Source organism: Cibotium barometz, chromosome 42 (genome assembly GCF_041138505.1).
Source record: "Cibotium barometz isolate CiBa-2024 chromosome 42, ASM4113850v1, whole genome shotgun sequence".
Lineage (NCBI taxonomy): Eukaryota > Viridiplantae > Streptophyta > Polypodiopsida > Cyatheales > Cibotiaceae > Cibotium > Cibotium barometz.
Genome location: NC_141087.1, coordinates 6,864,426 through 7,008,137, shown reverse-complemented (window position 1 = coordinate 7,008,137; position 143,712 = coordinate 6,864,426). Strand labels below are relative to the sequence as shown.

The following is a 143,712-nucleotide window of genomic DNA, read 5'->3' as shown; positions in this document are numbered from 1 at the left end:
AGGTCATATAGACTATAGTAACACCCCATGAGTAAAACATCAACTGAGCTGAATACACACAAAGCATGGGGCTTTTAGTCTAATATACAACACCATTGAAGTGAAACAAGGTTGCCACTTCTCTCCCACACTCTTTGGAATTTGTATGGATGAGCTCGCAAATTTCATTAATACATTAGGTGATGAGGCATCCACCCTAGCCAAGACATTAATCTTGATCCGCTTTTATGTAAATAATGTAGCTCTATTGGCACATACAATGGAGGGCTTGCAAAAACACTTGGATGCATTACACTCCTTTTTTGCACAATGAGACTTGAGCATCAACCTTGGAAAGACCAAGCTTAGTCTTCCACACAACTTATAGAGAGCTACAAAAAGAGACTGTTACATTGTTAAACAAACTAATGGGAAATGTGAAACAATACATGCTTAAGCTTGCATTCTCATACCTAAAATAATATATGAAACCCATGGTAGAGGCAATATTAGCTATGGGATATACATCTTTACCACAACTCTAGAGAGGAAATGCTGACAAACGAGTGACAAACACATTACCAACATATACAAACAAGGTGTCTTCCCTTTGTTATTAGACGATTGACCATATATAGGGTAGCCAATCTTACATTTCTTTAGTTAAATGCCACTCATGATGCTCTTGTTCCTCATACATAGTGAATTCTATGTCCCACATCACATCCTTTTGGCAAAGTTTATAGTCCCCCCTATATATAAATTCCTCATTTCTATTGGAAATCAATCCCCACCCCATGTAAATTCCATATTTTTGTTGGAAACCAATGCTCCATTTTCATCATTGTCATCGTGTGGGTGATGGGTTGCTCTATTTTATAAGGAGGAGTTAAGCACCCTCAATTTAGACACGATGTTGGCCATGTGTGGCCGGATGGTTAGAAGACATGTTATGTAGACTTACACCAAGCAAAGTCTACATAAGTTATATCATACTTGGTAATATGCCAAGTAGGATACATCCAAGTATAGGTCAATGAACTACACTCTAGGGTAGAACAAGTTCTTACTTTGAAACCCAGTGCCAACATTAGAACACAAGCTATGAACCATTCACTAGAAAGCTAGCCTGAGTATCTTGGCATACTCCCTTGACACACCTCAAATTGAGTCTAAGAATAGCTAGGACTACACTAGTCTCTAAGAAAGGATCAAACTTTATTTAGCACTCGTCTCTCTAGAAAACTCGCATAGCATGTAAGCGAGTTAGGACTCTCACGCTCATATTCTTTCCCCCACATTTATTCATTAACCACTCAAATTAATAACATTAAAAAATAACACATTAATTCAAAACTAACAATAGTAAAGATAAGTTTCAGGTACACTTGACATTGCACATTGTTGCAAAACTTCATCTACGCTTCCTCTTTGTCTACATCTTTAACTCCTCTCATATCATAACATTCTTCACACCTCCAACTTAGAACCCGTTTCACACAACACCACAACTATACCAAACATCATAGTCCTAAACATTTTTTTGGGTTATTTTTTAAAAATTAGTGAAAACAACCAAAATAAATAAACAGAAAACGAAACACCTAAACTCTCATGGTACCTACCTCCTCATCCTCTAAAAGTACCAACCTAAAACTCCACTTACTAATATCAACACCATCCACTAGAATATATCTCTTAAATCTAAAGTATCCACCACTTGGTCTGTCCACACCAATGTGACATGTATCTCATCTCGAAATTGGAAAGGTGCTAAGGTTGCTAAACTAGGAAAATGCATAGGAACTAAAGGCAAGTCTACCAACAAAGGTAAAGTAGCTAAACCCCCACCTCCACCAAATCGATCTTGATAGTCACCCATTCCACTCCATAATGGACAAACAGCTAGTAATATGATATCATAGAAAGAGGGATGAATATCATAATATCTATCCATTCTCCAATGCTCTACCGGGCTAACTTTGGACTAGGTAATCGCAGCCTGAAATGGCCCCCTATCTAGATAAAAAATACTAAGCTCATCGTGTTGTGCTGAGGGGTCACTCCTACTAGGGCTTTAACAAGCCATGTCCCATACCGTTTAAAATAGGTACGACATTGTCGATATAAAGATGATGTTGCATGTAACATACGATGCTTACAATCTTAACAAGGGGAAAAAGGGTGAAATTGAAGATAAAATAAATTAACAAATAACATTCCACAAATTTTCCACCTCTATATACAAAATAATAACAAGAATGTGTATGAAAAGAGGGAAAATGCAAGATGGAATGACATGCCGTCCTCGTCTAAAACTCGTATGCTCGTGTCACTCCACGTGAAATCCATCAAACTAGATCTGTCCATCACCTTCCTAACAATAACCAATATAATAAGTAAAATAGCCTACCTATACCCTAGATACCCTATACCTTGCCATACCTAACTATCTCCATTTCTATGATATATAATGCTTCACTCTTAAACCATTAACTCGAAATGGTTCATTCTCTTCTTGTATGTCCTATATACTAAGAGAACTATTATCAAATGCTTCTAGATCTCATTGAAAGTTCCTAACCATTTAATTCATAATTTACCAAGGAATTTATAATAACGAGCTATCACATGGACTAGCACAAGATCTTTCTTAAACTCTCTTATTTTGATATTACGAGGATCATGCCACACTTTCCTATGCTCTTGCACACTATTTAAACTATGGAGCTACCAATCTTTTTTGATATAATTTCACTAATTCTATCAACTGATCATTTAAGGATGCATGACCCCCTAACGATATCGATAATGCTACCCTCAATGTTGGGATTTCTTACTCAATAGGGAATATAGTTTTGTTTCTGTGTTGTAACCTTATAGGTTATACAATAAGCCCATAATGCTTCGTATAATCATTCATCCCAATCCCTCTTACTCTCTACTACTATTTTAGTTAGTATCCCACATAAAATTCTGCTAGGTGACCTCCACTTGGCCATTAGCTCTTAGATAATATAGTGTATATTTTTTTATGTTTAATTTTGTACAACTTTGTTAATTCATTGATTGTCTCATTTAAGAAATGAAAACCTCTCACTTACTAACTCTAAACGACATCCAAAATTAGTAATCATGTTCTCGTAGAGAAACTTAGCAACATCTACTACACATTCCATCTTTAAAGGTTTTGCCTCCACCCATTTTATCACATAATTTGTACACACTAAGATATATGGATAAAAATAATATCTTGAATTGAGGATATATTGGCCCTACAAGCTAGAATTGACATTAATGGTGTAGGAAACCGTTTAGATAGCTTGCCAAATCTTTGGCATTAATCACTACATTTATGACAATACTTTGCAATGATGCCTACATTTCACGAAGTTCTTGTGGCTGGTTATTGGTGCCTAAATTTATTTAAAGACCTAAGAGAGTGCCACTTACCATGTCGAAAACACACTTCTCTGGATTCAAGGATATACCCAACTCAATATTCCTATTAAATACATGTTCCAACTTATCAGGCATATCTCAGAGTACCAAAAATGTAAAAAAATCATCTAGGAAGACCTCCATCCACCATTACCTTAAAAGATCTTGGCTACGATTATTACATGTTGAAATGTAGCAAGACCATTACACAACCCAAAAGGCATGACCCTTTATGCAAATGTTCCCCACTTTTAGTGGTGAATATAGTCTTAGGTTGATCTTCAAGATGGATTAACACTTGATTATATCCATTGAAACCTTCCATGAAAGAAATAGTCTCATGGCTTGCTACTTTATTTAGAGCTTGATCAGTGAACGACAAAGAAAAATGGTCTTTCTTTGTCTTATTATTCAATTGCCAATAATATATACAAATGTAAATTTTCTTGTTCTATCACAATAGGTGATACCCACTCATTATATGACATTGGATATATCAACCCCGCATCTAGTAACTTGGTAATTTTTGCCTTAACAAGATCTACATAAACAGGGTTGTTTCAACGTTGTCATTTGCTAGTAGATGAGATGTGCATTTGGCTATCTAGGTCAATATAATGTTGGCATAACTCCAGCTTAATCCCCTTTAAGTCCTTATAAGTCCATGCAAACACAGCTAGGTGTTTAACTAAGACACTTTGGAGACTCTCCAAATGACATGTCCAACTAATGAAGACCCAATCACCAAATACTTCCCTTTAGATACTTCAAATTTCATCAATTTTATACCAAAATCACCTACATAAATAGACCAAGGTTTCTTACAAGATACTTTAGGAATATCTTTAGAGATATCCATCAATACTTCTTTTAGAAAACCATGTAGATTTGACTCGATTTTTCCCTTATCTTTATCTTTCATTACTTGGTTATTGGTACATAGTAGGGCACAATATCACGACACTCATGAATTTCCTCCTCTTGCATCTCTGTTAACTTAACCATTAAGCAATAAAGCACTATTTCATTTTCTTCCTCTTTGTACTCAAACTGGCCTGACACATCACCACCATAACACTTCCTTTAACTCCTTAAATTTATCCCTCTTACCTTTGGACTCATTCAATTGGGATAATCCATATTTCCTAATATGATGTGTGGCATGAGAAATAAGAAGTACTAAGTAATTATGAATTCCAACCTCTTAAAAATAGTATTTATAGCTCGTAACATCCCTAGGGATTTAACTCTACGTTGATCAGCTAGCCACAAAACTAAGTTAGTGGGCTCTAAATTCTTTAATCCTAACTCTTCCATGGTTTTCTCTATCTCATTAGATTGACAACCACTCACTATCCAGGAATTGACATATTACTTATATTCACGTATATGATAGGGAATCCTAGATCTAAGAAAAGATCCACTATTCATACACTTTTTCTTCCCTTGGCTTAAGGTTTAAACTATCAATTGCCACTCTAACTCTAAGCACTCTTTTTCTTACCAATTTTAATAGAGTTGTCTCTTGCAAACTAGGAGAAACCTCTAGTAGTTGTCTTAAGTTTATGGACAAAGGAATACTCTCCAATTCTGCCCATAAATCAAATACTATATTCTCTTTGGATCTACTAGCTTCTCTCTTTGTCTTGCTTTTCACTTGTACTAGTTATAAGAAATGGTGCTAATCCCACCTGAATTTATGGGTTTTGCAATGCGACAAGTAAGATAGGATGGTTGGAATATTGTAATAGGGATGCAGACCCTACTAGATCAATGTTATGGCATACTAATTCCCCCATACTTACTTTCTTAGGCTTATGTATCACTTTCTCAGCTAACTAAGATGAACCTCTCTTTACTCCTTCTTGGTGGTTAGATAGTCTTCTTAGGGGGGAACTCCAGCTCAAGATGATCAGGATGGGTGCCCTAATGAGGTCCACATCTCCCAAGACAAAACATTGTGGCTAGCCTTAGTAGCTAGTCATGTCACTAGATGGTTTTCTCAAGGAAACTCCAGCTCAAGATGAGCAAGTTCAAGACGAACAAGTTCCATCGTTGTTTCTATTTTAGCTACATCGTGGAGATTTGCTCCATATATATAGATCTTTATGCTTGGGGGTTAACGACCTCTTTGGGTCTTCTTTTGTGGGGGGAAGCCACTTTGAGGCATGCCCTTCGTTTTTCATTGTCAGCCTCTCATTCCTCCTCTTTTTGCTTAGGATTTGGAAGAGCATGTCCTAAATGAGAGGTCCATAGTAGTGCTTTTCATCTTGCTACCATTGAAGTATCCTTCCATCTCAATCCCATCTAGGGTCTCTATCTTTACTGCTACCATTGAAGTATCCTTCCATCTCAATCCCATCTAGTGTCTCTATCTTTACTGCTACCATTGAAGTATCCTTCCATCTCAATCCCATCTAGGGTCTCTATCTTTACTGCTACCATTGAAGTATCCTTCCATCTCAATCCCATCTAGGGTCTCTATCTTTACTGCTACCATTGAAGTATCCTTCCATCTCAATCCCATCTAGGGTCTCTATCTTTACTACTACCATTGAAGTATCCTTCCATCTCAATCCCATCTTATGTCCTAAGTGAGAGAACCATAGTAGCGCTCTTTAACTTACTACCATTGAAGTATCCTTCCATCTCAATCCCATCAAGGGTCTCTATCTTTACTACACCTTGAGGAGAAATTTTGGTGACTCGGTAGAGCCCTTGGCCTCTATACTTAAGTTTCCAATTGGTGTTCTTTACACTATACAAAAGCACAAAGCACTTTCAACCAGCCTACAGCTTATTCACCACGGGCTGAATGGAAAATGTGGTTGGTGGCACAGACCATCAGCAGGATAGCAAGTTTGAGGTATTGATATGAATGTAATTGATTATTCTTATGGAGGAGGCAAAGGACACATGAAAGGAGGTAGACCTTTGGTGTCAACTTGGGGAAATCCCACCAAATACACATCAACACCATGTCTCCTACCTCCACACACTTGTCCTTGAGTTGGTCATCAAAGCATTACTTTGCATCGTAGTTTCAACCACTAATCCATAAGAGGATTGTAATATTTGCTCGCTAAGCTGCTCTAAGGTAAGCTAACCTCTCTATGAGAGGGCTTCCCTTAAGGTTATGTTTGGCCACTTGAAATTAAGTGTTCCATTGGCATGATTGTATGAAGCCTAAATGCAAGTTGAAAAGGTGTATTGTTTGACAGCTATGTTGATACCCTTGTATGCCATGTAGTAGGCCCATGGAGTAGAGTGTAATTCATGCTCCTCCCAATTTCTCCTCAATGCTTCTATCGTCTTGGTGAGAATAGTGCACAATGTCTTGTTTGTGCTCTCAGCCTAGACATTTTCTTATGGGTAGTAAGGTGTCGACTTTTTGTGCACCACAAGAAACTCTTTAAGAACTCCACCATGTTATTTATAAAATGTGTACCACGATCACTCACTATTTATAAGGGGTAACCGAAATGGGCAAAATCACATTCTCATAGAGAAACTCAGTGGTAGTAGATCTCGTGTCAGCTTTTTGTGTAGCTTTGGACTTAGCCCATTTAGTGAGATAATTTATGGTGGTATGATGATGAAATGTGCCTAGATTTCCTTGCTAATGGGACCCACAAAGTCTAAATCCCATTTTTCAAATGGATTTTCCAAAATTACAAGGATTAGGGGCATTCAATGCTTCTCCTGGATTATGGCAAACCTTTAGCATTCATTGTAGGGCTTAACAAACTTAGCTATATCTCTAAAGAGTCCAGGCCACCAAAGTTTTATTTAGAGAACCTTGCAAGCAATCATGTCCCTAGAAAAATGTCCTCCACCTATGCCACAATAATGGGATTGCTCATTAATGGTGGTGACAAAGTCACATCTTCATGAACACATTTCCTCGGGATGGCATCTTGACCCTTCTTGTAAAGCATTATTGCTATTAATTGATAGGGGGGACACCTTCCTAATGAGGCATTTGAATACTTCTTCACAACATTATGTACCATGGCTAATCCCTCTCTCTCAGTGCCTGTGTAGTTGAATTCAATTTCATTAAGTTAATGGCTAGCAAATGTCATTTGGAAGACTTCCATGTTGTGCTCCCTGAACTTTATGATAACACACATCTAATATCAAATGCTTAAGAAGCATCAATATGCACTTGGAAAATTAGATCCCATTTGGGGGATCTCAAGATGGGTATGCTGCTAATGTTTTCTTTAGTTTTTGGTATCCCCATTGGCATTTATTTGTCCATTCAAAGACATTCAACAGCTTATATAAGGGTCTAGAATATATGGCATACAAGAAGTGAATCTTTTATAATATATGCACCCCATAAATCTCTACACCCCCTTGTAGTTGACATGTGGTGGTAACTATAAGGTTACATGAATCTTGTTCTCATCTATGGAAATGCTATTATTGAAAATAATGTGCCCAAAGATGACACCATGTCCAAGGAATATATGGTATACAAGAAGATGAATCTCTACATCCCCTTGTAATATTGACAAGTGGTGTTAACTCTATAGAAGATGAATCTCCATAATACCCTACATGCCTCATGAATCTCTACATCCCCTTGTTGTTGACAAGTGGTGGTAACTCTAAGATCACATGGATCTTGTTCTCATCTTTGGAGATGCTATTTTTGAAAATAATGTGTCCAAGGATGACACCATGTTTAACCAAGAATTGACATTTGAGTGGGTTCAATGAGATGAGAGAGAGAGTTTGCATCTCTCAAAGACTAGCCAAGACGAGAAAGTTTCTCCTTTCACTTTGAGTGCATTCTCATAGGTCATATCAATGAATATCTCTAGGATCTTTCAAAGGAGATCCTTGAAGGCTATACACATAAAGAGTTGGAAGGTGGCTAGGGCATTAATAAAGACAAATAGCATGTGCAATATGCATAAGCTCCCCCCATTTCGTAGCAAATTATACCTTCGATTGGGAAAATCATCACTTGGTTATAGCTAGAGAAGCCATCTAAGAAGTTGTAAGCTTGTACTCTCGCAACTCTTTTCAACATGTGGTTGGTGTAAGGCAAGGGATAGTGATTGTGGTCAACTCTTTTCAACATGTGGTTGGTGTAAAGCAAGGGATAGTGATTGTGGTCAATGATGTCATTGACTTTTTTAGGTTTTACACACTCTACGCTTTTCGTTCTTTTTGGGAATGATCACTATTGGCAACATCCTCTTGGTGTTCTGAATCTCATATAAAAATCTTACACCATACTTGAGATTCATGTGATGAGCTCTTTATTTGGATGTTTTCATGCCTTTATGCACAGGGATGGTGTGTTTCATGACTTCCGGTGGAATTCCCTTCATGTCAATGTATTTCCAAGCAAATACATCTTAAAATTCTTTAAGCAAGGCTATCAATTCTCCTTCTTCCGATGGAATTCCCTTCATGTCAATGTATTTCCAAGCAAATACATTGACTTCCGGCGGAATTCCCTTCATGTCAATGTATTTCCAAGCAAATACATCTTAAAATTCTTTAAGCAAGGCTATCAATTCTCCTTCTTCCGGTGGAATTCCCTTCATGTCAATGTATTTTCAAGCAAATACGTCTTAAAATTCTTTAAGCAAGGCTATCAATTCTCCTTCTTACTTAGGGATGAGGTCTTTGGCAACAATGAACATGGTCTTTAGGTTCTTCACCTGGGCCATCAAGATTTACTTCTTTGACTTTGGTAGAGGGCCATCATCATTATGAAGCATGTGGCCGTCTGCTTGGGCTTCTTTGAGAATTCTCACCATGTAACACTCTATTTGCAATGTTGTAGGACTTTATGTACTTAAGCACTCACCTCATATCTTCCTCATGAGGCTTAGCAAGGTCTTTGAGTTTTGCTTCCTTCTTTTCCTCCAGCCTTGAACTTATTAGCTTACATTTGGTAGCTTGGTAGTGCTTCGCTTGCTCAGAGCCCTTGGGCTCCTCGTCATTCTTATAGACCACACCTTGGTATAAATGGTGACCTTGTTTGGGTTAGCTTCCCACTATTACAAGTGGAGATTTCATGAATCCACAGCCTCTCAAGTTAGCAAAGCTAATGAAGATCCGTCTCCATGTGGAGAAGATAATTCTTAGGCTTTCTATGTGCTCAGTATATCGACTAGCCCCATGTGAGTAGTTCTTGGTGGGGCACCGGTTAAGGAAGTAACCCTAGAGGTAGATTCTCCATGTCACCTATAAGGATTCCCAATAATAATCAAGTTCTTGCCGAGGTAAGCTACGTCTACACCACTAGGAAGTGTCATTGGTAAAGCAAATGATTGTGGGGGTATCGACAATAATGTTGGTACTCTAGTTATCTTTATCATGCATGGTAGCAATTTGTTGATTCATAATTTTTGTATCTTTTACAATACCCACACCATTGGTTTGCTCTCGCTTTGATGAGGAGTGGGCACTCATGGGATGTGTGGCTTCTTTTAAAATAGCACACCACACCAATTTTTATCTAGGAGCTAAACGAGAATGGCCCAACTCTCTTGGTCCAGCTTTAAGTACTTCTTCGACTCCTTTGATCACAACATTTGCTATGTCTTTGGCTCTCTTGGGTGTCTAAGCCTTCTTTGAATCTTGGCTTTTAATGTTGAGCTCTATCTTGGTCTCACTAATTTTAACCTTAGACTATATGTGGTTGGGATTCCCGTAAAGTTATTCTGAAAGTCTATGGCATCTAAGAAACATTCCATTAGCGTTCAATGCCTTTTGGCATATAACACATCATGTAGTAACAAAGAACAATGAAAATAGCTTAGTTTGGCTCGGTTTTGCCTTGATAGGGCACCTGATGTTCAAGTTCTTGAGACAATTAATGCAGTCTCTCACAATTTTGTGTTTAAGCTATTGAATTGGTAAAGTTGAGTTACTGAGCTATGTTTGTTGATACCTATCTTAGAGAATCCTGTTGTGAACACTAGCTCCAAATCTTCCATGTTTTTACTTTGGGAATTTTCTAACAATTGAGACCAAGTCAGAGCATTATTCTCTAAAGTTAAGTGGAAAGCGTTTATCTTAGTTCGAGGATTAGTCACCCATTCTACGATACAAATCTCTTTGAAAACAGCTAGATGGAGAGGGCCTTATTCTAGGATGACTATATTTCACTTTGGCATTAACATTTCTCCTTGTTTTTAGGGTTGTGAGTTTTGAACCCAGTCTCTGTTGGCTCTGTAATTAGATCAGGAGCCATTGTGTAGCCATGTGCTTGGTTTTTATTCTGGGAGGTACCTCTGTATAGGATGGTTCCACATATCCATACACTAGCACCCTAAAAGATGCTTCTCTTGGTTGTTTAGGGGTGGTTGTTTAGGGGGTATAAATCATAAATGCATCATCAAGTATCCTTGTACTAGTTCTCCATGAGCTATTGGTAGGCTTGAAGCCCTATTATCTTGGCTCTCATCTCGCGGTTCCCCATTGTAAAACCATGGGCCTAGTTTCTATTCTAGGAGGTACCTCATTGTGTAACCATGGGCCTGGTTTCTATTCTGGGAGGTACCTCTGTATAGGATGGTCCCATATATCCATAGGCTAGCACCCTAAAATATGCTTCTCTTTTTTGTTTAGGGGGTATAAATCATGAATGCATCATCAAGTATCCTTATATTGGTGCTCCATGAGCTATTAGTAGGCTTGAGGCCCTGCTATCTTGGCTCTCTCTTATAGTTCCCCATCCTAATTAAATTGGCACTAGTGGTTCAATTGGGTTCATTGACTTGGTTCTTTCAAAAGTCTCTCACTTGATAGTTCAAATCCTTGTGAAAGCTAAATGTTTCTCTTTGATTGGGTCTAATATGGAGGGAAGCCTTACCTCAGCTTGGGTTTATGGTTTGTTTCTCTTGTGGAGTAAAAAGAAAATTCTCCCCTTTCCGCTACAATCCTTGGTCTCGAGGTGATTTCCTCTGGAGAGTTCCTCACTACCGCCAAGTCCTATGTTCTAAGTTTGTGTTGGATGGGAAAACTCCCCTCTATCCAAACCTTTCCATCCTTCTTATTTCTTGGCCACTCTTGGGATCCACATATGTCATTAAATCACTGTCTCAGGATGATAACACCTACCTCCCCATGCGTTCTTGTCCTTCTCACTTCCTTGACCATTCTCGAGACATATGTGTTACCATCCTCATCCATATATGTCGTTTGATCATTGGTGAGATGATAACACCTGTTGTTCTACACTGACTAGAGGTGCATCTAGAAACTTGTGGTTTCCCTCCACATTTCTTTGTGTGTTGGTGATGCTGAAGAGGTTTCCCTGGGCATCCTTGTAATTGCCTATATTTTCTTGATTAAATATAATTCTCCTCATCAATAAGAATCTATATAGAGGTTGAGTCATAATTGGCTTTGTGCAAGCTCTTGAACTCTCAAGGACTCTATGAGAGGTGCATGTGCGGCCCCTGTTAGCACACCAAACAGTCATGTAGGGATGTATATATTTCCCTTTGGATCTACATAAAATTTGTGTTTGTCGTGTGAAGCAACTGTAACTTTTAGGTTATCTAGGAGCCCTAAAAGTGACCATCGCACTTAGGTGTCCTACAAGATGAAAAGAATTAAGACCTTTAGATTAAGCAATGGATTTTCAAAGAAGAGAGTCCTGTGATGATCCTTGAAAGGCCTTACGTGAGAAGCAAAGTTGGTTCATGATTGGGAAACTAATCTCATTTATATATGCAAAGACAACTAGTCCTTAAAGAACCTGAAAATAGGGAAGACTTATCACCCACGGGTCGAGGCATTCTCATTTATATATGCAAAGGCAACTAGTCCTTGTTGAAGAACTTGAAAATAGGGAAGACTTATCCCACCAGTCAAGGCATTCTCATTATATACCCAAAGGCAACTAGTCTTTTTGAAGAACTTGAAAATAGGGAAGAATTATCCCAAGGGTCGAGGCATTCTCACCAATGAGATATACAATTGTCCAAACTGCTTTGGTCAACATGTGTAAGTGTTACAACAAGTTACTAGATAGTGAAGATGAGAACCAAGATTATAAGCCTCTCCCAAATCCTGATGACTCTAAGGATTGGGTCCATGTCTTGGCCACCATAGACACTTGTCGATGTGTAAAAGTTATATCAAGTTTCTAGATAGTGAAGATAAGAACCAAGATTATGAGCCTCCCCAAAACCTGATGACTGTAAGGATTGGGCCCATGTCTTGGTCACCATAAATGCTCTTCCACAAAATCTTGGAACAAGATTTGCACGGAGGTCGAGGTTTGAGGCGTCATGCTCAGACTCGCCCCCTGGCTCCCCACAATTGCCTCCGCCGCATCTCTCCAATTTAGATATAGGAACAAAATCACCTCCATGTTTGATTAGTGAAACATCCCTTTTGGGAGCTAATAATGACTTTAAACTAGGAGTAGCTAGTGGAGCAAGGACTCCTTCCCATAGAAGGATCAGCTTATACATTTCCCACAGTCACCTGAACAAGAAGGAAAAGACCCGATCATTGATGAATCTCCTCCTAACACAAATGGATTCTATGTGTTAAGTACTTGGAGTCAATAGTTGGAAGTCCACCAAAAGGATAAAACACCATGTGGCCCAACCCGTACATTTTTTTTGCTAGCCACACATTAGTTGACCACCTTAATAAAAATAACATCTAGAGCTTACCAAGGCAAGCTCCACTAGCCTACTTTAGATTTCATGACCCTCATAGAGTGGCCAATTGTCCAATGAGAGCTAACGGAAAAGCAACTACGTAACTACCACCTTTGGATAAATGGTGTATGAAGTGTGGCGTTAAAAATAATGGACTCCACATAAGTATTTTCCACTTTTGGCTCTAACATGGAGGGGGCTCCCTCATCTAAACCTTCGCATCCTCTTTTGGTTCTTCACACCAGGTATCCTGCAAATCACTAGGATCCTCACAAAAGATGTGCGTTCCCACCTTGGCAACACATGTCTTCCACATGGAATAAACACCAAAGTACATGCACATCCAAGAGTTCATCTCTAAACAAGAAGGTTTCTTGGTCTCCCAAGTCAATGGTCTCTCTACAATAAATTATTATTTACAGGTCAAGGATTTGACCCAAAAGGAAATCACCCATCTATAGCCGGACCCACTCAAACCTTCTATCGAAGTCGTGTTATCAAACCTTCGCATCCTCTCTCGGTTCTTCACACTAGGTATCTTGCAATCACTCTAGGATCCTCACAAAAGATGTGCGTTCCCACCTTGGCAACACACGGGTTGTCCACACGGAATAAATACCAAAAACGTCCACATCCAAGAGTTCATCTAAACAAGAAGGTTGCTTGGTCTCCCAAGTTAATGGTCTCTCTACCATAAATTATTATTTATAGGTCAAGGATTAAACCCAAAAGGAAATCACCCATCTATAACTGGACCCACTCAAATATCCAAAATAATAATCTGTAATATATCGTGTACCAAATTGGAAACCAAGGTATATGCCTCCAATGTTTTTATCTCTATCTTAACCTCCCAAGAGATTAATCACTCTGATGGGACACCAAGGAATATGTCTCCAAGGTGTGCATCTCCATTTGAACCTCCTAAGAGATCAAGCACTCTTGGGCCCCCTCCCTTGGATGACCCCTACAATGGTCCGAACTATTCCTTTAGATCAGTCTACCATCAGTTCGGGTAAGCAAGGAGAATTTTTGTCCAAGTTGTTTAGCTAAAAGATTAGGAATGCATACAAATCAAGAAGCTATCAACAAATTTGCTTCTCGATTCATACTAAAATAATCTTCCACCTACGAGACTGCATGGTGCATGTGCATGGCCCACCCCCTAATGATGATAAGGGAAAACAACTCAAAGGTATCTAGAAGGAATCATGAAGGGAAACTCAAACTATATCACTCTAAAATTTGAAATCTAATCAAATCAAGTCATTCCCCAAACAATCACTCCATAATGTATGACAACATAGGATAAATGCCTTGTGTGATGAGATAAGGGTTTGATGGCACGAGTAAAGGGTTTGGTGGGGTAGGTAAAGGGTTTGATGGGCCAAGGAAAGTTTTTGGTGGTACAAGGAAAGGGTCCATCTCATGGTCATGTTACTCCCATCATGACCACAATAAAAAAGTATTCCCATGATGACCATAACTACCAACCCAAGTGCCTATCTTGTTCTCAAATAAACAAGTACTCCCATCATGAGACGACAACTACCAACCCAAGTGCCTATCTTATTCTCAAATGGTCATGTTACTCCCACCATGACCACAATAAACAAGTAATCCCATCGTGATCACAATAAACAAGTACTCCCATCGTGACCACAACCCAAGTGCCTATCTTATTCTCAAATGGCCATCTAATGGTCATGTTACTCCCTGGTCATGTGGTAGAGTTCCCTAGTAGGGATCTGCTCTTTCTCATGATCGAAAAGATCATTTAAGAAAGTAAGGGAGGTAATATTTACCATGGATAAGGATAAAAGAGATCCTTTTGGCAGAGTTCCCTCTAGCAGCGATCTACTCTTTCTGATGATCGAAAAGATCATCTAAGAAAGTAAGGGAGGTAATATTTACCATGGATAAGGAGAAAACGGATCCTTCTGCTAGCTCCAGCATCATAATAAAATACATGCTAATTATTTTGGAAATCACAAAAAAGCTGATTATTCATGGATAAGGAGAAAAGGGATCCTTCTGTTGGCAATAGCATCGTAGTAAAATACATGATGATTATTCTAGAAATCACAAAAAAGCTGATTATTCATGGATAAGGAGAAAAGGGATACTTCTGCTTGCAGGTTATAACATCATAATAAAATACATGTAGGGGGAGAAAACACACTTTATGCATGAAAATTTGAAAATAATGGTAAGAAAAAACTTTTCCGTGTTTCATTTACAAGAGGAGGGTTGTGAAATTTGCCTCCCAGTGCTTTTGTCCCACACTTGAATGAAGGAGCCAACCTCTAGCTATTTTTTTCAAACATGCTTTTTTGATATATTTTTTTATGGCCATGTTTCACTAAAATATATGGGCGCCCTTTACTTGTAGCAAAACAAAACACCTAAAAAGCATGAACGATGGCTTCTTTTGGAAGCCTCGTTGCCCACATTAGTAACGCACATGCTTTTTTCTCCTAAGCAACCTATTTCGCATGCAGCCAACAACCAAACATGCAACCAACAACCTATTTTGCATGCAGCCAACAACCAAACATGCAACCAACAACCAAACATGCCCATCTTTAAAGCACACATCTATCATATGTGAACCGGCAAAAAAAAGGCTACATATGTACATTTGTTTCTCCTTTATGCACACCTTTCTATTGCCGCATGCGACTACCCATGTGCACCATCTTCTTCTGCCCCCTCCTTCTCCTCTTGTGCATCATCATCACAAGCTATGTGTTGCCTTATATAAGGTCAAGAGGCCATGCTTCGCATGTGTCTCATCTCTCTACCACCCACGCACGCTATACCACAACCCTCTACCCATAGCCCACATCAATTACTCTCTCACATGTTCCCCTTGTCTACGTGCTACCTGTACGTGTCAAGAGTAGGGCATTTAAGCATAAATGTTGCTCATTTGGGAGCAAACCCAAGAGGAATCAGGGTTCACCTCTTTTTTCCTTTTTTCCTTTCGAATAAAAGATCCTTCCATTAGTTACCAAAACGTAGCTTAAAATGGCTCAGTACATAACACGGTCTCAATTAAAGGGAGACAATAAAAATAGATGGGGATAGAGAGACTCTACCTCACTATTGGCTACTCTCAAAGGAAGGCTATCTCATAATGTTGGGTATTTCGGAATCTCATGTGTGTCTCCACATCATGTTTATACATGTCTCACCATATGTGTGTATACCCATGTTTGTATGTGTAGCTTGTCTAGTGTGTATCCACTTATGTGTATGTGTGTGTGATCCACCTCTTAGAGGGGCCAAAAAAATATCTAAATATTTATGTGTGATGACATAAGCAATGATGTCAAGAAGAGAATATTTGTACTTATAAAAGGTACATGTACTTCATTGAAAAATCAACTAATATAATCATCTATCACATTAATTAGTCATGTACTCTCTCTATATATCCTTGTGTTTCTCTCTCCTCTCTATCTCATTGACTACTCTAACACAGTAACTATGGCTCCCATCTTTGAGCCTCTATAGCAGAGTTAACCCTAACCCTAATGATTACTACAGTGGTATCAGAGCCATCCTACTTGCTACTTCACAAGTGCATGATGCTATTGTGGATGCACCATTTGCTCTTTGCTCTCGCATACGTCTGTTAACCAACAACTTCTCCCTCTTGTCCACTGTAGCTCTCATGCATTTCTATAACTTGCATACTCCACACCAGCCTCTCCTCCTGATAGGCTTATCTCCATGTGATATCCTATGCAGCCTCTTTTGACCACCATAGCACTACCCTACTCGACAACTTAAACCACTGAGCCTTCTCGCATCCTCCTCCAGCATTTTTGTCCTAGTAGAGCGTAATACTTGCATTTCTGCATTCCCATGCATCGCTGGCGTGGCTCTTGCTACGTTGACCTCCTTTGAGCTATGCATTTTGCCACTATTGCCTCAGTGCATCTCCAGTGCTGGCCTCTCTCACCATGGCAACCCCTCTACTTTGAATAGCTTACAGGCTTACTCTCGAAGTGAACTCTTGACTGAGGGCACATCTCTTGGTGTACCCCTATTTTTAGCCTCTTGCTGCGCCAAAATCTTGCCACGAGCTCCTCGCCCAATTATCTACGCCAAATCTGCCAGCCCCTTCATCTTCCTTCACCAGCACAAGGTTCACAAAGCCTTAGAGAGGAAAGGTTGTTGAATAAACCCTTAAACAGTCTTTTAAATATGTGTATAAGAACCATTAAATTCACATGTATGAACTAATCTTATCTCTATGGCGTTCAATACATCATCATGGGCTTCACCATTATCATCATCATCTATGCTTGATCCCCAAGTTGTAGTGCCATGGAAATGTCGTTGAAAATGACCATGCTTCATTGATGCTCTTCCAAGCAATGGAGGAATCTTCTACCTCGACCCTTAATGTGTGTGTGTTTAGTGTCAAGGGTTCTCTACCCGAGATGTCCCCCAAAATCTGAAAAATAATTATTGTGTGTTATATGTTTGTAATGCTCCTTTATTCCAGTTTACCCCTGTTTAAAGCAAAGGGGGATATTGAAACCAATGTAGGACATGCATAACTAAATCCCAGTGTTGTCTTGGCCTCTAGAGTTGGGGACAAGCTACATGAACCTCTAAGCCAAGCATGATAAACCTTTGAGCCATGCTAGTGTTAAGGGTAAGCTCACCAACCTCTGAGCCAAGCTTAACAACCTATGAGCCAAGTATGATAAGCCTCTGAGCCATGCTAGTGTTGAATCTTTGAGCATGTTGAGGGTAAGCTCACCAACCTCTGAGCCAAGTATGATAAGCCTCTGAGCCATGCTAGTGTTGAATCTTTGAGCATGTTGAGGGTAAGCTCACCAACCTCTGAGCCAAGCTTACTAGGCTATGAGCAAGGTCACATGAGCGTATGAGCTTGCAACTAGAACATGCCAAGCTCGGACCAAAGTTGGAGGATGCGTATTCCTACGTAGTGAAAGTTCCTCATCACACTTCCACCTTTGCTTCGAAGGGGGGCTTGTTGGGTATTTTGGAGTCTTGTGTGTGTATCCACCTCGTGTTTATACATGCCCCACCATATGTGTGTGTACCCATGTTTATATGTCCATCTTGTCTAGTGTGTATCCACTTATGTGTATGTGTGTGTGAACCTCCTCTTAGAGAGTCACAAAAATATATGGATATTTGTGTGTGATGACATAAGCAATGATGTCAAGAAGAAAATCTTTGTACTTATAAAAGGTACATGTACATTGAAAAATCAACTAATACAATCATCTATCACATCAATCAATCATGTACTCTTTCTCTCTCTATCATTGTTTTCTCTCTCTCTTCTCTCTATCTCACTGTGGTTGCTCCAATATAGTAACTATGTCTCTAACCTGAGGAAAGGATCACTACTTCAAATCCGTAGAAAAGCCTCTTGGAATTTCCACATACGCTCATGGGAGCCGCCTCGCAACTTCTCCCGCTGGCCATAGAGGGTAGTGTCTATCCATATGCTCTAGATGGACTCGATGCATGTTGAGTGGTAGATTCCTCTATATCCTCACACTATAATGGCACACCAAATGTGCTATGTTGCAATGCTACTAATGATTTCACATCTTTAATAAGTGCCTGTTGTACTCCTTCCCTCTGGGGTTACTGAAAACGAGGTTGCCATGAGAGAGGAGAAAGGCAAAGACCTATCCTCTCTCCTTATATGCAAGGGTTGGTGTACTAACTCAAAGGCCTAGGCAAAACTGCCCCCCAATAATGGTACAGGTAGCACAATGAAGTTATGGAGGATCCTCTACCATACCTATGTGTCTTGGGACAATCCCAAAGGCAATGATGCTAAGACTCGCGGTGTCCACACCTAGAACATAGCTTCGACGCTAGCCAGGGCCCCCCACTACTACCAAGCTCCTATGAGATATCTTTCAAAGGAAAAGAGTAATCTTCCATGGCCAAAAGTTGTCTCACAACCATTTCTAAAAATTCCAGAGGAAGAGCGCGAGATGTCCTAGGTTTTCCAATGTACTACCTACCGCTCACATACTATCAACCTCTAGCATTTGAATCCTATGGCCTAGATGGACTTTACACTTTGAAAAAGGGGATGTTGGGGGCATCCTCTAGGGCAAGGGGTGTTCATGCCATTACCACTTGCCCAAATCCCACTATAGTCTCATTAATGGTCGGCCCTCCCATAACCTTAACCTGTGGGGTGAAGGGATCATGCCATTGCCACTTGCATGGTCATGGCCCATAAGCTCTATAATCTCTCTTTGGCCACTTTGGCTTGGGGGAGGGTCAGCATGCTACTTGTGGTCATGAAACATGATCACTGTCACTCTCTATAAACTGTTTGCTATTGAGGTCCTCTATTGAGGGGGAGGAGGGGGCGAGTAGCTTAAACTTCCCTATGTTCCAATAGAGAAGGTACATAACATTCAAGAAGCCATTAAGAAGTTTTCTTGTGAGGATGTTCCAAATGTTAATGTGCACATCATTCAAGAAGTCGTTAAGAAGTTTCCTTGTGAGGGTGTTCTAAATGTTAATGTGCACAGCATCATTCAAGTAGTAGTTAAGAAGTTTTCTTCATTGATGATCTTTGTGTGCACTGAAAGTGGCTCGAGAATTTAGCACGCTTAAGGGAAGTGCTAGAGTAACATTAATACTATTATACATAAAAGTGCCAATTCATGGTGACACATAGAATGGTGCTTGGATATGTGGTACCATGGCATGGGATTGCAAGGTGAAATCAAATAAATTCTTGAATTAGCCCCACCTCAAAACCTTCAAATCTTCATAGGCCATGTGGGGTACTACCACCACCTCAAGATTAAAACAATTGGTTTAACCTTCAAACACACATTTGTTGTGATGGAATTCTATAGAAGTTTTGATGCCATTCATGGTTATCCATTCATGAAGGAATGCTAAATTGATCCATGATTGGGACACAAATAAAATCTACCTTAGAAACAAGGAACAAACTATGAAAATTAACCTAGATACATGTGAAAAGCTCACCCAATGTGTAAAGAGCTATTTGCAAATAAGTATGACAACTTTGATTACAACAATATTATGTCTAATGTATGATATACCCCTAAAGGATAAAACATATGGACCTATAAGTGATTTACTCCCTAATGTTATGGATTGGATGCAAGTTTTAGCAACCATATAAATCCCCCCCCCATTGCTCATAGCACTCCATTTGTGGATTAAGTGTCTTCTTAGAACGAAATAAAAAACCTTTCCTCTACTAAGGTATGGCTAGGCTTCCCAATTTTAAAAGATATAAAGCTAAAACAAGCTCCAATACATGCATACATAGACCATAAACTTATGGGCTTTGACTTTTGGAAGTTTTTACAGGTAAACCAACTCTCACCGTAATGTAACTCACATTCCATCACTATTCCATTCAATTTTGATGCCACACTCCCATCCTCACCATGCACCATGTCAAACACCTCTTCAAGATCAAAACCAACTCCACCACCTTTAAGGCGTCAACCTCCAATAGCTCACCCTTAAAATAGATGTCACCAATTAACTCCACCCTAAAATGTATCCCAACACCACGACATGATAGCCACAATCATTGATGGGTCCTAAAATCTCTCCTCTCTGCCCAAGGCTACTTTGACAAGAACACTAAAGTCGGGATCCTAATGAGACCCTCAGAGAAGCCAAACAAACAACCCAAGAAGAAGAAGAAGAACCAAGCAAAGGAGAAAAAACCTACATAGAAGAAGAAATCATACAGTAACCCTACTACCATCAATGGTGGACCACAAATGTGCTACAAGCATAGGGGTACTATGAGGGTATAGTCTCACATGGCTGCAAAAGCAAGCCTCAATCCCTTTCCCTCAAATAAGTCCCTAGGAACAAGCAAAGGAGAAGATAACAACCAACATGGCACTAGCCACCATAAAGTTCTCAAAGTCAACCAAGGTAGGTGCATATAAGTACTATGATGGTAATACCATTGTATATGCCCGAGCCAAACCAAGAAAAGGGATCTTCACCATCAATAACCATCCAAACCTTTATGCCACAAGCACAAATCAGAGGTAACCAAGAGTTCAAGAAGCAAATAATAAGAACCTTCTCCCAACAATAAGAAAGCCTCAATAACTCTTACAAGGTGAATGACAAGGGTAATCTTTGGTGATGACACTAACTCTAGCACCTCCATCTAGGATTGTATGGACCTTGTGCCTATGATATTGAATGGGCAAGATTGCATTAGCACCTCCCTCTAGGATTGTATGGACCTTGTGCCTATGATATTGAATGGGCAAGATTGCATTGGGATCCTCACCTTCATAGTAATGGCCAAGCTTGTTGATGGGTATTTTTAGGGGTTTGGTATGTTGTGTGTTAGGTGGAGGACCATAGATATCATCAATGGTTTGGTTGGGGTCCTCTTGTTCGTGCATATACACATTTTTTCCTAATGGTATGGCCTAGTTGTGGGGATGGTAGATTTTGAAAAGATGTGTTTGGTTAACAAAAAATGAGTGTCCGCTTGAGCTTTCGAGATTATATACTTTTTTGAGAAAATCGGGCATAACATTTAGAAGTTTGGTCAACCTATAAGCTCCAATTGGGTGCCCTATTATTATGAAGTACATCGTGTCATGGGCATAACATTTTAGTGAACCCTCCATCCTTTTCCACTCCCTTCCTTATACCTCTCTCCTCTTCTCTAAGGCTCTACAAAGAATCTATATATATTCCCTTTTAAAAATCTATATTTTTGGAAAATACACACTCTCTTGGCCTCTTCATTGATCACTTTTTAGGCGACCAACTTGTGTTAAAGAAGTTGAATATTCACCAAAATTCTGATAAATATTTTGAGAAAAAAACAATACCCGAAATTTCTAAACAATACCCGAAATTTATAAATTTTATTGAAAGAGGAATGGCAAAGTGCCAGGCTTAGGTGGAGGCTTCCTTTCCAGAATCAAACCGTGGGGAGGGTGGAATGACCTTAGCACTATATGGCACTTTTGGTAAGGAGTGATGGCATTCATAATCATGAGTGGGAAAATGATTCGTGGGGTGGAATGAGAATCATGTTGAGAGGGCCCAAAAAAGGGACTGATCCTCAAAATGGCACTTAAGGCCATACACGGGAGCATGCCCTAAACCCATCTAGCTATCTAACCTTAGCACCTAGGGTTTAATTCTTATTTCTCGTCTATCTGTGTCAGCCATAGATTGATGATGTTTTAGTGTTGCGCCATAGCCTGTTTTTTTAGGGTTTCTTCATAGCCTATCGTTTGAGGGTTTCGCCATAGCTACTTGCTTTGTTACACAGCTCGCTCTGCGGTTAACTGATTATATTTTGATCGCGGTTGGAGGAAAGCTCTGCTTTTTTCTTCTCTGGGATGCAATTTCCGAGCTTCTGAGCTTTTCGAACCTCCATATCCAGGTACTTGCAGCTTCTCTCTCACACACTACTACTACTACTACTGCGCTTTTTTGCTTTTTACTGTTTCTTTGAAGGAGTTCCCCAAACCTGGCGGCGCGCCGCGCCCGCGCGCACACAAAAGTCATGGCTCCGGTACCCCGCTTCTATAGCAGAGCATTAATCATGCTTTTTTTGATGAGCTTTAGAGGCGATTTAGTAATCATGCTAGGAAGATGTAAGAGCCAAACGGCATTAAAAAAACTTGAGTGCCAAAATAAATTGTGAGATGCTGTCAAGTGCCAATCAGTAGAAGGCAAAGGAAACTGATGGGGGGTTAATCATGGCTGTTGTTTTTGAATCCTCTCTAAGGAGCTTTCATTCTTGCTGAAATAGGTTCCCATGGCTGGAAGGTCGAACAAGAACAAGAACAAAAGCAAGTCTAAGGCTGGTGCCAATGCAAATGAAAACCACTCCGAGGGTTTGTTGGAGGATAACATGGCACCAATGATTGATAATTCTGATACATCTGCTCCTGCTAATGATTCAAACGAGCCAGAGAATACAGAGTCAGCAGCAGGAACAGAAATTTTAGTAACAGAGAATGCACCAGAGCAACAGGTGGCAGGAGATGGCGCTGCTTCTGGTGACAAATTGGTCAATGCAACCAACGGTGAAGTTGTGGATTCAGGTGGACCAGAAGGTCAATTAGAGGGTGAGCTATGGCTAATTCAACCTCTAATGTGTCATATTTCAAAGCTAAGCCTGCACTGGTTGTGACTAGCTTGACGAGTTCTCTTTGAAACCCAGGACAACTGCGGTTGTATCCAATGGCTGTGAAAGGGTCATCTGGAGAGCGGATTGAATTGCAGGTAAGGTCCTTCATTCTTTATCTTATCTCAACCATGTGGTTTTGTACTTGAAGATCACAGAGGCTGGTTTGGGAAATGGGAGTATTTTTTTGCACCTTAGATATTTGTACTGCATGCCTGGGTGCATTAACATGCCAAAGGTTTCTCCACCTTGGTTTCTTTTACCGGGAACTGTATAAGTGAGCAATTTTTAAAAAAACTCATAGCTTTACTCCCAACAAGCATGGCTTTGCTTGGACTTGGGTCTGAGTCTCCATATAGGACTATTCCTTTCCCCCTTTCATCTGCTAATGTCATGGGATAGCTTTGGACAACTTATCAGTACTGAAGCTCTTTGCATGGATGATTGATTACGTAGAATCATATTGTCTTATAAGTCTGCATACTTACCTCTAGCTCTGAAAATTTTAGGTGAATCCAGTAGATTCCGTGATGGATCTTCGGCAGTTTCTACTCGATGCCCCGGAGACATGTTTCTACACCTGCTATGAGTTAGTACTCACAGCAGCAGATGGCTCCAAACATCAGCTAGCAGACTTCTACGAGATTGGGGATGTTGCTGATGTGACGTCTGGCGGCTGCTCATTGGAGATGGTGAATGGTAAGGTTCTACTCCCAGAATTATCAACCTGTGTTAGATGGTATGCCTCCATAAATGCCATGGAAAATAATTGGCAATGTATGGGACTTGGCCTTATTTTTAGTGCGGTCTTACTTCACATTACAGATGTATAGGTTGGTTTGACTTCATTTATGTTGCAGCTTTGTATGATGATAGGTCTGTTAGAACTCATGTACGGAGGACAAGGGACCTTCTTTCCACAACCAATGTCCACTCTTCTTTTTCAACGGCTCTAGCCATGGAAAATGAATCCAAAACCAAGTCGGATTCAGGTATGCACCTCAACAGATTCACAGATTGATCATGGTTGCAGCTGTAAACAACCTCCCCTCCCTCTCCCCCTCCCTCCCCCCCCTGCCGTAATTCTACGTAGAGATGATATCAGAATTGTATGTAGTCATGCTTTACCCCTGCTTGCCACTTGGACACGAAATCTCTTGCATATGAGAGAGAGAGAGAAAGAAAGAAAGAAAGAAAGATTTTATTAACGTCTTCCAAAAGACCGAACTCGGCCTATGAGACAAATCGGAGTACATGTATGGGGTATCCTCTGTCATCCCAACAAAATGAAAAAGTACTGAATAAAAAAGCTGAATTTGGGTGTGTAGGGGATGGAGCTCTATTACTAGGAGAATGCAAAGCTATATGCATGGAGTATACAATCATGATATGCAACCTAGCTAGCTCCATCCTGTACCATACTGGGGGTATAAAATGGTATACATCAGTGAAGGGGGTGTCCACAGCTCCCTGAAGAACATGCCTGGGTGTGCTCTGAAGCGAGCCAGTCGCTCCTCACCCTCTCTGTGAAACTGAGCTCTGATCTCTGTCATCTCTCTCTGGTATAGGCGTGGTGTCCGAAAGCCAGGTGTCCTCTGTCTCCTGCGGGCTCTAAGTGTCTTTGCTCTCTGGAGAGTAATTCCCTGCCGTGTAGGGGCTGGGAGGGGTATGGATCTCTGAAAAAATGTAGTAATCTGTGTCTGTCGCCCCCCCTCTGGAGCTGTCTGAGCCTGTAATAATGTCTCTCTGTGGCGCTGTATGTCTAGAATGTATCTCCCCAGTATGCGCTGGTCTGCTGCCTCAAAGATCTGGCGTAGGGAATGTGGCTCTCTGAATAAAATGGGATATCTCTCTCTGATGGCTGTATATGCTTTGCATCTGCATACATAATGCTCCTCACTCTCCACCTCCTCTCTGCACAATCTGCATACCCTCTCCTCTCGGGGGATCCGTGCTGCTCTGCCAGTCTCAATCTCCAATCGGTGTGATGAAACTCTGAGCTGACCAATAGCCACTCGGGAGCCGTGTGGTAAAAAGCCCTCCATGTATCTAGGCCTCTCTATAAATCCATCATCAGTGATACTCATGAAGTGATCTCTGTAGTATAGCATCTTCGGTGGAAGAGGCTGTGTAGGCGATATCCATGTCTCTCGTGTATAGAGCTGCCATAGATCCTGTCTCAATACTCTGTTCCTCTCACTATGAGAGAGACGGATATGTGGTGCATCCCTGTCATACTGGAATGGTGGTAGATGATCCATGTCTAGGCCATGCTGTGAGAACCAATGTGTGACCTGTGCATACCATGATCCTCTGTCTCCTGCCTCAGCCAACTGTCTAGATGCCTGAAAAGCTCTGTATGATAATCTGTCCTGTGGCATCTCTCTGAATCTGTCTAGCAGGCATATAGTCTGAAATATGGCCTCTACCATCATAGGAGGCGCAGCAAACTCTGCTCGGATAATGTCATGAGGTACTGACGGTTTGCTGCGTATCATGCGTGCCATCATGAGGGCCTGTGGTCTCTCTATCTGTGTCCACCAATGGGTAGCAAGGCCTGGCGCCCATACTGCTGCTCCATACGTCAATGCCGGTGTGACTAATGTGTCAAATAGCCACCCCTTCGTCCGGGGCTCCTGAAAATGCGCCTGGTGGCACTGTCTCTCTAGCATAGCCAATGCTGCATATCCCCGTGTCAATCTAGCTCTGGCTGCTGAACCCATGGTAAAGCGTGTGGCTGCTGCAGAGAAGGTAACCCCTAGGTACACGTATGATGTCACCACCTCCACCTGGCATCCTGCGAGAGTGAATGTCAGCTGACTCCTGCCCTGTCTCGATGTATGAAAGACCATAACCTTGGTTTTCCCAAGGTTCACAGTAAGACCCCTCTGTGTGCAGAAATCATGGAGTGCATGTAGATGCTGCTGTAGACCACCGGGGGACTCAGACACTAATACAATATCATCAGCATAGAGCATAATATGTACTGAGGTACCTGCTAAATCAACTCCATCTCCGCCTCCCCGTGTAATGAAGTCAGCCACCTCATCAATGTATAACCCAAATAGCGTGGGGGAAAGTGGGCATCCTTGCTTCACTCCAATGGTGCTAGCAATAGTCTCGGACATACCTCCTGGACATCTGACTCGCCCAAAAACCTGCTCATATAATGCATAGATGCCCCATGTCATATCTGCTGGTATGCCAAGAGACTGCAGGCGCTGAAAGAGCCTCTCTCGTGGTACTGTGTCAAATGCCTTGCGGAAATCCACAAAGCAGCAATAGAGCTTTCTCTTCCTCACTCTGGCCTGATCAATCATACATCTCAAAGTGAATACATGGTCAGTGGTAGAGAAAGCTCTCCTGAAGCCTGCCTGCCCTGATGAGCGTAAACCTGCTCGCTCAGCATATAAGCTAAGCTCCTGCTCCAGCACTGCACCATAGAGTTTGGCCAGCACGTGGCCAACCATAACCGTCCTGTAGTTGCTCGGATCGAGCATATCCCCTGTTTTGTGAATCGGCACAATGGTGTGCATCGTCCACTCCGCAGGCAAACCCTCTGCTAGTGCCCTGTTAAACAGGTGTGCAAGAAAAGGAGCTAAAGAATCTACTGCATATATGAGATGCTCACCCTGCAGGCCCATATGGTCGGCGGCCCGTCCATGCTGTAGGCGGTGGATAGCTTCCTGTACCATCGAGTGGGTAAAGAAGCTAGCTGTGGTAGGTCGAGGCTCCTGTGGCTGAGGTATAGGTGGCTGCTGTGGGGCATGGTATAGACCCTCTGCATATGTGTGCCATGTCTGTGGGTCTGCAATAGGTGTCGGGGTCCAGGGCTCTCTGAAGTGCCGCCATGAGACAGGGCTATCTCTACTCATGAAGAAATGAAAGATCTCTAGCTCCTGTATCTCTGCGAAGGCCCGTCTTTTGCGGCGAGTAAGTCTCCTCATCTCTCTCCTCGACTCCTGCTCTGTGATGGCTCCCAAGGCTCTCTGTATGCGGAGTCGTGAGTATAGGGCTCTGCACTCGTCATCATACCATCTGTTCTGGGGCATAGTCCCAGGTCTCGCAGGCTCTCCTGAGTGTACATGATGTGGGAAGCTCTGTAATGCAGCCGTGTGTAGGAGTGATGCGAGCTGGGCTGTAATGGTATCCATAGATGCCAGGGGATCCATGAGTAGGAGCCCATCCTCTACTCTGCCAGTGTATATGTCTGCCATGTCATGTGTGAAGTAGATGGTAGTGTGTGGCGTCGGTATGTGGGGGGCTGGTGATACTGGTGATCCGGCTAGTGAAAATGCCAAGTATGTATGATCTGCCCCAATAGGACGAGGTGGAATGGAGAATGAGGTGACAAGCTGTGATGCCTCCAAAGACCCCAGAGAGAGAGAGAGGGGCCCAGGACCTGAGGCTAGACACGGCGCATTTTCATTGCGAGCTTTTGTCCAGGGGCGAATTGCTGGTGTATGGCCAAGGGTGGTTAGTCAAAGTTGTGCCAATCTTACCCACCAATTGTACCTCTTGTATGATGTAATGAAGTACAGGCAAGTCGGACACTTATTAGATCTCGGTCCAGGCAGAGTCAAGGTCTAGCTGGGACGGGTATAATTGAACCCAGAAGGAAATGGTACTAGTGGCATCCAATGTGAAAGGGAATGTGTGAATGGGCAGCCATATAGGGACCCAAGACCATGGCCAAAAGACCCATGGGCGCCCGTGGCCCGAGGCCCTTTGAAGGTCTGCCTACGACCAGCCCCTTTATGCACGTCGGCCAGGTCAATAGGTCTAGTTGGCTAGCCCACATCCAAGGGAAAATGCAAGGATTGCGGAAAATGCAGCAAAATGCAGGGAAGCTGGGCTGCCAGTTCAGGCCACTTCTGGGCAGATCTGTGCAGGTCTATGTGTACCATAGTCACAAAGGAACGGGAACGTTTTGGGGAACGGATGACTGTTTGGAACGGGAACGAAAAGCTTGAATAAAAGGGAACGGAATCGGGAACGCCACATCATTGCATAAATGTGTTTATAAATTTACTTTATATATCTGTAAATGCTTTGGAAAGAGGCATAGTAAAGAAAGAACCTCAAACCATCTTAGTAGTGGCCATGATAATGCATAGATGTGTTCTACATGATACATAGTTCACTTATATTTCTTACATGGTCTGCGGTGCCATTTTGGAACGGGAACGGGAACGGCTATCTCTATGGAACGCGTTCCCCCGTTCCAAGAGCTTGGAACGACGTTCCCTTGTGACTATGATGTGTACCCTTGCAGCAGATTAACATACTTTCAGGTCAGTATAGTTTTGGCCAGATCTGAGATTCAGCCCACACATGTTACTCATTCATCTACAGCAATAGAAGCAAATACACCTTCAGGTGGGGATGGTTATCGGGACCCAATCTTGTGTACATTGCAATTTCTCTCTCTCTCTCTCTCTTCCTTCATTGGGGCTTGTCTGAGGAATATTGGGACCCAATCTTGTGTACATTGCAGTCTTTGTCTATCTCTCTCTTCTTGCATTGAAAGTGAATGAATGTTCTATTTGCATAACTAATAAAAAGATCCTCCAAGATTTCACATGTAACATTTGAATTAGAGCTCCACTTGTGAAGTTGTGCCCTTTTTTTTATATTGGTTTGAGCTCCAAGCAAAAGTTAGGGGGAAAACTGCCGAGACTTCCACTTATGGGACAGAAGAGGACTCATCCTCATCCACGGAGATGACGTCGCATAGCCCAGTTGTCGAGTTCTTGCAGCTGCTCCTGAGTGAAAATACAACCTAGATCCCCTCTATCTTGGGTGGTCGCTTGTCTGTCGTGTCTCCAGGGGCCATCTGGGGAGAGATTAATTGGAGCATGGTCGGAAGAAGAAGTGCTAGCCAAAATACCGATCGTGCCGCCACGGCCACAAGCCCACTCGTCAACATAGAACTGATCGAGTTTGGAAAGGTAAGGGCTGCTCACTGACGGAAATGCATACTCCACCTTGTGTCCCGGAGGGGCCAAAAGAGTGGGACCAGAAGGTATGACTCCTACCTTCCAAGATCTTTGCGCAGCGGTGGGTCCGTCCCTCTGAAAGATGGTGCTCCTTTAAGAAGAGAATGTCAATGGGTCCACCAACTGTTGCCCTGTGGAGTTCCTCTTCTCTCTAAGGACACCACGCCTCTAGAAGCACTGTGGGCTTCCCAACCCCTGGATGGTCCATGAGACAATCTGCATAGCTAAGAGCGGTGAGAAGTAGAACTCTCGGAACTTCCCTCCACTCGAAGAGTCTTAGGCGTGGGTTTCAATGGAGAGTAATCATTGTCAGTCTTGGGGTGAAGCCGCGCCAGATGGGCACGTATCTTGGCCTCCATGTGGACCCACTTTGTTGGAGCCCTAGAGTATGCATACTTTGGACTCCATTTGTCACAGTGCAAGTATCTGTAGAATGGGGAAGTGGTACTGCCATTGAAACATGTAGGAAAACAATAAGCAGCACCTCCAGGCTGGATGACTCCATCTCCCGTGCCTGATCCTTGAGGCCTGAGCCGCCCAACTCTATCCAAGCCAAAGGCTAGAGGTGGGTAAGCACACCTGTGATGTGCAGGTTTGTTGACACATCGTCAACAAAGCGTAGAGCGTCTGCCATCACACAATAAGAAGGTAGTATGCTGTCCTGACCCGGTAAAAGCACCCAAATCCCCAAAAAACTATGGAGAATTTCAGGTTGCCTCGCCCTAAGTTTGCAGGTGGTTAATATACTAGATGTCCTGCCGATTCATGAAGATGTGAGGAAAGAACAAAACTTGCTCTTTATATAAGCTGTGTATGCTTTGTTTTTTTTTTGGTATTCAAAAGCTTGCCTTGTTTTTCTATGAATGTTCAAAAAAAAAACTTTCTTGCTTTTGAGAAAAAACTTTGCTGAAGCCTGATATCCCTTAAAAAAAGGCAGCTTTTTCCCAAAAACAGCACATGTATTTCTAAAAAAAACAACCTGTATGCTTGCTTTTGTAAAGGAATATTTTTTATTTATTTGCTTTCAAAAAAGGAGCATACCGGTTTAAAACACAGCCTGCAAGGTCTTTGTCTAAAACCGACATGCAGATAGTTGAAAAAAGAAACAGCGCCCATTTCTGGAGAAAGAGAACGGCAAGCGTATACTTTGAAAAATAAAAAAAGTGCACGCTTTTTTTTTCTCTAAAGTTTGCTTACTCATGCTTTTTCTGGGAAATAACGGCATGCTTTTTTGCTGCTTGTGGACTGGGCCATGTGCCTGTTTTCCTGCCCCCTGCACAAAAGCTTCCTCCTACTGTTGCTCCTGGACTGACCCGGGTATGGAGATTCTGTCACCAATTGGCCGACCATTTGGTCCATTCCTAGTTTTTGCGTCTCGTTCACTTGAGGCCAGGCCAGTGTCTCGTGTGAAGAGGCCAGTATTTTGCTGACATGGACGGGAGCCAGACTGGTGCCACCCGTGTGTTAGCAGGATGGTGTCGTATGGACGGGAGCCAGATCAGTGCCACCCGTGTATGACCTGGACTGTGTTCGATCCATGGGACTGTCACGCCATGGAAGAGCCAGTATTCGTGCCGTGTTTTACCTATGGGACTGTCACACCTAGGGAAACTCGTGCCTGGAACTGTGTCTTACCTATGGGACTGTCACTCCATAGGAAGACCAGGTTTTTATGTTTTATGTCGAGCCAGTTTTGTGCCGACAGATATTTTGTACATGTTCCATGAACGGGAGATATGTCCATGTTACTTTTTGCACATGCACACATATTTTGTATGCTTGAAACTGTTTTCGCATGACATGTATTTGTGTGTTTGCCTGCTTGACGTGTTACTTACTGAGCGGGGACGCCTGCCAGTGAGTCGTGAAGTCTGCCCTGTATTCTGACGAGTTTCAGTGCATGTGAACAGGTGGTAAGTATATGGTACATGTTGTTTTAATGTTTTAAATTCTAACCCTTTGATTTATAAGGTTAGGGGTTCACACTTATTTAAAAGTGGGCACCCCCTTTGGGCACCCACTTTGGGGCCAAGGTGGGGAGCCTCACTTTTAAGTGAGTGTGGGAGCCTACTACTCGCATGATTCAGAGGTATTTCTTTTGGCCAAGCATGCGTAAAGACATTGAGGCTTATGTGCGTGCATGTATTACTTGCCAAAAGGTGAAATTTGACTAACCATGCCCACCCCCACACTCACTTAAAAGTGAGGCTCCCCACCTTGGCCCCAAAGTGGGTGCCCAAAGGGGGTGCCCACTTTTAAATAAGTGTGAACCCCTAACCTTATAAATCAAAGGGTTAGAATTTAAAACATTAAAACAACATGTACCATATACTTACCACCTGTTCACATGCACTGAAACTCGTCAGAATACAGGGCAGACTTCACGACTCACTGGCAGGCGTCCCCGCTCAGTAAGTAACACGTCAAGCAGGCAAACACACAAATACATGTCATGCGAAAACAGTTTCAAGCATACAAAATATGTGTGCATGTGCAAAAAGTAACATGGACATATCTCCCGTTCATGGAACATGTACAAAATATCTGTCGGCACAAAACTGGCTCGACATAAAACATAAAAACCTGGTCTTCCTATGGAGTGACAGTCCCATAGGTAAGACACAGTTCCAGGCACGAGTTTCCCTAGGTGTGACAGTCCCATAGGTAAAACACGGCACGAATACTGGCTCTTCCATGGCGTGACAGTCCCATGGATCGAACACAGTCCAGGTCATACACGGGTGGCACTGATCTGGCTCCCGTCCATACGACACCATCCTGCTAACACACGGGTGGCACCAGTCTGGCTCCCGTCCATGTCAGCAAAATACTGGCCTCTTCACACGAGACACTGGCCTGGTCTCAAGTGAACGAGACGCAAAAACTAGGAATGGACCAAATGGTCGGCCAATTGGTGACATCCCCCCGGGCTTCTAAAGAGTTGACCTCAACTTAAAAGCCTCAAGATATGCCTGCAACAATTGCGGATAATCTGCAAAATAATCCTCATTTACCCATTTGGCATCAATAGGCAAATAATTTTTAAACTTCACAAGGTATCTCCTGGAAAGCTTTCCTGCAGGTAGCTTCCAACTGAGTCTTTCCCACTTGACGGGATCGGTTTCAGATTCCCACCCATATACTACTGGCTGCCCCCCCTCCCCTTTACATCGGCTGTATGCGACTGTAGGCATAGGCTGTGCATACAGTACATCCAGCCTATATAGTGTAGAGAAGCATAGTATACACATGAGTGGGTTTACCTGTGAGAGATCACTTCCAGAGGGTCTTATGCACAAGACTTGCCCATACTCTGCATATCCAGAAAATCAGCATGCATACACCTTCTCCTCATTCCTCCCTCTTACCCTCATAACCATACGTGACATGACAAGACCACAAAAGCACCAATGCACAAACCATAAAAACAACATCAAGAAGAATACCTGGGCTTTGCGGTACAATTTCCTACGATGCCAAAGACACGCAAACCTTGCTTTGCTTCCGCGTCTGCGACGATTAGGATGGCTCTAATACGAAGTGTTAGATCCTTCCATAGATCAACCCTAATACACAGGCCAAAACAAGATTAGTACAAACCAAATAGAAGGGGTGGAGGCAAGCTCACCACCAACTGTAGATTCACGAGACTGCGAACCACCCTCGAGCCAGGGGCTAAGGTTCCACTCCCACAGGTCCATGCCAGTCCGGAGTAAGCCTCAACAATGAATCGATAATAACCCAAGATTCACTTATATAGTGATTATTGCTGCTATAAATAACATTCTAGTACTAGCCAATAACCTTGGACCTATTAAATGTGAACCTTAGCCACCTGAATCATTAACCTTGGATTCATTAATATTGAACCTTATCCACCCATCCAAGCTTGCTTTCCCTAATCGCAGGGCTTCCCTAACCTTGTTGGATTAGTCCCTGATCCCAAGGGTTAGTGCTAGGTACAGAACATGTCATCCCAAATATCGCTTTGTGGTGCCCTTTGGAATACATTGAAAGGCATCAATTGGGTGCCAAGTTAATGATTGCCGGAGGCAAGGCAAAAGTCTTGAATCGTCGAGGCAAAGCATTTGAGATTCCCTTTTGAATTAGAAAGAAAACAGGTGGTACTATGCGTGAACTTGGCATCCAAAAGCTCTTTCTGTTGGAAATTATTTCATCCCCAGATGGACTTTCCCATGCACATTCATGCTTGTATTTGGCTCCATATGAAGCCCTGCATATGCATCTAGGCAGTACATATTTTTTGTCTATTTTTAGACATTATTTCAGATTCTTTTGCATTGTCGAGGCTAGTCCTCTGATTTGCTACTGGCCAACCAGCTCCTCTCCCACCTATATAAAGGTGGCTAGGCTTAGCATCATTATTATCTCTCTTTTCAGCTTCTGCAGTGATAGGCAGCATCTACAGGACGACCTCATGCTGCTCCACGTGATGTACTACCTTTTTTGGTGATATTTGATCTTCTTTTCTCCTTTATGCTTGCTGTCCATATACAGTGTTGTACAGTTCTTGCAGCATTTCTTTGTGGGTATCACAGCATAGTACCCATTCTTACATGGTATCAGAGCGGGTAACATGTACAGGGACCTGCGTTTTGTATTCCCATGTTGCTGTTGACTGTTTACAACATATAGGAGCTGTTGACTGTTTACAACATATAGGAGCTATTCACTTGCTGCGTTTTCTTCATCAGTAACCTGCGTTTTCCTGTGGAGCTGCGTTTTCACTCAGGACTGCCTCAAGTGCTGCAATTTCTTTCTATAGAGTTGCTTTACTGCCTTTACCACTGGAGAGTCATTCTATTCTCTTCTCTTTCGGGTTCCCTCCCACCCACCCTCTCTTCTAGTCTTTCTAAAGGAGGCTTGGGCTCTTGGAGGTGATGGCTTCTGGAGATGATACTTTCTTCCTGAGATAGTTTGCTTCTTCTATTCTCAGATTCCCACCCTCCCTTCCCTTTCTTTCTTTCTCTAGCTTCGCACAACTTGCACTTTGATGTTTTTTACAGCGCACTTGAGTAAGAGAAGGATTCTTTGTCAGAAGACAGGGCTACTAGAGTATTCTCTGCTCTCGTTACTTCTCCATACTCTTATGCATTGCAGTAGTGGTGCTTAGCATGTTGTCAGGAGACCACTTGAGACAGAGGAGGATTATTTGTTGGTAGACATGGCTTCAGGAGACCACTTCTCTACAGCCATTCCTTCTCCTATCTCTTCTCCCGCTCCATCATAGCCTGGATCACCTGCTCTCGCCGCTCCACAGGTGGTTCCTATTCCCAATCTTTTCTCTCTGAGTTTCTCTCATTCAGGTCTTGCTCCCATCCCTACCCACATACCATCCTACAATCCTCCCCAACTTTATGAAGCTTACAGCAACCAACTATCATACTTGGTCTTTCTACACTCAGTTGTTGCTGGAAGGAGCCGGTGTGTGGATGGCTATCTCCACACCTCACTTGGTGGACACTACTTTGCGAAGCATATTGGATGCTCGGGCTCGTCTTATCATCATCCATTGCATGACTCCATCCATACAGGCACAGTTTGTCTCCTCTCGGAGTAATACTCATCAGATGTGGACAAAGATCCAGAGGAGGAGAGTTTCGACAATGAAGATTGCCAAATTGGAGTCAGATTTGGAGAAGCTTACGGGGAAACGGAAACGGATACGGAAACGAAAATTTCGAGGAGAGCTGAAACGGAAACAAAAACGCCATGTCAACAAGGAGGGCTAAGGGAGGGGAGGGGTTGAAAGTTCATGATTGTTTGTACGCACATGTGATCCCATTATGACATGAATTTTATTGTTTATAATAATTAAAGGGGAATAAAATGGGTATTAGTTGTTTTATGTGACATTTTCTTACTAGTTCATGTTGATTTGGGTGGAAAGATCTCCGAAACGTGTGGTGTTGTGGGAAACGGCAAGCTGAAACGTTTCCCCTGTTAGTTGAAACATTTCGGGCAGCCGTTTCGGGGTTACCGAAACGTTTCGGTGTCCGAAACGCATTTCAGTCCCCTACCTACCCTGAAACGCGTTTTGACCCTCAAAAACAGCCGTTTCGGGCCTTTTCCCATAGCTATGGTTCGATGTGCTCAAATGTTATTTCCACGACCAGCGAGGGAAGTGGGAATTATTTTTGCCTTTAGTTCATGCGGTATTGAATGATTCATTTTCATCATCTATTGGCAGGACTCCATACAAAGCTGCTTTGGGAGACCCTTCTAGTCTCTTTTGACTAGGATGATGCCCCCCCCACCCCCCCCCCCCCCCCCCCCCCCGCGATGCCAATTGCATCACGGAGTCTTACTAGGAGTTTTTGGAATGTGTGAGAGACCGCTTTGTCAAATTGCAAGAGGCCTACACACGGCAGGGCAACAAAGATCGGACATATGTGAAATTTTCAAAAGGTGATTGGAATCAACGAGGTCCCCATGAAGCTTCGACTTCTGCCTAGTTGGACCATGCATGACATATTTCATGTAAATTGGTTGAAGCACATGCATGTCCACCTCCGATTGAAGTTCAAGACAAATCCGAGCCGGACATAATTGACAACGTGGGGAGCCTTGTAAAAGAAGAAAAGATCGCATAGTGAGCTGTGTATGCAGCACGGTTTCTCATGAAGTTGGCCATAGGAGTGTAGGCTGGCATGCGTTTGGCCACACATAGCATCAGAGGTTCTTTTGATGACTTTTTAAAGCAATTCAGCAGCTTGAGAGTTTTGTGGGGTGTCCGTGAGCTGTTTGTGAAGCATAGTTTCTAGATGTTTCATGAAACACGTTTCAGAAATGTTTCATACCTTTATGAAATGTATTGAAAACATCTTTTACCTTGAAAAACCATAGTTGACAAAAACATCCTAAAGCCCATGTAAATGTCTATATTTGCCTGCATGTGCAACTTTTCGTCTTGAAAATTGATATTTTTTGATTTTTTGAAACCTCTTGTTGAATATTTGAACAGAGTTGCAAAATAATCTAGAGCCTAAATTGCACTTTACAATGCTGTGGTGTAAGACTACCATTGCAATGCAAGCGTGAACAGAGAGAACGAACAGAAAAAGGCTTCCACACACAAGCATTTGCAATCAACCTACTTTACTCCTTGTATTATGTACAATGAAAAGAAATTCAACTGAATGTTTCCTTTGTACAAAATGTAACCAAAAGTAGATCTCCCTAGATCTCAGCGGTAACACTCCGGTAGACTCTTGATCCTCTGCCCAAACGATGACTGCAGATGAGTTTCCAACTCTTCCACTCCTTGAGAGTCGAGACTAATGCTCGTGTGTTGAATAACTTCTGGAAATATGAGATAATCAACAAATAATCCAAATGCTGTTTTTATAGGGGTAGGACATGTTGGTTGGCCAGCTACAGGGCCAGTGTTTTTCCCCTTTTTCATACTAGGTTGCCCATCAGTGTCAACGATGGCTGCCTTAGCCAGTCCAAACTTGGCGGTGTTGTGTTGGTTTGGCTGCATCCAAAGTCAGGAAAAACTTGATAGTTATATCTTTAGGGGTTATAGGTGAATTGCTAAAATCAAAGCTGTTCTTAGTTGTCCAGGATCCAAATGAATGCAAAAACTCTCGTCAAAGTCCCTCCCAGGTTGTGCTAACGTTCTTGCCTCGCCTCGTTAGCAGCACAACTCATGAAGAAACGTCCCAAATGAATCTCACGATCAAGCACCCCCTAAACCAACTCCTACAAGCTCTAGCAAAACTTCATCGCATTCCATGTACAAGCCCTAGCCCGTCCAAACTTGGCGGTGTGGTGTTGGTTTGGCTGCACCCAAAGTCAGGAAAAACTTGAAAGTTATATCTTTAGGGGTTACAGGTGAATTGCTAAAATCAAAGCTGTTCTTAGTTGTCGAGGATCCAAATGAATGCAAAAACTCTAGTCAAAGCCCCTCCCAGGTAGTGCTAACGTTCTTGCCCCGCCTCATCAGCAGCACAACTCATGAAGAAACGTCCCAAATGAATCTCACGATCAAGCACCCCCTAAACCAACTCCTCCTGAAGAAGTGCTGACCTTGAAGAGCATTCCATGTACAAGCTCTAGCAAAACTTCATCGCGTTAAGACTCTTTGCACATGGACCACTAACCCTGGCTTCACAAATGCCTGCTTTGAACAAATCAAACGGAAACACAAAAATTTCTAGAATTGCTGCATCAACCCCGTATCCACCAGTCCCTCCGGGCATCTTTATGCTCAGACTGTAACTTGGTTGAACACAATGCTAATCTATACACTTAAATACACTAAGATTTGATGGACACTTGCTGAAATACAAGAAATAATTTGCTGAATTGACAAGACACACACAATGAGCCGGAACGGTCGACCCCTCCCTCAAATAAAGTATATTGATCTTGGGAGAATCAAGTACATAGTGTCATGGGCATTTCTGACGAGATTTCCATACCAATGCATATGAATACAGTATTGCAAACAAGAGGTTGTCGATGTAGACTTGCAATCCACACTACTCTCTCAAGTGTCCATGTTCCATACCATCTGCTCTCTATTGTTCCACCAACACATGGTAGCAACAATCTGCAAGAGAGCACGTAGGACAAGAGAACACTACACAGGGTATGTGATCTTGTAATCCGGTTCCTCCCTCCTGCTACTTGCTTCCATATTTAAGCATTAAAGCTTTACCAATTGCAAGTAGAGTCGATGACAACGGAAGTCTTCGTGATAGAAGTCCTTGGAGTGAAGAGATCTTCGATTTGTCGCATTTCTTCGTGACAAAAGTCTTCAATAGGATGAAGAGAACCTTGGGAAAGCTTCCCCTATGGTTCAACTTGAGAAAGGAGGGCTGAAATTAGGGTTTTCAGCAAAAAGACCAGAAATTACAGCAATAAAGAGAGCTGTTATACTGAATTTCAGTCATTGGGAGTGTATAGGAGAGTGATTAGTGAAAGAGTGCACAGAGCGGAAGCAAAGTGGCACTAGAATGTGCTTAAACAGAGAGTGCAAGAGAGAGAGAGAGAGAGAGATATGGAGCAAACTATGCTGAATATACTGAAGCAAAATAGTCCCAAGCAAGAGACACTAGAAGTCTCATAAGTGAGGGAGCAAAATATGTACAAGACTGAATGAGGAGAGAGGCTAGCACCCACTATTTATAGTAAGGGAAGGTTGGCCGACTGAAGCTGCAAAACAGGTTGACTGGAGCTAATGGACATGGCCGACTGGAAAATGCCAGAAAGGCTGGGAAAAATCCCAGAAAAATACTAGAAAAAGAGGTGGCCAGCCCACAAGCAAGGACCATGCAAAAGGGATCAAATGGGCACCATAAAAGAGCAAAATCTGGGAATGAATGTGTTAACACCCCCTCTCAGCACCAGATGCTGAACAAACTCCGAGAATCCGAAGCTTGGTGAACAAATCTACAGCATTCTCCCCGGAAGGACAATACTCCAAATGCAAATCTCCAGCAAGAACCCGTTCACGAACATAGTGATACTGAATCTCAATGTGTTTCGTATGAGCATGAAACACAGGGTTCTTGGCGATGGTGATGCAACTCTGATTGTCACACCAAAGAAGAGCAGATCCGGTAGGAGGACAGCCGAGCTTCTCCAATAATCTCCGCAACCATATCGCCTCACATGCAGCATAACAAACTGCACGGTACTCCGCCTCGGTAGAGGAAAGCGCCACAGTAGGCTGCTTGTTACTGCTCCAAGAAATGGCTCCAGACCCAAGTGAAAAAACACAACCAGTGGTCGAACGTCGTGTATCTGGATCTCCAGCCTAGTCTGAGTTAGACCATCCAACAAGAGTTCCTCCTTGGCCATAAAAGATGCCAAAATCCAGAGTGCCTGAAACCGATCCCGTCAAGTGGGAAAGACTCCGTTGGACACCCACACGCTTAATAGCACAACTTTAAAACCACAAATATGAAATGGACAACTTTAAAACAACTTGAAAATTAAATGAACAGAAATGGAAAGATGGACACCAGCACTGGGGCCGGAACGGGCCGACCCCCCCCTCAATATATGATATATTTATTGGGAGTATTTAAAGAATACAATGCTCCATGGGTTCTGAGAACCAGATAATGTCCATGTACATATGAAAACAGTACCAAACAAGTAGCTCGAATTTCGATGTAAAAAAAACTCGGAGCAGAACGACCACTAGTGTGGTCCAATCACTACGGTCCTGTGCTTTCACTGGACTCCGCGGAGAGCACCACACTGGTGTTCCGAGACCACGCACAGACAGGCGCTCTCGTACTAACGCCTGGCTCTCCCGATCTCAGCACCTTTGGACCGAGGTTCGCCCATATAGCTTGGACAACCCGGCACCGAACGGGTGTAGTACTTGTAGTTGGTTGATAAAAGACCAAAACTTGCGGAATGATGAAGCCACTCAGGTGATGCGAAGTCTTCCTGGTAGAACACCCGTGGAGATGATGTACCGCCACAAAGGACACAGCCGCCTGGGGGAAACAATTCAGAGGTAATACGTGGCCTTCATGTGATGGCAGCCAACTCTGTGTAGGCAAAACATGTAATGGGCGCCTGGCTGTATGCGCAGCAGTGCTTTGTGAAGAAAGCCCACGTCTGAGTGCAGAAGCAGCCGCCTGAAGAAGCAAGTTCAGTCGCCTGTAGAGGGGCAGCCGCCTGTGGAGTGCAGCAGCATAGGTAGTCCCCTGCAGGTTTCAACGCCGCCAGAGGAGAATAAACAATCTGCAAGTACTGTCGCCAGAGGGAGTAACAGCCTGTGTACTGTTGTGTGGGGGAGAGTAGCCGCCTGCAGTCAGTGCTGGGCTGGCAACACAGCCGCCTGTAATAAAACAGGCGCAGCCAGCAGTACAGAGGGAAGATGAAGCAGCCTGTAGGAGATGACTACGTGGAGTAAGCAGCCAGCCTGTAGGAGATGACTACGTGGAGTAAGCAGCCACCAGAAACCATACTCAGCCAACTCTGTGTAGAGGTATGCGCAGCCAGCAACAAGGGATTCTGATGCAATCGCCTTCATGAAGAGTATGCGCCAAAGGGAGAGATGGTCGCCGGTTGATGATTCCACGCCAGATAGATACCATAGTTTGAGAGAGAGCCCTTTGTTATAAAGATTAAGGTGTAGTTAACCTTAGTGATTCTACGCATGCATGAGGGGGACTAGTGGGGGTAGGTGACCATGCCCACCCCCACACTCACTTAAAAGTGAGGCTCCCCACCTTGGCCCCAAAGTGGGTGCCCAAAGGGGGTGCCCACTTTTAAATAAGTGTGAACCCCTAACCTTATAAATCAAAGGGTTAGAATTTAATAACATTAAACAACATGTACCATATACTTACCACCTGTTCACATGCACTGAAACTCGTCAGAATACAGGGCAGACTTCACGACTCACTGGCAGGCGTCCCCGCTCAGTAAGTAACACGTCAGGCAGGCAAACACACGAATACATGTCATGCGAAAACAGTTTCAAGCATGCAAAATATGTGTGCATGTGCAAAAGTAACATGGACATATCTCCCGTTCATGGAACATGTACAAAATATCTGTCGGCACAAAACTGGCACGACATAAAAACATAAAATCCTGGTCTTCCTATGGAGTGACAGTCCCATAGGTAAGACACAGTTCCAGGCACGAGTTTCCCTAGGTGTGACAGTCCCATAGGTAAAACACGGCACGAATACTGGCTCTTCCATGGCGTGACAGTCCCATGGATCGAACACAGTCCAGGTCATACACGGGTGGCACTGATCTGGCTCCCGTCCATACGACACCATCCTGCTAACACACGGGTGGCACCAGTCTGGCTCCCGTCCATGTCAGCAAAATACTGGCCTCTTCACATGAGACACCGGCCTGGCCTCAAGTGAACGAGACGCAAAAGCTAGGAATGGACCAAATGGTCGGCCAATTGGTGACATCCCCCCGGGCTTCTAAAGAGTTGACCTCAACTTAAAAGCCTCAAGATATGCCTGCAACAATTGCGGATAATCGGCAAAATAATCCTCATTTACCCATTTGGCATCAATAGGCAAATAATTTTTAAACTTCACAAGGTATCTCCTCGAAAGCTTTCCTGCAGGTAGCTTTCTCTCCTTGTGAAAAACAATCTGTTCTGGCTGGAGGATCTCCTCAAGCTCTTCAATCTCTGGCGGATCTTCTGTGACAGGCTCATCAGGATCTGGCCCCACATATTTCCGAAATAGACTCACATGAAAAGCATTGTGAATCTTCCAATGACTAGGTAAAGCAAGCCTGTAGGACACTTCATTGATTTTGTGAATCACCTTGAAGGGTCCATAATAGCGAGGAGAAAGCTTAGGATATGATCCTTCTCGTCCTGGCCTCTTCCGAAGCCTAGCCTTCTCAAATTTCAGCAATACCCAATCACCTTCTTTGACTTCCATGTCCCTTCTATGCTTGTCAGCAGCCTTTTTATGCTTATCCTGAGATCTTGCAATGGCTGTACGCACCTGACCAAGGGCAACATCCAAGTCTCGAACATATTCATCAGCTGCAAAAATCTCATCCTTGGTACGAAGGATGGGTGGCAAGACCACTCTGCCATAAATAATCTCAAACGGAGCCTTTCCTGTGGAAGCATGGATTGTATTGTTGTAGGCAAACTCAACAAGTGGAAGATACTTCTCCCATGCACTCTTTTGATCTGCCACATAACATTTCAATAAATCCAACACAGCTGAATTTGCAGCTTCACTTTGGCCATCCGTTTGGGGATGATAAGCTGATGAAAACTCAAGCTTAGTACCCATATTATCAAACAAAGCCCTCCAAAATAGGCTTGTAGTCCTGGGATCTCTATCCCCAACAATGGATTTAGGCATACCATGATGCTTAAAAATATTAGCAAGAAAAAGCTTTACCATATGATCAGCTTTAATGGTTTTCTTGACGGGCAAGAAGTGAGCTTGCTTGCTAAACCTGTCCACAATAGTCCAAATAGCATCATTCCCATGCTGGGATCTAGGCAAATCCATAATAAAATCCATCGTGATTTTTTCCCAAGGTTGCGAGGGAATAGGCAATGGCTGAAGCAAACCTGGAGGCTTTTGCCTGTCAAATTTCATCTCTATGACCAGCATATGGTGGAGCGTGACATTCGTCCATAACCTTTGGACGCAAATCCTTCACCACACATAGGCAATTATCCTTCATGAGATAACCCTCGTTGATAACATAAGAGGCATGTGAATGACCAGCCATCAAATCAGTCCATATATGGCAAAAATCAGCATCCAAATGATACAAATCTCTCATAGCAGATAGATCTCCATGAGAGGCCACTGAGACTGCAGCAATATAAGGCCTCCTAGATAGTGCATCGGCCACGACATTTTTCTTTCCTGGAGTATGCACAATCTGAAAATGAAACATGGAAAGAAAATTCGCCATTCTGATTTGCTTCTCTGAAAGCTTGGTTTGAGATAGAAAGTATCTCAAGCTTTGATGATCTGTCTTGACTACAAATTCAGCCCCAAGAAGATAATGTTTCCAAATCTTTAAGACGTGAATTACAGCCAAGAGCTCTTTCTCATAGATATCCATATGAAGCTCGACATCATGCAAACGACGGCTCTCGTATGCAACTGCATGCCCTTCTTGATTTAGGACAGCTCCTATGCAATCACCACAAGCATCACATTCAACCACGAATGACTTGTGCAAGTCAGGAACAATCAATACTGGACCACATATAATCGCATGCTTGAGCTGCAAGAAAGCATCCTGTTCCTTTGAAGTCCATTTGAAAGCAGTTTTCTTCTTCGTGAGATCATGTAGAGGAGTGGCAATCATAGCAAAATGCCTTATGAAACGCCTGTAATACGAACATAATCCCAGAAAACTACGTACTTGATGTACGTTTTGCAATTCGGGCCAATTCCGAATAGTCTCTATCTTTGCAGGATCCATTGTAACTCCATCTTTGGATACAATATGTCCCAGATAATGAATCTTTGAAAGGAAAAACTCACTTTTCTTGGCATTGACGAAAAGTTTGTGCTTCCGCAACTGTTCGAACACTGTGACCAAATGAGTTCTGTGTTCCTGCTCATTCTTGGAGAAAACCAAGATATCATCAAAGAAGACTCCTGTAAACTTGCGATGGGGTCGGAATACCCTATCCATCATACGATTAAAAGTAGCAGGAGCATTGGTGAGACCAAAAGGCATTACCAAGAATTTATATAATCCGAAGGCTGTCCTGAATGCAGTCTTATGGACATCTTGTGGCACCACACGTATCTGGTGATAACCACTCTTCAAATCAAGTCTGCTAAAGCAAGCTGAGCCATCAAGCTTATCCAAGATATCATCAATACGTGGAATAGGAAATCTGTTCTTGATGGTAAGCTTGTTCAAAGCTCTATAGTCAACACACATACGGAATGATCCGTCCTTTTTTTGAACAAGAAGCACAGGAGAGCAGTAAGGTGAGGAACTGGGCTGAACCAAACCTTTTTCTAAAAGCTCATTTACCTGCTTCATAATTTCTTCTTGTTGTGCAGCACTCACTCGGTATGCGGGTTTGTTAGGAGGAGAACTACCTGGCACAAGATTTATACGGTGATCTTCGGGCCTTTGGGGAGGTAATTCACCTGGCAATGAGTCAGCAAAACAGTCTTTGAATGCATTAAGAAAATTCAGCCTATCATTAGACATAGCATCCACATTTTGATGATTTGGCACAAGACTATCACGCACAAAAACCAAGTACGCAGAAAGACTCTTTTTCATTGCTTTATTAATTTGGATGTGTGATACAACTGGGATAGAATCCCCTTCTTTGCCAGCATCAATAAAGTGCATGCGGCCTTTATGCATAAAGGAAATCATATTGGACTTGTAGTCTTTGCGGGGCTCAAGCCTATTATGCCACGGCTTGCCCAACAATACATCACATCCATTCAGAGGAGCAACTAAGAAATGCTCATTATCAAGATAGCCCTGTATATAATACGCAACTTCCCAATCAAAGGGGTAACCTGCACCTCTTTGCCAATAAATGCAGCTTCAGCTTCAATCTGAGGTCCCATGTTTTCAACCTCAATACCCAATGCAGCTGCCATTTGCATAGAGATGAAATTGTCAGTTGCACAGTCATCAAACATGAATAATGCGGGTGATCCTTGATTTGTCCCCAAGCCTTGCAAACCATACGCTCTTTTGCATCATGACCTGTATTACCTTGCACATCAGGAACTGCATGAACATTTGCTTTGGTGTGCTTGTCCTCGTGCTTTGGTTTACGATCTGGGCATTGTCGGAACATGTGGTCTTTGCTACCACAAGAAAAGCATTTTCCATCCTTAGCATATTGCTCTCTTTGCTCCGGGGTTAATCCAAATTTATTCTTCCTTGGGCCCTGTTCTTTGGATGTGATATTTTCAGCTTTACCACCCTTGTAAGGCTCTCGGAAGTTCTTTTTAGGTGGCTGTCCACCCTTTTGCTGATTTGGGACAGCCTTGTCCTTCCCCTTAGAACCTCCTTGATCTTGCTTGATCTTGAGCACCAATTGCTCTGTAGCAAGGGCAGAAGCTGTGAGTTGTTGCAACGTATGTTTTGGGTGCAATTCAATACCCGATCTATATGCAGGTTGCAATCCAGAACGAAACTTCCTTTTTCTTTCATCCTCTGAGATTAGCATGAAGGGAGTCACTTCCAGCAACACTTTCCAAAATTTGTTAACATACTGTTGCACACTCTCATTGTCTTTTTGTTCCAGCCTATCCCACTTTTGAGTGAGAGTTTGCTCTGCATTGGGTGGCAGGAACTGAGCATAAAATCTATCTTTGAATTCCTTCCAAGTAGAGATGGGATCCTTGGTGATCTTTTCGGTGATCCACCAATGGGCAGCAGTGCCTTTCAGAAACATACTAGCATGGCGCACCTTCGACTTTTCTGTAAAGTCTTCATCGCTAAAAGCAATGTCGAACTGTGCCACAAACGCTAGCACCTTAGAAGCATCATGTTCACCATGAAAGACATCAAATTTGACAGATTTATCACCTGCTTTGAACTCCTTGAGCTTCCTGGCATGAGGCTCATGGTCCTCTCTTTTTCTTTTCCCCTTATCCAACGGGGTAGCCCTATCTGCATGGGCTCCATGGACCGTCATAGAAGCTTCATGGGGCACGGTGGCATGTGCTCCATGAACTCGAAGCTCAGATGCATGTGACTTACCTGCATATGGCATGGTCTCTCCATGAGACAACTCAGAAGGCAAAATTTTTCTGGAAGCAGACCTGTCACCATGAGATACATATCTTGCATGCATGTGACTTTCGTGCCCTCCATGAGCACTGGCATACATATTTCTGTCAGGCTTAGTGCCTTGGGGAGAGGATGCATGTCGAGAGGTGACAGTCACCTCTTCCTTTTGCATATAAGATTTCAGCCTCTGGGATGCAGGATCTCCATGCTTTAAACGAGGTGGATTTCTGAATTTTAGCTCTCCGTCATCCCCCTCTTTGATATCACCTTTGCGAAGGAGATAGGCAAGTGCCAATTCCCTTGGTTTCTTGCCCACTTCACGAGCCATAGATTCAAAGGTTACATCAACCATAGCATCAGCCTTCCTGGCTTAAATAGCACTTTGTAGATGAGGATCTTCATGCAAAAACTTCAATTCTTGCTCTTGAGCCTGCAAAAGTTTTCTCATATGTTCCATTTCAGCTTTCATAGCATCAGGGTCTTGTTCAAGCATAACTGTCTTTCCTGGAGACAGTTGACCCTTGGATTCACTATCAAGAACCCTTTCAAGGGGCTTGTGCCTACCACGCAGGGCATCAGACCCACGAGAGGCACTAGAGGGACCCCTCGAATTAGGCACTTCCAAAGGGTTGCCTTGGCTGTCCATTGTGTTTTAAGTTTGCTAAAAGCGGGATGTCCAGTACACAGGTTCGTTTCCCCACTAGGAAGAGGGAAACAACCGTGCTCTGATACCAATGAAACCGATCCCGTCAAGTGGGAAAGACTCCGTTGGACACCCACACGCTTAATAGCACAACTTTAAAACCACAAATATGAAATGGACAACTTTAAAACAACTTGAAAATTAAATGAACAGAAATGGAAAGATGGACACCAGCACTGGGGCCGGAACGGGCCGACCCCCCCCTCAATATATGATATATTTATTGGGAGTATTTAAAGAATACAATGCTCCATGGGTTCTGAGAACCAGATAATGTCCATGTACATATGAAAACAGTACCAAACAAGTAGCTCGAATTTCGATGTAAAAAAAACTCGGAGCAGAACGACCACTAGTGTGGTCCAATCACTACGGTCCTGTGCTTTCACTGGACTCCGCGGAGAGCACCACACTGGTGTTCCGAGACCACGCACAGACAGGCGCTCTCGTACTAACGCCTGGCTCTCCCGATCTCAGCACCTTTGGACCGAGGTTCGCCCATATAGCTTGGACAACCCGGCACCGAACGGGTGTAGGCCGAGCGGGACGAATCTTTTACCAGATTTAAACATTAAATGCTTTACTCAAATCTGAAAATCACTTACTTGTAGTTGGTTGATAAAAGACCAAAACTTGCGGAATGATGAAGCCACTCAGGTGATGCGAAGTCTTCCTGGTAGAACACCCGTGGAGATGATGTACCGCCACAAAGGACACAGCCGCCTGGGGGAAACAATTCAGAGGTAATACGTGGCCTTCATGTGATGGCAGCCAACTCTGTGTAGGCAAAACATGTAATGGGCGCCTGGCTGTATGCGCAGCAGTGCTTTGTGAAGAAAGCCCACGTCTGAGTGCAGAAGCAGCCGCCTGAAGAAGCAAGTTCAGTCGCCTGTAGAGGGGCAGCCGCCTGTGGAGTGCAGCAGCATAGGTAGTCCCCTGCAGGTTTCAACGCCGCCAGAGGAGAATAAACAATCTGCAAGTACTGTCGCCAGAGGGAGTAACAGCCTGTGTACTGTTGTGTGGGGGAGAGTAGCCGCCTGCAGTCAGTGCTGGGCTGGCAACACAGCCGCCTGTAATAAAACAGGCGCAGCCAGCAGTACAGAGGGAAGATGAAGCAGCCTGTAGGAGATGACTACGTGGAGTAAGCAGCCAGCCTGTAGGAGATGACTACGTGGAGTAAGCAGCCACCAGAAACCATACTCAGCCAACTCTGTGTAGAGGTATGCGCAGCCAGCAACAAGGGATTCTGATGCAATCGCCTTCATGAAGAGTATGCGCCAAAGGGAGAGATGGTCGCCGGTTGATGATTCCACGCCAGATAGATACCATAGTTTGAGAGAGAGCCCTTTGTTATAAAGATTAAGGTGTAGTTAACCTTAGTGATTCTACGCATGCATGAGGGGGACTAGTGGGGGTAGGTGACCATGCCCACCCCCACACTCACTTAAAAGTGAGGCTCCCCACCTTGGCCCCAAAGTGGGTGCCCAAAGGGGGTGCCCACTTTTAAATAAGTGTGAACCCCTAACCTTATAAATCAAAGGGTTAGAATTTAATAACATTAAACAACATGTACCATATACTTACCACCTGTTCACATGCACTGAAACTCGTCAGAATACAGGGCAGACTTCACGACTCACTGGCAGGCGTCCCCGCTCAGTAAGTAACACGTCAGGCAGGCAAACACACGAATACATGTCATGCGAAAACAGTTTCAAGCATGCAAAATATGTGTGCATGTGCAAAAGTAACATGGACATATCTCCCGTTCATGGAACATGTACAAAATATCTGTCGGCACAAAACTGGCACGACATAAAAACATAAAATCCTAGTCTTCCTATGGAGTGACAGTCCCATAGGTAAGACACAGTTCCAGGCACGAGTTTCCCTAGGTGTGACAGTCCCATAGGTAAAACACGGCACGAATACTGGCTCTTCCATGGCGTGACAGTCCCATGGATCGAACACAGTCCAGGTCATACACGGGTGGCACTGATCTGGCTCCCGTCCATACGACACCATCCTGCTAACACACGGGTGGCACCAGTCTGGCTCCCGTCCATGTCAGCAAAATACTGGCCTCTTCACATGAGACACCGGCCTGGCCTCAAGTGAACGAGACGCAAAAGCTAGGAATGGACCAAATGGTCGGCCAATTGGTGACAGTGCCACGCAAGTACCAAAGAACTCTAAGCGCACACCGCCAATGCTGCTGACGGGGTTTGGATGAGAAAGAACTCAATAAACTGACTTCGAAGAATATGTCCAATCGAGAGTAGGTCAATCATACCAAACAACCGACGAGAACCCGATACTGTCCCTGATCAGTCCCTGGAGAAGCATCAAGTGAAGAAAGCTTCTCACCAATATCCATAGGAGAAGATACTGGTTTGCACCCAGTCATCTGAAATCTGTCGAGAATCTCCCGAGTGTACTTCTGCTGAGAGAAGAAAATGCCCTTCGAGGTTTGCCAAATCTCAAAGCCAAGAAAATAATGCAAGAGGCCAAGATCCATCATCTCAAACTCTGTCTCCAAAGCATCCATAATAGAACGGATCTGTACAGAATAAGAACCTGTAAAGATGAGGTCATCAACATAGACCACAATGATAACAATCAACCCCCTCTCAAGGAGGATATAAAGGTTCGAATCTGCGTGAGAACGGCGCAGGCCGAGCTTCTGAAAGAACTCATCAATCCGCTGGTACCAAGCCCGCCGAGCCTGCTTTAGACCATGTAAAGCCTTCTTTAGCTGGTACACATGATCCTGTTTGCCCGGAACAACAAATCTTGGCGGCTGATCAATATAAACCTCCTGTGAAAGCTCTCCATTTAGGAAAGCCGACTTGACGTCCATCTGGAGAACGGGCCGTCTATGATGTCATGCAAGTGCAAGAACGGTGTGAATGGTAGTCATCCGGGCCGTCGTCGAAGTCGACATCAGGGCGCTGAGCATGACCCTTGGCAACCAACCTCGCCTTGTGCTTGTCCAAGCTGCCATCAGCTTGGAACTTTGATTTGAAGATCCAACGCACACCAATCACCTTACGTTGCAGTGGCCGAGGCACCAAAATCCAAGTGCCATTTTGTTCGATAGCATCCGGCTCTGCTTGCATAGTACGACGCCAAGGCTCATGTGAAAGAGCCTCGTCTACAGAAGTGGGATCACAAGGACCATTAATGATAGTAGACATAAGAGCATAATTAACAAACATGTTGCCCTCATGAATTTGTTTCCTTGTGACTCTGGAAGAACGTCGAAGAGAACCAGGCAAAGGAGCAGAAGGAAGCTCACGTAACCCAGAATCACGAACTGTTTGATAATACCAACCAGGTACAGATCTGCTTGAACTCGCCGGAGGAGGAGCAGGGTCATCATCATCTGACTGAGTATCCTCAGCTAGAGGTGTAACAGAAGCAGCGGGAGGAGGAGGAGGAGGAGGAGGAGAAGGAGGCGGAGACGGAGGTGAAGGAAGAAGAAGCTCACCACCCCCCTCTGAAGATGTAGGAGTCTCGTCAAACACCACATCACGGCTCACAACAACTTTACTGGCATGAGGATCATAAAGACGATATGCCTTGGACACAGTGCTGTATCTGAGAGAAGTCATGCGTTGAGACTTCGAGTCCAACTTGGAGCAATGCTCCTTAGGCACATGAACATACGTTCTACACCCAAATATCCGGAAATGAACAACGGAGGGCTTCTCACCATGGAAAGCCTCATATGGAGTTTTGTCGGCCTCATATGGAGTTTTGTCGGGAAGAGCAGCAGTAGGAGACCTGTTCTGAATGTAGACAGCGGTGGAAGACGCCTCAGCCTAGAAACGTCAAGGTAATGAAGAATGCTCAAGCATAGCACGGGCCATCTCCATAATGGTCCTATTCTTCCTCTCAGTAACTCCATTCTGTGATGGAGTATATGATGTAGTAAGCTGTCTCCAAACGCCATGTGTCTTGCAATAGTGCTGAAACTCTTGGGATGCGAACTCACCCCCTCCATCGGTCCTGATGTCAAATCCCCACGGATCTCCTCGTGATCGTCCTTGGTTCGAGACTCGAATCCTGCAAACAAAGCAAACAAACAAACAAGGAGGTGCAGGCTTGACTCACCTCCCAACCATGACAGCCGTGGGCGAATATAAAATCCCCACGGATCCCCTCGTGATGATCTTGGTTCGAAACTCGAATCCTGCAAACAAACGAACAAACAAACAAGCAAGGGGGTGCAGGCCTGACTCACCTCCCAACCATGACAGCCGTGGGCAAGCCCACAGTCTTGGCTGTCCCCACCGAGCCACGAGCTGAGCTAACTAGGTTGACGTACCGACCAATCTTCTCCTCGCGACGTCCCATACCGCAACGAAGCTGCCCTTGCGGGCCTCGAGACTGCTGCCGGCCCGGCTGCATAAAGCAGGTGCACGTTTGCACTAGATCCAGGCTCCAAGACCATAGAGCTCTCACAAACTCGCGAGACTCTCTATAATATAATAACTAACCTTGGCCACCCTTTTATAGGCTCTTGGCCGGTCATCGGGCGTCCACACTTGGCCGCTCGCCCGTCCATACTTGGGTGCCCGCCCGTTAGTATATCCCTAACTCAGCTTGTCAATCAGCCTGCCTAGTTCCAAGCTTCCCCAAGCCTCGAAACTAGTCTTGCATGTGTATAGCACACGGTAGATACCCACTGTGCACATGACATACTCCCCTTCCTCTAAGAGCTCACTCCTGAGCTCACTAAAAAGCCAGGGTAATCTCTCTGAAGAGAAGTCAATGTCTCCCATGTAGCGTCCTCCTCAACACGATCCTTCCACTTGATCTTGTATTCCGTGATAAGCGTATGACGCAATCTTCGTTCACGAAATCCAAGAATCTTTTCAGGTTCGTGCGGAATAAATGTCATGTCCTGGACATCTATGATTTCTTGAGGAGTAACTAACTGATCTGCTCCACCCAGTACTTCCTTAAGTCTACTGACATGAAATACAGGATGAACTTTCACATGAGAAGGCAAATCCAATTCATATGCAACTGAACCAATCCGTCGTGTAACACAAAATGGTCCACAGTATCTAGGGGATAATTTCGGAGATCTATCTGTTCGTAAAGTCTCGGAATCTTTCGGAACTCGCAAATATACCATCGTTTCTTCAGAGAACTCTCTGGGTGAACGATGTCTATTAGAATAAAATCTGTCTTGGTCTTGAGCACTTCTAATAGATTCCTTCGCAACTTGTAACATTTCCTGCATATCTTGCAAAAAATTACGTGCTGCATCATGCTGAAGTCCTGAGAATCCTACTGTAACAGGTGATCTTGGTTGAAAACCATACATAAGCATGAAAGGACTAAACCCTGTACTCGTATGCTTAGTACTGTTATATGCAAATTCTAACATAGGAAGATAATCCTCCCATGAACTCTGTCTTTTGGATACATATGCTCGAAGCATATCCTCCAAAATCTGATTCACTCTTTCAGTCTGGCCATCAGATTGAGGATGATCTAAGGAACTCAAATTCAAAGTTGTTTCCAACTTCTCGAAAACAAGTTTCCAAAAATCACTCGTAAACTTAGAGTCCCTATCATTGACTATGTCCTACGGTAACCCGTACAGTCTAAACAATTGCTCGATAAACTGCCGAGCTAATTGCGTAGCTGTAATAGTCTTCCGGGTCGGTAAGAATCTAGCCATTTTTGTCAAGCGATCTACCACAACCCAAATAGAATCGTGGCCTTGATGTGTTCTTGGCAATCCGGTAATAAAATCCATGGAAATACTTTCCCATTTATTACCTGGGATTTGCAAAGGATGCAACAACCCAGCCTGTCTAAAGCGTTCAGCTTTATTTGCCTCACAAATCTGACACTTGAGAACATAATCTTCTACATACCCTTTCATCTTTGGCCAATAAAAAGTGTGTTTCACTAATGATAGCGTCCTGTGTACCCCAGGGTGTCCAGCAGAAGGGGCGTCGTGACACTCCCTCAAAATCTTGGACCTAATGTCCGGGATCTGTGGTACACAAATTTTGTCATTACGGAATAGTAAACCATTCCGAATCATCCACTGGCCTCCTGCAGCCTGAATGGTAGACTGCGCAGTCACCGAGTCTTGGTCAATCAATGAGCTCCCGTCGTGGATCTTCTGCCAAAATGGACCAAAATAACTATCAGTCCTGCAAAGCCCTCTCAATGACTGAAATAAGTCAGTAGAAATCTCGGTGAACGACAAAGTATTCACCACTCTAATCCGACTAAGCGCATCTGCAATATTATTCATGGACCCTTTCTGATAACGGATCGCAAAATCAAAATCTTGCATTAACTCTGCCCAACGAGCTTTCCTGGCTCTCAAATCATCCTCATCACACACATACTTGATTGACTGATGATCAGTCAATACCACAAACTTGGAGCCATATAAATAATGTCTCCAAACCTTGAGAGCATGAATCACAGCATAAAGCTCCTTCTCAAGAGTTGGCCAACGAGATTGAGTGTCGTCTAGCTTTTTACTTTCAAAAGCAACCGGTCTACCATCTTGAAATAAAGCAGCCCCGATAGCATAGTCACTGGCATCAGTTTCAAGAACATAAGGCCGACTAGGATCAGGCAATGCTAAGATAGGTGCTTCCTTGACTTTATCTTTCAAAAGTCTGAAGGCCATATCCAAATCGTTATTCCAAGTGATTGGCTGATTGGACTTACGTCCACGACCTTTCAATAAGTCGGTCATTGGTAGTGTGAGCTGAGAGTACTCCCGTACAGATTTACGAAGAAAAACAACAAAACCGAGAAAAGAACGAAGTTGTTTCACTGTTCGCGGTATAGGCCATTCCAAAACCTTCTGAACTCGGTCATAGTCAATGCTCAATCCATCTCTAGTGATCTTGTGTCCCAAGTAAATGATGTTGGTCATAAAGAACTCACATTTACTCAATTTAGCATATAGTCGATTCTGTCTTCAAATAGATAAGACAATCGTGAGGTGTCTGACATGATCCTCAAGAGTACGACTATAAATCAAAATATCATCCAGGAACACCACCACAAATTTCCCCAAATGTTCACGAAAAAGATCGTTCATCATTTGCTGGAAAGTGGCTGGAGCATTGGTTAACCCAAAAGGTAATACGAGAAACTCGTAATGGCCATACCTAGTCCGAAAGGCGGTTCTTTCGACATGCCTTTCATGAATACGTATCTGGTGGTAGCTAATACGCAAATCTATCTTCGTGAAATATTTCGCTCCTGCTAACCGGTCAATTAGGTCATTTGATCTAGGGAGAGGATAACGGTTCTTAATTGTCAGCTTGTTCAATCTTTTGTAATCTATACACATTCTCCAAGTATTGTCCTTCTTTCTCCTAAGCAACACAGGTGCACCCCAAGGTGATTTACTTGGACGGATCTGGCCCATCCTCAAATAATCTTCGAGTTGTTTAGCCAACTCATCTTCCTCAGCTTGGCTCATCCTATAAGGTGGAATACTCACAAGATGAGCACCAGGGATCAAGTCAATATGATGATCTTCCGCCCGTTCACGTAGTAAACCCGATGGCAATTCCTTAGGAAATACATCTTGAAACGAATCAAGTATCTTCTGTAATTCTTTGCTTTCAAACACACTTAATTCATTCACATCCATGAAAGGGATGAGAAAAGAAGAAAGTGGAGTCAAGACACAATGGAAAGCGGTGTACAAAGAAGAATCCATTATATTTCCAAAATCAATTGTATTTACAAGAGGTCCCTGAGAGGGATGAATACAATCACCTAAAATACTATACTTGGTGTCCCTATGCTGAAAAGAAAAAATATGACTAGACCAATCTATCTGGACTTGAAGAGTCTTAAACCACTCAATCCCTAATAACAAGTCTACATTTTCCAGATGCGTAACATAGCATTCCAGAGTATCTTTGTACTCCTGAATCTGGATTGGAAGCATCTCGACCTTGCGATCCCAAACTTGTCTTCCCGCAGGTAGACGTACCTCATAGGTATGGTCGCTGAGTGTCGTATCAAGACTCAATTTCTGCACAAGTTTGTAGTTAACAAAGTTATGCGAACTACTAGGGTCTAACAGAATGTGAATTTTATGGCCATTCACTTCTCCATAAACTCGGAGAAGATCATGCATGCCAAATACTTTAGAATTGAACAGACAATGAGAACAAGTACTAGGGCGAGAAAGTACAGTAATTGACTTACCTGTCAAAGACAACTGGTTAGCTGCCTTTGGCTTGGGTCCTGCGTTTGACTTGGTACCCTTTTTCTTTGGGCACTCGTTACGCATGTGTCCTTTTTCTTCGCAGATTAAACAACGTCCTTCCTTCTTGAGCTTCAAAGCCCGAAGGAGTCGTTTCTTCTTCACTGGTGTCGAACTTGTATTCTTCGAAGGTTGGTCCGAAGACTTGCCTTCAGTCGTGTTAGCCATAGGTGCGGAGAACTTTCTTTTATGCTTGTTCCCCTGTTCGGTAACGGGTTTCGACTTGGAAGAGACCATCGTATCATCATAGATACGAGCTGAATGAATGGCCTCGTCCAATGTTTTACATTTGTTATTTTTAACCTGTAATCGGTACGAGTCGGGTAAACCAGCTACGAAAAACTCCAAAAGAGTAGTGGGATCCATCTTTGTAGCTTTCATCTGCAAGTCACGAAATTTCTGGAGGTAGACCTCATAAGTGAGGTGCTGCGAGGTCATGGTCAAAGCTGAAAACCGGGCAACAACATCGTAATCATCCTCTTTCTTGAGGAATTCTTTCTTGAAAATGTCTTCAAATTGTGCCCAAGTCGTTGGCTTTGGGTTCAGTTCCTTCCACCAAAGCAAAGCTTTGCCGGACAGGAAACCTGTTGCTAACTGTATCTTATTTCCATCATCATATGGATGAAACTGAAAGTGAACTTGCCACTTGTGTAGCCAAGTGTCCACGATCTCCTTGGTTCGCTGCTTTTGCTCGCCCCCGAACGGTTCCGGAGTAATATTGGGGCCTAAAGCAGAAGCCAAGGTATCCATTCCCGAGAAAGTAGAGAGGGTAGTGGTCAAGAGAGCGATGGAGTTCTGCAAAGCCTACATCTGGGCTGCGATTTGTGCCTGACGTTCCGTCGAAGAAGCTTCGAGAGCTACTTTGAACTCTTGGAAATGTGATTTTGACACAAACTCGTCAAAAAGATCGGCATCAGTGCCTTCCGTAGCCGGCAAGCCTTCGCGTTCCACGAGGGGCTCCAACTCTGATTCTTGGGTCGACATCGTGAAGAGGGTACGTGGAAGAGAAAATTTGGTCTTTGCACAACAAAAGTGCGAGCGAACTTGAGAGCTTGAGAGCTTGAAAACTTGAGAACTTGAGAACTCGAGAGATGTGTGGCAAGAAGCCCACTAGAGGGGTTTATAAAGGTTTCCCAAAAGCCAAAAACTCGAAAAGCTGGGCTTAGCTTTTGCTTTAGCTTTTGTGTTTTTTTTTTCGTGAATAAATATATATATATATATATATGGATATATATATATATATATATATATATATGGATATATATATTCTCTTGTCTAAAAAAAAAAAAACATCTTGAAACCTTTGAAACCCTTGAAACCTTGGAGGAATCTTTTAAAACTTTGAAAATTTTAAACTCTAAAAAAAACCAAAAGCTAATAAAAACGTAAGCTTTCTTAGTTTTTTTCTTTCTTTCTTTTCCCCTGGATTCACTCGCCAAGCTGCCATCATTGACTGCTGACGTCAATATCCCGGCTGCTTTCTTGCCGTCACCTGCACTACTGTCGTCGGATGCTGAAATCGGCGTCTTCTGCGCCTGCGACAGCCTATGCAAGGGCTATATGGCCACGAGGGCCTGGGCGCTGCCTGGGTTGGCTGCGCAGGCCTGGCCTGGGCGCTGCCTGGCCTGGGCACTAGCCCGCTTGGCCTATGCGCCGCTTGGGCTGGCTGCGCTAGCCTGGCCACCTGGCTGCGCAGGCCTAAGGTGCCTGCAGCCGCCTATAGCCCTACGCCAGCGACACCTGTCCGAGCCTGCCAGCGTGCAAACCCGCCAACATGCCACCTTCTCAAACGTTGCTCTCCTTCGCTCACATGCTCAAAAAAGCAACGAAAATCAACATGCTTTTTTTTTCTCTGATTTCTCTCATGCGACTGCACAAAACTCCCTCTCTTTCTTGCAAAGCAAGCAACCCTACTACACTACCATCTCCCATCAACAACATGGGTTTCTTTGATGATGAAAAAACACATACCAAATCTGAAAACTGCAGTATGTACAGAAAAAACAGCAAGTTTTTTAACACATACCGTTCTTCGACCTCTTCTTCTCTACCTACCGACTTGCTCGTTCACGAGGTATGCTCTGATACCACTATCAAATCCCCACGGATCCCCTCGTGATCGATCTTGGTTTGAAACTCGAATCCTGTAAACAAACGAACAAACAAACAAGCAAGGGGGTGCAGGCCTGACTCACCTCCCAACCATGACAGCCGTGGGCAAGCCCACAGTCTTGGTTGTCCCCACCGAGCCACGAGCTGAGCTAACTAGGTTGACGTACCGACCAATCTCCTCCTCGCGACGTCCCATACCGCCACGAAGCTGCCCTTGCGGGCCTCGAGACTGCTGCCGGCCTCGGCTGCATAAAGCAGGTGCACGTTTGCACTAGATCCAGGCTCCAAGACCATAGAGCTCTCACAAACTCGTGAGACTCTCTATAATATAATAACTAACCTTGGCCACCCTTCTATAGGCTCTTGGCCGGTCATCGGGCGTCCACACTTGGCCGCCCGCCCGTCCATACTTGGGTGCCCGCCCGTTAGTATATCCCTAACTCAGCTCGTCAATCAGCCTGCCTAGTTCCAAGCTTCCCCAAGCCTCTAAACTAGTCTTGCATGCGTATAGCACACGGTAGATACCCACTGTGCACATGACAGCGAACCCACAGTCTTGGCTGTCCCCACCGAGCCATGAGCTGAGCTAACTAGGATGATGTACCGACCAATCTCCTCCTCGTGACGTCCCATACTGCCACGAAGCTGCCCTCGCGGGCCTCGAGATTGCTGCCAGCCTCGGCTGCGTAAAGCAGGTGCACGTCTGTACGAGATCCAGGCTCCAAGACCATAGAGCTCTCACAAACTCGCGAGATTCTCTATATCCCCAATAACTAACCTTGGCCACCCTTTTATAGGCTCTTGGCCGGTCATTGGGCGTCCACACTTGGACACCCGTCCGTCCATACTTGGACACCCGTCCGTCCATACTTGGATGCCTGCCTGTTAGTTTATCCCTAACTCAGCTCGTCAATCAGCCTGCCTAGCTCCAAGCTTCCCCAAGCCTCGAAACTAGTCTTGCGTGCGTGTAGCACACGGTAGATACACACTGCGCACATGACATACTCCCCTTCCTCTAAGAGCTCACTCCTGAGCTCACTAAAAAGCCAGGGTAATCTCTCTGAAGCGTAGTCAATGTCTCCCATGTAGCGTCCTCCTCAACACGATCCTTCCACTTGATCTTGTATTCCGTGCTAAGCGTATTTCGCAATATCTTTCACGAAATCCAAGAATCTTTTCAAGTTCGAACGGAACAAATGTCATGTCCTCGACATCTATGATTTCTTGAGGAGTAACTAACTGATCTGCTCCACCCAGTACTTCCTTAAGTCTACTGACATGAAATACAGGATGAACTTTCACATGAGAAGGCAAATCCAATTCATATGCAACTGAACCAATCCGTCGTGTAACACGAAATGGTCCACAGTATCTAGGGGATAATTTCGGAGATCTAGCTGTCCGTAAAGTCTCGGAATCTTTTGGAACTTGCAAATACACCATCGTTCCTTCAGAGAACTCTCTGGGTGAACGATGTCTATTAGAATAAAACCTATCTCGGTCTTAAACACTTCTAATAGATTCCTTTGCAACTTGTAATATTTCCTGCATATCTTGCAAAAAATTACGTGCTGCATCATGCTGAAGTCCTGAGAATCCTACTGTAACAGGTGATCTAGGTTGAAAACCATACATAAGCATGAAAGGACTAAACCCTATACTCGACTGTTATATGCAAATTCTAACATAGGAAGGTAATCCTCCCATGAACTCTGTCTTTTGGATACATATGCTCGAAGCATATCCTCCAAAATCTGATTCACTCTTTAAGTCTGGCCATCAGATTGAGGATGATCTGAGGAACTCAAATTCAAAGTTGTTTCCAACTTCTCGAAAACAAGTTTCCAAAAATCACTCGTAAACTTAGAGTCCCTATCACTGACTATGTCCTGCGGTAACCCGTACAGTCTAAACAATTGCTCGATAAACTGCCGAGCTAATTGCGTAGCTGTAATAGTCTTCCGGGTCGGTAATTGACTTACCTGTCAAAGACAACTGGTTAGCTGCCTTTGGCTTGGGTCCTGCGTTTGTCTTGGTACCCTTTTGCTTTGGGCACTCGTTATGGATGTGTCCTTTTTCTTCGCAGATAAAACAACGTCCTTTCTTCTTGAGCTTTAAAGCCTTAAGGAGTCGTTTCTTCTTCGCTGGTGTCGAACTGGAACTCTTCGAAGGTTGGTCCGAAGACTTTCCTTCTGTTGTGTTAGCCATAGGTGCAGAGAACTTTCTTTTATGCTTGTTCCCCTGCTCGGTAATGGGTTTCGACTTGGAAGAGACCATGGTATCATCATAGATACGAGCTGAATGAATGGCCTCGTCCAATGTTTTACATTTGTTATTTTTAACCTGTAATCGGTACGAGTCTGGTAAACCAGCTACGAAAAACCCCAAAAGAGTAGTGGGATCCATCTTTGTAGCTTTCATCTGCAGAGGTTATGGTCAAAGCTGAAAACCAGGCAACATCATAATCATCCTCTTTCTTGAGGAATTCTTTCTTGAAGACGTCTTCGAATTGTGTCCAAGGAACGGTTGGCTTAGGATTGAGTTCCTTCCACCAAAGCAAAGCTTTGCCGGATAGGAAACCTGCTGCTAAAACTGGATCTTCTTTCCATCATCATATGGATGAAACTGAAAGTGAACTTGCCACTTATGTAGCCACGTGTCCACGATCTCCTTGGTGCGCTGCTTTTGCTCGCCCCTGATGAACGGTTCCGGAGTAATATTGGGGCCTAAAGCTGAAGCCAAGGTATCCATACCCGAGAAAGTAGAGAGGGTAGTGATCACCCTACCTACAAATGTGCCTAGGCAACAAGCTAGAAAAACAAGCTCCAAATATGCCTCCATCGGGCGTCCACACTTGGGCGCCCGCCTGTCCATACTTGGGTGCCCGCCCGTTAGTTTATCCCTAACTCAGCTCGTCTAGCTCCAAGCTTTCCCAAGCCTCGAAACTAGTCTTGCGTGCGTGTAGCACACGGTAGATACACACTGTGCACATGACACCTGAGAGCCTTGATCGAGTGACTGGTCTCTTTTTTCACCTCAGCTTTCCAATCACAGAAGTGCTGAAAAGTCTCATCCTTGGTCTTCATAAAGAAAACCCAAGTATATCTGGTAAAATCATCCACCATCACGAGCATGTACAACGCCTTACTCAAAGACGCGGTACTCATAGGACCACATAAGTCTGCATGAATGAGAGCAAGTGATGTCGAAGATCTGTGTGTTGCCTCCTTCAAAAAGGCGGCTCGGTGTTGCTTCCCTTGTAAACAAGAGGAACAAGCAATAGACGGAGCCTTGATGGTCGGTAATCCCTCAACCAACCCATCCTTTGAAGCTCGCTGCAGAAGCTGATAGCTCAAATGGCCAAACCAAGCATGCCAAAGAGCAGAAGAAACACTAGAAGAAAGCAGAGCGGTCAACTTGTAGAGACCACTATCTTGGACTCCCCGAGCCAAGATGCTACCAGTCGCCTTATCACGAATGGTAATCTCATAACGAGAAAAGATCACCTCTGCACCGTGAGCTGTAAGAGCACTCACTGACAAAAGGTTAAAAGCCAAATCTGGAATATACAGAACGTCAGAGAAGTACCTCTTGTCCTCATCAGAACGGAAGATGGGGATAGTGCCATGTCCATGCACTGGCACAAAAGAAGAATCACCCAGAGTGATCTCGCCTGATCTGGCAGTGAAGTCCTCGAACCAATCTCAATGGGGTGTCATATGAGGAGTAGCATCGCTATCAACAATCCAAGACGGTGACTGAGTAGTCACAAGAGCAAGTATACGCCGAGTACCTTCTAAGAGAAGAATGCCATCATCCTTCTTGGGTTGAGACACCGCCGTTGAGGAAGAGTTCTTTGCTACTTCATCACGCTTCTTCTTGTGACATTGGGGTGACTTGTGACCCTTCTTGCCACAATAATGACATTCAATGTCCTTATTCTTTGAAGATTTGTTGTCTTTATCCTTGTCGGAATCCTTGGAGTTCTTGTCAGAACCCCCTTTTCCTTTCTTTTGTTGATTCTTCCCTTTATCTCGCGCTGCCAAAGCTCCATCAGGGCCACTAGAGGTGCCAATTTGCTCCTCAAAGCGAGACTCAATTTGCATAACGGAGGGGAGAACTTCCTCCCAAGTAAGTGGAACAGGACGAGGAGAAGAAACAAGAGACTGAAAGTATGCATCAAACCTCTCTGGAAGTTTGGAGAGCAGCCGAATAGCCATGTTCTCTGTGGAGATGTCCTTGCCACAAACAGCAAGCTCGTCCCAGAGATCTTTCATCTTCGAGATGAAAGCAGATAAAGATGGAAAGGCAGAAATTGATAAGTTCATAAGTTGCTTTTCCAACGCCAAAATCCGACCCGGAGACTAAATCCCATAGAGATCTACAAAAGCCTTCCAAACTTCATGTGCAGCATCTGCTGTACGCACACGAGAGAGAACAGAATCCTGACAGTTCAACATCAGAAAGGAGAAAACGTGTCGATCATTCGACTGCCAAATATCAATCTGTGCCTGAGTCGCACTACCGGAAGCAAGGGTGGGAGGGGTGGCATTGGCCGGTGTAACAAGCCAATCCAAAGATCCACGCCACCCAAGGCTGATTTCACCTTCACCTTCACCTTCCATAGGGTGTAGTTGGAATCATCCAATTTGGCAAACTTAGCAAACATATGAAGAGAAGTCGGTGCAGCCATCACAAAAGCTTGGGCTCAATCTCAAGAAATGCACAAACTCTGAAGACTAAGTGTCCTCTGAAACCGGCCTCTGATAAAGAACCAGAGTGCGGTAAGAGCTAACACCCGTCCACTTGTAGTCTAGATGAAAAACCAAACACAGATTGGAGCTAGAGTGCCCAAATCTGAATACACAACGACACCTGTTGGCCCCAAAGCTTGGCGCCCCTTGCGGTATTTCTTTATTCCATTAAAATAATATGTATGGCTGAGTACAACATAAAAACCAGCCAAGAGTTTACACCTGTAGTCCAATCTGACTGCCCACAAATCCTTCTCAGCACAGAGGATCTATGCACACAGATCTGTGTCCTCAAGCAACACACTGTGCCTCCCTCTGATCAGCCAAGTTCACAAAGCAGGCCAGCCATGGGCATACATCTGGCATAACTCATAAGCATGATACATATTCTCAGCTCAACATACATGTGCTGTTCAATCCCTGTCTTAATCTCTTGTCAATCTGCTATACTCCTCCTCTCACAAGGAGCCAGATAACACATACCTGTAGCAGACATCAAGCAATAGAAAGAGAGATGGATGAACAGAGTCAAGGCTTACCAAGTTCAGCTCGTGAAACAACTCTGGAGGAGGCAACAGCACCAATCTGTGCCTGCAGGCACTTGAACCCACAATCCTGCTTCACACATGTGCTTGCACTTGCCTGTATCTTCCTCCTGATGCTCACTCCTATGCTGTCCTTGAAAGTACAGATCTGAAAATCAGCACTGTATCTGATTGTACCGCCTCGGGATGCGTGCCAGGCGTTGTACTTGCAAAAACAGCCTGCTGTCCACTTCTGTACCAGCCTGAATCAGAGTACACAGGCCTGTCCAGCACCTGTCTACACCACCTGCAGCACTTGTACCTTCTGTACCAGGCTGCCCGTACACTGTACGGCAGCCGTACCAAGTGTACCTGCTGAAAAACAAGCTGTGCAGCCTGCATAGGCCTTCTGCGCAGCCCCTAACAGCAACAGCTTGTGCGCCGCCAGCAACAGGAGAGAGAAAGAGAGAGAGAGAGAGAGAGTCCTGCTCTGGCCGTACAGTGCTGTACGGCTGGTTCTCTCAGAAAATCAGGAACAGTTCTGATCTTCAGCAGCCGCCTCCCCTTCCTTCAGCTTCTCCACGCATAGAATACATGCTTTTGCTCCACGACTCCCAAAAGGGAAGAGAGAGAGAGAGAAGAGAGAGAAACTCTCCAAAAGTGGCTCCTCCCCCAAAAATAATAATAATCCCTAGGGCCCAACTTGAATAAGTTCCCTAGGGCCACTAAGGCCTAGGGGCAACTTTTATAAACATTAAAAGTTAATGTTTTAATGTTCCCCCTTCACACCTAGGGTTGTCCACACATCTTTAAACACTGTCCGGGCACCCCCCATGTGAATCATAAAATATTCTGACCCTGCAACCACCATGCCCACACTTGTCCTGCTCCATTTTCACAGGGCCATGACATACCCCCCTCTTGAAAGATGGCAAGCGTCCTCGATTGCATTCTGGTGATGCATCAAAATATCCAAAGTGAAATATACAATATGGCAAGATCAGCGTCCCAATCTCTCTGAGCCATACACATGTATCAATATTCACTGCAAACCAATGGCATAGTAATAGTCCAAGTTGTATACCACTGTGAACCATACATATCCACAAAAATTTCCATGTGACTAGTACACATATATCATAGAAGTCCCATAAACAGATGTACTGTCAGCCTCAGTACCTTCGGATGAGATAAAATCTGCACCAAGCGACCTCTAGATGTCATCTGAGCCTGTCTGTATCAAGGGAGTGGAGGTGCTACCCCCCTCTTGAGCATCAGGTAATGCTCCAGACCCATGCTCTGCTGAACCTGAATGAGCCACAATAAGAGTCGGCTCTAACTCAAAGGCATCGAGATAAAGCTGCAAAACCTGAGGTGAATCTGTTAAGTCACCTTCCTCCATCCACTTCGCATCCATCGGTGAATAGTTCTTGAACTTCACAAGATAGCGACGGGAAACTTTACCTCGTACCTTCCTTTCTTTATGTGCCAGTATCTGCTCTGGAATCAGAACCTCATCAAGTTCCTCAACTTCCGGCTGAGCCTCATCTGATACATCCTCAGGCACATCCCCACGGAAAGGTCTAAGAAGACTCACGTGAAAAGCATTGTGAATCCTCCAGTGATCTGGTAACTTCAAACGATAGGTTACCTCACCAATCTTTTCCAAAACCTGAAAAGGCCCATAATATCGCATACTCAACTTAGGGAATAAGCGCTCTTTACCCTTCATCTTCTTGAGTCTAGCCTTTTCAAAACGCAAAAGAACCCAATCACCCAATGCAAACTGCAAATCACGTCTGTGACGGTCTGCGGCTTTCTTTTGCTTCTGCTGAGTTTTCTGGAGGGCCAACTTAACTCTCCGATAAGCTTCATCCAAGCTCTCCACATACTGATCAGCCTCAAAAATCTTATCCTTTGTATGCAAAATGGGTGGTATCTTCTTCCCTCCTCCTACAATCTCAAAAGGCGCCTTGCCTGTCGAGCTATGTACAGTGTTGTTATATGCAAACTCCACTAGAGGAAGATACTTTTCCCATTGTTGCTTGTGCTCGGACACATAACACTTGAGAAGATCCAACACTGTAGAGTTAGCCTCTTCTGACTGACCATCTGTCTGTGGATGAAATGACGATGAAAACTTGAGAGTTGTACCCATGTTGTCAAACAACCCTCTCCAAAACAAACTCGTCATCCGTGGATCACGGTCACTAATGATAGACGTAGGCAATCCATGATACTTGAAGATGTTCGCCATGAACAACTTCACCATATGATCCACTTTAATTGTCTTCCTCACGGGAATGAAATGTGCCTGCTTACTGAACCTGCATATGATTGTCCAGATACCATCATTTCCCGTTTGTGTCCGTGGAAGATCAAATACAAAATCCATGGCAATGCTCTCCCAAGGTCTATCCGGAATAGGTAAAGGCTGTAATAACCCTGGTGTCTTCTGACGGTCAAACTTTACCTTCTGACATACGATGCATTGCCTCACAAAGGCATCAACATCTCTTCGCAAGGTTGGCCAATAAAAGAAAGTCTCCACTGCTTTGACCGTGGCGTCAATACCTCTATGACCTGCATACGGTGGAGCATGACTTTCAATCATAACCTTGAGTCGCAATGGCCTGGTAACACACAGTCTGCCATGCATCAATAAAAACCCATCTCTGAGAGTGTAATGCTCATGCCGCTGACCCTCAGACATCTGATCATACAACCTTTCAAAATCCTCATCATGGGCATACTGCTCTTTCATTTCATCAAGCTCATGATGATAAGCAAGTGAAACTGCAGAGACCTGTGGCTTGCGTGACAAAGCATCTGCCACTACATTCTTTTTGCCTTCCACATGCACAATCTGGAAGTGAAACATTGACAAAAAGTTTGCCCATCGCATATGCTTCTCTGAAAGCTTAGTCTGCGTGAGGAAATATCGCAAAGTCTGATGATCTGTCTGCACAGTGAAATCAGCCCCAAGCAAGTAGTGTTTCCATGTAGAAAGAGCGTGAATTACAGCCAACATCTCTTTCTCATACACCTGTAAATGCTTCTCAGCATCTTGCAAAACTCTACTCTCATAGGCTATCACATGTCCCTCTTGCATGAGAACTGCACCAATGCTACTTCCACATGCATCACACTGGACAACAAAAGCCTTTCGGAGGTCCGGTAACACCAATACTGGGTCCGAAGTAAGCTTTTCTTTGAGCTTTTTGAATGCTGTAATTTCCCGATCAGCCCATCGGAACGGAGTTGCTTTCTTCGTCAAAGCATGAAGAGGCGAAGCAATTTCAGCAAAGTGCCGTATGTAACGCCTGTAATAGGAACACAATCCTAGAAAGCTGCGTACATCATGCACGGTCCTCAAAGCTGGCCAATTAAGTATTGCTTCCACCTTTGCTGGATCCATACGGACTCCATGACCAGACACAATATGCCCCAAGAAATGTATGTCCTGCAAGAAAAACTCACTCTTCTTGCCATTAACCACCAACCTATGGTTTCTGAGTTCTGCAAACACAATGGCCAAATGCCTTCTATGCTCTTCCTCAGTTTGTGAATGCACAATCATATCATCAAAGAATGTGCCCACAAACTCTCTATGAGGTCGGAAAATCCTGTCCATCATTCGGTTAAATGTGGCAGGCGCATTCGTCAAACCAAAGGGCATAACCAAGAACTCATACAACCCAAATGTGGTTCGGAATGCTGTCTTATGCACATCCTCGGGTCTAATGCGTATCTGATGATACCCGCTTTTCAAGTCAATACGACTAAAAACTGTGGAGCCCTGTAAGCGGTCCAATATGTCATCGATCCTTGGTATGGGGAATCGATTCTTGATGGTATTCTTATTCAGCGCCCTGTAATCAATACACATGCGCCAAGAACCATCCTTCTTCTGCACTAAGAGCACAGGTGAGCAAAAGGGTGATGAGCTAGGCTGTATCAACCCCTTATTCAATAGCTCCTGCACCTGACTCATAATCTCTTCTTGTTGGGCTGCACTAACACGATACGGCGGTCTATTTGGTGGAGTACTACCAGGAATCAGATCTATGGCATGATCTTCTGGCCTCTTAGGAGGTAATTCTCCTGGCAATGACTCGGAAAAACAGTCTTGAAACCCACTTAAGAAATCAGCCCTGTCCTTATCTAACATCGACAAATTAGACTTAGACTCATCATCTTGTGCATCCTTTACATAAATCAAGTACGCGGAAAGATGCTTTTTCATTACTGATGAAATCGCCGAAGCGGATACAATAGGAACAGATTCCCCTTTGAGTTTTACATCCAATACATGCTCTTTCCCTCTATGAGTCAGAGTAATTTTCCTATTGTAAGTATCCACCACCGCATGTACCCTGTGGCACCATGGCATCCCCAACAAAACATCACAGCCATCCAAAGGCATGATGAAGAACTCCTCGCTGTCCACATAACCCTGCAAATGAAGCCGAAGCTTCCCAATAATAGGAGTAACGGGTTCTGCATACCCTGGACAAGCCATATTTGCCTCATGTAACGGCCCCATCTCCTCTGCGCGAATCCCCAATCGGCCAGCCAAATCTGGTGAAATGAAGTTGGCTCTAGCACCTGTGTCAAAGAAGATCAAAGCATTCTGATCTCTCACGTTGCCCCATGCCCTGCACAACTCTGTAGCTTCACCACTTAGCTGCTCCCCCACAAGATCAGGAACTAAGCCTGCAGAAGGCTTTGGTTTCTTTGGCTTGGGCTCTCCTTTATTGTCAGGGTCCTTCTTGGACGTTCTCTTGGGACAATTGAATGACATATGCCCCTCTTCAGTACAGTAAAAACACTTTTGAGCATCTCTCAAAGCCTGTCTTTCCTCAGAAGTCCTTTTGGGCATTGGCAACTTCTTATACTTTGTCTCTGTAGACCCTTTAGCATCACGAGAAGCATGCCCAAATTTTTCAGCTTTCTTGCCCAATTTCTTACTGCCTTTAAATCCAGATGAACCACCTGTGAGTAACGCATTGGCTGTCATAGCATTTTCAATCATCTGTGACATGTTCGTTACTCTTGTCTTTATACAGTAATCGCGTACCTCCTTGGGCAGCCCACAACAATACTTCTCTACCTGCTCAGATAATGGCACGGCACGATAAGAAGTCACTGGGAGTAGAGCTTCCCAAAACTTCTTGTTATAGTCTTCCAAACTATCACACTTTGAAGCATCCAGCTTGTGCCATGCTGTCATAACATCCACCTCAAATGTAGATGTGAGCCATACGGAAGAGAAAACCTGTTTGAATTGGACCCATGTGGTGGGTGCTATGCCCTGCAAAAGAAGAGTAGACCACCACTGCAAAGCATTGCCCTTGAGAAAAGTGGCAGCTTTCCTCACCTTCGAGGACTCTGTGTAATTCCCACCAGAAAAAGCAGCATCAAATTGCTGTAAAAAGGTAAGTGCCTTCAATTTATCCTTGGCCCCACTGAAAGTGTCAAACTTCACTGCAGCTCCCCCTTCCTTGTAATCCTTCGCCTTGCCCATAGGCGTTAGATTATCATATGGAAGTGGTTTCGTGAGATTGCTGCCCCCAACATTCATACCCATCATCGGGTCAACATTTCCCATTCCAACACCAGGCATACCATACATCCCAGCCATGTTTCCATACATTCCATGCTGCATACCTGGCTGCATGCCACCAAACATATTGCCTTGCATCCCAGGTTGCATGCTTCCAAACACATTTCCTTGCATACCGGACTGCATACCACCATACATATTCCCTTGCATGCCAGGCTGAAAATTGGCTCCAAAAGGCCCATACATACCCATGCCTCCCTGAGGATAACCCCCAGTCATGGATTGAAACACTGAGCCACCACCAAAGTACCCTGGATGCATGTTCTGCTGAGGAATAGGTGGCTGTCCATAGAAGGAACTCTGTGGGTTAGCACCAAAAGCATGCTGCATGTTCGGAAACTGTGCAGGAGATGGATCCTGTGGAGTGGTACCACTATGAGCATGAGAAAGATTCTTCGAACGAACCTTCTTCTTCTTTTTCTGGGGCTCTGTGCGGGGCTCTGTGCGAGATCTCATAAATTCAGCAAATCTCTCGCTCTGTGTGAGCTGCATAAAAGTATCCATAACACCAGCCAAGCGATCTTTGAACCGAGCATCATCATCCTCTTTACTATGCACATCTTCTGGCTGTGTTACATCCTCATAAGGCTCAACATCTGCAGCCTGTTCTCCTGCATAAATATCCTCAGATACATCTCTTTCAGGAGAAGTCTCTTGCTCTTCTTCTTCTTGATAGAAGTACTCTTCCTCTGTATCAGACATGGTTGCTGAATTTTCAGCGATGGCTTTCTCCAAAACAACCACGAGCTCACCCCCTTCAGAAAGTTGATGATTGGTCCCGGCAACGGAACCTTGAAACCGGCCTCTGATAAAGAACCAGAGTGCGGTAAGAGCTAACACCCGTCCACTTGTAGTCTAGATGAAAAACCAAACACAGATTGGAGCTAGAGTGCCCAAATCTGAATACACAACGACACCTGTTGGCCCCAAAGCTTGGCGCCCCTTGCGGTATTTCTTTATTCCATTAAAATAATATGTATGGCTGAGTACAACATAAAAACCAGCCAAGAGTTTACACCTGTAGTCCAATCTGACTGCCCACAAATCCTTCTCAGCACAGAGGATCTATGCACACAGATCTGTGTCCTCAAGCAACACACTGTGCCTCCCTCTGATCAGCCAAGTTCACAAAGCAGGCCAGCCATGGGCATACATCTGGCATAACTCATAAGCATGATACATATTCTCAGCTCAACATACATGTGCTGTTCAATCCCTGTCTTAATCTCTTGTCAATCTGCTATACTCCTCCTCTCACAAGGAGCCAGATAACACATACCTGTAGCAGACATCAAGCAATAGAAAGAGAGATGGATGAACAGAGTCAAGGCTTACCAAGTTCAGCTCGTGAAACAACTCTGGAGGAGGCAACAGCACCAATCTGTGCCTGCAGGCACTTGAACCCACAATCCTGCTTCACACATGTGCTTGCACTTGCCTGTATCTTCCTCCTGATGCTCACTCCTATGCTGTCCTTGAAAGTACAGATCTGAAAATCAGCACTGTATCTGATTGTACCGCCTCGGGATGCGTGCCAGGCGTTGTACTTGCAAAAACAGCCTGCTGTCCACTTCTGTACCAGCCTGAATCAGAGTACACAGGCCTGTCCAGCACCTGTCTACACCACCTGCAGCACTTGTACCTTCTGTACCAGGCTGCCCGTACACTGTACGGCAGCCGTACCAAGTGTACCTGCTGAAAAACAAGCTGTGCAGCCTGCACAGGCCTTCTGCGCAGCCCCTAACAGCAACAGCTTGTGCGCCGCCAGCAACAGGAGAGAGAAAGAGAGAGAGAGAGAGAGAGTCCTGCTCTGGCCGTACAGTGCTGTACGGCTGGTTCTCTCAGAAAATCAGGAACAGTTCTGATCTTCAGCAGCCGCCTCCCCTTCCTTCAGCTTCTCCACGCATAGAATACATGCTTTTGCTCCACGACTCCCAAAAGGGAAGAGAGAGAGAGAGAAGAGAGAGAAACTCTCCAAAAGTGGCTCCTCCCCCAAAAATAATAATAATCCCTAGGGCCCAACTTGAATAAGTTCCCTAGGGCCACTAAGGCCTAGGGGCAACTTTTATAAACATTAAAAGTTAATGTTTTAATGTTCCCCCTTCACACCTAGGGTTGTCCACACATCTTTAAACACTGTCCGGGCACCCCCCATGTGAATCATAAAATATTCTGACCCTGCAACCACCATGCCCACACTTGTCCTGCTCCATTTTCACAGGGCCATGACAGTCCTCCATAGGTACCAAGAGTGCCACCAAAGCCTGCAACACCAAAGACCCACCAAAGACCCCCTCTGCAAAGGGGAAAGGCCACTGGAGAGGAAAACGCAGCACAAAAGGCTGCTGTCCTGAAGAAAACAGGCCGCCTATGTCCAATCTCCATGTGGGAAGAAAAACGCTGATCAGAAAAAACACCAGATGGCTGCAATTGGTGAAGCCAATCTGGAAGAGAAGTGACCAGCAGGTGCTGTTCAGAAAACGCAGCAGCAAAGGGCTGCAAATCTGAAAGAAAATGCAGAGGAGAGGGTGCTGAAAACAGGGCTGAATCTGGGGCAGCAAAGAGGTTGCTAAACCGGGAGCGATGATACCATGAAAGAGTGCACAGAGTGGAAGCAGAGTGGCACTAGAATGTGCTGAACAGAGAGTGCAAGAGAGAGAGAGATATGGAGCAAACTATGCTGAACATACTGAAGCAAAACAGTCCCAAGCAAGAGACACTAGAAGTCTCATAAGTGAGGGAGCAAAATATGTACAAGATTGAATGAGAAGAGAGAGGCCAGCACCCACTGTTTATAGTAAGGGAAGGCTGGCCGACTGAAGCTGCAAAACAGGCCGATTGGAGCTACTGGACATGGCCTACTGGAAAATGCCAGAAAGGCTGGGAAAAATCCCAAAAAATACTAGAAAAAGGGGTGGCTAGCCCACAAGCAAGGGCCATGCAAAAGGGACCAAATGGGCACCATAAAAGAGCAGAAGCTGGGGATGAATGTGCTAACAATTAGCATCCGGAAACACTCTTGGAAGCTTGAGAAACACCGTAGCAAGCTTGGAAATGGAGTTGGGAAGGAAAAAGTGCAGAAAATGCAGCCCAACAGTCCTCATGAAGGCGGCGCCAATCTCTAGAGAGAGAGGAGGAGTGAGGTGGTGAGTTGTCCAGTGTAGGTGGCAGGCAGGTGCTTTGTGGAGCAAGTTAGAGTGGACACATGGCTGGTTACTCCCTTTGTAGAAAGGGGATAAGGTCTGGGCGGTGGACATTGGGTTATGTCCACCTCGGGACATCAGTGTGTGAACACCGGGCTGGTCATAATTTATAAGAGTTTTGGTCGCCCAAAACTTAATGAAGTGTGTAGACACTCACTTATAAATTAGTGCTAACTCCTAAGGCTAGGTTTATGACCAATACTTACCACCTGTCACATGCCACATAACCATGTCAGCAGACAGTTTCACACGCACGGTTCATGGGTGGGCGTCCCCTTACCCGGAACTACACATTGGTCAAGCAAGCATGAAAATAGCATGCAATTTCAATTGCAAGCAAGCACATAAAGATGCTATGCAATGCAGCATTGGTATGGACAATCCCCGATACCATAATAGACGTGCTCTAGGCAAGTACACGAAGTACCAGACCCAATGGAACACCAATCCACTAGGCATTTCCGGGCATGTACACAGAGGCACAAGTCCCAACGGAAAGCCAAGTCCACAGTATCACATGAGTGGCATCAATCCCCGGCATATACAACTACCATGAACACCAGTCCAATGTACATACATGATGAGAAAGCACGGGTGGACCAATTGGGTCGCCAAATGGTGACACAGACCAACTTCTCTGTCTGCTAGGCGCCCTTTGTATGGAGTCTGTGCTTAGCATTTCCTTGATGTCTACCAAGGTGGTTCCAAACGTTATGTACTGTACGGATTCGTACGTACTGTACATTGTTTGGTACGGGAAAAAATTTTAAGGTACGTAATAATACGTACCATTGGTAAAAATACATAAAATCTCAGAAATTTCAGCCACCTACATAAAATTTCAGTCCATATCCACATTGACATATAATTTTATAAAACTTTCGAAATAGAGACACAACAAGGTCAAAAACCTACTAATTCAAAAGTGAGAAATTGGAATCACAAAGTCGTCAATCATACTTAAGTTAATCGTACTTAATACTTAATACTTATTACTTAAGACAAGTCACATTGTCACAAGTGAGTCGTGACAACTCACAATTCACATCAAAAAATGATGAAATTTGAAAATGAGTCTATGAATAATGACAAAATGTGCCATGTCCATACAACACCAAATCAAAACTAAGGTAATCCAAATCAAAACTCATCATCCGATGAGGATGATGACCCTGGAGAATCAAGCATATAACCCTCCGTGATGACATTGCCCTCGTCATCATACTCAGGCCCTGTCATCATGGGCACAGGTGGGTGGGCTGCCTGAGATGTCCCTGTCCCTGCCTTTGCATCATCCTGCTGGGTAGTGTGAATGAGGCGAACGGCCTCATTCGCACGTGCTCGAGGAGTCTGAATAGGCAGCTTCCCTCTCCAGGCGCCTCTCCGGCCAGAACTCTCTGCTTCTGCAGGTCCCTCATGTAGCTGAATTTTATAAGCCTGGGCTCTCGATCTCGTCACCTGCCTGTCTACACTCTCCAGCTCTGTATGCAGGAGGCAAAGAATCTCGTCCTGCTCATCTCTCAACCGTTGCTCTGCCTCATCAATGGTGGTAGGATCTGGGACCAGCTTGACGCGTGTTGGATCCACCTATTCAACGTAAAACCAAAGAGAACGCGGAGTGTCAACGACTCAACTTTTTGTATACTATAGTTACTAGTATGAAAGCTATGTAAATGGGAGGTCAATCCCCATAAGAGAATGAATAGGATAAACTCACCTGTTTTGGGGTGCCCAAAGCATGATAAGCTCGTACAAGCTTCATGTTGGTGCTACAATAGACCAGTCTCTCTAGTTGAGAGGTGCTCAAACGATTGCGTATCTTTGTATGTATGAGCGAGTAAGCGCTCCAGTTGCGCTCACAAGCACCTGCTGAACAATCCTGCACTCCAATTCAAAAAAGTGCTTCATTCATGTGAGCTCGGCAATTCCCAACAAGCTTCACAAGACTAGTTCAAATGGCATAGTACATACATGATATACATACCTGAGATAGCACTCGCAGAGCTATATCTGTAAGCTGTGGAAGACCCTGTCTTCCATAGCTTTGCCACCAAGTAAGAGGAAGCTTGGTGGCCTCTGGTCTAAGAGCAACAGCTCTAGCAAATGAGGGTCCCAAGTTGTTGACCCAGTTGCAGAGCTCCGCATTAATCTCCAATTGCTGCTCCACATCATACATACTATTAATGTACCTATCTCGTAAGGTGAGCCGCTCCCTATCATGAAAGAGAAGTGGCGTCTTGTAGAAAGGATGGAGGAATGCAGCCATCCCATGAATGGGGCGACTCATATACCCCCATGGATAATCCACAATAGCCAATATATCATCTCGGCTGCAAGAGTAAAATAAACAGAGAAGTAGAGCAATTAGTAAGTCAAGGGGGCCTGAGCAAGGGTGGGTGGGAAAAGGGGGGCCACACCACAAGAACACAGGAGATGGCTGAGCAAAGGGAGGGCGGTGGCAACAAAGGGGGACGAGAGCAGAAGAACACAGAAGATGGCGAAGCAAAGGGAAGGCCTGGAGAGGGGGGGGGGAGAGAGAGAGAGAGAGAGAGAGAGAGAGAGAGAGAGAGTACCGGAAGGTGTGCGAGCGTTGGCGATTGTACGGAGTGACGAGTCCAGGTGCTATCGTCGCTGGCGGCAGTACGGAGTCCAACGCTATTGGCGAAACCCAAAAGAATGCGAATTGCGAAACCCCCCCCCCCCCAAAAAAAAAAACCGTTTATCGCAGGCGAACAACGAAAACCCCACCCAAAAAAACGTACGGATCGATCCGTACGCACGGATCCCCGTACTGTACGGATGTACGGTACGGATTGGATCCGTACGTACGTTTTGATCCAACCTTGATGTCTACGAAAAGTGGCTGGAAATTATTTAAGTGGTGTTTATGTCATTCTGATTTGATGGCCGTAACCAACACGCTTATTCCGTCCTTCTACGTGGCATTTGTCAAGGATTCCCACAATGGGCCCGCTGCCTTCCATGTGGGGATTTCCTCCTCCCAAAGATACTAGGGGCTACAAGATAAATCAGGATGGAACTTGCTTTGGACTTGAATTCTACCAGACACTCATGAAACTCTCCTTTTTCCTGATGCTCATCGAAAACTTGGTCCAAAAAATGTTTTCCCCGAAAAAGCGATCCCTAGCCCTTAAATGTAGTCGACGTCCCAAGTATTCTAGATTCATTATGCATGGGTTAATATGGCCCAGCACTGTCCTACCTGGGAAGGTCATGTTATCTACATAGTTTTTTTTGGGTCACAACCACCAACTACAAACAGGACCAGCCAGGTGCACGACCGCCTACACAGACGTGTGATCCTCTGGCCCAAAGGGCCGTCACTTGCCCTATCAGTGTGGTCTGAAAGTATCAAAGAGGTTTTAAGCCCTAAAAGCATGCTCAAAAAGAGCCAGCTCAACTGCAGGCTGGATTTTTATTCCTACTCTAATTAGCCACGATTGTACGTTGATCTCCTCAAAGCTTCTCATGGTTCCATGCTATCTTACCCAAGCCTATATGAGCATGCATCAACCTATAGCATCACCAAGTGAGTGTAGCCAAGGCAGCTGTAGGCAAGGACATGCATGTGACAAATACCACTCAAAGAGTATGGAGCGTAGAAAAGTCTTTCAGTTGATGGCCCGACCAAATATGTGATGATGCCCATATTTCTAGGCTCGGCCTGTACTCTGGGGGAGGTTTGGATTTGGTCATTTTGATTAGTCGAATCCTTCCACTCTTTTTCTCCTCTCTCTAGATTCTCCCTTTGCCGTGTTGCTTGCATGCTTGTATTGGTAGGCTCTACCTTAATACTCTTCCTGGATGTGGAGGGATTTCCTCAAAACTTGGGAGGAGGTCATACTCTTTGGTGTCCCTTTCATATGGCTTTATTGAATAATAATGATTTACTGGTTTTTTAATGTGAAGGGGAAGTCAAGACAGAAGCACCAGAGTTGGAAGGCCTTGGATTCATGGAAGATCCAACTGGACAGTTGGGACACCTTATTGCTTCTCCTAGTCTACAAGAGATAAAATGTGTTGAGAGCATCGCTTTCTCCTCTTTCAATCCTGTTCCTGGTTTTCGAAGGTAATGCAAACTCATAAGACTTGAGGAAAGTATAATGAATTCTTTTGTTCTTGTGGCAGTCACTATTTTTGGAGAACACAATGTTTTGTTCATTCAATATGAAAAAAGGGGTGGACCTTTTCCTGAGAAAGAGGACGGAGAGGTTTCTGGAATGGGTTACTTGTGTTCTAGTGATGCTACATTACTTGTTTGCAGGCTTCTTGGAGATTTGATTTATTTGGACATTCATATACTGGAAGGGAAAAGCTATTGTGTAACAGCCCATACCAGAGGCTTTTTTGTTAATGCAAGTGTGGGAACTACATTGGACCCTCGCCCTGCACATCCTACTCGAGAGGCCACAACTTTGGTGGGACTCTTGCGTCAGCTCAGTGAGAAATTTTCAAAAGGTTTGCCCATTAGCCACATGCTTTCAGATGGTTTTTTCTTGATTCCAATTCCAAGATATTCTAGTATGTACACTGCATCTTCGCCTATTTGGCTTGAACCAGACCTTTCAAAAGCTGCTGTGAATATGCACACCGATCACTAATAGATTTCATCTGCTGTCGAATGGGATGCCAGGCATCTGGGGTGCACAAGCATGGCTGCTCTTCATAAAGGGAGCCTTAGAAATATGAGCTAGTTGGATTCAGGGTATAACTTACTGAGCATGGAGGATATATTTCTAACAGTTCTGTGGTAGATGCAAACAACTGGTGATACTTGGCTAAAGCTTAAGTCTGCTTTTTCACAATCACAGCCTCTTTATGTGTTTGATACTCGTGCAGGTTTCTCGGAAGTTTTGGAGCGTAAAGCCCAAGGACACCCTTTTGAAAATGTCCCTTCACTCTTGCCCGTAAGTCCTTGGCTAGGACCTTATCCCCCGCTCGGTGAGTCCCATGATTGCATTGTTTGATGCTTGTACACAACAGTGAGCGTGTCTTTATATAAAATGTGTAACAAAGCAAAGTGTATGTGATGTCAGCTCACAAAAGAGATGTTGCTCGAGCTGAAGATGCCTTGACTCTACCATATGGGACAGAGACTATAGGTATGCAAAGGGATTGGAATGAAGAGCTGCAATCTTGCCGGGAGTTTCCAAGGAAAACTTTACAGGACAGGTTTGAAGCATGCACAAGTGATAGCTTTGGTCCTTTTTTATGTAGACGATGGTCAGCAAAGGATATACAAGCTGGCACACGCCCACCATTTGAAACCGACAGATTGTAGTTCATTGTTGTGGGTGTAAGCATTGGTGTATTTCTGGGTTGGCATTTAATTTATGAATTATTTGATTTCAGGATCATGCGTGACCGGGCACTTTATAAGGTGAATTGCGACTTTGTGGATGCCGCAATGAAGGGTGCGAAGGGAGTAATTGGTCGATGTATCCCTCCAATAAATCCTACCGACCCAGAGCGTTTCCACATGTAAAACTTGTGCTCTTGCATCATATTTTGGTCACAGTGCAGGAGAGATATTTTCATGCAAAATATGAGCTGTTTATGACTAGCAATTTCCGCCTTCCAAACTTCTGGATGTCCATGATGTGTATTGCTTTGGGCATGGACCTGTATAAAAGGGATCTCGTAACAATAGAGATGTGCTTCTACTTATAACCTTAGGCACAATAGTTGAGTGTTGTTTGAGCAGCTGATAGAGGCCACCTCTGTAAATAGGCTATAGGTCATTGGTACCTCATTCCATGCTTTGTAAGTGGGAAAACACCATGCCAGTGTTGTGATGCTCCTTCTCGTAGGAAGACAATTTTAATTTAAGTATATATGCTAAGGGCTGTCTGGTTTCTTGAGAGAGGATTCTGACATTTTTGTATGAGTCGTTGCTACTAAAACAAACTTTACTTCCCAATTTTTTGTTGCATCTTGGTCAGGTATGTGCACAACAACATTTTTTTCAGTTTTGCCATGGATGGAGATTTTGCATTGATGCAGCAGCTGCATGAGCAAGGATCCAAGCAACCTTCAACTGGGGAGGATAAAGACAATTCCAAACCTATGGACTGTCTGGACCAGAAAGTTTCCTCAAAAGTGGAGGTCGAAGATGGGCTGGTGAATACTGAGTCTGTGCAAGATCATAAAGATGGTGTTTCTGTGATAACAGATTCAGACCCTATGTCTGAGGGAAGTGCATCTCTACAAGTTGTTGAGAGTGAACAAGCTACATATGCCTCAGCCAACAATGATTTGAAGGGCACAAAAGCCTACAATAATGCAGATGTTACAGGTCTTTACACTTTAGCCATGGCTATTATTGACTATAGAGGTCACAGAATTGTTGCACAGGTATGGATGCAATGTTGCTCTGATTCAAGTAGGCAGTGTACCATTAAGTGAGCTTAGAATATTGGGCTTTAATTGTTTGCAGAGCATAATCCCTGGAATTCTTCAAGGTGATAAGTCAGAGTCTTTGCTTTATGGCTCTGTCGACAATGGCAAGAAAATATTCTGGAATGAAAAGTTTCATGCTAAGGTACCACTGGCGATGGGCTTGGAGAAAATTCCAGCTAGCTTGTCTGTGAGATGTAGTGACTAACTGTGTGTTTTGGGAGCTTGACCAGGTTCTTGAGGCTGGAAAACTATTGCACATCAAGGAGCATGAAGTCTTTGATGGCTCGGGCGCTGTCGTTAAGATGGCTGCCCCTGTGGAGTGCAAGGGTATTATTGGCAGCGATGACAGGTTTGTGTTTGAATTTTGCATATTGAATTTGCAAGATCCTCAACACATTGCCTCTATGTCATTCATGCCTTGGCCTAATGCTATGGCCATGTTGAATTTGCGAAATCTTCTATCCATGCTGGGAGTTGCATTTATGCCATCAATGCCTTGGGCATATAGCTATGGCCTTCTTTTCATATTGGGCTTGGTGCCTAAACCCTTTCAGCTCTTTGCCTCGAGAATAATCATCAAATGCTTATTTTTGGTAGGCATTACATCCTAGATCTCATGCGAACAACACCAAGGGATGCCAACTTCACAGGGCCGGGATTCCGACATGCTGTGCTGAGGCCAGAGCTGGTTGCTGCATTTTGCCAAGTGAGTGCATTTTCTGCAAGCACGCGTATTTGTAGAACTATCCCTGCAGTTGCTCACTTGCTTTCCTTTAGTAACGACTCATACAGGCAGAGGCATTAGCAAAGATGAAGGGGAAGGCAGATGAGGGGGAGGACAAAAGTCTGATACAAGTGGAGCTTCTTTCAATACGACTAAATCCGAATGTTCTTACAGACTTTAAACTGGCTGGTGAACCTGAGGTCTGTCTCTCTTCTAGAAAATGCAAATCCCAGTGTTTTTCGAAAAAATGTGGTGTCCCTGAAACGTTTCGGCAACTGCAGGAAATAGCTGATGATGAAGCATCTGTAAAGAGAGCAGGGAAATATCTGGTGGAAACTGTGGTCCCCAAGTTTGTGCAAGACTTGAGCAGCTTGGAGGTGTCTCCAATGGATGGACAGACTTTAACAGAAGCATTGCATGCACATGGCATAAATATGCGTTATTTGGGTCAAGTACGTTCTTCCACTGTTTGTCTTTCAACTGCCTGAACAGTCAAGATTTCTCTTTGCTATGGCTTCATCTCTGCTATAAGGCAAGTAGTTGTCGTGTCTAGGCTTTATTACCTGCTGTAGACTGGTAGTTTTGTCTAGCTACGACATCTGAGCAGATCACTCTATATGAAAGCATTACCTTATTTGTTTCCGTCATTGTGCTGCATTGATTTTGATTGATTCATGGCTCATTTGTGTCCGTCATTGTGCTGCATTGATTTTTGGTTACTTTGGATTCCAGGTCGCAAATTTATCCAAACAGCTTCCACACATATGGGACTTGTGTGTTGTAGAAATGGTTACCCGGACTGCAAAGCATGTATTGAAGGTGAAAATCCTACTCCAAGAGTTTTCGCTACTGAAGATTATTAATATAAAAAATTGATATTCACATCTCCGCCATGAAGATGGCTAGACGTGGGCTGACCACCCCCCCCCCCCCCCCCCTCCTTTCTCTCCTCCCCTTCCCGGGGCTCTTTTCCCCTCCTTCCTCATACCCTTATGTTTTGTTTTAGCTTCCCCGCATGATTACTAATCTAGTGAGAATTAATCAATTTTGTTTCCTTTGGGCTCTCAGGGGATTCTGAGAGCAACTCAAGATCATGATGTTGGAGGTGCCATTGCACATTTTCTTAACTGTTACCTAGGTCATGACACCCCAGTGGGTATGCCACCTCTAAATTCTGAGAAGATCCCGGAGACTACTGTGGCCCAAGTTTCTGGTAAAGCTGGAACTCCTGAAAAGGGACGGAAAAAGGGGAAGGGTGGCAAAAAGTCCGTTGATTCTCCTGGCTCCTTGAATGCTGTAAGTTTGTGACATTTCTCTCATGTTGTTGGCAATTCTGAGGCTCTTTACAATACAGCTTGTGAATCCTGAATGGGCGGGCTATGCATGGGCTTGATTGCCAGCCCATGAGCAGCCATACTCTGCCTGTCGTCAGATCCTCTGATATCAGGGATAGGAAAGGGTATATGTGTAAGGGGTCAAGGCTCACCAGACTCTTGATTGTTGCATATAGTTTAATCTGACTCCTCAAGTATGTGCTAGTGTCCAGCTGATTATTTTATTTTGTTTCTCAATCTATCTGATTTTGTTTTTCTAGAGTGATGGGTTGTCTGCTGCAAAGGATGCTGCTGGAAGTCAAGCTTCCTATTTATGCATCACGTCTGACCTCGTTTGGAAGGACATTCAAGAGGGTGTCAAACTCAAATACCAGGTTCAGCATCCTCACGTGGTCTCATTTTTGCAGTTTGCAGATTTAAATTGTGATGTGATTAATCCCTTTAAAAATTCTATTTACTTTAAGAAAAAGCTTACAAAATATTATAGTTCACTGTCATGGCTGTTGGCCGCATTCGATGAGGTACATAGATTCGAAGTTTTAAATTTCTTGACTTAAAACGTGATGTGGTTAATCTTGGCTTTATTTTAATTGAAAAATCATTGAATAACTGGGCTTTCCTTTGTGCTGTGCAGTTTGAACTGCCTGACGATGTTAAAACAAAAGTAGGGAAGATTTCAAGCATTCGGAACTTGTGCCAGGAGGTGTGCATTGTGTTTACAGATCTGCGTTCTGTGAACAGTGAATCAGAGACGACATAACCATGCTTCTTTGAATCAGGTTGGAGTGACACTGGCTGCTAGGAGCTATGATTTTCATGCAGCTGCTCCCTTTCAAATTACAGACATTCTTGACCTGCATGCGGTAGCAAAGCACTCTGTGCCAATGTGTGCAGATGCTCGAGACCTGTTAGAAAGTGGGAAGCTGAGGCTGGCACAGGTTAATATTTTCTCTTTTAGAAAGTACATATTAGAAAATTGTTTTCTTCACTTGTATTATATTGTAGCTTCTTGTTCATGAGCATTCTTGCTTGCCACTTCTTTAGTGTGTATTGCAGCCATATCAAGGGCAATTTTTTCGCATCTTTCATTCATCATGTTTTCTCTATGTCTTCCACATGCTCTTTGCACCAGTCCTCAGCAGCTTGAGACAATTCACACCTGTGCACAGGCAGAATGAGGTTGGTCTAAGCTATGCATGATGCAGTTAATAGGCTGAAGTATTGACAATCTGGTGGAGTTATCAAGATCTAAGATTAATGTTTGAGCTTCTCTCTTGACAACAGAAGGTTGCATTGAAACCATCGTCTTTGTAACATCTCCAGATCATAGTAGTTAGGAAACGCGTTTCCTACAGGGAAGGAAACTTGGAAACGTTTCCTTGTAGGAAATGCGTTTTTTTCAAGCAAATTTTTGACTTTTTTTTGTCCCAAATCTAACGTCGAAATCTGTGCGACTCTTTTGTTATTTGTGATTCAAAGACTGTAGGCTTCAAATTGATGTTTCCATGCATTGAATGCATTTAGTGTTATTTTTACATATTTTATACAGTATATATTTGAAATTTTGTACATGCAAAAACCTGTAGGTAGGAAACTTTGGGCTGATTTTAGCGGTCATGCCCATGGAGTTCTTAGTCCCCAGCTTGTGTGTCGTAGTACAAGAAAAGCTCACTAGAAATGTCTTAAGTTGTTGCTTTTTTGAGCTTGAGAAGCTCTAAAAAACATGCCCTTTGTAGTATACAGCATGATTGTTGAGAAGTTAAGGCGTGAACAATGGTTTGACGATCAACTTACAGATAAACAGATGAATGAGGAGGTGACATGGTCCTATTATTTAGTACCAAGACACATAAAAAGAAACTCAAGCTCTCAGAGGCTTAGGACCTTTCCTATCGCCAAAGCAAGGCAAGCCAAGCTTAGGAAAAGACATATCATGGTCAACATGGCCCAAGTGGTCAACCTAGAAGAAGAAGACTGGGAGGTGAAGCCAGCTTGGTTGTGGTTAGACATGAGCACTCTAATAAGGTTTGTCTAAAAATTAGACCCGTTTCAATTAACCCCCTAACTACTTTGATCCAGATGTAAGATTGATGTTTTCCACATTTTTGTGCTCTCTTTTTAAAAAGAAGTCATCAACACAAGGTCGTAGGCAACCATCCTTTTTATGACATCCCTACAAGGATAGCCTACTTTTTTGAATCTTCCTCTGGTTTGGCTACTCCTATGCATCATTCTGAGCCCTCCTCGGGGGCTTCCAGATGCTGAAAATCATCTAGATGTTTGCCATGTGTCCCCTTTCATGATGTCAATTGAATCTGTCGTGTGGTAAATGTGTAGCTGATGTAGTCCCATATCTTTGCTAAAATTGTCCTCAGCTCCTGCTGTATCTTCCCAGTCAATGTCATTGCAATCCAAGTGTTGGGTATTAAGAACTGGAGAATATAAGTGAGCTCATAAGAATATTACATGGAATGATGTTTTTGCAGCTCTTGTTTTGCAGCAACACGCCGTGACTTGTAAAACTACATGAATCGTGATTCTCAAGTATCTATTTGAGAATGTGGGTGCATGTTTATTAGGGCTGTGGTTTAATGTTTTCCATTTTATGTTTGTCAGGGAAAACTCAATGAGGCCTATGAGCTTTTCTCTGAGGGTTTTAGTATCCTTCAGCAGGTACTTTCCCAGTGTATTCTTTGTCTACAAAAGGTGGAGGAGGTTTGGTTTTTAACCCACAATGATTTGGCAAACTAATTATGCTAGAGAAATGCAGGTTTGTGGGCCTATGCACCGGGAAGTTGCCAATTGCTGCAGGTAGATATGCTTCTCATTCTTCCTTAAAGGCTCCACACTCTAAATGGTTGATGTCTGTTACTGGTACTACATTGTACTACCTCTATATTGATGAACTCTTTGCATGTGTAAAGGTACCTAGCCATGGTACTGTACCACGCGGGAGATATGGCTGGTGCCATCATGCAACAACATAAAGAGCTAATCATCAATGAACGCTGTCTTGGTTTAGACCATCCTGACACTGCTCACAGGTTTTGTAGACAAGATATGTGCCCAATTTTGTACTCTGTTCATATCGTTGGTGTAAAACTTCGTCTGATGCAAGTATTTGCTTTTTCTACTATGGGATCTATTGTGGTCATTGCAGTTATGGCAACATGGCACTTTTCTATCATGGTCTGAATCAGACAGAGCTTGCCTTGCGTCACATGGCTCGCACATTACTTCTGCTGAATGTGTCTAGTGGGTCGGACCATCCCGATGTTGCAGCGACCTTTATAAATATAGCCATGATGTACCAGGATATTGGGCGAATGAATGTAGCTCTGAGATACCTCCAGGAAGCGCTGCAGAAAAATTTGCGACTCTTAGGAGAAGACCACATTCAGACAGCTGTGTGTTACCATGCCCTTGCAATTGCATTCAACTGTATCGGAGCATATAAGTTGTCATTACAGGTGTGTGCTACCATTCCCTTGCAATCACATACAATTGTATCGAAGCGGTCCAATCTATGTGGTTTACAGCCCTATGCTGACATGCCACGAATGGCTTCTGCATATCCCACAGCATGAGCGGAGCACCTACAACATACTTGCTAAACAGCTGGGAGAAGATGATACAAGGACACGTGATTCAGAAAATTGGTTAAAAACATTCCAACTTCGTGACATGCAGGTTGAGTTTTATGATGCAATTGCTGTCTCATTAGTTTTTAATTAAAGAAAACCAGGTTGGATCTCTATGTCTGAGTTTCCTTAGCTTTTGGGATTGGTTTATTGATGTTGCAGAAAGGTCAGCAGCAGACAATGACAATGGCAGCTGCCCAAAAAGCAGCGGATGTTTTGAAGGTTTGTTTCTGCTTACACTTGAAACCCCAAGATATGGACTTAATGAGCATAGTACTGTGATCACATCTATGCAGCACTACCTTTATGTATGCCTTTTTTTTGCATCTATCAGGCTCGCCCAGATCTCTTACAAGCCTTCCAGGCAGCAGCGGCAGGTGGAGGTGGTCCACGAGGGTCTCTCAACAAAGCAGCAGCAGCAGCTGCTTCACTTATGGGGGAGAGAGAGAGCTTACCAAGGTCAAGAGGTATGGATGAGCGGGGTGCTCGTGCCAAAGCTGATGTCCGAAAAAGGGCTGCAGCAAGGGGCTTGAATGTTCGTCCTCAAAGTGTTCCTGTTCAGGCTTTCCCAGAATTATTGAATATACCGAACAATGGGCTGCTTGGAAAAAGTCAGGTCGAGAATCCCTCTCCAAGTTCTTCAAAAGTAGCTAAGGAGGAGACAACTCAAACAGACCTTGGGATAAATGCAAAGCATCTTGTTCAAGGGGAAGACTCGAGTCTCGTAGGTGATTTGAAGCAGGAGCCTGTGGCTGAGAACGGCTCAGCTGACATCAATGTCGAGAAGGCAATGGAGGAAAGTCCAGCAGGGCAGACACCCCTAGGTCTAGGTGCAGGTTTAGGAGCTTTGGATGCAAAGAAGTCCAAGCAGAAAATGAAGACATCAAAAGCGGCTGAGTCATAATATTACTCCGTGCTATTCTAGCCCATCTTTGCGATGGAGGGTGGAGCGCTAAAAGTAGGGTTGTTAAGAAATGTCTCTGGGAGCCAGACTGTGTTACATGGAAGGAAGGCTTCATTTTTGCAGTCAGTTTTGTTGCAGTAGAGAATGGGGTCCTGCAATTGGCAGGTTTTCTCCCATGCAAATCATTGTCAGCAATTGTATTTTTATGTTTATTGGATAATTTCGCTCAAATAATTATAGCTGTGCCACACCATGTAAGACGAGAGGCAGTGCACAGTTCTCTGCTTGAGAGTGGGCAAATGTAACTTACTGAAAGTACATGCCATAATTCTGTGGAAAAGGTTCAGACGAGAGGCAGTACACAGTTCTCTGCTTGAGAGTGGGCAAATGTAACTTACTGAAAGTACATGCCATAATTCTGTGGAAGGTTCTCAAGCAAATTCCCCCTGCTGTAATGAAAATCACTGACATGTATGTGTTGCACATCTTCAGGTGCTGTATGGTTTAAATCAGCTCTATTGGAGCAAGCTTTGTACTGCCTAGGTCCACTTCAGCTCGATGGTCCTCCAGAAGCAAAGGACTAATCAATGTGATTCTCTTCTGGTTTGCTACTCTTCAATATTGCAAAGCTCAGCTGAGACGATAGCAGTATACAGGTGTATAATTGAATTCGAGTTGAAGTTAGTATGGCAGGCAAATAGTGGAATTTGAGATGCAGTTGTCATGCAGGCAACTAGTGGAATTCAAGTTGATGATGCTGTGATGAGAGAGAGAGAGAGAGAAAGAGAGAGGAGATTGAAAAGGGCTGAGGGGAGAGCTCTCAATGCCTAGATGGAGGTGATGAAAGATGTTCCTTCGTGATGGTTCTCTATCAGGAAAAGAAGTAGCTTCCATCAAACAAGCAATAACACAATAGCATGCAAGTATTCGCACTAGACCGACCAAACTTAGAAATGGTCCAGCCACTAATACCAGTCGTAAGTAACTATGAACACCAAGTCTGTAGACTTTCCCTATTTGACAGTAAGTGCATTGTAAGGTTTCTTTATATGTTCTAGTGTAGTCTTACAAAAGACAAGTGTTCATTCGTGCGGCCATAGGCAAACAAAGTGAGAAAGAATTGATAGGAAGAATGGCAAGGCGGCATGAAAAGTGATAGACGATGTAAAATTTTTTTATACTTAGTTGTGGAAGTGGTGTGGACTCTTTAATATTAGGTAGTTGATGGAAGTAGTCCACACCCTGTGATTGGTGGAATAAGCGCCTAGATCACCATGGAATGATTGTCATGAGTAGATGGAGATCTGGGATGATTTGGTGTGATAGGGTGTTATGCTCGGATTTTACAGTGATACTTAGATTGGGCTTCTTTGTGGAGAATTCATTGGCTAGAGCGAGGTGGTGTTGGTATTGAATTTGAGCTGAAGTAGAGGTTATATACATCGAAGGGCTTTGGAAGTACTTGGAAGGTCAAGGGTTCTCTAGGCAATGGCTCGTACCATGAGCCCGGCTTGCGCTCGCCATCGTCTCCGCATCTAGAGATGTACATGGAAGGTTGGCACATTGACGAGGATGATGGTAGGTGTATTTGTTTGTGCATGACATGAGATGCGAGAAGTGAAAAATTTGCGATGATCGTGGTGAAATATGCAGGTTATGTGCATGGGTAATGGATGGAAGGTATGCCCATCTCCAGCACGAAGACTTATCCAGCTCAACTATTTTCTAAAACTCTCTTTGTTGCTTTCCTTGGAATTTACTTGATAACCTGAAAACCATGACATTGTTTGAGACATGGTTGTGGATTTGTGCATGCCTGTGTTCATAGTTGCAATGGAGTTGGCGGCCTCTGTGGCTCGAAGGAGTCGGTGTTGTCGAGTCTTGTCATCTTTATCTCGTAGTAAAATCTTCCAAACGTATTTTTCACCAATAATCCATCCTCCGAAAAAACCAACAATGATCTTAAAATACTATGTAATTCATTCATTCATTATTACTCATCTTACTTCTCACTTGATAAGTCATAACTGATCACATTTCGCACATTCATTCATTCATTATTTCTCATCTTACTCCTCACTTGATAAGTCATAATTGAAGATGAACACTAAAACTAACTCACCTTAGAAATTAGCACTAATCTACATATACCTAAGCACTACTCCAGCGCGTGTCTATGGTTATGAATCTTAGTCTTTAGCACAACCTTCTTAGTAAATAAACTCTGATGTTGATAATCTAATCTTACAATTAAGATTTGCTTAGTAATCACTTTTTTTGTTTTGTTTTAAGCACTAAACCTTCACCTTTGTTATCAAACTTCTTCACATCTTTTTTCACAAATTTTTAACTGTAATTTCTTTTATTTTTCTTTCTTTCTCATGTAAGGTCTTACCCAATGAAGACCAAGGCATCGGTCTTGGCCTCATTATGAAAATCCAACAACCTACCAAGAATCTTGCATAGCAATAGTTATCTTTTTGCAATAGTTTTTTTTAATTCTTTCTATTTAATTTCTTGGATCTCAAATACCATGGGAATTCTTCTTTTTTTGCAATTAAGTATTTGCATTTCAATGTCATGAGAATTTCTCTTTTATCATCAATATTTTTCATAATAAAATATCCATTAATTCAATATGCTAGAAATTTTTCTTTTTTCATCTAAATAATGAAATTTTAAATGTCATAGGAATTTCTCTTTTATCATTTAAATATTTCTCATAGATAAAATAAATTTATCTAAAATTTATCTTTGAATTTATATAAAATATCTATTAATTTTAATATGCTAAGAATTTCTCTTTTCTTATCTAAATGATGGAATTTCAAATGTCATAAGAATTTCTCTTTTATTATTTAAATATTTTTCATAGATAATAAATTTATCTAAAATTTATCTTTGAATTTAAATAAAATACAAATTACTTTCAATATGCTAGGAATTTCTCTTTTTTCATCTAAATGATGGAATTTTAAATGTCATAGGATTTTCTCTTTTATCATTTAAATATTTCTCATAGATAAAATAAATTTATCTAAATTGTATTTTTGAATTTAAATAAAATATCTATTAATTTCAATATGCTAAGAATTTCTCTTTTCTCATCTAAATGATGGAATTTCAAATGTCATAGGAATTTCTCTTTTATCATTTAAATATTTTTCATAGATAAAATAAATTTATCTAAAATTTATTTTTAAATTTAAATAAAATATCCATTAATTTTAATATGCTAGAAAATTTTTTTTTCATCTAAATGATAGAATTTTAAATGTCATAGGAATTTTTCTTTTATTATTTAAATATTTCTCATAGATAAAATAAATTTATCTAAAATTTATCTTTGAATTTAAATAAAATATTTATTAATTTTTAATATATTAAAAATATATTTTTTTAAATATTTATATTTTAATATAATTAAAAATTAATCTATCATCATTTGAATTTATCTATGCAAAAAGATAAATTTAACTAGAATCTTTCTTTAATTTTTAATTAAAATATACATTATTTTAGCATCCTAATTTTTCTCTTACTTCATTTGAATACATGGATTTTCATTGTCACGAGGATTACTCTTTTAACATAAAAATGAATTACTAAATTTTTTTTTTCTGATTAACTATTTATGCATAAACATAAAATTAAATTTTTTATGATTATAATGAGAATCATTCAATTAATCTAGGATGATTAAACCTAGAATATGATAGGAAGTCCTCTTTTCATATTATGAATGAAAATGATTTATGTGAATTTTTCAAAAATTTTACCATAGCTTTGCTGCTGCTATTGCTGATAATTCTCAATAATTTTGAAAACATAAAGTTTAGTAATATCATATGATAAAATAACCATTAATTGGATCAATATCCAATTATAGACTTGATTCTTAATTTTTTCATGAATTAAATAGCATAAAAGTATTAAAAAGTCACTTATTTGGCTTCAATTTGAGAAGCATAGAAATTACTTTTAGATTAGAGAATTGCTTCATGAGAAGCTTCATTTGAATAGAGAATGGGTCATAGGAATGACCATTCTTTGGGGGAGAGAGAGACATGCTTTTAAAAAAATATTTAATTTAAGCATAAATAGAAATTTATGTGTTTTATCACTACAATTCATTAAAGAACTTCAATTTTATTAAAAAGCCATTCAATCGAATGCTTCTCAAGCTTGAGAGGGGTTCAGAAGAGAGAACATTTGGAGATTAAAAAAAAGACTATAAACCACACTTTATCTTCTAGACTGCTTAATTCTTTAATCAATGTAGAGGTCCCCAACCAATCAATTAGTTTGGTATGTTGATGAAGACTCCAAGGAAGATTGAAGAGAGAGAGAGAGAAACTCCAATCTCTCCAATTTGTAGAGGATTTTTAGAGGATAATAGAAAATATCATTATTTCAGTATAATACTAGCATGATATAGTTCTCATATTTTTTTACAAAGGGCTAAGGATCTATTTATAGGTGAGGAAGGCCTTTAACCAAGTCCAACTAGCTTCTAGAATTTTCCAAGTTCAGTTTGGCTGAATTTGGACAAGATTTGGTTTGGCTCCCTTTTGATTTGGTTTTGGCTCTTTTGATTTGGTTTGATCCAGGAGAGAGGAGAGATAAAAATATCACAATATTTTTGAGTTTAAAACTCCACCACACATGTGAAATAGGCGCCTCCTTGAAGAGCCCCCTTCTCCTTACCAAGGTGTCAAAATTAAATCATTATACCCAAAATCTCATTTTTTTAGTAATATTCATAGTTTTTTTTAACTAATAAACCTTGTACTTAGTCACCTCTTCATCTTAAATGGGCATTTACTCATTTTTGAGTATTTTTCTTTTATAAATTGGATTTATCTCCTCCCCACACTTGGATTGATCCTATTGGTCCATAGGGACCTTAATTGGACCATAATCTAATTTTTTTTTGAAAATCGAGACTCTTAGGTTAAGGTCCTTTATACTTATTTTCAATTAATTTCAAATGCACATTAGAAAGTTATTTTTGAATTTTTGTTTTAGGGGAAACCATTTTTGACACTAGGAGGATTTTTATATCTAAAATATCTCAATTTTGGATTATCTCTCTAGATATTTTCTCTCTCTAGGTCAAAATAAGGTAAAACAGCACCAACAATGAACTAATGGTGACGGTTACCGTTAGTTAGGGCCCTTACTAAGGGACCTTACTAAGGGTGATGATCGCTCTTAGTGAGGATGGGAGGTGGCACACCCCCCCCACCAAGTAAGGATGACCATCACCCTTAGTTGGTGGGGGGTGTCCCACCTCCCACTAAGGGTGACTGTTGCCCTTAGTGGGGGGGCATGTGCCTTTCACCCCATTAAATGCTTTACCCTCCCCCCCTAAACGTGGCAGCCACTCCCCCTCCTCCCTACACGCAAACGTTGCAGCCACTCCCTCCCCCTAGCGAACGTGGCAGCCACTCCCCTGCCTCCCTACACGTAACCGCGGCTCCCCCCCCTTCGCTCCCCCCTCCCACACGACGATGCTAATGCGGTAGTCCCCCTAAAAAGCAAAACGCACGCGACACCCCTCCCCCCCCAAAAGCAAAACACTCCCCTCTCCCCCTTTCTAAACCATTAAGTGAAAGCCTCCTCTCCCTCTCTCTCACAGACTCTCTCCCTCCCTAAACCCTAAAAGGACAGCCCTCTCCCTCTCTCTTCACAGACTCTCTTCCTCTCTCTCACGGAACTCCCCCCCTTCTCTCTCTCTCTCTCTATTCCTTCACTCTCTTTTTTCCTCTCTCTCTCTCTCTCTCTCTCTCTCTCTCTCTCTCTCTCTTCCTTTTCCTCTCCTCTCCTCTCTCTTTTCTTAATTGTTTCTTCCCTCTCCTCTCTTCTTCTTTGTTCCTTCTTTCTCTTCTTTCAAAACCCTAATTTTAGAAGCCTATTTTTTTAAATCTAATCTTTTCTCTCTCTATTTATATCTATCCCTCTATTTATATCTATTACTTTTTTGCTCTATTTTTATCTTTTGCTTTCTTATATCTTTAGGACTCTTTCTTCCTTCAATCTTTTTCCTCTCATGTTACTTGTTCGTCCTCATGGCGTCTCCCCAATTCCAAAGAGGGACACAAGTGTCCTTGATACCAAGGTAGCTACTCGGACTGTTTTGCATGCAGACCCCACCTTGGATATTGTCCATGGAATTGGTTTACCGCTTGGTCATGTTGGCGTGTCAATAGAAGATGTTGAAGTGGGGAAGTACCTCTTCCTTTTCCCCTCATGAAGATCATGATATTGATAAGTTAAATCAAACCAAAGGATACATCAGTGTGTGGCCAACTAGAGATTGCGTAAGTGTTATTTTATCTCTCTCCACCTTTCTAAATATGCTCTTTTTTAGTGGTTTTTTTGAAAGCAATTTGTCTTGTATACGTTGATGTGTTTAGAGTGTTACAAACACATCAAAGGAAACCGCACATCCAAAGCGTGCAAAACACGTAAAGAGCACACCTCTACCAGACAAGCTAGCCAAGAAGTGACAAGTACAAGGAAGAGGAAGAAGTGCAAGAGGAACATGATGATGATTGGAATCCTCCTTGAAGGAATCCAAGTTGAGTTGCTAAGTCTTCGAAGAAAGGTGCTTCTTTAAAATCCATTAAAGAAACTAAGGAAGTAGGAGAGGTGGATGAGGGAATTGGAAAACAAGGCGAGAATGAAGAGGATTTCATGGTGACTCATGTAACTCGCTTGCAATTAGAACTCCTACAAGACAGTCTTAATAGAGTGAAGGTAATTGGTAACCACTTTTTATCAAATCTAACATAAGGTATTTTTTGGATTACCATGCATAACGTGTGTGTGAGTGCATTGCAGTGGTGAAATCCACTCCTTTGCCACCTATTCCCTTGTGTAGACTTGTGAAATCCACTCCTTTGCCACCTATTACCTTGTGCAGACTTGTGCCTAATCCCTAATATGAATAGTGCAATTTAGATACAAGAAGCTGGAAAGGGAATTTTATACGAATGGCTATGTTACCGATAGATGCAGGTTCATTTGCTCTCTCTCCTCATCCCATAATCATGTTAGAGAAGTGTCTCAAGATGATGTTATTGTATGGGATGACATCTGGTGATTGAAAAACAAGGAGTTTGAGAATATGATCAAAGGTACGGAGTGGGAATTCATGAGCAACAAGATGTTGTATGTGTGGGACAACAATCATTGAGTTGTGGCATGGATGGAGGAGATTAATAAATGTGAGTCTACTTAAATTGCCTACTTTTTGAATGTGGTCTTTTGTTTTATAAAATAGTTTTGGGACTAATTATATTTACATTATCTAACTGTAATGTCGTATAAAGACATCCTTGTGTTGACGCTATCCTTATCGAATTCAATGAGGATAGCGAGGGGGAGGTTCTCACAGTGATAGATTGCTTAAACAGGTAAGAGAATATATGTCTTAAGTCTCTTTGAATTTGGAATGTTTGACATACTCGGTTTCAATCTTTCATTATAACCTTAATTTTTTTTTTCCATAGGATGAATGAAGTGGGCTATGTTTCTTTGCCTATTATGGACAAAGTGTTATGACCCATGTTATTTGACGAATAATAATCATGGTCATTTAAATTTATATATATATATTTTTTATGATGCCTATTTCTCATGAACACGTTAAGATTGATTGATGTGATGTCAATTGATTGTTACTACTGACGTGGTTTATATTTATGAGTTTAGGTGATGAGGTGTGCAAGGGTACACCGATTTAGGTGTTGCACAGTGCGAGGGTACCGATTTAGGTGTCGCACGGATGGTGGATTGAGTCATGGCATGTGGACCGATCTCACAATATTTTGTGGCTGTATTATGGCATTTGATATTATTTTAACATCAGTGTGGTGTGTGTGTGCACGCGTCAATTTATTGTATAGTGTGCGTACGAGCATTAGTTGGTTTATTTTGTAATGTGCATATGTGCACAAGTTAGATTATTGAATTAGAAAAATAGTGCAAACCTTAGAAGGTTTGAGGACAAAGGTTAATTGAGGACAAAGGACAAAGGCTAATTAAATGGCAAAGTCCAAATATGGATGTGTACTTTATTTTTGGCTGAAAGCCTACTTTTGGAATATATCATAAATACCCACGCGAGAAGAAGCCACTCATGTTGGGGGGGGGGAAGATTGCACCCAGCATGTTGATGGTGATGTTTTCTTTCTCTTGCCTTATGTTTGGTTATGTGTTTTAATTTTCAATTTAATTCAAGTAGTTGTTTTGATATTTGATATAATTTTTATGAGTCTTTTGATTATTCTCTTCAAGAAAATTAAAGGTCTGATTGCAGTGGTATCAGAGCTTTGGTGTAATTTAATTTTCTTGAAGGTGGTCAAAAGAGGTGAAAGAGACAAAAAGAGCTTTGGTGTAATTTAATTTTCTTGAAAGGCGGTCAAAAGAGGTGAAAGAGACAAAAACAGAGGTGATTTTGGTAATTTTCTTGAATTTAAATTGAAGAAGAACACGTTTAGGGATTTTTGTTTATGTATGGATGAAATAAAGCTTGTTTTTTGACCATTGGGTAATCAATCTCCATCAATCTATTGCCCAAAGGGTAAAACTAGGTGGAAAACCATTAGTGGGTTTTCCAAAACCATGAAACCACCTTCCTCTTCACTAATCCTCTTCCTAATCTGTCCGTAGTACGGATTGAAAGAGTAAGCAGAGGAGCATGGAGAGCCATAAGCAGAATTGCTAAACCTTTCCTTTGCTCAATTTCCATAATAGAGGGTTGAGAATTATTCAAGAGTCTTTTAAAAAATTACTTTGATTTTTATCTAATTTTCCTCCTCAGTTCATGCGCTGGGCGCAAGCTTAAACATATATATATAATTTTCCAATCTCTCTCTCCCTCCATCAAATCCGGGCGGCAATGCGCTTCGCGCTTTTATCTCCATCGGCTGTGCGAAACACCCAGGAGGCGGAGACTTTTTTCTCTTGCGCTGAATTTCTTCTCTCCATCCCGTCGGCGGCCAGCGCTGAGAATTGAGGAATTTTCAAACCTCAAATTAGCTAATTAGCTTTGATTATTACAAAGCTTAAATTAGCTAAAAGCTTTATGAGCTTTAAAAAAATTTTACTTTTAGTTTTATATTTTGATGGGGTGGTGGGCAACGTTTTCTCCAGCGTTGGCATTGGGCATCGACCAGATTACAAGCTTTAATAGTAAAGTTTTCATTAGCTTTTTAATAAGCCTGATAAATTTAATATTAAAAGCTTTATGAGATAAAGCTTTGATATAAGCTTAGTATCTATAAATATATCACTTCTTCTCTAAATTTGCTCTAAATTTGGGTTAGTTGAGTTGACAGTTTCATTAGAAACTATCCTATCAAGAACATACCAACCCCTGAAAATGAATTAATTGAGATCTCCCAATCTCAAGAGAAGGATGCATTTCAACAAGCCCCCACAAGAGGATGAAATAGGGAAACCCCTCCTCTACAACCATATCACTACAGGTACCCCAATAGACTTTCCCCCCTCCTGGAAGAAATCTCTAACCCTACTCAACTTGAGGAAGGCTATGACAAAGAGGAATTCCAAGATGAGACCGTATTAGGGAGTTTGGGAAAATTCCAATTCCTATTTTGCAAGATCAAAAAAGGGGGGGGGGACACGGTGAACCCTTTAAATAAATATTTTGTCAAAACCCTCTCATGTGACATATTGTTGGAAAGCTCTTGATGAGTAAATCCACATTATCCAACAACTTTGAAATTGGTATGCTCAAGATACACCAAAAAATACATTGAAAATGAAATTCCCAAAGTAATGGGATTTTTCCAACCTCCCCAATATGGTCTTAAATGGGGATTTTGTTTAAGGAACTCAATTCTTTAATAAAGACGATGGTAACCTAGATCTAGAAAGAGAAGTAGATGAAATGGACTTTCTAGAGAGAAGACAGAGGAGCAAAAAACCCCACTCAGGAGAGGAAGTAGGGGAAGCTTTGCTAGGAAAATCCCCTTAACTCTCTATAGACCCTTAACTCTCTATAGACCCTACTCCTAGCCAAAATACTCCCACTTGAATAGGGAGACCCCTGCACTAGTTGAATTTCCCTACCAAGAGGAGGTTATCCAAGCTAGGTACAAGTATTGACTCCCCATTGGCTTTAGAAAAGTAGCCCCTGGTCAAAGGAAATCCCATCCCCAAAAACCAAAAGAAATGAACTCCTTCAAAATTTTGTCCTTCAATACTAAAGGTCTAACCGACTAGTCAAGAGCCCGTGTTATAAAGGTTGGTTGTGGCAAACTAATCTAATCCCAGATTTCATAGGTTTTCAAGAAGCCAAAGAAGCTAGGGAAAATTTGGATAATCTCGAGATTATATCTAGAGACCATAAATGGTTGATATTAAGAATCGTAGGGACTCACTCCTTTTCATTCTTTTTCTTAATGATATTGATTCTTTTGAAGGCCTATCGACTTTCCTTGCCCACCAATCTCTGATGTATAAGTGAATGTTTTTATAGCTAATTTTCTCCCCTCACTTTAGCTCGTCTTTGGCTTGAAGTAGCTCATCCTGAAGTTTTTCTCGATCTTTGATGTATAAGTGAATGTTTTTATAGCTTATTTTCTCCTCTCACTTTAGCTCTCGTCTTTGGCTTGAAGTAGCTCATCCTAACGTTTTTCTCTACCTTCATTGATCAGTTGTTCCAATTTATTAATTTCAGCATACTTCTTATCTCTTCTCTTAACCCTAATTCTAGTTATCTCTCACTTAGTCCCTGAGACGAAAGATTGAGATTCTTTGATAGCAAAAGCCCTGGCATCATCCTGCACTAACCCCGTGGAAGGTCTTTTTTAGGGTTACAAGGATGGGTTTATGATCTGAGACTAAGATGTTAGTATCTTTACTCTACAACTAAGATAGGAATTGAGGAGACTACTAATCATGTAGCACATGTCTAGTCTTGCCTTCCTCAAAGATCCCCTATTTTGCCATTGGACCAGGTGAAGGAAGAGGATTTATCCATAATGATAAGATCATGGAATCCTTTACATTTGAGCCTTCTTTTCTTTTCTGTGCCGCCATGGATCTCTCCACTTTTGTGCTTAAACCTATCCTACATATTTTCCACCATGTTGAAGTCTCCCACTAAAATGATATGGGAGTCCAAGAAGATTAGGGAAGACCACAGAGTTAGTCTAGAGCTAGAAGGGCCAGAGGCATATAGAGAGACAACTATTATAGCTTCATGCCATGTCTCTAAAGAGATGGCTACCCATCTATGATCTGTATCGCCAACTTCTTCAGCCACCATGGAAAGTACCAAGGAAAAGTGGCATGGAAACCAACCAAAGGCTACCATTAAATCTAGAACCTCACGCTCAACCTTAGCAAAGGTAAGAAAATAATTGAAGAATTCATGAAATCCCGAGACTATGCCAAACTATAGCCAAACATACTATGAGCAGGCAATTCCTTCCACATCCACCTTAGAATCGTATGATGTAGTAGTAGAAAGCTAGGAACCACCAATTTCCCTACCTCAATAGGCTTAACTTGCATAAATTTTACACATAACTCCTACTACTTAATTTCTTAGGTTAATTATATTTATATTTGTGCATTAATTAATCATATTACTACTCTCTTGCCTTCACACTCTAGCTTTGCTAGGTTAGCTATCATGTGCAAATAAATGAGATGATTCACCAATATCTTCTGTAAATCAAGGTTTATATTACTCATCTAGCTAGGGGAACTCTAAGTTTAATAACATTTAGATTGGAGGATCAAGTGGGTATAATATTTACACAATATACACACCCCATCAACAAATTAATTCTAGATTAAGATTTCGGGTTAGGATACATTTTGAAAAGTCTACGCTAAGGTAAATTTCACTATCATAAAGAATAAAGTTCTATACCTATTAATTTTCCATTAGAATATACATCCTAAGGTTCACAGTACAAGGGTCTCATTTATTTGATTCTCTGTAATTTTTCTTTTACAAAGAACTAAATATTCAAGGGAAATGATTATTTTCTATGAAAATTATTCAAATAAAAAAATAGAATTAATAATTGATAAACTATGAGCCAAATTTGTGCATTTTTAAACAATTCATAGCACAAATATATGAAATATGAGTTCAAGGCTTACCGTAGATATATAAATTTATGAATTCTTTAATGGCTAGGAGCTCCAAAAGTAGGCAAGTTTCTCTATATCCTTCTCTCTTTTGTAGCTCTCTTTGTCCTCTCCATGTCTCACTCTCTTTATCATTCTCTTTACTCACTCTCTCTATCCTCTCCATGTCTCTCTCTCTCTACAGAATATCCAAAATCTATGCTTTGTGATAATTTGGCAATGAACTACCTGCCAAGATGTATAGCCTATCCTCTGTCAAACAATCAAGTTTCTCATTCCAATTAACTTGCACTAGTCATCTGCAACACAACACCAAAATTAAACTGCAACATTAAAACCATAAAATGTTGTTGCCTACTAAATAGACAGAGGAAAGAGTGTAGGATTTCTTACTTAAAGAAGCCTTCCCCTTGTGTAGGTTTTGCAATTACCGCCAGCCACCTTGTAGCATGCCTCCAATTTCTTTCATCTTTATAAAATACAGTTCTCCATTTCTCTTCAAACTCATGTGTAGGCAAACTATCTACTAAGGGGTCAATACCTCGGGTGGCTGCGAGGTACTTATCATATTATTCACGAATTATAACATTAGTAGATGATATGAAAATGTTAATCATATATTGCAAGTGTCAAAAGATTGAAGGTTTACCTTCTAGAATACTATTTAGGAAAGTTCTGTAAGCTCGCAGTTATACTAGGATGGGCAGCTCTCTTTTTTCTATGTCGAGACATGCTTGTCCATCCATGCCTTGTTCATCTCTCCTAGTATGCTTCATAATTGTTTCTTTGTTTGCCACACCAAGTGCCCTAATGAGGCACACTTTGTGCAACCGGACCTTTAATTTTCTTGAAGAGAATAATCAAAAGACTCATAAAAATTATATCAAATATCAAAACAACTACTTGAATTAAATTGAAAATTAAAACACATAACCAAACATAAGGCAAGAGAAAGAAAACATCACCATCAACACCATGCTGGGTGCAATCTTCCCCCCCCAACGTGAGTGGCTTCTTCTCGCGTGGGTATTTATGATATATTCCAAAAGTAGGCTTTCAGCCAAAAATAAAGTACACATCCATATTTGGACTTTGCCATTTAATTAGCCTTTGTCCTTTGTCCTCAATTAACCTTTGTCCTCAAACCTTCTAAGGTTTGCACTATTTTTCTAATTCAATAATCTAACTTGTGCACATATGCACATTACAAAATAAATCAACTAATGCTCGTATGCACACTATACAATAAATTGACGCGTGCACACACACACATCAAACTGATGTCAAAATAATATCAAATGCCATAATACAGCCACAAAATATTGTGAGATCGGTCCACACGCCATGACTCAATCCACCATCTGTGCGACACCTAAATCGGTACCCTCGCACTGTGCAACACCTAAATCGGTACCCTTGCACACCTCATCACCTAAACTCATAAACATAAACCACGTCAGTAGTAACAATCAATTGACATCACATCAATCAATCCTAACGTGTTCATGAGAAATAGGCATCATAAAAAATATATATATATAAATTTAAATGACCATGATTATTATTCGTCAAATAACATGGGTCATAACAGTCCCTCCTGTTGGGAATCAACTGTCCTCAGTTGTATAATCAATGAGTGGATGGCTTCATGGCACAAGTGGAGGACAAGATCATCACATCAAACAATTTCTTAAAAAAATAAAACCAAACAAGTGTACGCATGTAAAAGGGATCTAAGTGTCCCATACCACATAGGTACCTTTCACATACAAACACTCATTGGTGAAAGATAGAAGACATAGATACGTCTGGGGTAGGCATGTAAAACCAATCTAATGTCCCATACCATAGATTAATTCCACACGACACTACCTTAAGAATAGAAGTTTGAGACGGAGTAGCTAATTCCCTCTGAAACTTTCATTCCGACATAACTTTTCTCTATCCTCAAAATTAGACTACAAGTCTTATTCCAAAAATGAATTAGGTTGAAATGGAAATTTTGAAAAATAATCACTTATATTACTGTCAATAACTTGATGAATTCTGGGGATTTGTTCTTGATCTTAATCTTGATGAATTCTTGAGATTTGTTTTTGATCTTAATCTTAATCTTAATCTTGTAATTGTCTAACAAAATTTTAAAAATTATAATCTTTGAATAGGTTTATAATTCTTGAATTTGTGAATCTTACTTGTGAAATCTAAAGGGGATCTTAATCTTAAGCTTAATCTTAAACTTGAAACCAGAACTTGAATAATGATAGACATCTTGTGCCCTAGCTGATAGCAAGAACTTGATATACTAGTAATGAATCTTGGCTTAGATTAAAAATACTTGAATGGACGAAAATTGAGAGATTAGTCTTTAATTAATCATAACTGCAATTCTTGAATAAATCTTGTTCTTAAGGGATTTAAATCTTGTGGTTGAATATATCTTTGACTTAGAGCAATTCTTGGTCTAGAAAGAATCTTGTACTTGGATAGATCTTAAACTAGAATACTTGATTTAGACAAAACTTTACTTGAAAGAATCTTGTACTCAAATAGATCTTAAACTAGAACACTTGAAAATTTAGATAAAACTTTACTTGAATTGTTATAAACTTCGTAATTGTGATTGGTATACAACTTAAGCTTGGTTTCTAGTCACTTGAGAGCTATTTCTTTACTTTTCTCATCATCACTAAATTCGATGGTGAAGCAATTAATAACTTGAATCAAAGACTGGAGAAACTTGCTTGGTTCTTGAATCTTCAAATTGGTCTTAATCTTCTATGAAATGTCTAGCAATCATTTTTACTTGAATTTAGGCAACTAGATCTTGAAGATAACTTTCGTAATCTTGTTTCGATCTTTCTAGTTAGGTCACGGTATCTAAAATTCTTTTCAGGAGCTAAAGTTTTCTAACTAGGTCTAGAAGAAAAGAAAATTCAGAAAACAGATACAAAAGCAAACAAGAAATTGTATACAATAAATAATTTTTTTACACATACCTCCACCTTCTTTGGTTAATGTGTCGAGTGCGTTAACCTCTTTAGTGTCAAGCTGTTCCTGAATAGTACAATGAATAGTACGATGGTGCGGATATTCACCCATTTCATGACAATTAAAAGAATAGGAAAAATTTAAAACAAGAGAAAAGATAGGATTTCTTATCTCATATGGAACGTCGAACTAGATGTGAGTCCTGCCAAGTTAGCTCAATACACAAATGCATAATTTTTCAAGAAATAATCCATGTACTCTTTAAAATTAGAAAACTAGCCATAGGTTAAAGCAACATTTTAATGATATCTTCACTAGCAAGCTGTTTATAGTATTTGGACTTCATGAGAATTTAGAAAACAACATTATTCACAAGAATTTAACAACTCTCAAAATTTCTCTTGAGGTAAATTTGAAAAATCTGTAGAAGAAATCCAAACTAACTATATGCACATGAGATTCTTTTCCATAAAATATGATGGGAATAGTCAAAAAAAATATTTTTCTTTTGTAAAATATTTTACTAATTTCATATGTTAAGCTTTAAGCTTATTTGAAAGCTTATTTGAAAAACTTAACAAAGCTTTATAATAAAAGCTTTTTCAAGCATTTCTTAGCTTCCCACAATGGAAGCATGCATTGGGAAAATTCTTAAAAAGGATGATTATTAGATAAGCATGTTGAAGCCCAAGTTGATCTCAAATACTGTGGGTAGTTCCTTGTTGACATTACGTTCAAGAACGTAATGTCAACAATGGAAGCATGCATTGGGAAAATTCTTAAAAAGGATGGTTATTAGATAAGCATGTTGAAGCCCAAGTTGATCTCAAATACTGTGGGTAGATCCTTGTTGACATTACGTTCAAGAAGAACGTGGGGATGCCATCTCAGATTTTAGTTAGTTTTGGGACTTTAGTCAGGGAGCTTCCCTAGGGGTTCAACTATGAGCTTGATCAAGAAATAGAGGTTGCCCATACAAGGGTCTTGGAGGGCTTGGGCCCATGGGGATAAAAAATCAGAGGACCACCTAAAGAGCGAAAGGGGCTGATCATTCAACTATCTAGTTCCTAGAGTGTTAAGGGCCATGCCTTCGTGAAAGAAGAAGAAAGAGAAGTAATTTGGTAGGTACTAGGTGTGCTCCACAAGGATGCCTCTAGTCTACCAATAAGCCCTAATCCAAGAATTTAGGGTTTTAGCCTAGGGTCAAGGGCCATGGCAAAGTCCAATTAGAGCTCGAGTCTGGTAAGCACACGACCACTCCACCAAATTAGGTGAGAGATAGATCGACAACTTAATTATAGGGCTTCATCCACCTTCTTGTTTAGTAGCCTCAGGGTGTCCTTCCTCTTGAGATGAATTTCCAGTTTGTACTTCTTGTAGATATTTTGGTAGCTATGCAAGGCCTCCATAACCGCCTATTTTTGCCTCATTCAATAGGGGTTGGGGTGTTTGCTTCCTTCTCAATGGGCTTTGGTCTTAACCTACTATTTGTGAAGGAGGCTATGAAAGAAGCCTTCGGTTCGTTTGTTGAAGGCCGCAAGAAATCCCTCGATGCATCAAGCGCGATGTCCTTTAAGACCGACATCAATAGGTGCCCTGGGTTAATACCCATACATAAGCATGAACGGACTAAAACCAATAGTCGTATGTTTAAAACTGTAGGCAAATTTCACCATTGGAAGATAATTTTTCCAATTTGATGCTTTTCTAGAGACATATGCACGAAGCATATCCTCTACAATCTGATTCATACACTATGTTTGCCCATCAGACTGTGGATGATCAGAGGAATTCATACTCAAAGTAGTTTCCTCTTTGTAAACCATTCGAAATAAAGTAGGAAAACATGGCATTATAATAGCAGGAACCAGGGATTCATCGGTGCCCCGATGTATCCACATCTGCACATGGAATAATCGATGTCTTGAGTTACCCATATCAATATAGAGAGTCATCAGCATCTCGATGAGTCACATATGTTCATCCACATAAACCATCAGGTTGACTGTATAAATCACCTAAAGTACGGAACTAGAAAAACAAGTGCCAACAAATGAAAAATCCAAATTTCCTTAATCCGAACACAACAAGATAAACTCGTTCAACTTCTAAAGAAAAAGATTTCAACAAGTGAAAATCCCGACGAGATTACCCTCATCAATACATGCAGGCTATAGATAAAAGAAGTTTATCTAGAGAATGCCCACACTATAACTTCTAGCGAATTTAGAAAATGAGATTGTCTTTGAATGTTGAGGTCAACATGCTAAGTGATGTAAGCAAAGCAACAATCTTGAGCCCAAATTATCTCATAAGATAATATATGTGAGAGATCACTAGCGTCCTATACCACCATGATACCACCCATACATACCTTAGTATGTCGTATAGCAAATATGAATAAAATCCTGTATAAAAGGAATAAAATGGCCTTATCCTAGACTTTCACATACTAAAATCTGTCTCTATATACCTGAGACCACATCAAGGAATAAAATGGCCTTATCCTAGACTTTCACATACTAAAATCTGTCTCTATATACCTGAGACCACATCAAGGAATAACTCTTTCCAAGTACATAATTAGAAAAGAATTTTGAATTATTGGTGCCTTTTTAATGATAACTACCCAATAAACAATAAAATTAGGGTAAAAAAATAACTCACCTAGATATATAAGCAACTAGGTATCCGAGTTGGAATATGTACAAGAGTACACGGAACATAGTCCAAAATTATGTGCCAAAAAATAAAGGCAAATACTGCTACCTTCAAAGCACATGATATTATCCTTCTTTTCATTGCAAGAGTGCAATGTTTTGAGAGAGGAGAAGTATGCTATATGCACATTATGTGTGCATATACTAGGATGGGAGCATGGGAACAAGCTCTAGTGGAGCATGGGTTAGGACTAACCTTAAGGGTTAAGGTTAGGGTCAGGCATCCAAGGGTCACACATGGGAAATGGAGAGTCAAGAGTCACTTGAGGGCCCTTCTATATAATAGGGGCATGGGACACACTCAAGGGAGGCTTGGAGGCTTAGGCTATGGTCTATTGATGTTATCTTGAGGCTAAGTTATGTTATGTTCTCTTATGTAGAGGATCATATCTACTCACTACCATTTCACTTATGTAGAGTATCATATCTACTCACCTACCATTTCACACTATAGCTACATGCTATTGGATTGAAGTTATACCTCTTGATGGTATGGGACATCAAGGTAGAGGTATGATGTATTTCATTATATTTCATGTGTGCATCCCTTGGGCTTGGGGGTGGTCGGGTGGATGAGTTTATGCCTGATTTATGCATTGTTATGCATGTTTATGCATAACAATTATCTAGAGAGATCTTAGGGTTTTAACATGTGGATGAGTTTATGCATGTTTATGCATAGCAGTTATCTAGAGAGATCTTAGGGTTTTAACAGCTGTTAAAACCCTAAGATCTCTCTGTATAATTGTTATGCATAAATAAGGCATAAACTCATCCACCCGACCACCTGTGAGCCCAAGGGATGCACACATGAAATATAATGAAATACGTCATACCTTTACCTTGATGTCCCATACCATCAAGAGGTATAACTCCAATTCAATAGCATGTAGCTATAGTGTGAAATGGTAGGTGAGTAGATATGGACCTCTACACAAGAGACCATAGCCTAAGCCTCCAAGCCCCCAAGCCTTCCTTGAGTGTGCCCCATGCCCCTATTATATAGGAGGGCCCTCAAGTGATTCTTGACTCTCCATTTTCCATGTGTGACCCTTGGTGGATGCCTGACCCTAACCTTAACTCTTAAGGTTAGTCCTAACCCATGCTCTACTAGAGCTTGTTCCCATGCTCCCATGCTCACAAGCCTAATGTGGGTTAGCCTCCTAGTATATGCACACATAATGTGCATATAACATACCTCCCCTCTCTCAAAACATTGCACTCTTGCAATGAAAAGAAGGAGAACTGCACTGAACAATCTCAACCGACTCCCAAGTCGAATCCTCTATTTCCCTATCTTTTCACCTAATTTAAACCTCAGGGATTAGTCAACTACAAAGTTTCCTTTCCCCTGAATTCAAGTACCCTATTAGGTTTATGTGGAACATAGGATAAATCTTCAACTTCAACGAGTTCTTGAGGAGTAACTGTGTTATCCTCACCTCCCAGTTTCCCTTTCAATCTTTTGATATAAAAAACTGGATGAACTCTAACATGTGGAGGTAGTTTCAGTTCATATGCAACCGTGCCAATCTGATGTATAACTCAAAATTGACCACAATATCTAGAAGATAAATTCAAGCATTTTCCTTTTGACAAAGTCTGAAAATCTTTAGAAACTTTTAAATAAACCAACACTCCTGGTTCAAAAGACCAAATTGAGCATCCTCTATCAACATAGAACCGTGCCCTATCCTAATTAAGCACTCCTGATAGAAACTCGAGCTTCGGTCAGCATTTCTTGCATATCATGCAAGAAATCCCTCGATGCATCAAGCTCGATGTCCTTAAGACCGACATCAATAGGTGCCCTGGGTTGATACCCATACATAAGCATGAATGGACTAAAACCAATAACCGTATATTTAAAATTGTTATAGGCAAATTCCATCATTGGAAGATATTTTCCCAATTTGATATCCTCTACAATCTGATTCATACGCTTTGTTTGCCCATCAGACTGCGGATGATCAGAGCAATTCATACTTAAAGTAATTTCCTCGTTACCATTCGAAATAAAGTAGGAAAACATGGCATTATAATAGCAGAAACCAGGGATTCATCGCCGTCCCGACGTACACACATCTGCACATGGAATAATCAACGTCCCGAGTCACCCATATCAACATAGAGAGTCATCAGCGTCTCGATGAGTCACATATGTCCATCCATACACCATCAGGTTGACTGTATAAATCACCTAAAGTACGGAACTAGAGAAAGAAATGCCAACAAAGGAAAATCCAAATTTCCTTAATCTGAACACAACAAGATAAACTCGTTGAACTCTAAAGAAAGAGATTTCAACAAGTGAAAATGCCGACGACGAGATTACACTCATCAATACATGTAGGCTATAGATAAAAGAAGTTTATCTAGAGAATGCCCACATTATAACTTCTAGTGAACTTAGAAAATGAGATTGTCTTTGAATGTTGAGGTCAACATGCTAAGTGATGTAAGCAAAGCAACAATCTTGAGCCCAAATTATCCCATAAGATAATATATGTGAGGGATCACAGCGTCCCATACCACCATGATACCACCCATACATACCTTAACAATTTGAAAACTCCCTAGTATGCCGTCTAAGAAAATATGAATAAAATTCTGTATAAAAGGAATAAAATGGCCTTATCGGACTTTCAGATACTAAAACCTGTCTCTATATTCCCGAGACCACATCAAGGAATAACTCTTTCCGAGTATATCATTAGAAAAGAATTTTAAATTATTGGCGTCTTTCTAATGATAACTACCCAATAAACACAATAAAGTTAGGGTAGAAAAATAACTCACCTAGATATATAAGCAACTAGGTATCCAAGTTGGAATATGTACAAGAGTATAAGGAACATAGTCCAAAATTATGTGCAAAAAACGAAGGCAAATGCTACCTTCAAAGCACATGATATTATCCAAAAGATCAAAAGATCCTTATAAACCATGGATAAAAGCATAGAAGCTCCTCAAATCCATAAAAACCATAGTTGATCATAAAAATCAATGTATGCCATCTAATGGACATTAATCATGCCAAAAGAAGCATTAAATTTGGTGGCCAACTCATTAATCCGGAGTATATGAACGTAGTGTCATTCAAACAAAACTCCAAAGCAAGCAAGTGAAACACGTGTGTAGCACTCAATAAAAAACCCCTAAACACAAGTGATCTAGGTAAAACCTGATGAGTCCATATAAAACTTAGAAAACATCCAATAAAATCTACCAAAACAAAACGATCAACCGACCCATGATAGAATTTGCTTAGGCTTAAGAACTTAAGCACAAACCACACTTAAATAAGTGCAAAATAATTTATCATGGACAAGTGTTACAGGTGAGACACACTTTGAACACAGAATATGTTATATGCACATTATGTGTTCATATACTAGAAGGCTAACACACATTAGGCTTGTGAGCATGGGAGCATGGGAACAAGCTCTATAGTGGAGCATGGGTTAGGACTAACGTTAAGGGTTAAGATTAGGGTCAGGCATCCAAGGGTTACACATGAGAAATGGAGAGTCAAGAGTCACTTGAGGGCCCTCCTATATAATAGGGGCATGGGGCACACTCAAGGGAGGCTGGGAAGCTTGGAGGCTTAGGCTATGGTCTCTTGTGTAGAGAATCAACGTCGATTTGTCCCATGTAACATCGTTCCAATCTCCATATCAACGATCCACGTGCAAATCATCAACACAAATCAATAAAATAATATTTTTATTAATAAATATTAAAATTTACTTCAAAAAATGCCAAAAATTATAATAAAAAAGAAAAATCAACAAGTAACTAGAGATTGCTCTGATACCACTCTTAAAACCCTAAGATCTCTCTAGATAATTGTTATGCATAAACATGCATAAATCAGGCATAAACTCATCCACCCGACCACCCCCGAGCCTAAGGGATGCACACATGAATAATAATGAAATACATCATACCTCTACCTTGATTTCCCATACCATCAAGAGGTATAACTCCAATCCAATAGCATGTAGCTATAGTGTGAAATGGTAGGTGAGTAGATATGATCCTCTACACACAAGAGAGCATAACATAGCCTTGGCCTCACAAGTCCCAAGCCCCAAGCTCCCCTTGAGTGTGCCCCATGCCCCTATTATATAGGAGGGCCCTCAAGTGACTCTTGACTCTCCATTTCCCATGTGTGACCCTTGGATGCCTGACCTTAACCTTAACCCTTAAGGTTAGTCCTAACCCATACTCCACTAGAGCTTGTTCCCATGCTCCCATGCTCACAAGCCTAATGTGGGTTAGCCTCCTAGTATATGCACACATAATGTGCATACAACAGTCAAGCACATATAATTGACTGTCTAACTTGTTCTTCATTTCCTTTGGCACTATCCTTGTTCCATTGTGAGGTTATCTTCCTACATGGCTCCCAAATTCCATGCTTCTTCCTTTCGTTATATGTCATAATTTAATTGGGCATCATGTAGCTTCATTGTCGATCTTTGTACTTTTCCTCTTGTCGATCATGCATCTTTTGCTTTTGAGAATCTAGCCTCTTTTGCACAATAGCTACTTTAATGCAAAAAGAAGCACTATCTTCTTCAAGCTCTTTTACTTTAGTGCAAAAAGAAGCATTGTCTTCTTCAAGTTCTTTTACTCTAGTGCAAAAAGAAGCATTATCTTCTTCAAGTCCTTTTACTTTTCTTCTATATTTTTCTTGTCTCTGGAGTTAGTGTCTCTATTATGCCTTCCAATTCCCTTGTCTTGGTGTCTCATTATTATACCTTACAATTCCCTTCTCTTTGTGTAGTAGACACTTTAGTGCAAATAGAAACATTTTCTTCTTTAAGTTCTTTTATTTTGTTTCTACATTTTTCTTATCTATAAGTAGCATCTTTCGTATACCTTCTTGTTTTGGATTTTGCTATTTTGTTGCAGCATGTAGCTATGCTATGAACTTTAATGCTTTCCCCTTGGCGTTGGCTATCATTTTGTCGAATTTGATTTATTGGGAAAGTTTCATTTATTTATTGGTGAGAGCATTCTTCATCCTTAAGATCACTTGATGATGTAGGGTTTGAGTTAATGTTGTGGTAGGAATTATAGTCTACAACCCACCCTTTATGTATATTATATCTATTAATTAGTATTGTTCATAGTAATACTCAAAGGAATTCTACTTATTTGTAAGGCAATGCTCTAGCATTTCCTTGAGGCAACCAGCATCCCTATTGTAGACAAATTGGGATGATTCACCTTAATGTAGCTGAAGAGGGGGTCATAGAAGCCCTAGTCTTTTATATTGTTCCTACTAGAAGATCCTTTAATTCTTTACTTATCCTTTTCATACTTTCTTGAAGTGCTTGCTACTACCTCCACCATTGTGATAGCCTAAGGTAGAGAGACTAAAAGTTGCTGGTTAGTATAATATTCTTGACAATTGTGACTTGCCTAGCTGTCATGTTTGTTTCTCCTTCTATGGAAGTTGTAGTAATGCAAGGTATAGTTGTCCCAATCTTTGTGAATTCTAAAACATCTTGCACCTACTTATCTCTATAGTCATTGTAGCTTTTGGCACAGAAATTGGCATGGTTTTGACTTCCCTTTGTTCAAGCATAGCCATACTTGGCATAGGCATAGTCTCATCACACATGCGGCATCCTCTATTACGCTATATATACATTGTGCATATCTGTTATACTTATAGCTACTTATAGCCTACATATCTATTGTACTTATTACCAATAGATGAGACATTTGGTGTATTGATGGAACATCAATACATCTTTGTTGTATGTATAGCCTACATCTCTACTTCTTCTTTGCTTTATCAAAGGGATTTAATGGTGTGGGGGATTCCTTCACCCTCCCTTTGGCAAAGGCACACCTACTACATGCCTAATAACCTTTGTTAAGAGGTATGGGTTTGTGACCTTGTATGAGTGGGCCTTTAGGTAGTTTGTCATTTCCTTATAGATGTGGAAGGCCCAATCTTCCTTTTACTCCATGTGCTACTTGTGGAGTCTATTGTGATCCAACTGATCTAGATGTTCAATTTGCATTAGCATAGACATTACCCTACTAGCTTTATGGTTTAACACATCAATGACATTCTTATATTCAATACCATTATTTTCCTTTTTTGTGCATCATATCCAACAATTGGCAAATCTTCTTTCATCCTATGTTACGTGTACTTTTTGGCCTATGTTATGTGTACTTTTTGGCCTATGTTATGTGTAGGGATTTTTGGTGACAATTGAGGGCATCTATTGTGACCATGACCTCCACCTTTGTTCTATATGGTTTCCTCATGGGTGCTCTGCATAGAGCTTGGTATTAATTTGGCATGGCATGGACAAATCTAGACCTTGTAGGATCATGTAGGATTTTCATGCATTCCAGGAATTGTATTGGAAGGTTATTGGACCTTCACTTTTCTTCATCTCTTTCTAAATTAAGCATCCACTTGATGTTGCCATGTACTCTCCCAAATGGTTTCCTTCTTGCCTAAGTAATTTTTTCAAGTTACCCCACTTTTGTTTAGAGGGAGTAGATACTCCACGTGTGAGTGGCATTAAACTTTGTGTAACCTAAATCCGACGAGATCTTTCTATTTAGAGACACCATCTTGTTGGAAAAATAAAGCAATAGGTTAGCCTCAATTTTGGAGGCACCATCCTATTGGACAAATAAAGCAATAGGTCAGCCTCAATTTTGTAAAATTATTTGGGCCTTGTCTTCTTTTGCCAAGATAGAGGGATAGTAAGGCACCCTAGATTGTGACCTTCTCAACATGTTTGCACCCTTAATCTAGTTGAGGTCTAGTCTATGTTAGTGTTGTGCCTTATAACTATCAGTTTTATGTTAATATTGTGCCTTATAACTATCAATTCTATCAAACTTGCAATTTTTTGTTCTAGACATGAAAGTGTAGGGTTGAGTTTGCATGACGTGAGACTTGGAAGTTTTAACATACGCGAAAACTACAACTTGGCTAATTTAGGTTCCTCTATGTAGCCCATGAACTTTGGTATTTCCTTAGTTTCCTAGATCTAAAGTTATATTCGTTCATATTTGACCTTTACATGACCTTTACATACTTTGAATTCTCACGTACGTGAGAAGTTTTAAGTAGGCCAAGCTTGTTTTCATTTTCATATTAGTGATATGTATAATTGAAGACATGATTATCTTACCGTTACCCTTTGCATACGTCTTTTTACTTGCTTCTCATGGTATGAAAGTTGTTTCTGTTCACATATATGAGAACTTGAAAATGAAGATATTCAAGTAGTTACCTTTTTGGTGTCTTCATAGGCATCTGATCACATATTAATAATTGAGTTGTGCTTCCTTTGAGTGTTTTTACGATGTGAAAATCATTGTGTTTTCACATAAAAATGTAAATTTTTTATTCCTATTATTCCTTAAATGTGAGTGAGCCTTTATGACTCTAGAGTCCATGACGCTCCAGCCTTTATGACACTAGTTTCCATTACACTCTAGCCTTAGCCATTTCCTTGAAAGAATTTTATAAATCTTTCATGCTGTGAAAGTCGTTTATCTTTTTATGTATGTGAAAATTACGAGATGGTGTTTGTTGGAAGATTGACTTTGATCAAAGGTGTGATAGGATGGTCATATTTTTTTAGGTTGGCTTCTTTGCATATGTATTGATTTTCATGTGCATGTGAATAATTAAGATTCTCACTCCATGAAAATTCCAATTAAGGGAACTTTGGTTGATTTTGAATATAAGGACATAGGAAGAATATTAATGATGGGTTGATGCACTTGAGTGTTCAAGTGAGAGTTTGATGATAAAAAACACGTAGGATTCAATTGGAACAAAAAATAAGTTCTGATTTTTATTGGATATGTAGGTTCTTCCTAGTTTTCATGGATGCGAAAACACATGGTGGTGGGTAATGCATTTATTACGTGTAAAGTGGTTAGTGATATGTGTCCTTTTTAGGCTAGTAAGAGATTGGAAAGAGAGATTAAAAACACATGACACCAAGCTAAAATATCAAAGAAAGATAGAAGAAAAAGGGAAAAGTCCTACGACTCTCTAAGAAGATGTGCATTCACACATAATGTCGGTTGGTCAAGGGTGCTATAATAATAGATGCAGTGAGGCAAGATAGTCGAATGGAACTAATTTGCATAGGGCTTGTGAAAGACGACTAAGAGTTGAAAACAAATAGAACAATGCAAGGGCCAAATCGTACTTTATATTAATTATTGGTTGTTTTCATGACGTGAAAACTTAGGGATGTTCTCAAAAAGTGATTGTAAGCTTAGAGATTTCCCATAATCATTTACATGAAATGCTTTGCACGGTATAAAAAGTATGGCCTAAATGCTACATGCTTGGAGTAATGTTAGTAGCCAATGTGGTTTTAACAACATGTAAGCGATCATACTCTTGTGCCTCACCAACCAAGCAGTCTAATTCTTTCTATGTAATCAGGTTCTCTCGTACATTATTACTGCAACAAGGCAAACAATACAGCCTCGGAGAATCATGGTAGCACCGGAGCATCCAAGTGCAATTTGAAATTGGTGCTATAGATATAATTCAAAGGCAAGGTGGTGGCCTCAAATCAAATTCCTAGACCTCAAGTGCTACCCAAATTCCTAGTAATATCCACCCTTTATTTCCTGTTGTGATGGTGAGATATTTGATGGTGAATACTACTTCAAATCTAGTGTTGTTATTGTTCAAATTCTTTGTGCAAAACCAAGGCACTCTACCCATCCTTACGGTAATCTTCATTCCTTGGGTTAGACATCATGACTTATGGGGGAGTGTTGGAGTATAATCCATGATGCTCGCCACCCATATATGAATGCCCACAATGGGCAAGAACTCAAGCAACATGTAATTTACATAAATGTAACATTTCACACAACAAAATGATATAATCATATCATCATTATGTCTCTCACATCTCTATGTGTGTGCTACATAGCTATGGCATGTGTGTGTGTGTGTGTGTGTGTGTGTGTGTGTGTGTGTGTAGATTAGAGTATAACCATGGGTTAGATTAGGGTTTACTTAGATTTCTTGCAAGAAAGCAATCTAGGCAAGGGATATAACTCATTGGTTGGACTCACAACTAGACTCAAGGGTTGGAGTCTTCACAACTAGACTCAAGGGCTAGAGTCCACACAGGTTGCTCCTCAATGCCTAGAGTAGCTATATGATCATGAAGGAATCCATGAAATCTTGGTCAAGAAGCTAATATCTCCAAGAAAGGTAAAGTGTATATTTTGTTAAAAGGTAATGAATTTGATACAAAATCCTAAGGCTAGTGTCTTTTATAGTCCCAAGGCCTATGTGCCCACAGGGTAATATTTTCTCAAAAGATAATGAAGGCGATATAATATCCTAGGGATTTTGCCTTTTATAGTCCCAAGGCCCATGTACCCACATGTATGAAGGTGATACACTATCCTAGGACTAGTGCATTTTATAGTCCCAAGGTCCATGTACCCACATGTATAAAGGTGATAAAATATCCTAGGGTTGGTGCCTTTTATAGTTACAAGGCTCATGTGCCCACATGTATGAATGATCCTAAGTCCATCTACCCATGTGCATGTGCACCTAAAATCACCTTTTACAAACCATCCCATCCTACAATGATTTCATCCTTAAAATTGAAGGGTGGTCGTGCACAAACAACATCTACAAAAGGCTATATACAAAAGCTAAATGAAGAAAAGATCTCCTGGATCATATGGAAAGCCAAGTAGTCGCTTGGCCATAACCAATCTCATGCCGCTTGGATCAAAAGGGTAAGTCATATCACCCAAAATGTACAGCCACCTGGATCAAACACAAAGTGTTGCCTCCTAGCCACCATAAAAAAGGATGCTAGGATCGAACAAAATACACGATCAAGATCATGACATGAATATTCGCTTGGATAAAAAATGAATGTGTCAAGATGCCATGCCACATCAATAAGCACAATACTCATCAAAACTGGCCTCCAACATAACCAAAAGTGAATGCCCCACCAATGCTATCAATGCATAGAAATCCTCGAGCATCACAAAAGAATGGCTTGTAATCTAAATTAATGCCTACATAAAAAATTGATGTATCATGATGACATGCCTTATCACAAAAGAATGGCTTGTAATCTAAATCAATGCCTAAATAAAAAATTGATGTATCATGATGACATGCCTTATCATCTAGCCCAAAATGATCTACATAGCGTATCCACCATGAACAAGCATGAACACCTCATTAGACGTGATCAACATCATCATGAGAACATCTACAGGCATAAAAAACCAATGCCTCATAACAGTTTGAATCATGCCAACCCATGGGTAAGCCCATGCCATCAACACATGAGCCATCTTGTAACTCAAACACAAGGCATGGCCCACATAAACATGATCCATAACATGATATCCATAGAAGCATAATCTAGATCATCCATCACATGTATAGTGACATCACCAATGTCATCACTAATATAATTAGCACATGTGTGTCATCCTTAACATGTATAAAACAATAGTCCACATCATCAAATAAATCCCTAATAACATCACTGTGGATATAGGTAAATGTGATATCATCCTCATGATGAGTACCCCTATGAGTCTCCAATGAGGTTTCACCATCGTGAAATCATCTCAATCCTCTCGTGAATACATAACCAAGACCATGGTGAAGAATACCAGTAGGGAACCTATGAGAATGAGTGATCATGGCCAAATCCTAACTGTCAAACATATATGATCCCTAGAAGAGTAACCTATCATCATATCTAGCATAAGCAACTTTGGCATGTGCTCCATGTGGTTCATATCATCTGTCAAATACTCATGGGCATCTAATACATCCACATGATCCCTAGGAAGATAGGTAGGCACAATAGACGTATCCTCACCCATAATGCTCAATGCCATGCCTGCCCCTAAGATCATGTCCACATGATCTAACTCACAAACATCAATACCACATACATCATCATCATGTATATATGTGTCAATATCATAACCATGTGCACGAGTATCAATATCATCATGTGCATGTGTATCACCATGTGCACATGTGTGTGTGATACATCATCATCATCATCATAATCATCATCTACATCATAATATAATGAATGGATCTATCTAGGTGAATGGGAATCAATGAGATGATGGCTAGTAGATGTCATGGTGGATGAGTCATAGAAACTATTGAGGCCCATGCAAACACCATTGCAACAGTGACACATGTGGAAGCATGTTCGACACATGCCCTCCAAGCACCCAATCTTGTCACACCATGACTCATAGATTGCTTCACCTCATATTATTCACAAGCGACAACTACAACCAACAACTAAATCAAGTGCATACCTTCAATTCACTCACACCATTACATTTGAGGGGGTTTATTTTGTCTAATGCTAAGTTTGTGTAATCCTCCCTAATCTCGGCAAATCAATAGAAGATGAAGTCTAGAGGATGTGTTGTAAGAGAAATGTCCCGACACTTAGGACTCATGTGACTCACTCTCAACATGCATGTCCCTCCCCCTAATAAACTTTTACAAGTGACAAGGACCCAAAGTGAATTGCAAGAAACCCCAAGTTAGCCCTTTTGCATCCTCCTTGAGGTTACTTAGGTGAGCTGTACACTTAAGTTACACTTAAGTCTTAGGTAAACTTATGCCCCATCACCACTACCCACCACTTTGAAGGGCAACTATGTTGGCATGGGTCATTTCACTAAAATTATCCACGTCCACTAGGATGCACATTGCGAACAGGCCAAGACAAATTGGCCTTGCAACGTTCACCGATTAAAACAAGGGGGTTAATGTGAGCTTTCTTGCACCCGCTCAGGCATCGATACTCCACATGTATTGAGATGTACCCTCAGAAAACGTCCCCAAAAGATAGTGTTACACAACAGATAGAAGCACCAACAAATGTGTCACGAAGCATACAACAAATGTGTCACGAAGCATACAACAAAGCAAAAATTCGTCCATTAGGGGGGGGATGTGTGGTTCGGGGGGGTTGGAGGTGGTCACACGCGTGTGGATACAGTATGCTTAAGTGAAGAGTTCATGCATTTGTTTAGCTGTTTAAGATGACTGATTAAGAACTGAATACAATTGGCAAGCTGCCCTTTCGTGCTGGTTAATGGAAATTATGGCGAGCTCGTTACAACTTGCAACATTAGAGCATCATCTGAGTAAATGTACAATGATTTGCTAATCACCACATAACCACACGAAGGGAAATTGACCTGTGTATACACAAGTACATCAACCGGTGACTGTCTTGCAACATCGACAAGGAGTCCCCTATCCCGTTATTTCTCTCTCCCTAACTTTCTGAGAGACATTCTGCGGGTTTTGAACAAATCCTATGGTTGGGTAGAGCTGCTTCCTGTGCATCGCCACGGAAGCTGAAGGGGAAGCCTGCAGCAGAGACTGGTAGCCAAGCAGAATCTCCACGAGCCCAACTTTCCTTGACGGTTCCTTCATCTTCTTGGGCGGCTGGCCAGACGAGCTCATCTTCGCCACTTCGGCAGCAGCTGCCACATCGATCCTCTCCAAACCCCAGTCTTGATAGGGCTCGCTTCCAACCCAATTAGCCGCGGAGTTCTTCTTGCCGCCGAGCTTGGCCACTCTGGGGCACTGAGCTAGTACAGGACTGCCACTACCACCTCTGGGCCGCCTGATCCTTTCGTAGGAACGAACATCATCGACTGACCCACAGTACAACTTCATGACGATTCAAGCAGTTGTTAGGAGCGGCAACACCCTAACTTACGCGGCAATAGGGGAGTTCTCATGAAATTAGGGTAGAGCGTAGCAGTCCGTCTTGGCAGAGGGAAGCACAGAGGGAGGTATTAAGAAAGAACGTGAACTGAAGGACAGAGTTTAAGCTGGCTGGTGATAAGAACGGACACGCAGCACCGCCTCTTTATGGTGATCGACGACGTTACGCTGAGGCTACGTCGTTCTTTCGTCTGATACAAGCACGCTACAGTTGTTTTGGGAGGATCAGGACAAACCTTCAAATTGAGCGCAGGCCCGGCGTGGCTGTGAAGGCCCGCGGGGGGATAGCACATCGCATCATCATGGGTTCAACCTTTGAATCGTCCAAAATTCCAACAAATAGCAAACGACGACGCCCCTCACCTACTCCTGCGACATGCAGTAAAGTCCTGCGTGAGTTAGGCGCCAACTTGAGGGGGTCACGCTAACGGCATTGCTCTCCTTATTGCTCTTGTTGTACCACCCCTTACACTGTACACACTATGGGATTGCCCACCTTTTTGGTTTGAATACCCAATCAAAAGACTCCTCTTGTGTACACACTATAGGATTGCCCAACTTTTTGGTTTGAATACCAATCAAAAGACTCCAGTCCATGTTTTGGGCACTCACCTTTTATGCACATAGAAAAAAGTATACTCCCTTCCCATACTGCCCTTACTGAGGTGACAAGCCAGAGCCCATCAAAAAGGTCAGCTTAGGCAGCCAAAAGTGGTTGGACATAGATGGGCAAGCTAAAAATTGAACCAAGAAAACACAACGCCCCCTTTTTGAAAAGAGGGTCCCACTTTTAGCATTTGGCTATTACTGTATTTAAAATTTGGTTGACAACACCTGCCCCATATAACTAGTATAGGCAAAAAAGATAATGATGGTTGTGTGTAAGGGGCCTCATAACTCATAGGACTGGTTTCTACGCTAGCAGCCATGGGGCCTGGTTTCATCTGTGGATGCCCACCACCTGGCAATGGGCATGCAAAAAAGAGAGGGCTGATTTCCATACTAGCAACCATGGGGCTTGGTTTCGTGTGTGGGTGCCCACCACCTGGCTACAATGGTTTTCGTATGTGCAACTTGGTTGCCTAGCTAGGTCACACGCTCCCCTTGACAAGCTCCATAGAGTTTGTCATCCCATTTCTCCTTTGCAGTTGGAAGCTGGTCCACATGGTGAATAAGAGCCTCATCAAGATGGAGCATGATGATTGCTTGTGCCCTCTCATCATCTTCAATATCTTCAGCCTTAGTTCGATCAATAACCTTTGAAGCCCTAAGCCTCAAGGTTCTACAGCAGCCCAGAGATGAGCCTCAATGGCTGCTCGACGCGCGCGCAAGATGCAAAAGACCACGGCAGCCCTGTGAGGAAGTCATGGAAGCTTCAATAAAAGCTTCAAAATAGTGTTTTTTACACTAATCTTGGCTTAATTAACCTTAATCACTTAAGTGCTTCTTGAAAGTGCTTTTGCTCCAGATCCTCTGAAGTTGTTGGCATACACCTTAATTAACCTTAATTAACCTTAATCACTTAAGTGCTTTTGCTCCAGATCCTCTGAAGTTGTTGGCATACACCATGAGGTGTTCATAAGTCTCATTCATCAAACTTCATCAAGCTTCATCAAGTGTTCAACATTCCCAAGTGTACTTATTAGCACTATAAGTGTTGCTAAACACTATTGGTGAGTGTAGCCATCAGCAAAGGGGAGCCTCTTGACATTACAAAGTGTTTCTAAGCACTAAGAGTGTTCTTAAACACTAATGGTGAATCTAATCACCAAAACAAGTGTCATTAGATATTAAAAATATACTCTTAAGCACTAATAGTGTTGCTAAACACTAATGGTGATTTTAATCATCAAAGAAAGTGTTCTTTGACACTAATGAAGCTTATCTCTATCAGAATTAGTGGTTGGGCACAAACCCTAAGTGCTAAACCATAAGCTTCATCATCTCAATCTCTTTTTATGCAACATCCTTGGCTTAATTAAGGGTTGTTGCACTCTCATAAATCCATTCACAAACACACCCTTCTCCTACCCTTTTACATGACCTTAATCTTTTAATAAGGCAACAATCTCAAAGATTGTGAGCAAATTATGTACTTCGATCCCACCCATCTCACTGTACCTCTTGTGGCCACCTCCATGGTTGAAGCCAAGAGAGGTTTTATGATATGTCAGGAGCTACAAACTATTGTGACACAATTGATGTCACTCACATCAACATGGAGAGGCTACATGGTGAGTTGGCTTCTGATTGGTACGATTGCAACAAAAATTGTTCCATGTGCCTATTATGGATAGCTCTAGGTAAAAAGAGCCCTGTCTTCACCCATGGAGCGTTCTAGTGTGAGAACAATGCAGATAGGCTAGTACACCCACACTACATTTATCCTCAAAGGCAAGACCAAAACAACAGTTACTTTGGCATAGGCTAAGGTAATCTCTTGAATTGAATAGATAGCGAAGCCAAGGGAAAAGGGAGAGGAGAAGAAGGAGAAGGAGAAGGAGAAGGAGAAGGAGAAGGAGAAGGAGAAGAGAGAAGAGAGAAGAAGAAGAAAGAAAGAAAGAAAGAAAGAAAAAGTTGCCATTTTAAGGGCACCACAAAGATCTAAAGAAAGGGTCCAAGGAGGGGGGGGAGGGGAATCCCTGTAAGGTATAGGGTTGATGAGCCATGAAAGACTTAAGTCCATGCATGTAGGCACTTTTAGTTGACTTGGCATTTGGTCATCCATAATAGTCTGAATATCTTATCCTTAGTTCTAAAATGGGTTTGTGGATCTAAAATGGCATATCAAGATCAAGTACTTTTAACATATGTTAAGAGGTTACAAAGAGTGGAGTAGTGGGGAGGTAGCGGCGGGGGCTGGAAATTGAAAGACCTTTTTAGGGATATTGAAAGCCTAAATATGGCTATTTAAGGAGGGATTTTATACTTTAGGGATATTATTATGGAATACATAGAGTGGAGGAATTTACCAAAATGTCTTTTTATGCATATTTAAAGCCAAGATATGGCTATATAAGGAGGGGTTGTTTGCTTTAAAAAGGTGGTAATATACCATGCTTTGGGTGTCTTTTCATTATCTTTCGCCCATATGGAATGAAATACAAACTCTAGTGGCCCTATTGATCCTACTCAGAGGAGCTCACAAGAGCATAGTTACCTATTGTGATTTTTTACTTAACTCCCAAACACTCGGAGTTGAGGCTAGCTAGAGCACTCCGAGGCCAAAGAGGTGCAAAGGAAGGATCACTTTATCTTCACTTGGTGTGATGGGCTAGGGCATCTTTATCAAGAGAGCTAGCCTAGAGAATTAAAGTAAGACAATTTGAATGGGGCTATAGGACCAAAAGACATTCTAAAGATGCAGGGGTAAGACAGAGTAGTCAGTGAGGCGGCGAGCACTTCAGGTTCAAGAAGACTTGTGCGCATCATCACTACATGCTGAGATGACTTCTGAGCAAATCCAGCCTGGAAAAGAGCTTCAAGAAGGCAAGGAGCAAGGAGTTACACTACTTGCCAACTTCGAGTTGTGGGGGCAACAAGTTGGGGTCCAAACTCAAAAGATATATGTAAAAATAAAAAGATTATGCAAAGGTAAGGTTAGACATTGGCCTTGTGGTGTGAACGGCCTTTTAAAAAAAAAAGTTACGACATCGTGTGAACCGCCTTTTTTTATAAAAAAAATTCCCCTTCTAGAATCACACTCACACCTGGAGTAGGTAGGCATGGTTTTTTCTGGTGCGATGAGTGGGTTTCTGAGCACCATGGCTTTGGAGGAGCCCCTCCCTCCCCACTGTGAGTCCAAGGGAACGATCAAGTCGGTGGGCTGGAAACGGTGAGAACGACGGAAATGGCCGGAACGGTCGGACTTGATACAGTGGAACTAAACGGTGGAAATGGACGAAACGGTGAAAGACAGTGAACAGTGGAACTGTGGCAACGGGACGGGGCCCGGGCCCGTGAACATTGAATGCCATGAAGACGGTCGGTAGTCACCCGTGTGTACATTCTAGTCGTGTACACTCTACAAGATCATAGTCATCATCTTAGACAGTGCTCACATAACCCCCGGTTTGTAATGTACATTTCTCTGTTTGTAATGTACATTTCTCTGTTTGTAATGTAAATTTCTTCTCTGAACTTTAGAAATCTCGATTTAGTTTGGTATTGTCTTTAATTTTAAAGGATGAAATTTTCTGATTGAGTTTTAAAAATACCGATTAGAATTCGGCACTGTCTTTAATTTTAAGGGATGAAATTTACATGTTTTAGTTATAAATCCTGGAAATAAATATGGTTTTAGGTCTAAATCCCGATTAGGTTCTAGCATTTCCTTTAATTTTAAGGGTTGAAAAAAGCATTTATTTCGAGCATGGTCATCTATTGTGATTTGTTACTTAGCTCCCAAAAACCATGTCATGATAGGCAAGTAGTAATGTGCAATCGAGGGCATGATAGGCATGTATTCTTGGAATCCATCCTATAATATTAGTGTTATCATATCAAAGGATTAAATACGATTTCCAGTTCTATATTCTTGTTGTTCACATCATCTTCCTTTATCACAATCTCCACTGTATATTTGATTATTTTCACACCATCACATGCACACGACATCTGAACATCCAAGATCCATTGTTTGGAAGGTTGTTCAAGCTGCATGAAAGTTTGTAACAGAGAATCCTTGAATTAAAACCTGGCTATGTCGTATCTTTAGAAGGAATTGTTATGCTCATAGACCGCCAAAACAAGTAATGTGGGATGAAAACTTAGTAGCATGTCTTGCCTAGCTGATAGGGTGGTGTTTGCCCACAAGAAGGCATGGGTGCTCCTATGATTGGTTCTTCAGGACATATATTAGGGACCTCCCAAGTCATAAATTTCTATTAAAAAAAAGAGATCCTCCTTGTTTTTTAATAAACAAATTACTATTAGATGACATGAATAGAAGTGTGGTGGAATCTTGGCGAGTTTAGAGTAGTGGACCATTGGCTTGGAATAACTTGTATTTTCATCCCTCAACTATTTTCAAGGTAACAACTGATCCTCTGATGATAGATACTATAGAAGGATGTGCTTTTGTTAGAAAAGGTCTATAGAATTATACAATTCGCTATAAAATCTTTTGTATGGAAATACTTATAATAAGAATTGATTGCATCTTTCTGATAACGTAAATGTAGTGGCAATGCTTCGTTCATGCTAATAAGAATTTATTACATGATGTCTTTATGATTGCACATGAGGGTAATGATGTTGCTAATCATGCACATGATGGTATTTTGTATAATTATATGAAGCATTAGTCCAATTGAAGATTCGAAACCAAGGGAATCATATGCCTATGAGGATAATGTATATACAATGACACATATGGGAACCACGCACTGGTGTTTTTTATGGTATTACTTATACCTTGATAGATGCATGCAATATGATTAATAAGAGTAACACCAATGCATATAGTGATAAAGGAAGGATTATGTAAGCATGATGCCTTAAAATACAATCAATTGATTAATATAAATATTGTAGTTCCCAAGGATGGGCTACATGATGATAGTTGTGAATTCCTCCTTGGTGATGTTGATGCTTGTAGTCTAGATGTCTTATAATGATAAGGAAGGATTATGTAAGCATGATGTTTGCATGATGATAGTTGTGAATTCCTCCTTGGTGATGTTGATGCTTGTAGTCTAGATGTCTTATAATGATAAGGAAGGATTAAGTAAGCATGATGTCTACATGATGATAGTTGTGAATTCCTCCTTGGTGATGTTGATGCTTGTAGTCTAGATGCCCTTGTTGCACATGACTATAATAAAATTGATGCCTTTCCTTGTGATACTTTGGATTTAAATGAGCACATGCCTCATGATTTCAAGGATGAAGCTATACTCTGGATCTAAATGAGCACATGCCTCATGATTTTAAGGATGAAGATAAGCATTCTTTCAGTGATTCAGATGTAGCAACACAAGTAATGTTGATAATGCACTGGACTTTAATGATTCATAAGAGGTTGACTGTCCTTAAGCCTTGTGGATGCTGACTTAATGTATCTTCTATATCCCATTGATTATGTGTTTGCTAAAAAAAAAGTCTTGGATATGATTATGCTCAAGCATATGTTACTTCACACACTCAAGTGATTTGACCAATCATGCACACATATTATCATTGTGTCTAATGTGGATGTTATAGCATAGGATGTAGTCCATGGAGGTAGTTCCCATGGTGATTTAGATCCCTTAGATCTCCTAGACATCAGAGAGTATGATTTGGGCATGCAAATGCCTGACATAGTGGTTTCCAATTGTGTGTCGCCAATTCCAAATCTTGTACTAAATGTTGTTGAAACAGAAAAGGCCAATGCAGACTTACTACACTTATCCTGCATACATGCTTTAAAGGATATGTTTGATTATTCAAACTAAAAGAACTCTTATGTATGATGATTCAGATTAGTCAGATCTTGGTGAGAGTAATCCAGAACTTCCATAATTTGACTCATTTGGTTTTTTGATTTTAAGGTTCACAAATTTCGATCCATCTGTTATAGCTACTTGTGATATAGAGAGACCACACACCCCACAAGTGATCTAGCATATCTACTTGTGTTACTAAATGAGTTAACTAATCTAATTGTCAATTTTGACAACTGTGGTATTCTGATGCTAGTAAATGAGCTTGAGGATGTGCCACACTACACACTTCTCTAATATATTAGATAACCCATATGACCCCCATATTCCAACTATGACAGCTTTCGATAGACAGACTCTCCAATATTTTGGGCACTCTACTCTATAGATCAACAAGTGCCTCTAGTCCACAAGACAACACTGGGGATACACAATCTTGTATGGTTCCACATGATGTAGAGTTGAGAGGAAAGATATGTATTGTTCTCACTATTCAGGCCTACCTATTTTAGTGCTTCTTCCCTAGTGTTTGATGATCCACTCGGAGGGAATCAACTTAACTTCTACGCCAACATATGGTGCAATCAATGGAAACTACTATGATTCCCCTTCATTTGGAAAATGATGGGCATTTTGGGCTACCATGTCTCATACAGCTCTGCATCTACCTATTTATATTATATGGTCGTACATGGCACACGCTATACCTCCTAAGCGATCGCAATGGTATACCATGATTATAAATGGTGGGTCTGAATGGATGCCTATCCTATTCCCTCAGGCGTGATAGGTGTTGACTTGGCATTTGGCCATCCATGGCAGTCTGAACATGTTAACCTTCATCCTATGGTGGCTTAGATAATTATAACACATATGTAACACATGTGTAAGAATTTTTAGAGTGGAGTAGTGGGGAGGTAGTAGTAACGAAAAGGTCTTTTTATGGATATTTAAAGCCCACACATGGCTATTTATTGAGGGGCTACATGCTTTTAAAAGGTGGTGATATGACATGCTTTGGGCATCTTTTCATTATCTTTTGCATATAAGGGATGAAATACAATGATTTGCACTTGTCCCCATTATGCCCATGTAGTTCCGTGGGGCAAAAGACCTCGTACACTTTTTCTAAATGGGCCAAATTAGCAGAGCAAATCAATGGAGGCCAAGAGGCATTCAAAGAGCTTGAGGTGCAATTAAGGGGAAAAAAACTTCTACACTCAAAGAAAGAGAAAGTAACCAGATAGAAGATACTTATTTGGAATAACCAACCAAAGGTAACTTATTTGAAGAAGGAGGCGCTTTAAAAAAACTAGCATTACAAGGCAAAAGATTTGAGAGATCATGTGAGACCAACAAGGTGGCATGGAGGTCAAAACACATGTTCAAGAAGACGGATTTTGTGTTGCAAGCACAGAAACAAGTATATACGACTTCAAGTTTAAGATTGCTTGAACATGTTAAGGGATTGCTTCAAGTTTAAGATTGCTTGAACATGTTAAGGGATAGCTTAGGAAGCATATGGAAAAATTGGACTTGGAGTCAAGGCTAGTTAGAGCACTCTCTCAGCTTGAAAAGGGCTATAGGTCCAAAAGACAGTCTAAGGATGTAGGGGTCAGAAGGGGTAAGATAGTGAGTCAGTGAGGCGAGCACTTGAGGTTCAAGAAGACTTATGCATCACTACATTGTTAGGATAACTTCTTCCAATGTAGCCTAGAAAAGAGCTTAAGGGCAAGGACTCAGGAGCATGCAGCTACCTTGCCAACTAGCCAACTTTTGGGGGACTTCAAATTTTGGGGAGACTAGGGGGGCCCAAACTAACTCAAAAGACGTAAAAATACAAAAGAATGCACGTGAGAGGAACGGTGGAGCTGGTGGGGGTGAAACAGTGGAACTAAACGGTGGGAATCGATGAAACGGTGGGAATATGGCCAAAGACAGTGAACAGTGGAACTGTGCCAACCGCCGCCTCCCCCCCGCCGGCCCCTCCACATTGAATGCGATGAAGCCCGTGGACTCGCACTGTTCGAAAAAAAGGTGTTTTCCCAACCAAAAAAAAAACGTGGAAAACCTTCGTGAAATTATTTATAAAGGAAAATCCTGAAATCTCACGGTTTCTGTCTAGAGGTATTTGTACCTTCAAGTTTTAAATTTAAATGTATTTTTCAAAATATGCAGGTACAAATTACACTACGCTCGGGTTTTTTTGGAACACTGAGCACCCATGTTAAGTTCAGAAGACCAAGAGAACGGGGCGAGCCAGGCTGATGGGCCACGGGCCGCCGAAGGCAGCCAGCAGCAGATGGATTCTCGAGCTGTGGTGAGTCGGGATCAAGATTGTATCATGAAGAAACCTCCAATTAAGGACAAATCCTTGTAAAAGAGCTATCACTAGGCGTTAGGCACCCTTGGGTCGCTTTCTCTTGGGTGGCCTAGTGAGAAATGACTTGTGAAGTATGCATAAGTATATAATTGAGTGCTCTCTCCACCATCTATTTCGCTTGTGAGTGTGTGGGGGCATGTTATTGTTGAGGGTTTAGAGAGGCAATACCCTCCTCTAGCCTTTGCTATCTCTTACTTCTCCTCTCTACCCTTTCCTTGCAAGTCTAAAGCATTGCAACAAGTGTGGGAGCCTTCGGTGATGACCACACAATTCATTGCTTCATCGAGTGCACTACCTGCAACACTTGGAGGAGCTATCTTGGTGTGACAATGAGCATACAATAACTGCTTCGACAAGTAGCTTCCAACACATGGAGGTGAAGCTCCACTGCAAGCTTGGCAATTTGGCAAACGACATAACAAGCTAAGGCAGGTTGTCATAGCTAGCTAACAAATCATAGTAGGTGTGATTGAAGAGATTCATGTACTAACTCACCACCTAGGTTAGCACCTTTGGGCTTACCATAATACCTAGGCAGATCACATAGGTTAATAATGGCTAGCTACTCATATTCTATTGCACTCAGATCTTAGTACTATTTTGTCCAATTCTATTTGTGACTCTTATTCCTTGTGCTTATTATATTATGTTAGTACTATGTTTCCACTCTTCTCTATTGTCTCTGTCGAGTCTGTTTTTCAATTGGTATCAAGCTAGGTTGACCTAAGTCTCATTGTGGGTTCTATTAATTTAGCCACTCTTCCTATTTTATCATTATAGGAAGGAAGTTTGAAGCTTCTTAATTTCTCTTTTTTATCTTGCTTGGCAAGTTCTATCTAAAGAAAATGGTTTGTTTTATTTGAAACTTTTGTGAAGATTAGTACTATTGTTGAGCTACACTTTCTTTATAAATTATGAGAGATTGTTGCGTCATGAGAATTTTTGAGTAAAATTCTATTTTTGGTTGAAATAGCTTAGGCTATTTCTAGAAATTTCGTAATGAGATCTTAAAGAGTACAATTATTTACTTTTCATCTAAACTGTTGGTTGATTTGAGTTGTTACATTTTAAATTCAAGAGACCTGAGTCTTTCTGTGTTATAGCTTCATGTTTTTTTAAAGATAACTTTCGATAAAAGTTTAAGGGTAAATCAAAACAAATCTCAAATAATTTTGGACACTTTAGGGGGATGATATTTATTATTTATTTAAAATCTATGTTAATTGTCTTTTTAAGCCCACACATAATCAGCCAAAATCATCTTAACTCAAATTAAAGCTACTTTCTATTCAAATTCTAGCTTTATTGGGCAAGGTAAGCTTGAGTTATTGCATTTTAGATCTTGGAGCGAGTTGACTAGTTCAAAAGCTATGATACACTATTTATCACTCATACTTTGAAGTTAGGTCGTCGAGTGCTTCTATGGGAGTAACTTATAACATAGTCTTCAAGCTTATTACAAATTTTAAAGGAATTTAGGTTCTTTATGGAAGAGGCTACACTAAATTTAGTGAAGAGAACAAAAGCTAACATAGCTTTTTATAGAGCCACTTTTTAGACTGCCTTGGACAACTTGTTTCATTTCTCACAAGGTTTTGTTATAGCCACACTTTATTATTTAATATGATTGGAGATACTGAAAAGGTTTGGAGACACAGAAAAGGTTTGGTTATAGAACTTTAGGCATTTAAAATGATTGGAGACATGAAATTTTTTGACTCTTTGATCTTGGATGAGAAGTTTGATACTCTTTATGGTCTTTCATTCTTAAGAACATGCTCATTGGCAAAGGCTTATGAGAAGTGCCCTCAGGTAATGAGATAAGGCTAGTTGGCTTATGAGAAGTGCCCTCAAGTAATGAGATAAGGCTAGTTGGGTAGGTAGACACCTACCAATCTAGGAAGTGCCCTTGGGTAATGAGACAAGGCTATTTGGTAGGTATACACCTATCAATCTAGGAAGGTTGTTTGTGAAATTAACTTTTTGTTTCTAAATTTGTAAATTATGTTTGTGAGTAATTGAGTCCTAGGGGAAAGTAAGCTTTTTTTTTAATTTGTTCAATTTTTTCATTGTAAGCATTGCAAGCATTGTTCAATTTTTTTTTATTTGTTCAATTTTTTTTTATTTGTTCAAATTTTTTCATTGCAAGCATTGTTTGAAACAAGACAAAGAGATCAAAATAATGTGCAAGGAGTGATTATTTATCTTAGATTGACTAAGTAAAGGCAAAAGCACCTTAAACATTAAAGATCAAATCAACGTTCATAACACTTTCACACGCATGTGAGATTTGATAAGATGTGAGAGTCTTTTAAAATTTGAATATCTTATTATCAAGGAAAAAAACACCTTGAACATCAGAGATCAAATTAGCATTCATAAAATTTTCACGCATGTGAGATTTGATAAGTCTCAAGTTGTGGGAGTCTATCAAAAAGTGAATATCTTACAATTTTCACAAACATGACTGAACTTTCACACCATGAGAACTCCAGGATTTCACGTGTATTATTTAAAGAAAAAATAGTCTAGAGGCATTGTATGTTTGGACCATTAAACTTCAAATGGTGTGATTCAGGTATGATTCTGGTATGATTCTACCTTCCACCAAGATAAATTTATATGCCTATTTTGAGATCAAGGAGAGTGATTGGTGACCATCTCACTCCAGTAGATAATGCATCGAGTGTGTTTTCCTAGAGAGGTTGGATTCTATAGAAACAAGTAGCAATGAATCATGGTTAGGGTACTCTAACAATTGAGGAACAAGTTTACGTGAGAATTATATCCTTTCCTATGAGATCTAGTAGCCTTTTGGATTATACGAAAGGACAAGTTCAAGTTCATTGCATGAGATTTGGAATGTCCAAATCTTTTTGCACCCCTTGGGAGAGAACCATAGCTGTGATTTTGGAGATATAACCTAACATTTGGTTTAGTTTCCAAATGTTTGTGCCATGGGGGAGGCCCATTGCAGTGTTCGTGTCACGGGGGGAGGCCCATTGCAGTGTTTGTATGCCATGGGGGATGCCCACTACATTGTTCTTTGAATTCATAGCTTATGATTTGGACTATTGATCTTTCTTTGCCATTGAAAAGGACCATAGTACTCCTCTATGAACCCATGGCCCAAGTTTCGACTTACATCCAAATCTTTTTGCGCCATGGGGAGGCACAAGTTTGGACTTATATCCAAATCTCTGTGTGGCATGGGGAGGCCCCCACACAACAATCCTTTTTGAAGCCTTGTTCCAACTTTTAGACTAGTGTATCCAAATCTTGACATGCTCTGAGAGCTTAGGGAATTCTTTAACCTTTGCTCCAAGAGCCATGGCAACAAGGACCACATGAGTCCTCTTTGAAGCATGGCCCAAGGTTTGGACTAAGGTCCAAAATTTTATGTGCCATGTGAGAAAGGCCCAATGATTCATCAAGCCATGGTCTAAGTGTCAAAATCTAAGCAATCTAGGGAATGCTTTTTGGAGAAATGACCTAAGATTTAGACTAGTTTCCAAATGTTTGTATTTTGAGTATAAATAAAATAGAGCACATTTTTTTAAGTATTCGATAATAGAAAACAAAGTAATGTTGGCTTGCTTATTAATAATAGACACAACAAAGTATAAATAAAATAGAGCACATTTTTCAAGTATTCGATAATAGACAACAAAGTAATGTTGGCTTTCTTATTAATAAAAAGTTAATGAATGATTACTACAGGTAAGAATGACAAAGCAAAAAATTATTTTATCCTACTACAATAGACAAAACTACAAAGAGAGAGGAGACTTTTTATGGGGTGAATGATACAAAATGAAAACAAACTTGGGCTACTTAAAACTTCTCACATACATGAGAATTCAAAGTACGTAAAGGTCAAATATAATTTCAAATCTAGGAAACTAAGGAAATACCAAGATTTGTGGGCTGCATAGAGGAGCCTAAATCGACCAACTTGTAGTTTTCACGTATGATAGAACTTCCAAGTCTCATTTCATGTAAACTTAACCCTACACTTTCATGTTTGGAACACAACATTGTAAGTTTAGTAGAACTGATTGTTATAAGGCACAATACTAATGTAAAACTGATAGTTATAAGGCACAATATTAACATAGACTAGACTTGGACTAGCTTAAGGGTGCAAACATGCTGATAAGGTCAAGATCTAGGGTGCCTTACTATCCCTCTATCGCGGTGGGGAGAAAAGAAGGTAAGGCCCAGATACTTTTGTAAATCTGAGGCTGACATATTGCTTTATTTGTCAATAGAATGGTGCCTCCAAAATTGGGGCTGACCTATTGCTTTATTTGTCCAACAAGATGGCGGCTCTAAACAAAAAGATACCATCAGATTTAGGTTACACAAAGTTTGATGCCACTTTCTCACATGCAGAGTATCTACTACCTCCAAACAAAAGCGAGGTAACTTGAAGAAATTACTTAGGCAAAAAGATAATCATTTGGGAGAGCACATGGCAAAATTAGGTGGATGTATAGTTCACAAAGAGGGGAAGACAAGCGAAGGGCCAACAACCTTCCAATACACTCCCTAGAATGCATGAAAATCCTATAGGATCTAGATCCATGCCATGCCAAATTAATACCGAGCTCTGTGGAGAGCACCTCACAATATATAATATATCAACAAATATAAGCAACATAAGGAAACCATACAGAACAAAGATGGAGGTCATGGTCACAACAGATGCCATCAAAGATGCCCTTAATTGTCACCAAAAATCTCTATACATAACAGAGACCAAAAAGTACACATAACAAAGGCGAAAAATTGCTTCACATAACATAGGCCAAAAAGTACGCATAACATAGAAAAAAAAATCCCTACACATAACATAAGCTGAAAATAAGATTTGCCAACTGCTGGATATGATGCACAAAAAATGGAAAATTATGGTATTTAATACAAGAATATCATTGATGTGTCAAACCATAGAGTTGGTAGGGTAATGTCTATGGTGATGCAAGTTGAACCTCTCGACAAGTATAATCAGTTGGATCACAATAGACTCCAGTTGCACATGGAGCAATAGGATGATTGGGCCTTCCACATCTATAAGGAAATGACAAACTACCTAAAGGCCCACTCATATAAGGTCACAAACCCATACCTCTTGCCATGTGTAGTAGGTGTGCCTTTGCCAAAGATGAAGTGAAGGAATCCCCTACACTATTGAAGCCCTTTGATAAAGCTAAAGAAGAAAAATAGTTATATTGTAATTACGTGTGCTATGAGCTTGTTGGCTACATGTGAAAACTAACACATAAGAGGGGTAAGTCATAGATGTAATAAGAGCCGCAACCTAAAGAAGTGCAATAGAAAGTCCATGTTGAGCTACCACCTTCTCCCATGTAGATGCTAGAACCTTTGAATATACCAGAATGGAACATACAATTCTCTACTTTCATATGCTCCATGAGGTTGGAAAACTTTTCCTACACTCAAGTTCCAACATCACAATAGGTTGATGTGTTCCATCAATACACTAAATGTCCCATATATGGGTAAGTACAACAGAGATGTAGGCTATAAGTACAAGTCTATTGGTAAGTACAACAGAGATGTAGGCTATAGGTACAATAGAGATGCATAATGTATACATAGTGTAATCTTCCCCATTATCTTCTTCTTGCTACTTCTTTAGCATTCTTACTTTGTCGTGCAAGCAAGACTTCTTTGAGGGAAGCCCCCTAAGCTCTCCTCTCATGGTAGAAGGCTTCACTGAGGGCCAAGCCTAGAGGCATAGAGATCAGCTTACAAGATGGTTCCCATCAATAGAATGATAGTTGGACTAGTTTGGCACATGGTAGGCATGCCCCTTCCTTTCAACATGCAAAACCAAGTGGAGTTTGAACCCCCTCTTCTCCCCCTCTTTTCCTCAATGCCATTTCTCAACCCTGCTTCCCCCACATCATGTACCAAGCACCTCGACCTTATTATCTCCCTGCAAATGGGACACTCCTCACTTGACCCTCTTTCTACTTGTATTAGATATCAAAACCGCTCTTCCTCAATGGCATGCAAGAGGTCTTCGACGGTGCGAACTAGAGGCTTCTTCCCTAGCCTCCTCATAGAAAATAGGCTAAGATTGAAGCCTAATGAGAAGGAAGAAAACACCCCAACCCCTATCGGAGGAGGCAGAAATAGCGACAGTTATGGAGGCCTTACATAGCTACCAAAAGATCTACAAGAAGGATAAATTGGGAATTCATCTCAAGAGGAAGGAGGCCCTGAGGCTACTAAATAAGAAGGTGGATGAAGCCCTAAAGGCAAGTTGTTGATCTCTCTCTCACCTGATTTGATGGAGTGGTCATGTGCTTACTAGAATCGAGCTCTAATTGGACTTTTCCATGGCCCGTGCCCCACGACTAAAACCCTAAATTCTTGGATTAGGGCTAATTGACAGACTAGAGGCATCTTTGTGGAGCACACCTAATACCTACTACCAAATTACTTCTTTCTTTCATGACGAAGGCATGGCCTTTAACACTCTAGGAGCTGGACAGTAAATGATCATAAATTCTCCCCTTTTGCTTTTTAGGTGGTCCTCAGATTTTTCTCCCCATGGACCCAAGATCTCCAAGAGTCTTGTATGGGTTGAATTACATGACCTTCCCCTCCATCTCTATCCCTTGATCAAGCTCATTCAAAACCCAAGAATGGTTGGTTGGCATTGTGGCTCTACACAATATTGAACTTCACGAACTCGTTTGGGACATGACCAAGGAGCTTTTACTTTCTTTTTATTTCCATATATTTATCATCATGTTGTGATTTAATTAATTTTTCTATTATGGAATCAGGCATAGCTATTGCATGAATAATATTAAAATAAAAAGAACCATAGCATGTCAATGTTTAATAAAGGAGTAAAGTTTAAGTAGCTAACTATGATTCAATGAGTGAACCTTTCTACTAGGAGACATTATCTATGGTGTACACATGTTGGCAACAAATGATCCAACAAGTGGAAGACAAGTCAATGAGATTTCTCGTCTTTAGCACAATCATCAATTAAAGCGAGATAAGTATTTTTTCTCTTTTTTTAATTTTATGTACTTGAATATTATTCACTGCATTAGTTTTATCATTATTTTTTGTCATTTAAAATAACCACTATAATAGATGAGACCAAAAATCTAGCAAAGGAAATGCACTCAATAGTAATACATGAACTTGAAATTGAACAATCACATTAGTGTCAAAGAGAAAATTATATACTGTTTGTGGAGGGTAGATACTATTTTTGGATATGGTTGAGAGACATCAAAACATATCAGCAAAATAGACTATGCGAACAAGCAAGAGGGCAACTACAAAGGGAAACTATTAATGAAATCTAGAAGGGAAAATCCAAAACATCCATCACAAAAGATGGCTTACTAGATTTGAAATCCTAACAATGTTCATGACGCTCAGGATTTGGACCTCATCCAAGATAGAATGAACTTTTGGATCCTGTCCTCTCTCCCCTCATCTAGTTTAGAGGTTCCCTTCTCTTTCATTTGCTTAACTAGCCCCTTCAATCCAATTTGCTACCCATTCCTTCCTTTCCTCCTCTTCCCTCTCTCTATGTCAAACTCAATGGTAGTTGGTTTAGTAATCGGCATAGAAGTCAGTGGTGGGAATCAGATTTCATCATATATGGTCTAAAAGAATAGCTCCTAAAAAGTCTTGCCTTATGTGTGTTATTCTCCACAAAGCTCTTTGGATAAACTAGTATGCTGCTAAGATTGGTACAGGATCTAGCCTCTATCCTAGATGTAAAAGAGAGGAGGAAAATGTAGCCCACCTCTTCATTAACCATGAATGGAACTCCACTTGGATTTTCTCCACGTGAATGGAACTCCACTTGGATTTTCTCCACGTGAATGGAACTCCACTTGGATTTTCTCCAAGTGGAGTTCCATTCATTAACCACCATGAATGGAACTCCACTTTGATTTTCTCCACGTGCATATCAAGCCAGTCCATCCTACTACTCTCAACTGGAAAGAAATCCTATTAGGTGAAACTAATGGTTGTTCTACTAAACTATGGAATATCATTAGAGCATATTTTCTTTGGATAGTGTGGTTTCTTTTCTTAGATAAAAAGTTTGATGTGCACTCGAATGTGAAAATTTCTTTATTTTTTCTAGATGAAAGGATTATTGGATCTAACGAAGAAAACGTGCTCGGCCACTATCTTGTCACTTGAGAGTCAAAGAATTGCTGATACACTTGAAGCAAACCAAGCTTACATATGGCACAAGGAAGCAATAAAGGATTCTACCTCCTCAATTGAGAGTTAAAGAATTGCTAATATGCTGGAAGTAGACTAGGCCTACATACAGCACAAGGAAGCAATTGCTTCCTTGTGCCTACATACGACACAAGGAAGCAATTGAGGATGGTGCCTCCTCCTTGATTACTAAAGAGAAGAAGCTATTGTTGATCTGGATGCTCAGGATGAAGACTTGGCATGATAAATTTTCCAACTAACCAAGGCTGCAGAGAGCATGACAAAGAATGAAGCCTTCCATGACATGGGTCTTGGGGACCAGCTCATTAGATTTGTAAAAACTATGTTCTCGGTAATACTCATGCTAGGGTTACCATTAATGGTAACCTATTAACGGAGGTGTTTTGCCTTAAGAGATCAATTAGACAAGGAAGCCCTCTTGCTCCTCTCCTATTTGCCATAGCTAAAGATGCTTTGTTGTGGCACGTGGCTAGTGGATGATGTTATCAAGTCTGGATCCCTCATGGGTATCCACCTCATAGGCCAACTTTGCCTTCAGCAATTTGTTGATGACACCAACAATATGGTCCACAATGATTAGCAATCCATTTTCTTTTTTTTTTCGGAGTTGCCTCTCCACCTTCTACCTTGCTTCAGGATCTATCATCAACCACAGTGGTATCGAAACTCTTCTCAAAGAACCTCCTACTTGGCTTTTAGAATAGGGTTGCAGAATTATCCTCGTAGGCTCTATCTTCAAAATTCTTAGAATCCTTATAGGATTTGGAGTCTTAATTCACCAAAGATGGCAATGGGTGCTCAAGAAGGTTCAACAAAGGTTTGATAGATGGAAAGAATGTAAAATAAAATCTAGCTTGGTAGATTGTTGGTCCTAAAGTACATTCTTATCCCCTCCCTCTACTAGTGATCTCAAGACTTTGGAAGCCATGTGCAGAAACTTTCTATGGGCCGGAGACTCTAAAAGTTATAAGATTCCCAAAGTGGCTTGGAGATATTGTACTCTCCCTAAGGATGAAGGAGGGTTGGGCTTGCCTTATATCTTCAACTTGGCAAACAAACTCTCAGCAAAATGGATCATTATGCCTCTACTTCCCCAAGGAGGACTGAACTATGCACACATTTGAATTCTATCAAGGGTTTCTTGAGATAGAAGGATCTCCTCCCCTACATTGTGGACCGGTTTAAATTAAAGCTCATGGCAACCTTGTTGTTAAAGCCATTTAGTAGCACGCATAGAACAAGCTTAAATCCCAGCTTAGGCTAGTGGAAAATCTCAGATTTAAAGCTCCAATCTTTCATCTTAACTCGATATGGCTCTTTTGGCTCTAAAAAACTTATCCAGCCTCACCTCTTTAAAAGAGATCATGCACGTTCTAAGAAAGGCATCAAGACTTGGGCTTACATTTGGCACTTCGATCACAAAAGATGGCTTACTAGATTTGAAATCCTAATAGTGTTCATAGTAAATGCTTAGGATTTGGACCTCATCCAAGATAGAATGAACTTTTGGGATCATCTCCTTTCTCCCCTCATCTAGGTCAGAGGTCCCCTTCTCCTTTGTTTGCTTAGCTAGCCCCTTCAATCCAATTTGCTGGCCCATTCCTTCCTTTCCTCCTCCCCCCTCTCTCTATGTCAAACTCAATGATAGATGGTTCATTAATTGGCATAGAAGTCAGTGCAAATTCAAGTTTCATCATATATGGTCTAAAAGAATAGCTCCTAAAAAGTCCTACCTCATGTGGGTTATCCTCCACAAAGCGCTTTGGATGAACCAGCGTGCTACTAAGATTGATATAGGGTGTGGCCTCTATCCTAGATGTAAAAGAGAGGATGAAACTATAGCCCACCTCTTCATTAATTGTGAATGGAAACTCCACTTGGGTTTCCTCTATGTGCGCATCAAGCCGGTCCATGCTATTGCTCTCAATTGGAAAGAAATCTTATGGGGTGAGTTGTTTTACTAAATTGTGGAATATCATAAGAGCAGAATTTCTCTGGATAGTGTGGAAAAACCTTTCTTTTCTTAGATAAAAAAGTTTGAAATGCATTCGAATCGAAAAAATTCTTTATTTATTTATTTTCCAGATGAAATGAATTGTGGAGCCTCTAACAAAAAGAGACAATATAAACAACATATCAAAAGATAAGCAAACGCCACAAATCATTATGGTTATGTTCCTTGATGAACTAGAGCCACATTCATTTACATCCCATAGTTCTTAAATTCAAGAGCGCCTCTACATAGGTGGACTCTAATCGTATGAGCAGTTATCTAAAGCCAGCTATGGCGACGACCACATGCTAATCGTATATTGAGATCTAGATCGCTCAGCTCTCAAGTGGAAATTACAAAAGAAAGCAGTTATCAAAAGCCTCCCGAGCTCTTAACTTGATGCCCAAATTCTATCCGTTTTTTAATTATCAGAATTTTATTTCTTCATGTATCGTGTTTACTACATGGGAAAAATCCTAAAAGCCGTTGGGATTTTGTTTAGCCACATAGATATATAAATAGATATTGCTATTTTTTTTTCATGTGATCCCAAGAGTATGCAATTTCAAATATGGCATCTACTTTTATAGCCTGTAATAACCTCTCTCTTTTTTTTTTTTTTTGGGTATTGCGAGGGTTATTTCAGAGATGAAATTGACGGTGCCATGTGGGAGAAGGGGGCAGGTATTGAACCCGGGCTGTCGCGGTGTAGGGCAAGACCCCTTACTGCTAGGCCATCTTTCCCACCTCAATAACCTCTTGTTGAATGATGTTTCTTTACATCATGCTCAATAGCTTGGTAAAGGCTCTAAACCACGATGGCAATATTTCTATAGTGGTTGATTTAAGTGTACTATTATATAGCTTGTTGATGCCCTAGTATGTTGTTATTGATTTAAGTATACTATTATATACCTTGTTGATGCCCTAGTATGTTGTTATTGATTTAAGTGTACTATTATATACCTTGTTGATGCCCTAGTATGTCACCATCACCATCATTTAGTCTCAAAGACGACACCGCACACAAGGGAGTTAGGGTGTTGCCATGTAACCATTTAAAATACTAATTTTTGTTGTTTGCTAGATTGCGGTAGGTAAGAGGTAAGAGCTCTTTTCTCTCGACTTTTTGATTGCATGGAAATGGTGGTAGGTAAGAGGTAAGAGCTCTTTCTCTTGACTTTTTGATGATTGCATGGAAATTGTGGTTGGTGGTGGATATATCTTCAATACTCCACATTAATATTGCATGACATCATGGTCCTAACCATGCCCATGAAATGTTTCATAGAAACTACCATGGTGTTTGTAGTCACTAATCTTTCTTGTCGTTTGCATTCATTATTTTTAGAGCTGGGAATATTGGTTACCTAACAAATTTTTACAATGTGAATTGATTTTATGATGCATTTGACTTAATGCAATGGAATTGATTGATTTTGATTATGAGGCTCATCCATATGCCATCCACTTGATTGAGTGGTAGTGGCTTACCATAGGATAGAATGGAGCCATGGCATTGTGGACCAATGTATGATAAGCACTACCTCGCATTTTATGTTCATTATAGTGCCCTTGCAAAAATGAACATAAAATGCAAGGATGTGCTTACTTATTTGTTTCTTTTACAAGTTTTGATCTAGCTATACAATTGCAATGTCCTTACAAGTTGAAGGCTAGTGTGGATTGTACCAATACACATTTCTACACTGCGTGTTGTACGTAGCAATCAACAAATTGATAGGTGATAAAATTGATGTTACTTTTAGACCCAATATAATTTGATATGAAACTCTTACATGGGGTTAGTACATTGTTTAAGAAAATAAATTTTCTTTGTATACAAAGTTGATTCAATGGTTGAATTTAAGCATATTTTGATATTAAGACATGCAGGTTTATGGAGTCCACGGCCATAGAAGAGGTTTATTGAAAGAAAAAACCATGGAGAGAATTGGCATTCGATGGAGATGTATATGGATGGTTAGGTCCTAAAAAAGTAGGATGTGATGTGTGTCCATATCAGATATAGATTTGGACACCTAGATGAATACTAAAGAAGTGGCATTAGATGGGAGAGGGTATGTAGAAATTGCTAGTTCACATGTGATGTTCATGAGGTAATTCATATTTCATATAGATTTATACAATTGGCCAAATGTATATTGAGTGGTACTAGATGGGGGGTTATGGCTAGGCTCATAAAACTAGGATGTAATAGAATTCCATATTAGAGACAGATTTGGACACTTGACCATTTCTTTAGAGAGTTATGGCATTTGGCAGTAGCGAGGATAGACACAGATTTGGACACCTGACCATTTCTTTAGAGAGTTATGGCATTTGGCAGTGGGGATGGGATATATATAAATATTTGGGTAATAATCCCACAAAAAAGGAGTGGTCCATGTATTCGGTGGAGCTAAAGGATTTGGACACCTAGCCATGACCTCAAAGATATTCATATTGTATATACATTTGGACAATTGACCAATTATATATCAAGTGGTAAGTGAAAGAACTTGATATTAATAATAAATTATAGTATATATTCTACTAAGTAAATTTGGATATTTGATTAAATTTGGAGTATTGAAGTAATGTATTTTCCTTGTAGTCAGAGGGGAAAGAAGAATGTGTTGGGGGGTCATATTGTTGGTCTTTCCATATGAGGTTGTTGGTTTTGAAGTTTTAGGGGGAGATGATGTGTAAGTGGTGGCTTATCAAGCCATCCAACAAGTTCAGTCATTACTACCTTCAGATAATGGAGATGATGTGTAGATGGTGGCTTATCAAGCCATCCAACAAGTTCAGTCATCACTACCTTCTTCAGATAATGGTGTTAATCTCATTAAGTGGCTATTAAAAGACTCACATTTGAGGATGGTTCAATGCTCCTCTCACTAAAGAGTATTCTGATGATATGGATGACCAGTTCATCGATGAATGCGTTGATGCTCTAACTAAAAAGAGGAGATACTACATTGTGAAGAGATAGCCCAAAGTGTTGGTAGAATAATAGGAAATTTAAAAAGGATAACACTAGATGCATGTATCTATAATTAATTGTTTTGCAAGAGAAAATGTTGCCAAGTTGCACCATGATACATATGGTTCTAGGGAAACCCAACTAGTTATCCCAGATGTCTATTAGTAGGTGGTCATTTTAAATGAGGTTAATATGACATTGAAGCATCTCAATCAAAAAGAAATGTCAACATCAACATTTGGTAGGACATAGAATACACAATTTATGCATGTTAGCCTTGCTAAAACAAGTGAGTTTTCAAAGTGCACTATATGCAATGGCATAAAGGATCAATTGGGAGAGCCACAAAGTGCCAAGATGAACATAATAGATTGATGCATCAAAGAAAAGCCCACTTATTGCAACAACTTAGTTGTAGAAACTTCTACTATGCTTGGAGATTGACCTCACAATTAAATCCTAATAAGTACTGATGCATAATACATGATAAGATGGACTAGGGGATAGCCATTTCATGAGCAAGCAAGACACTAAAACTGAGAAACTATAAAATTTTTTATCAACATAACACTCTTCAACTCGTAATATAAGTAGGCTATTAAAAACAGAAGCACAATTTATCTAAGGACAACTATAGACACCACAATATCTAAAGTAGCTACATCGATCTACCATGATATCAAAACCCTACCAAAATATTAGAACTAGCCACATGAAGATATCAAAAGATGTTTACGAGATACGTAGAACTAAGACGACCAAAGTTATCATTTGGAGATGCTCCTACCAAAAAGTTAAAGGTAAGTTTTATGTGAAAGAACCAAATACTTTCTAGGTGCAATGTATCATGTCAAAGACAAGGGCTTTAGTAATTCTCTAAAGGCACATGTGGGTCTACACTTGAAGATTCGTTTCGGAGATGTTGCAAACGGGTTGTGTTTTTCCATGATAGGTGGAGATAACAAAGCCAAAATTTATGCTTAAAATGACAAGAACTTAGTGGAGATTATCTAGAGATTATTTTATGTGCAAGTGCCTATCCTTTATGCTTGGACCCAAGCTATGAAGGAGGATATTTTCACATTATTCACTCTTTGATCAAGTGTTGGATTTACATATACTCATATGTACATCTAAAGGTATAAAAGTGTTGGATTTAATATATATACCCTTATGTACTTTGATCAAGTGTTAGATTTCCATATGCCCATATGCAAATCTAAAGCTATTTTTCACATGTTTTTTTAAGTGCTTAGGGTTAACTTATGCAATTAATCTCAAGTGTCACAACCTTGGGGCATACCTTGAGTCTGCATGCTTGATTTGTCCTCTTACACACTTTTAATTGGATAGTAATTGTACACTTTCTTGCAAAGATAAAGCATGTCTTCATGTTTACTTTTGAACATTTTAAGCCAAAACTCTGGAACTTGAGAGCCTTGTCTATGCCCACCAATAAATTAGCTAGCACACACTCCCTCCAAAAGAGTTGTATATGTTTGATCCACTAGCTTTTGTTAGAGAAGGGGTTGGATAAGGGTCTTTATACATATGGAATAGTGGGGGAAAGGGAGGAGAATCTCTACAAAGGGGGAGATCTCCTCCACCCATTCTCATGTCCCCATTCATCTCTCCTAGGGTACTTGAGAAGAGAAAAGGGGGGAAGGCCTTATGCGGTATATCTTGAAAATGGTAATGGATTTTAGTGCGTTTATTTTTTGTGATGAAAGACATATTTAAACTAGATTATGTATATCTTACAAATGGTAGTAGATTGCAAATGGAGGAGCCCGATGATGATGAGCCTAGCACTGATGTCCCACTCCTAAAGCACACAAACAAGGAGCTAGAAGAGACAACTCTGGACCATACCAATATAGAGGCCAAGTAGAGCTCTCGCTTGGATGTTTCATCCATCCAACAACAACCAATTCCCTTCAGGTCATGATGTGCCACTTGCATCATTGATTGCCATTGGGGTGGAGTACCTCCTCATTTAGGATGTCCTAGAGGTCTTGGACATGATGAGGGAGAGGAGCTCTACTGCATGCTCCTATGAGATGCAAGTGATGAGTTCATGGACTTTGATATCCAAGATGTTTTAGCTTAGGTCAATGAGATCAGCGATATGATGGTAGTAGCATGGATGATATATCAATAATTATTGAAGATAATTAACATGTTACTTATTTATGATTATCAAGAGATAATTAGTTTTATCAATTAAGATGACTAGCAATAATGCATTGATGTTATACTATATATGAATACTTTTACAAAGATAAAAGATGAGATAATTAATGTGTGTGTTGATTTTTATTATAATAATTCAATCACTTTGAATGTAAATTAAATTCCAAGCTTGAGATACTTAGCTCATGTCACACTTCACTTAATTTGCATGAGCAAGTGATCCTTGAGGACTGTGTGTGTGTGTGTCGAGAAGTGCTCCTCAACCTCATATTGATTTGTCTTTTGTTTATTTCTCCCCTTTGTCTTCAAAGTCCTGTTCTTTTCTTTCTCCCAATAATGAGGCAGTGAAATGGATGTGGTTTATGTTTGGTTTGATGATGTTTTTTCTAATGCACTATGCATGTGCAAATTGTCATTTACACTTCTTTTCCTTGTGAAACAACCTCCCCTTTTCAGTAACCGGGGTGGAGCCTTGATCCAACACAATGGATATATAAATATATATTGATGTAAGCTTGTGGGTGTATTTCTTTTCCACCCCACGCGTGAATCTCCTCAAAACAACGAGGTAGAACCTTAATGCTAAGGTTAATGATGTATTTTTATAATAAATAATATTTTTAAAATCAATTTTGAGTTCTTGATTGTTGTTTACACTTTTTTTCCTTGGGAACAACCCTGTCCTTTTTGGTAATGGGTGGAGCATTGATTCAAAACAATGTGAATCTCCTCTAAACAATGAGGTGGAACTTTAATGCTAAGGTTAATGATGTATTTTTATAATAAACAATATTTTTTAAAAATCGATTTTTAGTTTTCGATCTTCTCTACGTGGTCTCGTTGATGCAGACAATCATCTCTTCTCTTTAGGCGACTCCTCTCTGATAGTAGCTAGTAGCTCCGAGTTATTGCCTAGGGGACCATCGCCTTGGGCATATACAGATGGGACCCCGCATTCCTCTGCGCGAGGAGGATGGGGTGTGTGCCCGTGCTACTTCTATTGTTTTGACCCACCCTCATGGCAGCTCAATGCCATGGATCTTCACCCACAGAGAGAGAGAGAGAGAGAGAGTTCTTTATTATTATTATTATTATTATTTTTGCAAAAGCACAAACATCATTACAGAGAGACAGAGAGAGAGAGAGAGAGAGTTCTTTATTATTATTACTATTATTTTTGCAAAAAGCACAAACATCATTACAGAATCACATGTTTTAAATCATCATTTCAGAAAACCTTCAGGCTAATATTGGAGATGGGGACTTTGTGACCCATCCTCTTTCTAACATTTTTGATGGAATTTTGGTGAAATAAAAGAGCATTAACATTGCCAATATGGATCGTGCTGGCACGGGCTATCAAAGGCACTTTGTTTTGCTGGCATAGGCTATCAAAGGCACTTTGTTTTTTCTTTATAATAGAATTAAACTGTTTCTCTTTTTTTATCTTTTTGATGGAATTATGCTATGTGTTTTACTGAAATTTAATATGGTCAATATGGACTGTGCCGGCATAGGCTATCAAAGGGACTTTGTTTTTCTTTTTTGATTGAATAAAACTCTCTCTTTTTTGTGCTTTAATGAAATTATGGTGATTTGGCCTAATTTTCTTGGTCTCTGATGGGGGTGTGTGTGTGTGTTTGTGTAAGTCTACCAAAGTAGACCTCGTCGGGCACGGGCTACAATAGAAAATTTGTTCTTGCATTATGATAGAATTAAACCTTCTCATTTTGGCATTTTTTATGGGATTTTGGTGAAATGAAATAGAATTAACATTGCCAATATGGACCATGCCAACATGGGCTATCAAAGTCACTTTGTTTTTTCTTTATAATAGAATTAAACTCTCTCTTTTTGTCTTTTTTATGGAAATATCTTGTGTGTTTTGGTGAAATTTAATATGGCCAATATGGACCATGTCGGCACGGGCTATTAAAGGGACCTTATTTTTACTTTTTTTTTGGAATTAGACCCTCTTTGTCTGGTATTTTAATGGAATGTTGTTATGTGTGTTTGTGAAATTAAATAGAATACACATTACCAATATAGACATCGTTAGCATGGGCTGTCAAAGAGACTTTGTTTTTCCTTTTTGATAGAATTAAACCCTTTCTTCTTTACATTTTTATGGAATTGTGTTGTGTTTTTGCTGAAAATGAATAAAGTTAACATACCATGGGAACCCTCTCCTTTTGCATTTTGATGACATTAAACCCTCTATGTTTTGCTAATTGATTAGATTACCATGATGGTTTTTTTGCAGCAAATGTGTTGTCGAGTCTTCAAAGAGAGGGGCAGGTAGAAGGGGTAGAAGAGGGCCAAGACCAAGCAAGGCAGATTTGATTTCAGAGTCTCAAGAGGATAACATGGAAGGCTCTAAAAATAATGAAAGAGGTGAGGATTGAGAAATGAAAGTTCTTGTTTCATATGGTCAAGCGTGTGGAGGGAAAAGAGAAGGGAGCTAATCTCAAAACTCTAAGAATGCTTGACTTAATTCAGATGGCTGCTCATAGACTAGTGTACAGGTATACTATTTTAGAGTAGTCACCTACTGCTGTAGCTCTGTGTTTGTTGGTTGTTTTGTAAGTTGCTCTTGGTAGCGTGTGTTTGAAATTACACATGTTTCTACTATTTTTAAAAGAGAATGGACACATTATTTCTCTACCTCTAAGGGCTAGGCAATGGTTGTCGATCACTAATGGGGCTACCACGATGTATCCTCTTACATGCATTCCCTTTCAAAGTGGGAGTTAGATAATTGTCCATGGTGGATTGAGATGGATAGTGGTGAAGTACTAGCGCAAGAAAAGGAGAAGCATGCACAATTCAAGGAGGAGGTGCAACACGATGGTATGAGGGGCTTTTGTCTATGTTCCTAAGCATAGCATGGATTCAATGTATCCTCTTACATGCATTCCCTTTCAAAGTGGGAGTTAGATAATTGTCCATGGTGGATTGAGATGGATAGTGGTGAAGTACTAGCGCAAGAAAAGGAGAAGCATGCACAATTCAAGAAGGAGGTGCAACACGATGGTATGAGGGGCTTTTGTCTATGTTCCTAAGCATAGCATGGATTCATTTCTTGTTGGGATGGAGCGTAAGTGTATAGCCATTATTTGGTGATTATATTTTGATAGAGGTAGATTTCTTAGGAAACAAGAAGAATCCCATGTACACAGAGATTCATGAGAACATCATGAGATATCAGCCTCAAGGTAGAGAGTGTATGAGGAAGGGGAACCTGTCAAGTGGGCAAAAGATTTTATTTTTCTTAATCTCCACTTCGGTGGATTTCTCTATGGTTATTTACCTCGACCTGCATGGGATATGGTCATAGAGGAGCATGTGCGATATGGAAAATCAGTGGTAGCCTCTTCTCTTTTTGATCATGAATGGCTACTCATTATGGCATCCAATGGAGGTATGATTGATCTTTTTTGCCTGTTACATGGGAAACCTTGGTGTGGTTTAAAGAATCAAATTATAATTTATGTGCTTTGCTTTAGGGTGGATTAAACGATATTGTCGTGTTTCTAATCTTGAGATTTGGCATCGAGTTATTGTCATGCATCACTCTGCCTGTAGCTATGTGGAGCTTGCGGGATCTACGATACGGGTATGCCCACTCTTCTTTTGGTGTTTAATGATGCTTTGCTATGTTGTGCTTTGTACTTTTGCATACATAACTACTACTGAATATTTTCTTTGTCTTGTTTTGGGTTTTTGCAATATAGTACATCTACATTGTTTATGATCCACCAGATGGGGGATGGATCCACCTGTCTACTTGTCGAATAGTACGTCTCTATTTGAGTCCATTCAGATGCCGCCTTTGGAGTCCGTTGCATACCATCATTTGCCATCGTGCAGGGAGGGCTAGAGAACCTGATGATGGTGAGTGGTGTGGGAGAATGAAGATAAGCCATACATTCATGGCTTGTTACTTGAATCTGTTGTGCCATCGCCATGGTATAGCAATGGAGCTGGGTGGTGGCACAACCCCAATCTTGAGGGCATGCCTTCACACTGATCGCATGTGCATTTTGACGGATGTGCATGACAGGGTTATCACGTCCTATGTGCATCCTCTTCTTCATAGCAAGAGGAGAGCTAGAGGTGAGGAGGCCAGTACTTCACATATTGGTGATGACATGCTGGACGTACTAGCAGGGGAGCAATTCGTACACAACTAGTAAGCACCTTCTAATTACTATTTTATTTACTTATTAGGACATTTTTGGGTGGATTGATGTGACTCTATTGGTATGGATTCGTGAATGTCATGGGAATATTGGCTATGTCTTAGGTGCAGTGGTGCTATTTTATTGTGTTTGCCACCTTTCGATGCTTTTTTGTTTTTCCACTCTCGCCAATTCATATATGAAATTTTTTTGGTTGTTGGTTGATTGAAAGATTCTATGAAGGGAGATGGAATTTTTCATACCCTAGATCCTAAAATTTCTTGTTGTTGTTTTTTGCATAGATGATGACTTGGCATATAATTTCTTCTTTTTTATTTTTTGTCTATGTGAAGTATGCTGCCAAAGTATGCTAAGGCAATTATAGAATGCATGTTAGGTGATCCCTGATATAATCAACGATGTCGAGAGTGCCAACACAAATGCAACTTGTTTGTCGATGATGAGTGTGACTCGGTGTAGTCCAATGGAGCACAAGAGCTACTAGTAGCTATGTTTTCACTATCGAAGTTGGTTTGTGGCTCCTTGTGCCATCTATGAACGGAATGTTTCTCTAATTAAGTACATGAAATCTCAACCTTTTTTGTGCGAAGGTGACATGATCTCGTGCCAAAGTGTGTCCATTACTTATGCCTACACATGCATCAAAACAATGTATGTTAAACAATATTGAAAAGTTTTGTCAATTCTTTTCAATCTAGATTCTCTCCGAATCTAGCTTCACCAATAAAAAATATTTCCCATGCTACCAATATAACAAGGCCTCTCTATGTTAATTCTATGAATTGCTCATGTAGCATTATATGGCAGTGATGTGTGTGAACACACTTAGGACCGTCGGGGCATTTTTTCTCTCACTAGGAGGCTTTTTCCCCCGTGCGT

At 41.3% G+C, this 143,712-nt stretch overlaps 1 protein-coding gene across 1 annotated transcript; it reads left to right on the top strand.

Annotated features, from left to right (window-relative positions):
* The first annotated feature begins 22,052 nt into the window (after positions 1-22,052).
* LOC147614123 (clustered mitochondria protein-like) lies at positions 22,053-84,345 on the top strand. Its single transcript, XM_086780656.1, has 28 exons — positions 22,053-22,521; positions 22,894-23,212; positions 23,308-23,369; positions 23,781-23,970; positions 24,132-24,263; positions 74,640-74,799; positions 74,995-75,188; positions 75,570-75,671; positions 75,767-75,902; positions 76,083-76,211; positions 76,673-77,084; positions 77,167-77,271; positions 77,360-77,478; positions 77,727-77,835; positions 77,922-78,053; positions 78,135-78,305; positions 78,586-78,672; positions 78,922-79,149; positions 79,448-79,561; positions 79,822-79,890; positions 79,967-80,125; positions 81,804-81,860; positions 81,958-81,998; positions 82,112-82,231; positions 82,348-82,657; positions 82,770-82,877; positions 82,991-83,050; positions 83,163-84,345. The coding sequence occupies exons 2-28, from the start codon at positions 22,900-22,902 to the stop codon at positions 83,730-83,732; spliced, it is 4,389 nt and encodes a 1,462-aa protein (XP_086636782.1). The 5' UTR covers positions 22,053-22,521; positions 22,894-22,899; the 3' UTR covers positions 83,733-84,345.
* The last annotated feature ends 59,367 nt before the right edge of the window (positions 84,346-143,712 follow it).

Excerpts from the sequence above, each read along its gene's own strand:
- LOC147614123 (XM_086780656.1), top strand. The coding sequence starts at position 22,900 with ATGGCTGGAAGGTCGAACAAGAACAAGAACAAAAGCAAGTCTAAGGCT. Across the intron at positions 75,672-75,766 it reads AGGACCTTATCCCCCGCTCG|CTCACAAAAGAGATGTTGCT; the intron begins GTGAGTCCCATG and ends ATGTGATGTCAG. Across the intron at positions 76,212-76,672 it reads GACCCAGAGCGTTTCCACAT|GTATGTGCACAACAACATTT; the intron begins GTAAAACTTGTG and ends CATCTTGGTCAG.